The sequence below is a fragment of the Rattus norvegicus genome, chromosome 17 (genome assembly GCF_036323735.1).
Source record: "Rattus norvegicus strain BN/NHsdMcwi chromosome 17, GRCr8, whole genome shotgun sequence".
Lineage (NCBI taxonomy): Eukaryota > Metazoa > Chordata > Mammalia > Rodentia > Muridae > Rattus > Rattus norvegicus.
The window spans coordinates 1,546,718-1,690,206 of NC_086035.1; the positions used below are offsets into that span (position 1 = coordinate 1,546,718).

The following is a 143,489-nucleotide window of genomic DNA, read 5'->3' on the forward strand; positions in this document are numbered from 1 at the left end:
TGTTTCTTCCCTCTCCCATCTTTCCTTCTTCTTTTCCCTCTAATTTGTTTTCAGTTTCTCTCCCCTTCTTTTCCTTTTTTCCTTCCTTCTTCCCTCTCCTCTTCCCTCCCTCCCCTTCTTCTCTGTCTTATCTCTCTGCCTCCCTATCTGCTTTTCTCCCTTCCTCTTTCTTTCTTTCTCGTTCTCTCTCTTTCTTTCTTTCTTTCTTTCTTCCTTCCTTTCTTTCTTTCTTTCTTCTTTTTCTTCAGCTATGACTCAGAGTCCAGTGTTTAGTTAACACTCATTTTTAGTTCATTTTGACTAAAGCTGGTTGGCAGGAAACCTATTCCTACACCAGCCTTATTCACAGGTTTGTCCAGCATTCCGAACCTTAATTAAAGCTCTTCAAGTGCAAACATTCTGGGAACTCAAATGACCCTATTAAAAATATCTCGTGGGGAGGGATAAATGGTAACTCCCGGGATTATTATTATTATTTAATAATTTGTGGGCTTAGGCATGTCCCCACACACACCTAATCACAGTCAGCTTGAAGTAAGAGCCCACAGGCTGGTTTTGGGAGCCAGGGTGTGGCTCAATGGTGGGGGTTTGCCTACCTACCTAACATACAAAGGTTGGTCAGGTAGCTCTGCTGGAAGACCATCTAGTGAATTGTTAAGTTGTCACCTTGACCCCTTGCCTTCCCTTGACCCCTTTCCTTCCCTTGACCCCCTTCCTTCCCTTGACCCCCTTGCCTTCCCATCTATAATTCGTCTTTATAAACGCCATCCCCCAGCTCTATGTGAAACACAGTGTATCCAGGAGTTTAACAGACACATGCTGCTCTAATCTGAATCGGCCCTTGTAATTCAAGGGGAGAGGCAGGACCCACCAGCACCTCCACCCCAAACCAATCACCGGAGATTGCCCGGTACAGGAAGGCAGCGTGGGTGGGATCATTTGGGTGGTATCCCCCAAAAACCACAGTAATTGGAGGGGAAAGGAAGCAAATATCAATTATGATCCCTCAGCCAGTTTCCCAGCTTAGATTCCAAGGAGCCCCACCTTGGTGTCTTCAGAAGTGGCTTCCCCAGACAGACAACAAAAAACAAAACAACAAAACAACACCCCCCCCCCACATCCCAGTACTCTGATAGGTCACTTTTCCTATAGAGATAATGATAAACCCACGACCCTACTGTGGGCCTGGAGATTATTAACTGGATCACTGACAGCCTCTCAGCGCGTCCTGGCTATGCCAGCAGGGAAGGGTAAGGTGCTGTCTTTTGGTAGCCCTGGGAGCGCCCCCACCCCCCTTTGAGGCTGCGGAAGATGCTAAAACGCACTTCCTCGCTCGCTCAGCACATCCTCCTCCCCAAACCAGGGTTCTGGAACCACTGCCAAAAGGAAGGCAGCCACTCTGAGAGGGGAGCGCCGGCTGGCGACCGAGAGGGCCCCGGGGACCCCCCGCACTGCAGCCGCGGGGGGCGCTCAGGGGGCGGCCAGAGCTCGCTAGGGCTCGCCAGGCCGGGCGCCTCCCAGGACGGCTGGGAGGGCAGCCTGTTTACCCAGGAGGGCTGCGCTGATAGCACGTTCCTCCAGTTTACTTTGCCTTCCTTGGGTTTATTGTAAAGGGGTAAAGTTTTCGGATCCGTCACGTGACCCTGACAGGTCCTGCCTATGGCGCGGCAGACCACCCACGCCGAGGGCCATGGACCTGCTTAATAGAAACAGGCTTGTAATTGTGAGTCCGCGCCGCACTCCGCCGAAAGCCTGCGGCGGCCCCGCGCGCCGGGGTTTTTACACTTTCCGTTCCTTTTGTAAAGACGGAGGAGGAGGAGAAGACGAAGACGAAGACGGGGGGGGGAAAGAGAAGGCGACAGGGCAGACAAAGAGACCCGCGGCGACAGGGCCTTGGGGAGAAGAAGAGAGACAGGGAGAAGAGAGAGCCACGCAGCACCAGCCAAGGGGGGCTCCGGGAAATTAATAAAAGGAATTGATGTGAACCTCACGGCCAGCATCCGCGCCATCCGCAGCTGCGCTCCGGCCAGGGGCTGAGGCCGGCTATGGTAAGTGTGCTGGGTCTCCGGGGATGCCCCTCTCCTAGCCAGGACCCTACACTCAAGCAGGCGAGGAGAGCAGGCGGCGGGATGGATGCGGCTCCGGGGTGCAGTATAGGGGACCATGTCCACACAGTCGCCTGCAGCTCGCACGCCGGAACCCCTACCCCCACGCCGACTCGGCAGGGAGAACGGGCTGCGGCACACTAGGAGAACGGCTCCGGGGGGATTTCCCACGGAGGGGGTCGCCTGGGATTCCATTTGCACGCTTGAAAGGGTCGCCACCCTGGCTTCCGCTCTTTGAGCCGGGTGGTGGCTACTGACTGGCCGGCACAGGCAGCGCGGCTATCGAAGGGCTAGTAGCGAGACTGACAGCGCCGGGGGGGGGGGGCGGCGGCAGGGGGCTGCTCAAGGGTGCGCGCGCGCCGCAGACCCTTTTCTGGGCACAGGGGACGCCAGCTGGAGGGGACCCACAGACCGACAGGTAGAGCGGGCGGTGGCATGCGCAGACACCTGGCTGAACGCAACACCTAGAGTGGAGAGATGCACCTTCTCAAAGGCGCGGACTCCTCCCTGCTGCGGTTGGTGGGGAGAAAAGAGGCCAAGGGCGCTTTGAGTTCACCGCCTGGCTTGGGTAGAGGAGAGGGGTGTGTGCTGACTCCTGCGCCTACGGAATCGGGCACTCTGGTGCCTGCCACCCATTAAAGAGGTGGGCGGGTGGCGCAATGCCCAGAGCGCTGTGTGCGGCCTCAGGGGAGCCTGGAAGTGGGTCTCACTTATCCAGACCCTCATGGAATGAGTTGGTCCCAACACAGGGACCCTCCTGTTCCCAAAGATTGCTTTGGGTAACACGTGGTATGTCTGTCTTCATGTATTGAAGTTCATGTTTAAAATGCCTAGTGTGTTTCTGATGTCAGTGTTTGTCGCATAAGAGTCTTGTCCAGGAATGACATCAGAGACCCATGTTGTCTTGCACCAGGGTGAGACGATTATCTTTCCTTTTTATCCTTCTTCCCTCCCTCAGCACTAGGCAGAAATAATGAAGACCCTTACTGGGTGCCTCTAAATAGTTAATAATTTGACTACTGAGGTCTTGTGGGTGCCTCTAAATAGTTAATAATTGGACCACTGAGGTCTTGTTCTACAATAGTCATTTTTCATCCTTCTGTGTGTGTTCGGATTTTTTTCTTCTTCTTGGCTCCAGTTCTTCAACATGCAATTAGTTGCCTCCACAAAGCAAGACAATGCTTTCTGGTGTCATCCTTTGTTACTGTAACTTATTATTTCTGGGTGGTTCTTCAGAATACATTGTTGCCTCAGGTGCATTGTGTCCCATGTTGTAAAACAAGGGCCTTTCAATGGCGAATGTGTGTGTTCCAGTTGTCACCCAGCGTCCTTCTACCAGGCAATAAAATGCCTTTGAATCCATGATCTTTTAAAATTAAAATGTTGAACTAAGGTGACACCAATAGACCCTACCATCTTAATATAGCAATTCTCAATTTTGAGTATTAGCTTTACTTTTAAACTCATTGCGAAAAGTGTGTCTAATTTCTGGTTATAGATTTCTGTCATAATCTGACAAGCTGTTTGAACAGGAGTTAGCACCATTTGGAACTGTTTTGTGAAGAGACTGTTTAACAGATTGCTTTCGATTGTCTACAGATAAGAAATTTGTAAGATAAATATGGATTAAAATGCCTACCTTCCCTGTCCCGCTCCCCCCCCATACACATACCTTTTATTTTCTACAGCCTCTGTCACAGTGTATAATGCCCCATTGAGACATGTAGGCGTGATGTGTAAACCGGATTAGGAGTATGAAAGAAAGACACACAATAAGCTGGAATTGTTTTACTTCCCTTTCATTTCTCATGCCTATATCTCTAATAAATTTGCTCCAGCAGTGGGTCAAAGGGATCATGTTGCTCAGCTTCTTTTTCACCCAGGATCCAAAGACAGGGAACATTGAAATGCACTGTGTGCTTTTTTTTTTTTTTTTTTTTTTTTTTTGCCAGAGTCAGCGCAGGGTGCAGATATATTAGATACAGACAGAGAGGTATGGAGGGGAGAGGAGAAATGCCTGGGATCTGAGTGTTTCAAGAACACATCTCTATCCACTAGAGTGGAACAATAGCAAAGGAGATATTTAGAGAGGAGGGGCGGGCACTCGGTATAGGGGTCCATACTGATCTTTTTGACAAGTTAGTTCATTGAAAGCTCTGCAGTTGATGACATGCTTAGCAAAAGAATATCAGTAGCTTTTTGGTACTGCATAAAGCTAATTCTTCAAGTATTTAAACATGCAGTGATTGACTGAGGCATTTCTGGGACCTTCTGCGGGCACCTCCTCTTGGCTACCCTCCCCATCCCCCAGCTCACTGTAGGCTCCTGGGTCTGTGCTGTGGACCTCTCTCATTTACTCCTTTGTGGAGTTGGGAGCAGCTTCCCATTAAAGGAGATCAGAGGTAATTAGCAGCATTATTTTGACAACTTGGCTAGGGCAGTTCCCCTTCCTTCAGCGGGGGGGGGGGGGGGGTTGGTTGGGGGGTTAGTAAGGACAGGAAACAGGAGGTGGAGAGATGTGAGGGGAGTCAAGCCCAATGGTTTTACACTCTTGTGTTTCTGGATCTTTCTTTACCTCCTCCCTGAAACCTTTTTTAGGCTCATTTTCTGCCATCTCCTTGCACAATATGTATAAATAGACAGGCTGCACAGGGCTGTATAAATACACAGACATTGGTTTCTACAAAGAAAATGGGGGTGAAATGGTGGCAGATTGGCTTAAGATTTAACTCTTATCTAAGCTGCCTTAGAACTGCCAAGGCCCTATCCCATCACTCACATCCTGTATCCTGGGCTACCAATCCATACATAGAACACTACCCCCTCCCCACTTTCTCCTACCGTTGTGACATCCATCCACCAATCACCACACCCACTTTCTCTCTGCACCCCAATCCTTGCAATAAGGATACCGTAGGATTTAGTATCATACTTGCAATTCTTTGAATTTCTGGAAGACTCTTGAACTTGATGGGGAAAATTATGACTAAGCCTAGGGTCAAACTGGAACATATTTACCGCTATGTTCGCTCATATGCTGCAGAAATGAGCTACATGATAGTGGGTCTCTTAAAGATTGTCAAAGTTCTGAGAAGCCAGTGAAAAGTTAAACCTCAATATGGCTGGCACTCAAAGTTTCAAACCACTGGAACATCCCAGCTCGAAAGACAGATGTTTTATCTCAAGTGTCGTCCTAGCACTTGGACAATCTGATGTCATTTTTGGGATGTGTGTGGTAGGGCTATGGATATCTGAAGCACTGAAACAGAGGGGAGGAGACAGAGAATCCAGAGCATTGAAGGAATCTGTCCTGGACCGTGATTGGAGGGGGTAAAAATGACAGTTTATGTTTTCAGTTGAACTTGAGTTGGAAGCGGGGATGGTCACTCAGCGCTGGCTTCACAGAGACTGGCAACCCCTGCTGGTCAAGGCCCTAAGCTCTCGGTTACTTGGGGAGCCACCAGGCAGAAAGACCCTTGAAGGGGACCGTACTGCCAGACACCTTAGCAGGCCCGATTCCTCCACTCTGCCTCTCAGGTCTGTGGAATCCTTGCAGTTAGCTGGAAGTTAACAAACCCGGTGTGGCTCAGCAGTCCCCTGCACAGGGCATGCATATTAAAGCCCACAAAGCTTACAAATGTAAATAAGGGTAGATTGATTAGGAACAACATTATCGCTGAGAATGTCACACTGACATGCATCAGCAATGAGGCAAATTGGGGGCAGCCTCAGCCCTGACCACCCAAGTCGAGCAGTCTTTTTAGACTGGCTCCTCTTCCCTTTCTTAAAACGTTACAGAAACAAGGCCAATTAGATCCCCAAAGTAATTCATCTCTATGAAGAAAGCAGACCACAGGGGAAGCGGCGGGTGGGGGCTGGGGAGATTAAGATAGCGCTTGTTAGAGAGAGCCTGGGGATTGCGTCCTGAAACCTACGGGTAGAGTTTACAGGTCAGGACCATTGTCTAGGATGCTGAAAAGTTAACCTATCAAACTGCGGGCGTGGGGTCGCAGAGCGCTGCAAACCTCGGGGTTCCATGTTCAAAACGTTTAAGAATTAAGTCAAACGGAGGGAAAAGCGCCCGAGTGGAAGAGGCTTTGCATAGCTAAGCTATAGTTTCATCCTAGAATCCAAACAGCTATACTGCAACCAAAGAAGTAAAAACCTGGAAGGGGGAACCAGTAAATGGTTAAGAGTAAAATACAGTAAGGAATTTGAAAAGACAACTTTTATACATCTAGGTGGTTACTTTGCCATACATTCAGCCAGCTTCAAATTAAAAAAAAAAAAAAGGCTGACCTTTGAACTCCAGGTCTCACCCTCAAGTTTCGAAAAAACAACCCAATTTCCAAGATCACGAAATGTGAAAGCTTAAATAGTAGTAGTCTGCCCCTTTCTGCTTTCTGCTGATAACCAAACTACTTGTCAGAGAGTCTTAACAGCTCAGCACTTTACTCGCTGTTAAGGTCTTTCCCCTCACCCCGCACGCCTTTGCAGAATTTCTCAGTTCTTCTGAAATTCAGTCATTGGAAAATCACGTGCTTCCAGGTGTTAGGACTTTTCTAATTTCCGTACTGGCCAGGCACCCAGGTCCTCTCCCTTATCCTGTGAGCATCCCCAAATGCATCTACTTGGTCTCTATTCCCTCAGATTCATCACCCCACCTCAGAAACCGAACGGATTCCGCAGGTTTGAGATTCAGGATGGCAAGGCGTCCTAGGGAAGCCCGGAAGGAGACAAGGCTAGAGGGGAGGCTGACTGGGCAGCGATGAAGGACTGCAACATGATGGGGGTGGGGGAGACCTCAACTCCCACCCCCACCCCCACCCCGGGCCCTAGGAGCCGGGTGCTCCGCTGGTGGCCGCGCGCCCCTGCGCGGCCCCTGTCTAACCGCAGTCGGCGCCGCTGAATGGAAGGGCCGGAACGCAGCCATTGGCCAGCAGCGGAGAAGCCGCGCGTTCATTGGGCAACGCGAGGGGGCCGGGCCGCCTTCAGGAATGTACTACGGCGTGCCCAGCACGTCTGTCCGCGGCGGTAGGGCGCGCACACAGCCCCGGGCCCGGGAAGGTTGTGCGTACTGTAATGAGGGCTGGAGCGTGCAGGTCAGCGCGCGGACCCTGTTACCTGTGCGCCCTCATCAAGAGCAGGCCGAAGACTGGAGCGCGCGGACGCACACTCACGCGGGTGCGCGGATGGGCCTCTTGCTCCGGGTCACGTGGTGGAGTAGGCTCCGCCTTCTCCCCGCTCCTCCCCCTTTCCCTCCATCTGGGTTCTTTCTTTCCTTTTCTTTCTTTTTTTTTTTTCAATGAACACACACCGTGTGCATCTTAAAGCCACACTGCCCCATTTCACGGGTTCATTTGGCTCCTCACTACTCCGGTTCCCTCTGCATTTCAAGTTGGAAAAAAAAATAGGACGTAACAGAATCTGGTGTTCCTGGGTCTGGTGTCTACTGCGGGAAGGAGGAACTTCAAACTTACAGGAGAATGGAATGTGCTTTCTTAAGAGTTGTTATTATTTTTCTTAAAGAGCGTAGTTGAGTAGACAATTTAAAGTGTTGCTGGCTCCAAGATTCACTCCCCTCCCCCACGTCGCATTTTTGTTGTTGTTTTGTTCAACAGTAAAGTGAATCCCCTGGATGTCTTGGTGACACTGGACGCAATATCAGGACAAATATTAGCGATCTATGAACAATATGTTTAAAATGAATTCCACATCAAAGCCTTTATTCTCTCCTACGTCACGCTATTAAATGTTACAGGATGCGTATCGAGCTTTATTTTTTAAAAAGCTTAAAACTTTCTTTTAAGAATGTGATTAATTAATGGGGGTCCAGATGAACCCTAAATAATCAAGAAATCTCTCATTTACATTTCTCTGGCCTGCTGAAAAGATTTGCTTCTTTTTATATGTTCAACATTCGAATAAAAAATCAGACTGTGTCTGGCTTCTCCTTATAGACGTGTTCAAATTGGACTGTGCTGTTGTGTATTTGGGGGGGGGTGCTAGGGGAGTGTGAGGGGTTTTAAAAAGGGGTGGCTTTTCCCAACATCTTTGCTCGCCTCTTTAACTTTCCATTTTGTTTATCTTAATACAAGGCGTTGTTCCCTGCAAGAGTCTAAGTCTTGCCTTTGGTTATAAAAGAAAAGAGGAGAAAAAAAAATTGGCACACATTGGCGCACTATCCACCACCCTGTCATTATTGGTGCAGGCCTGGGAATTCAAGCCGGACCTCCCAGTATTCGCTGCAGCTTGAGGCCAAAGTGCCTCTAAAAGGGTTTTCTTTGAGGAATCTCAGAAATTGTTTAAGCGCTTAAAAAAATATTACATATCCCCCCTGTCTATTACGAGGCAAATGCTCCTGTGTGAGCGTGTGCGTGTGTATGTGTGTGTGTGTGCGCGCGCTCGCTCGCAAAAAGCGTCTCAAAAAAAGAAGACACTGTTGAAAAGAAAAGAAATAAGAAAGAAAGGAGGGGGAAGCATTCCTTAATGGAAGTATTGCATGCGAGAAGGTTGGCGCTGGGCGAGCGCCCCCCCACCCCCAAGCCTGGGATGCACACACGGGGGTTGCCTACCTGGGTGGTCTCTCTACTTTGGTGAGCTGTTGCTAAGCAGCTAATAATAGTCATGTTTGCTGAGTAATTTCTGCCCTCCAAGAGCCAATCGCGTCGCAGAAACCCAAGCCATCTGACAGCCCCGGGGGCGGGAGTTCCAGCCTTTTTCTCTTTCGCTCGCTCTCTCCCCCTCCACCCCCTCCCCTCCTCCTCCTCTTTCTCCAAATGGAGAGAGTTCTTTTTTTTCTTCTTCCATCTCATCTATTGAGTCAAGGAGCTGCTGCGGCCGCTGCCCGCTGCACACACACAGAGCGGAGTCCTCAGGTCCCGGTAGCGAGAGAGGCGCGCGGCGCGGGGGCAGAATGGTCCAGCGGGTCGGTGAGGAGAACAAGAAAGCAGAGTCCGGGACCGAGCAGCCACCGCGAACCCAGCAGCCCGAGAGCGAGCAGCCGCTTCAGAAGCCGCCACCGCCAACTCCAGCCGCAGCCGCACCAGCAGCAGCAGCGGCGGCAGCCCCGGCCCGGCATCGCTGAGACCCGCCGGGCACCGTCGCGTCGCCCGCAGCGGGCGCCGAGGGAGCCGGCGCAAGCGGCGGGGGTCTGCGCGCGCCTTCTGCCGTGAAGGGGTCGCGGCGCGGGGCGGGGACGTCTGGGGGGGACTTGGGGACCGCGAGGCGCGCCCTGGAAGTGCCGGCTCTCGCCTTCCCGCGAGCTGGATGTGGGCAGCGGCGGCCGCAAAGACCTCGGGACTCACGCGCAATGTGGCAATGGAAGGCTCAGGGTCTGAGTCCCCGGCAGCGGCCACGGCCGCAGCACCCGCAGCGCCCGCCGTGTGAGCGGCAGCAGCGGGTCTGTCACCCGGAGCCGGAGTCCCCGGCCGCCAGCAGCGTCCTCGCGAGCCGAGCGCCCAGGCGCGCCCGGAGCCCGCGGCGGCGGCGGCAACATGGCCTCGGCTGGTAACGCCGCCGGGGCCCTGGGCAGGCAGGCCGGCGGCGGGAGGCGCAGACGGACCGGGGGACCGCACCGCGCCGCGCCGGACCGGGACTATCTGCACCGGCCCAGCTACTGCGACGCCGCCTTCGCTCTGGAGCAGATTTCCAAGGTGCACTTCTGTCCCCTCCTCCCTCTTCACTTTCCCCTCTTCTTCCTCCTTGGAATCCCTTCCACACAGACACACACACACTCTCCTGAGAAAGCAGCAAAGTGAAGGTTGAAAATTTCAAACTCTCCCTCCGGACTCCGGAGGAAAGGGCTGTCTGAGGTCCGCAGGGGGTGGAGGGGTGCGTGTGTGTGAGTGTGTATGTGTGTGTGGTGTGTGCGCGCGCACACGCCCTCCCTGGTGTGCCTTTTCCGGAGCTTTGGAAACCGTCCGGAGTGGACCACCTCCAGGGCGGCCGCAGTGCGGCACTGCCCCGGGCCCCAGCGCCCTTCTCCCGCGCCCCTGCCCACGGTTGCAACCTAAAGTTCGGCGTTGCCACATTTCTTAACCTCTTTGAGGGGGAGGCGGAGTGGAGAGAGGCGGAGAGAGACAGAGGGGAGGGAGCCAAAGTAAAGGTGGTTTCCTTTTTTGGCAGCCGGTTCTGCTTTCGTTGAGCTTGAAATCTTTGCTCCCTTAAAAATTATTCTCGGGAGAGGACGTCCCTTCTCTTCTAGGTCTTGGGCCGCCTCTTCTCCCAGCCTGCCGGGGAGAGGGGCAGTTGTAAACAAGTTGCCACCTTAAATCTTCGGTACGGGTGTGCTGAACCGCCGGGTTCATTGTGTTTACGAGGCTGGCTGAAATGTGTGGAATCCGGGGAAGGCAAGCACCTAGCCTGGGGCCCGCAGGGGCCCTGGCCAGCACCGGGGCTCCGCCGCCCCGAGAACAGCCTGCGCCCAGCCAGAACCCCGGTCGGCGCCGGCCTGGGCCTCTTCCCTGTGCACTCGGCATTTTTAAAGAGTTCACCAGGAGGGAGTGGGAGAGGAGGGAAAGATCCTTGTGGCCGCCCACTTCCGAGCACAAATAGTGTAAGTTGCAGATGGCTGCCGCACTTCCTAACTGAGCTCCCGCGGTGTCTCCCAAGGCTGTGGAAAAGTGTGTAGAGCGAGCTCTGGCTGCGGGGCTTACCACGTGGACCTCGCTTACAGCCACACCAGGCCGGGACCAGATGGGCCACGGTCGCTGTATATTGTCCCTAAGTGCGCTTGCGCCCTTTACCCGGCCTCCGGGGCACCGGAGGAAGCCACAGGCTGGAGCAGGGGAAGGGGGGACGTGTTCTGGGGGTTCTTTGGTGTTGGGCTTCTCCGCTAGGATCACTCAGGCCCTCCCTCTCCCAAGTCCCCGGTACTAAACCCTGGCTGCTGTTGACGGCTTCTCTGTTAGCCTTTCTCCCCAGCGTCCTAAGTCTCATTCAGGGTTAGTGCTCAGGCCATGCGTGGGGGCGCCCCCTGGTCCCTAGAGTGCAGTTCCCACGCTGCAGTCTCACAGATTTACAACCAAGGCCCCCACGCCTCCAGGGATCCCTCTGGACTGTCCTGGTTCCAGTCCCGTGGGCGAGTCACTGCACCACGGGCGCCCACGCCCCCCACTACTATCCAGAGGGGATCCCCTAGCGGGTGTGCGGAGACAGCGATTCCCCGGCGTTCACTCCTCCCTTCTGCTTCGTCCCCAGGGGAAGGCTACTGGCCGGAAAGCGCCGCTGTGGCTGAGAGCGAAGTTTCAAAGACTCTTATTTAAACTGGGTTGTTACATTCAAAAGAACTGCGGCAAGTTTTTGGTTGTGGGTCTCCTCATATTTGGGGCCTTCGCTGTGGGATTAAAGGCAGCTAATCTCGAGACCAACGTGGAGGAGCTGTGGGTGGAAGGTAAGCGACCCGGCGCCGCTAGTGCGTCCTTCGTCTTCCTTCCCTTTACTGCGTTTGATGAAGATATTTGCCAGCATCCACCTAGAGCCTCCCTGTAGCCAACGAAGTCCTTGCCCGCACCAGGGGCGACTGTTTATTGTTTGCATGGCTGGCCAGCAGCCAGGCCCGCCCGACAAAGGCCGCGCTGTAATCTACTCGGGGCGCTTTGCTTTGCTAGGTGTGGTGGGAGAGAGTGGCGGGGGCGCAGGGGCCCTGCGCGGGATGGACCACTCCGCAGGGCCGTGGGGGTGGTCCCCTAGACCCGCCACAGCCGCCTGCCTGGCTTTGGCCCGGGAGCCGCGGCCCGGGAAAGGCCTCTCTGATCCGGGCGCCTGGGCTCAGCTTCTTCCCCCCCACCCCCCACCCACCCACTGCGTCTGCGGAGAAAGGAGAGGGGGGTGGAGGGCAAGGCCACCCCTCTGGCTGCAGGGAGTGTGCGCGCCCCCGGGGCGCGCAGGGGGCGGGCGCCGCGCGGGCCTGCAGAGGCGGCCGCGTGTGTGGTCCTGTTTTTGGACCGCTTTCAACTCTGGGGGAAAAAAACATTTGTCTCAAGGTACAAAAGGCGGGGGGGGGGGTAGTTGAGAAAAATAGTAAAGCACAAACTGGAACGCATGTTTGCAAAGTAGATTAATGTTTTCTCGCGAGTGGGGGGCTTTTTAAATGGAATTATTCTTGGGGGAGGTTGCGTTTGTCAGGCTTGCAAGAAAGAGAGGTGTGTGTGTGTGTGTGTGTGTGTGTGTGTGTGTGTGTGTGTGTGTTTTAAAAGAGCGCAAGTTTGATGGGAGGGGCCATGGAAGCTTCCCTTGTGTGGGGTGTGTGTGTGTGTGTGTGTGTTTTATCCAAGTGTCTCGATTTGGGGGGAGGGGTTGGGGACCAGCTTTATAAAAGGACTTGTAAATTGAAAATAGGTTTTTCATCCCCCCCCCCCCCCACACACACACACACATCCACCACCATTGAAGCTTTTACTCTCTTTGTGATTTTAGGCTTTCCTTTTTCCTTGGTTCTTTGTTAGTTTCTCAGTTATCTCTTTGAAAAGTACCAGTCCCTTGTTTGAAAACATTGTAGCTTCTGGCAAACACTGTTTGGGCATCAGAGTAGTTGGGCAGATGTTTCAACCCCAGGTATCTGGTGCATGCCTACTACAAGCCACCCAGGACAGAATTTTGAAACCAGAGTTAATGAGTAATTCCTTAAGTGACCAGTTTCAGAATGTGCTTGGAAACTAACCTTCCAGAATATTCTGTTACCTTAACTTTCAGTGTTTTGCAAACTAGTGGTGGAGTATTTAGTTGGAAAGTGACAAAATAATAATGCTAATTGTTAAGACTAGAGCACATTCCTGCCTTAAGTAGTTTGGTTAATGAATACAAGTGCCTTTTGGATTGATTCCATTAGGTAATTTACCCTACTTTGCTTCCTTGTCATTGGTAGTTCAGAGAATAGTTTTATTGAGCACTCACTATGTCCCTAGCAACAAAATTTCTTAGTATCTATACTGTTTCTGAGCCTGTGCTAGGCACTGTGATGGAGACACTGCACAGTGCCCTTGTGCTTCAGACTACAGGAATTCAATGCATTCTCACTGAGTATAGGTTCACACTTGAACTGGTTCATGAAAGTTATATTAGGAGAAAAATGCCGTAGTAGAAGTCTTGAGGCAGGCCAGGGGTACTGGAGAGACAGGAAGCAGGAGAGGCTACCCCCTGCAAGGCCTCGGAAAGGGAGGTTAACCACCAGATCCTAAGGTCCTAGGCACAGAAACTGACCAGCAAGGCTGTAGAGTAGAAATTGAGCGAGTGGCTCCGTGGCTGGCGTTTTCCACAATGACCTTGTAACTGTTTGGTTTTCAGTAATTGGAAAAGCTGTTTCCAAAGATTTTAACAAGCTCACAGAGGTAGTAGAGTTTTCTTAACATTGTTTCAAGAATGACAATAGAGGAAGAGCAACTCCACCTGGCTAAGTGGAAGATGTTCAGTAAGGAGGACACACCTGAGGCATGCCCTGGCCTAGCTTTTGGCATCTTGATGATTTTTCTGTTTTTCTGCTAGTACAGCTATGGAACCTAGGGCACAATTATGCAAGGCAAATCCCCTTCCTCTGAGCCACATCCCAACTCTATCTAGGCTCAGGTTTTCTTTCTGCATTGCCATTTTAGTATGGCTCATTGGTTCTCAGGCCTGACAGTTTATATCTGTTTTTTGAGCCACCACCATATCCCATGTAGTATGTGTTTTCACCTTACAAGTCAATAAAATACCCATGAGTTTATTTTTCTTTCATATCATGGACACATACATACATATATATATGTATATATATATAATGTTTCACATAACAGTTGTCTCTTTCTTCAAAGAAGAATCAGATGATAACTAGGAGTATGGTCTGCAGGTCCCTTCATGTTCCTTTTGCTTTCCATATACTGCCTTGGCCTCATTCATTCATTCATTCTTGCCCTTGCAAGAAGCAAATATTACAAATGTAGGTAAACTTGACAAGGAGAGCATTTGATATGGTATATCAAATTTAGTGTTCATGTCAGCAGTCAGAACACTGTGATTCTTTGCTTTTAGCAATAAATGTCTGATGGTTGTGGTGGTCAGTGAATTAAAATGATCAGGAGGCCCAAGCTTAGGTTCCTGGTTCCTTTTTGCTTCAGTCTCAGATAAATTCTTTTATCACCGTCAGCGAAGTCATCTGCTACAGGGTGCTCTCTTCAGGTTCAGGGTGTGATTGCTGGAGCGGGGGGTGGGGTGGGGATGGGGGGCTGCTGTACACACAAACGAGGCAAGAAGAGTCTTACATGCCCCTAGTTAAGCAACAGAAGAGATGAGAGACTTAGGATTTAAGGGACAGGGGAAGCTGGGAAACTGAGGGACAGTTTGGAAAGTTTAGACCTGTGATGAGTTTCCTCTGTGCTTGTGTATATGTGTCTGCACACAAGCTTACTGGGTGTATTTATCTGCCAAAATGTTTTTAATATAGCCAGCAAATTAAGGAGCCTCGTTGACATTCATATCCTGGCCTCGCCTTTTCATAAGTTGACACCCTGAAGAAATGTAGCTTACGAATCTGTTCACCACAGGAAGAAGCCATTTTCCTTGTTCCCCTTGTCACAAATAACACCATCCATGCATGCATGGGTGATAGCTTTTTTTGTTCTGTTAAGATGTTGGTATAATGATTGCCTTCCAAGAAACTGACCGTTATATGTGAGGTACCACCCAGAGTTCTTAGGATGTCAATGGAAGCTTACTTGAGAAAGGACAGAAAAGGTTGGTAAAAGACCCCTGGTGTAGCTGGGCACCTAAAACACACACACACACACACACACACACACACACACACACACACACACAACCAAACACGGTGATTCAGAAACATAAACACATGAGTGGTTATTTTGAAGTAGAAGTGTTGGGTCAGTGTGGGTTCTCTGTGCCTACCCTGCACCAGGCACTGCCCAAAACTCCTGAGAAACATTGGTGGCAGTCTGTAGACCAATCAGTAAGTAAAATAGTTCATTGCCAGAATGTTGGTTAAATTGGGGCAGGCTTCCATGGTGGCCCCAGGCTTGGGAAGGTGGAGGTGAGGGACATTCTAGGCAGAAGGAAGAGAATGGGTGAAGGCTCAAAAAAAAAAATTATGGGTGGCCTTCCGTGTTCACCTTCCAGTGATAGGGTGAATGAAGTAAGGGGTGAGTGTCTGGTAACTTGGATGGGCTACAGGGGCGTGTGCCATGGACAGCGGCTGGGGCCTGCAGGCTCTTGGAAGATGCTGTCCTGGGTCTGTGGTTCTGGTACCCTTCCTGATACCAGAAGTACTTGCATTTGCTTCTCTGGGACCTTCCCCATTTGTCAGTGGCATTTCTTCCTTTTGGCAGACCTGTCCTACCCTCCTTAATAAATTTTTCATTGCTAATTCCCTTCCCCCAATCCCTCCAGGCTCTCTGTCACAAGTTTGTTGTCAAGGTACTCCTGTGACAGGATCTTCATTTATCTCCCCGAGATAAAAGCTTAGGCGGCCCCTGGCCTCCTTCTCTGAAAAGGGCAACAACCTTGAAATGACTCCATATTGCCTTAGTGTTTGGTTGTTAAAAGCTTTAAGGCAGTATTAGGGAGGAGGATGAGAGTTATTAAAGAGAAATGGAAGGATCTACTTTTTTAAAAAAAATACTCATTTGATGGGCAGTCACACGCTCAAGTCTGTACTGTGTGCTTTCTGTGTACTTGGCACAGTTAGAGCTGTCAACCTTCATTTGCTGAGCCATGGCACTCTTGCCATTTGGATCTGGATAATCCTCCACTGTCAGAGGCTATGCACCCTCTAGGGGTGCCCTGCAGAGCCCTTGGACTCTTCTCACAAGGTGCCAGCAGCAAGGATAACATCCCCATTCATTGCTAGATGCCCCAGTTGAGAACCACTGAGTTGAATGATGAATGATTGGGTAGAAGACCTGGGCTTTGCGGGTCTAATTGGGTCTTCAAAGGCACGGCTGTGTGTGCGTGTGTCTGCACAGTTTGATGAACAAGAGGTGGTCATTCCAAGAGCAAATGCACACACAGTCGAGGAGCAAGCAAGTTGTTGGTATTCCCTTTGTTCTTAGAGAAAAATAAATGACAAGTAAAAAGCATCAATTAAAAAAAAAAAAAGGGCAGGTGGCTCAAGTATCCCACACACAGGGCAGTTGGTGGGCTCTGAACCTATCCCTAGGCCGCCCACCATTCTTGACCTGTCACAAGCCAGTTTGGACCATGGACTGTTTCAGATGCATCCAGCGCTGCTTGGAGCTTCCAGGAGATGACAGCTTCCAGATGTATGAGCTGCCTGGTTCGTGTGTTTAGGTTATGCACCACAGCTGATGCTAAGATTAATGCTGGCTGGAGAGCTCGGGAGATTGGTCTGCTTTCCACGATACCATGTTTATATTTCATTTGGATTTCTCCTTCAATGCTGACCTGCCAATGACCCCCGGGTCCCCATGCTCTGGGGGTAAGGTACTCGCCCTTGCTTAACTTCTAGCTGGAGGGTAAAGAGAGGGGGTTCCAAGTTCTGTAGGGAGGCTAGGGCATGCGGAGAGGGGCTTCTTGTGGCTGCCTCCCACACAGTGAGTTCCCAAGAGTGAGCTCCTGAAGATTGTGCTGTGCTCAGGAGGTGATGCGCCAGGGTTTTTTAATACAGTAATATTTTACAGTTATTTTGAAGGAAACCAGATTTCATGGAAGCCATTTTGCATGAAAGTCTTTTACTTCTTAGCAACACTGTTTTGACAATGGGGAGAGGGGACGGGAAGTGAGGAGATTATCTGTAAAAATCACTATATCCCTAGTATTCTCATATTGAACTGTTATTTCCAGTGACTGCTACAGCCTCCTGACAGGTTGCTTTCTTTCCTCTTCCCTCTTATCTCTTGTCACCCACCCTCAGCCCCCTTGCTTCTACCCACTCACTCCTAAACTGCTCAAGTCCATTTCCTCCCAAGTGGATCAAATCTGAAAAGGTCTTCTGTTTGGTCAGTTAGGAAGGAATTAGTAGATGGGTTGTTTTGCACAGTGGGGTGGCGTTGGCCGCAAAGGCATCGTGTACTCTGGCTATGTTGGTCTCCATGGAGCATTTTGTTGGGTTCTGATCAGCAGAGAAGCATTGCTTTTCCTTTTGAGGATTCCTGACAGTTTTGCAGACTTCTAAGTAACCTTTTATAAGGTAACTTCAGGACCTATGAACATGTTCTTCCTGAGTGTATAAAATGGCCAGAGTATATGAGTGAATATATTAACCCTTGTCCTTCTTGTGGCATAGGATGTTAGGGAGAACTGGGACCTGTAGCATCTCTGAGCTGCTAAGTGAGACACACGGTGATATCTTACCCAGACGCCACACTTCAGCCTTTCCCTAAGTGGAACACCCACCAGAGCCAGTGGGAACAGGAGCTTGGATAGAGAGAGATAGAAGAGGACTGATTTTCTTATCCAAATTTTGGCTGACCCCGTAGCCTTACATGTTTCATCCTCATGAGGTCTCTGTTGACATCCCAGAGATCAAAGGTCCTTCTGGGGAAGGCAGTTCAGAATGGACAGAGGAGGAAACTCTTGGAATATTCTCAATGGGAACATTTTTTGAAGCACAGATAACAATTAGGATTGCCCTGGAAATAAATACAAACCCTTCTGTTGTTGTTGTTTCCTGCTAATCTCTGGATTTGGGCCCCTTAAAGGGTTTCTCTTTCAAATCAGATTGTATATCCTTTTATTTTAGACTGATATTCCCTTTGTGTTACATAGTATCAATTCTTTTCTGCATGTCAGCATCTAAGATGTAGCAGGAAAAAAATTAGCTTAAACAGTAAAATGTTGCTATTGAGAGACTGCCTGAATGTTGGCAGGTGTGCAGGAGCCTATTGTCCAGAAAGTTGCATACCATCCCTTTCCCCTGGGAGGGAAAGTGTTGGGATTTAATTGGAGTTTAGAGCATAGTTGGCAAAACAGTTGCCTTGTGTTAGGGAAACCATTTCTTGGTTGACAGTCAGGTACCTGCTAATGAAAGACTGACTTTGTTGGAGGGATTTAATGTGAGGAGGCAGGACCTTACTTGTAATCCTGAAGTCCAGGTGTGAATTGGCTTGAATAGTCCCCAGTGTGGAGGTGGGTCCCACATGGAGGACTCACATACCTGTGGGTCCCCATGTAGAAGTGAGGCTGGTGAAGAAGCAGGTCCCCATGCACATCACACTATATGCTTTATGGCCAACTTCGTGAAAAGCAGCAGCTGTGAATGTACTCCATTTAGCAGCTGAGATGGTTTCCAGCTCTTGACGAGACATGGACAGAAGAAAGCAAAAGAAACTGGAAATGGGCTTACAGTCAGTGTGCTTAAGGGCTTCTGGCTACTAGCTCAGGGATCCTGCCCAAAAAATGCCAGATGTATTACATAGTCAAGCATTGCAATGTAAACACTGCTCTGTGCCACGAGGCAGGGTGGTCCATCTCCTACTTAAGAAAAGCAGGAGACCCAGAGGAGCAGAGCAGGCCCTTGGCTCTCTGACCACCGAGCACAGTGATTCAGTTTGAGTTAGGGGCTGCACCATCAAGATTTTGAAGTCTAAAACCCAGATAAAGGAACACCTTGAAAGGCAACTGACAGCCACCTGTGTTCAGATGCCATAAAGAAGCAACTTGCCTCTTGCACAGGAGGTAGGAGATGTGGCTCAGTAGTATATAGCACTTGCTAGCATTCCCAAAGCTGTGAGTTCTAGTCCTGCCAGTGTTCTCCCCTGAAAAATAAAAGTTGAGTATGGGGGTTGGGAATGAGTAGGAAGAAAGCTGCATCCTCCAAGAAGTATCCTTAAGTTACTGTGGATATCATTCTACCCATCTGCTTAAATTGAAAGGTAAGGGGAAGCTAGGCCAAGAGAGGCCAGTTCTCTGGACCTCCTACAGTGTCAGAGAAAGCCTGCTGGGTTGGCTCATCTTGGTTTAAGCTCAAGATTTATCACAAGGCTGTTGTGATGTAGCAGTGGGAGGTGGCTCAAGATACCTTGTCAGATGCATGGCTTACCATTCTGCTGTGCTTTCTAGAGGGAAGTCAGGATACTGCAAAAGGCCAAGAGGGGGAGGTAACTGGGCACCTCCAGCTACTGTCCACTGAGGTGTGTTTTTACACTGCTGCAGACAGTTAAAGATTGGAAGGTCTAGAGAGACCACAGAATTTGTATTCAGCTGTCTTCTGAAGAACCAGACTCACAGTTAAGGGGGGGTTAAAAAAAAAAAAAAAAGAAACATGTTTTGTGAGTTAGGAGGAAATCGGATTTTGGCGATTGTTAAAATAACTGCTCTAATATTTTCCTGGTTTAGGAAATCCATCCGTAGCATGCTCGGAAGCGCCCCTTTAAGAAATGGTAATAGTAAAAACAGGAAATTTGAGATTACAGAAAATAGGGGCTTCTTGACTCCCTGCCTTTCCCTCCCCCACCACTCCCCCTACCCCCCAGTCTGCCAGTCTTCCCCACCCCCACCTCCCACACTCCTCAGTTTCTTTTCTCCTTTAGTGGGAAACAAGAAACCATCACAGGATAGAGTTAAACATCATGCTTGCCTCCATTTAAATATTCTAAGGAAGAAAATACCAAGATAATTTTTTCTTGTGCTGCCTACGAGATTATTTCTTCTAACCTGCTTCTCGGTGTGTTCTTGAAACAATATTAAGTTTAAAAGGTGTCAAATATGCTTCATCATTTTTAACCTATATATATATGTGGTCCAGGGAAAAGCATGTCTAATACCTTGGTCAATTGCAACCCACACTTGCAATTCGAGAGGCTCTGGATTAGGAGTAAATATCTGTTAGTTGCTCTTTCTAGAGATTTGGGGGATAGGATGACCCTTTTTTTTCCTTCTTTTTTCTTCTTCTTCTTTTTTTTTTTTTTTAAAATAGGCTACAGTTTCACATGGGCTCCCCAAAGAAACCTCTCTCCTTTTTTGTTCCCCATACCAATTGATTTATCATTTTGCTTGCAAGCAGATCCAGAATGTTAGGGCAAGAACACACTCACTTTTTTCTCGTAACTTTTTTGTTGCGGGCCGAAACCAGTTGACTTGAATAAATTTTTCTGAGGCCTGAATGTAGCCAGCAACGTGGAAAAATCTTGCCATTCAGGGCCGTCTGAATGTACATTTCAGCCACACAGTAAGCTGCATTGGTAGGCACTGGACTGCTAAATACAACCATTTTTCGCAGCAGCGAGTTAGACAGGTGATTAGCATAATTAGCACGGCGCAGCCATACATATGGTAATGTCGAGTGTGTAAGTGCCAGCTGCGGAGTAAAATTTATGTCAGGGGTCGGCAGGGCTGTGCGAAAGTATTGTGTCCCAGCTGCAGGTCAAGGCCGCCAAAGCTTACCTCCTTTTCTGTCCTTGGTGAATACGCCAAACAGAAGAGAAAGACAGAAATATAACAGATAGTGCTTTGATGGGACAGCTCAGTTCTGTGCAAGGGGGACTGTCCTGTAGCGTTGCACACGCACGCACATGCTTGCACACCCTAGCAGAAATCCCATTACTTTCCCTACCAGTGATATTTACCTCAAGCAGGTCTTCATGAGTGGGTATGACGGGTATAGGTGGGGAGAAAGCCCTGAGGGTTTCCTAGTGCTGAGCTCAGCTATAAAAGGAGTTGAAAGTTGTGGTTTTGTGGTTGTTTCCCTCAAGCCCTGCTCTGCCTTCTTACCCATCTTATTTTCCTTCATGTTAAATGTGGGGAGAATTCCCTGCTGGTTGGGGTACTGTTTTCATCTATAGGAAAAGGAGGATTGTCTTGGACTTTTGAGCTTTGACCAAAGGACAAGTTTTTATTGACGGGTCTCTGACAAAACTGTTTTGTCTGGTTAGAGAGAAAGGGGTGTGTGTGTGTGTGTGTGTGTGTGTGTGTGTGTGTGTGTGTGTGTGTATTTTTTACCCTTCTGTGGACAGTATAGCATTTCCTTTTCTATCTGTAATCACTGTCAGACCCACAAAAGTCTTCACAGATAAAGTAGAAAATAAGTAACTAAAGTCCTTGTTTGAAAGGACAGACTTGAGTGGCTCACATTTTGAAATTGGTTGGGGAATGCTGTGGGGTGTTTGTACATTCCCCACTCAAAGCATTTTTCCTCTGTTCTTCCCTCCCCCACTTTTTTGGTTGGTGGCTGAAAGCACTAGTAGTGTTGACAGAATATAGTTCACACACCACGCTGACCCGGTGATGAAACTTCCTCCTGGCACCAGGGGGTCCTTATGTACTGGCCCCTAATCCAGCTAATCCTGATGGCAACAAAATCATGAAAGTGGCCCCCAGTGCTGCATGTGTCCCTGCACGGATGCACAGGGATGCACAGCGAAGGCCAGTGTGGGGATTCCCAGAGGCCAGAGAGCCTGTCTGCAAAGGTGGGGACTGCACTCTCTCTCCTGCATGCCTGCCTGCTCAAGGAAAAGTGGCTAGATATGGGCTTTCAGAGAACTGGCTGACACACATGATGTCAGCATCACTAACAAGGGACTTGGGGTTGGTGTCATACCACAGCCATGGCCAGCCAGCAAATACTTGGGTTATGTTGCTTTCTGTTTGTATTTCATTGAGACAGAGTCTCATGCAGCTGAGGGCGTCTTTGAGCTTCCTACTCACAGGAGCCACCAGGCTCAGCTGTATGTGTGTTAGGTAGATACACTACAAACATTTCAGCCCCATTTTATTACTTAATTTTTTTTCATCGTCGTCGTCGTTGTTGTTGTTCTCTTTATTTTCTGAGGCAAGTGTCTTACTATGTTCCCTGACTGACCTGGAACTTGCTTTGTAGACCAGCCCAGCCTTATACTCACAGAGATTTGCCTGCCTCTGCCTTCCAAGTACCAGGGTTAAAGGCATGCACTACCCATGCCAGGCAACCCTTTTTATTTTTTCAAAATTAAGAACTCAGACCTTAATGTAATTACTTGTGTTGGTTTCTGGTTTGACTGCCTGGAGGAGTTGGACCTCCTTCCTTAGTGCTTGCTTTTCTACAGAATGATCGGACTTGATTTGTAGTGCGTTCAGGTGTTTGTCTAAGCTTGGGGGCTCTTCAGAGGCTGGCAAGCACACAGTGAGGAAAACAGGATGTATCTGGCCAGGCCCTTTAGGAAGTCAGGAAAACACTGTAGTTCGGTTTGGGTGAGAACGCATACACCCATGAAGAAGGGGGGCCACCAACAGACATAGGGTTGTCTTGGGAGCTGCTGCAGGCAGCCGGCCTGGTTGCAGAGTGCTGGGCTGACCTGATTGCATCCGACAGGGCGAGTGGGTTGGTCTCAGGGAGAGCCATTCAGAGGAAGCAGCCCTGGTGAGGCTGGTAACAGATGGCACTGCAAGCTGCTGGTCTGTGTCGTGGGGGTGGGGCAGGGCATGGATGCCTGCCCAGTGCTCTGGTGGGTGCCTGAACATTCACTACCTGCCTTCAGCTCTCCAAGCTGTGGGTGGGTGGGTGGGCGGGTGAGTGAGTGAGTGGATGCCTTTTGCTTTCAGTGTGGTTTTGTGAGGTTGTCCTTTCAGGAGGGACCAGTGTCTGATTCTAGCATTTTTTTCATATGCTCAAGATGAGAAGGAAATAAAAGGTCCCCAGCCTTTAAGCGGCACTGCCTCCCCCGTAAGAGAGGTAGATGGGGGAGAGTGACTAGACCTCACCCTGACTTTTCAGCCGGCTTACTACCAACATTACTACTGATTTTTTTTTTCCTTCTCCCAATTTAGACATGAACCAGTGCCAGTAGTTCTGCAGTTCTTCATTTTAGCAGTGTGCATCTTTTGGCCCTCTCGGTAACCAGTCACATCACTGAAAGAAGGACCTGAAGCAACCAGAGAAGGGAAAGAAAAATCTGTTTGAGACTGCTAGATAATTCACAGGATTAATCGAATGTGAATGTGCCCTCGTGTGCACAGACCTCCCCCCCTTTCCTAATTGGACTCTGAGTGGGTACTTTCAGGCTGAAAGGGTCATTTGTTTTGACTGACTGACTTTTTGGGGCTTTGTGGGGAATTAATATCTTGTACAGATGACTGCCTGTTCCCAGGGCTCTGTACTGAGGCCACTCATTCATTGATTTGTGCAACACACTGAGTGTGTGCCATGCTCCTGGTTTGCCCCTGTCATTCAGTCATGAAGATAAGTGGATAGGAGATGGGTCTCTCTTAAAGACGTGGAATTCTTGGAGGAAAACGCAGCACCTTGATTTGAACCTTCAGACCGTCTTTCTATAGCTCACAAGAAGTTCTCCCTGAAAGCTTTGACTGTGAATGCTCGGGGACAACTTCTATTTGGGCTGTTCAGCAGGGGACATCATGGGGAAGCATCTCACATCTACTGTAGACTGGAGGAGTGCCCATCCAGAGGGTGTGGCTTGATTGAATGCTCCACCATATGCTTCCCTTCGGAAAACCAAGCTGGGTGGTTTGGGGTGACAAGGATAGATGGAACCTGACTGAGAAATACTTTGCAGAGACAATGCTGGTGCCACCTCTTCAAAGTACTGGCATCAGCTTTAAATTTGCGGTGAACGAGATGTAGAATTTAAAAGAAAGAATGCTCAAGACCACCCAGGGGACTAGAAGGAAAGTGGAGCCATGGTCCATGGGGTCCCATAAAGAGTGCAGCCTCTCTACTGACAATAAAACATTGAATGTAACATTACTGCCTTTTAAGTGAGGTGGAACTTATTTATCTACATTCTCAAAGCTTAAACCATGAGTTTAGTATACTGTGGGGTATGGAATTCCTGCCACCTCTGAGGTACCCACACTCACTCTGTGTGAGAAGGCTGGCAGGGTAGGTGGATTCAATCAGTACTGCCTCTCATACCTTCTTTATGGCCTTCCCAAATCTCCCTCTTCCAAGGGCAGTGCTGGAAATAGGTTTACTGCTATGGTGCTCAGCACCTGTGTGATATACAACTGGCCCTGAGCTGGTGGAGGAACAGCCACAATCCTAGTCTCTAACCTAACAGTGATTTACATAGCTCTCTGCAAGTTACTGCCTCCTGCATCAGAGCCCCCAGCTCTACAGAGTCACTAAATACCGAATTTCTTTGCCCTTCACCACCTTCCCCTCACGACACTTGGTTTTCTTATCATTGCCTTTTCACGTCACTGGCCCTGCAGCCCTCTTAGAGCGGAACAATAGAGAGGAACGCCTGGTCCTGTCCACCAAGCAGTTCTACTTCATAACACTTATTACCACATGCCATACGCCATACGCCATACGCCATACGCACCCAGAGGTAGATGCTGCCTGGGTGAGTTAAGTCGTTTAAACAACTGTGGTTGTCGTGAAATGAGCACAAAGTGAAATGTTAGGACTAAAAAAAACATAGCCACCTTAGAGGGAGAGGCATCATCGGTGATCAGATAGAACATACGTTCTTGCAAGAGTTGTTCCACCTTATCACTAGTAGTTGTGGTCTCACAAGGCTGGTACTGATTGTCACATCGATAAGGTTCATTAACTGAGAGAGGGCCCATCAGTTAAGAGAACAGAGTGAACTCACATGCCCTGCACTAACATAGGGTGCAGAGGAGCTAAACTCAATACTCTGCTCCCACATAAGGTAGCTTACAACCACCTGTAACTCCAGCTCCAGGGCAGTCCCCTCTAGCCTCTGCCCGCCATCATGTGCATAGTACACAAGCACGCACACGCATGCACGCACGCACGCACGCACGATTAGGAATAATAAATCTTTAAAAGAAGACACTTGCAAATATTTGCCACTAGAGCCAAGAGAACAAAAACACGAACCCATAAAGAGAGCATGGATGTCGAGTTGCTTAAAATACACCGGTTTTAGCATACACCTTAGGCTGGTAATAGGACCCATGACTTACATGTTTCCTATTTTGAGACTATCCTTTCTGAAGCCCCCTGTGATGAGAATTCAGTTTGAAAGAGTACAGTGATGTCCTTAGTAGTGTGGTATGTGCCTTGCACTGTTTTTTTTTTTTTTTTTTTGTGAGCACTCATATTGGGTGCTATAAATAGTAATAAACTTCACTGCTACAGTCCCTGGGGTCAAGGGTAGAACTTGATCAAACTGCCTTGATTTGCGTGGATAGATCCTTGCTGTAAAAGCAGCTATGCATTGGGGAAGGACTGACTCCATTGCTTGAGTTTATTTTAAGTTATTCGTCGTTGTTGTTGTTATGGCACTTGGTTTGAAGTGTACACACACACACACACACACACACACACACACACTCACACCCCAGTTTTAATTTTAAAAGCAGCATAAAGCACTGTATGCTGAACAGGATCTGGTCACAAAAAAGTCAAAGGAGCCGGAGGGGAGTTCCAGGTTCGGGGCTTGAGGTGATGGAGAAATTAGAAAGAGTTGAGCAGATGTTGGGTTGCGGTCCCTCACGTATGGCACTGTAGTTCTTCAGAAGTGACCAGAACTAAACATTGACTATTTAGCTTCCGGCTGCTTCCACACCCGCAGAAGTCAAATTCAGCTGGCTAGTTGGCTGGAAGTCCATTCTGACTTTGGCCTCAGGAAACAAGAGGCTGTCTGGGTAGTTGAGGGGTGCATCCTCCGTTCCAGATTGTTTCCCAGAGTTTCCCTGGTGTTGAGGCTGGAACTTAGGACTTTGCCAGGCGAGTACTGAGCTGCACCCCCAGTCCTGCTTTTCCATAACTTGACATTGGTGAAGCCCTCACCCATTCTCTTTAGCATTCGTCAAGCTGCCTGCATGCACACTTGGAATACTTTTTATGAACCCTTTGCTGCCCACCTCCCACAGCCATACAATACTTTAGCCTCACCTCAGAGCTCCATGGTGGCCTTGGCGGCTCTGTGGGCCTACGCATAGGGTCCTGCCAGCTCGAGATTCTGCACTAGTTTTCCTAATGAGGGCATTGTTTGCTTTTTAGCCTGCCCCCTTGTTTATAAAATATGCCAAGAGAACCAAACACCCCTCTGTTCTCAGTACTTACTTACTTTCCCAAACCAAATGTTTATGTCCTTGAATACTAAACTTGAAGAAAAAGGATTCCTCCTCGTGGGAAAGTGACAATCACCGAGTTCTTTCCAAGTTGCAGCCTGAGGACTGCTTCTCAGAAACAGAGCTTATCAGTGACTTTGGGAACTATTCAGACAGTTTCCTGAGTCTTGGCGTGTGTGTGTGTGTGTGTATGCGTGTGTATGAGAGTGTATGTATGCGTGTGTATGAGTGTGTGTGTGTATGTATGTATGAGAGTGTGAGTATGAGAGTGTATGTGTGTGTATGCGTGTGTATGAGTGTGTGAATGAATGTATGTGTCTGTGAGTGTGTGTGTCTGTGGTGAGTGTGTGTGAGTGTGTGTATGTATGTGAGTGTGTGTATGTGTGTGTATGAGTGTGTGTGAATGTGTGAGTGTGTGAGTGTGTGTCTGTGGTGAGTGTGTGTATGGGTGTGTGTGAGTGTGTATGTGTGTGTATGTGTGTGAATGAGTGTGTATGAGTGTGTGTATGTGTGTGTATGAGTGTGTGTGAATGTGTGTATGAGTGTGTATGAGTGTGTGAATGTGTATGGGTGTGTGTGAGTGTCTGTGAATGTGTGTATGAGTGTGTGTGTGTATGTATGAGTGTGTGTGTATGTATGAGTGTGTGTGTGAGTGTATATGTGTGTATGTGTGTGTGTTCATGGAAGGCAGATCCTCTGTCAGCTGTCTTCCCAGGAAGCCTCCCAGTACAGGGGTGGCATTCTGAGTGTGGTTTGCTCCCAAAACTTAGTGTACATAAATACACAGAAAGGAGATCCAGAGTAAAAGTAGTTTTAAAACAGGGTCCACTGGAGCTGGTTACCAGCATGCCTAGCTTTTAGCCAACTTGTAGGAGATCCAGGCTGGTCTCCGTAGGTAGTGCACGCCTCCTTGGCCTCTGTAGTTGGTCCAACGTCACCTAAGAGCTTGCAGACACAGGTTGCATTCCAAGTGACTCAGAACCCGACACCTGTGTTTTCTGGATGCTACCCAGGTGATTCTGATGGAACCAGGTTCCAGGGGCCGAGTGAGAGAGCCATGGAGTTCCCCTGGCCCTTCTGACTCCAATCCCAGTCTTCATCTGCCCATGGGCTTTGTTCTGAACACAATGACCATCTTCCTGTGGCTTTTTACAAAGAGGAGTAACTTTTCCATGTTACCTTTGCTAGACTATTTCAGAGAAGAGCATAAATTGAAGCCATCATGAAAGGTGCTGCAGCCCACATTGTTTATGCAAGCAAAAGAGACTGACATGGTATTTCGGTCTAGTCTGCAGGGGAAAAGTGTTTTAACACTCCCTTCCCCCTTAGACCCATGGTGTCTGTCAGTCAGACTATCCAGTAGATCTGGGTGTGGCAAGCTAGACAGCTCCTGAGCTTACAAATTATCTTTACGCTTACCATTTGCAAAGCCAGCATTGCTGCCAACTCAGATTCCATTGCTGGTTTGTTTTAAGTGAAACAATGCAGATTTGAGGTGAGTTCTGTTCTGATCAGTACCTATCCGTGTTTGTCAGTTGGTGGACGAGTGAGTCGAGAATTAAATTATACCCGCCAGAAGATAGGAGAAGAGGCTATGTTTAATCCTCAACTCATGATTCAGACTCCAAAAGAAGAAGGCGCTAATGTCCTGACCACAGAGGCCCTACTACAACACCTGGACTCAGCACTCCAGGCCAGCCGTGTGCACGTCTACATGTATAACAGGTAAGGCCCCATGTCATCTACACAGGTATAGCAGGTAGGTCCCTTGTTTCCATAAATAATGTTAGTTTAGTTTAGTTAGTTAGTTAGCAAAGTTAGTTCCAGCAGTTTTCTGTTAAGCTTTGGAACCCAAGTTTTTATAGCTAATACACAGTGCTGCCACTGAACACTTCCCCATCTTAATTTGATTTTAGAGTTTAATTGCAAAGTACTGTACACTGAATGTTCGTTATCCAAGGTGCTTGGGACCCAGAAGTGTCTCAAACATTTAAAATTTTATTTTGGAGTATTTCCGTGTAGGTAATAATACACTGGTGGCGGGGGGAGATTCAAGACTGAAGACAGAATTGACTTATCTCTTAGTATGCCTTAATTAATATTTCAGTATTCAGTTTTTGTGCATAAAATGAAGTTTCATGGTATAGCGCGTCCTGTCTGTGGCACCCCGTTGGAGCTGGAGTTAGATGGTGAGATGCCATGTGGGTTGAGAACCGAAACCAGGTCACCTGCAAGAGTGACAAGAGTGACAAGTCCTCTTAACTGCTGAGCCTTCTCTCCAGCCCCTATAATGTATTTCAAATGAGTGTCTCAGTGTGGTCTACAAGTGAATATAATTCTCTTGGGGGCTTCTTTTTCCTAAATCAAATATGCTGCTAACTTGGCGAGTTACCTCTTATGTAGTCCTTTTTTTGGAGCAGTTACGTTTTGGATAGCCTCAGTCAACAATGTGTAGGGCAGAGAGGGCGATGAGAGGGATGATGAAGGGAAGAATTTGGTTCTCTGACAGGTCACAAAGCAAATGGAGGTGGGTGAGTGTTGAACCTCCCTGGGAATTAATTCTCTGGGATGTCTTGAGTGAGGTAGATTCATAAGAAAAGAGTTTTAAAACAAAATTAACATTTTTTTCTTAATACATCTATATTGTCTGTTACTTTAAAATAGGAGCCACTACATATGCCTGACCCCTGTTGAGCCAGGGACAAGGTCAATGTTTATAGAAAAAGGCTTTGGGAAAGATGGGACATATTCAGGAATTGGTCTCCTCCCATCTGTAGTATGCAGTGTAGAGTAACTGCCTGGTCTAGATGACAGAGTTTGAAGTCAGAGACGCTGTGAAGAACCTGGCTTGCCCAAGGTTATTCCACACACATATGCTAAGGCCCACTTATTTCTGAAGCACTTGTTACCCATATGCTTCAGGACAAGATTTAAGGTTCTGTAATGTGAAGTACACAGAGAGAAACCTTGTATAGTGAGCATTTGCATATTTTAGGTGAAAAAGAGTGAAAATGAGTACAGTTGGAGCTTTCGTTAAGGGTTAAAGATCAACTCAGGTTTCAAATGCCATTTTCTGGATGCCCGGTGAATGATCAGTGGTATCCATCTCAAACAAACTCGAGAATCAGATGATCAGATGGTGCTGAAAACCTTACTTATGTTGGGTCTACTCTGTCTGTGTGTGTGTGTGTGTGTGTGTGTGTGTGTGTGTGTGTGTGTGTGTGAGAGAGAGAGAGAGAGAGAGAGAGAGATTTTTATTTTCATTCCTTTGATTTCCCCATCTTTATTCTTTCCAAATATCCTTTTATTTTTGAGTAAAGCTTCTTTTCCTAAACATATTGAAAAAAGCCACGGGTTTACAGAACACCCTCTGAGAGATACTAAAACCAAACTAATTCACAGTCCATGTATTTAATATCATGTCTGCCAGACGGGGAATCTCCCCTACCTGGTAGAGCTTGCGTATAACATTAAGAGTAGGAAAGTTTGTTTCCAACGTGACCAAAAATAACATCTGCTAGTAAAAAAGAAAAAAGAAAAGCCGGCCCTACTCTCCCACCTGAGCGTATCCCAACACACGCCTGGCTAACTGGAGCTCCACTTATTCTGAATTTGTGATAATTCCACTGGGTTGCTGCAGGTTGTTTAATGTGTGTAGAAAAGCAGATTAATGGTGTAAACAAGATTATTGGTAGAACACTTAAGGAAACAAGACTTCAAGTACTTCGGTAGCATTCATTTACATAAACACCCCACACGTTAATTACGATCCAGTGTTATCTATTCATTAAAGCGGGCTTGCCGGGCTTTCTGCTTGGCAAAAGCTTTGCTGGTTTTGACAGATGCCTCAACGTGATCGAAATTACAGCCTTTTGATAAGTCCTGTTGTTCCTGTTTTAAGCTCATTTCATTGCAGTAAGAAGTGTTTTGTTTTACTTCTTTTTTTTTTCTCTCTCACTCTCTCTCTCTCCACTATCCATCCCAATAGGCAATGGAAGTTGGAACATTTATGCTACAAATCAGGGGAACTTATCACAGAGACAGGCTACATGGATCAGGTACGTTCTTATTTTGTTTGCAAAGAGGGGGAGACTTTCAAAATTTTTGGAAATCACCTGAGCCACGATTGTCAGCCTAAAGCACTCCTGTTGTTTTTTTTGTTTTGTTTTGTTTTGTTTTGTTTTGTTTTTGCTTCAACAGATAATAGAATACCTTTACCCTTGCTTAATCATTACACCTTTGGACTGCTTCTGGGAAGGGGCAAAGCTACAGTCCGGGACAGCGTACCTCCTGTAAGTGCACCCTCAGTGTCCGACTGCGGGGCTCCGTGACAGTTTCCGGTGTGGCTTATCCTTGTTTATTCTGTTTTGGTTTTGGACAAGAAATAAAAACATTGAAATTCCGTGTGCATTTTTTTTTTTTTTTGAGTGAATGGTGGGGGTGGGGAGAGGATTTCAGCAGAATGTTTTTCCCCCCTCTTTTCAGAAACAGTTCTGTAGGCATCATTAGATTTCATTCACTTTTACCAACCTATTTATATGCAAATAAAATGCAAATCATCGCACAGTCTGTACAACTTTTTAAAAAACTCTTTATAAAATGGTTGTAGTTATACAGACCAGCAACTCAGACATTTAAGAAGAGAATTTATTACTGGGTGCTTGTCACAGTGAAATATACTTCAGCTAAGGTTCAAGATCTTCCTGCAGAGAAAAATATTAACCCTGCTTTGGAACATGGTAATGATGATGGGGGGGGGGGGGTTGTGCTGTCTATAAAAGGATAAGGGAAGCTTGGTAGCTCAGCAGTTAGGAATTACATACACCACACCACTTAAAGAATGATGGTTACTCAGTGTAGACTTTCTTCAGCTAATTATGCAAGAGTTAGTGCTTGGGTTATTGTTTCCATCCTGGGCCGCACATATCTGCAAAAGCAATTTGCAGTGGCCATCCCCTGACCTTCAGTGTACAGTTTTAGATGGGAAATAAGGGGTTTTGTGTTTTCTGGTTGGGAGACTCTGAATAATGACTTCAGCCTGGTTAAGCAGCTACAGTACGGTTTGAACCACATAACAGGCAGCCAAAAGCCTTTCTGGTCTGTCAACAGCACAATTTCTAAAGTGAGGGAGTGGGGGGTGGGGTGGCTGTGATGGTGGTGATGGCAGAGTCCGTGGGGGGCTTACCCACCCCACTGCCAGCTTGTTAGAGGGGGCTGGTAAGAATGATTGTTAAAGGTAACAGATCAAATACTTGGATTGGTCACATTTAGAAAGCAGTTTTTAAGCTGGCAGGTGCTAATGTAATATTGTAATTCATTCTTTGGGTTTTTAGTTTTGGGTCTTGCTGTTCTGTTCAGAAGAACCCCCCTCCCTCCACTGGCTAATTTTTCAAAGATATTAAATACAATATTAGGGGATTAAGATTGTCTGGGTTTTTGGGTTTTTTTTTTTTTTCAACTTGTTAATTTGCAAGCTGTGCTTGCCATCTTCAGTCATGGATTCTTTTCCTGACTCAAGTTTGCTGATGGCTTGACTGGGAAAGAACTTTTACATTTTCTCCTTTATCCTCCAGTCCCAGAGTTTTGTGTTAATAGGCCTGTGTTGCACAAATGCAGCCATGCGCCCCCCTGCCTGTCTGAGCCACGTTTTTTCATAGCCTCACCTCTTAATTTCTTTCGCAGAGGTAAGCCTCCTTTACGGTGGACAAACTTTGACCCCTTGGAATTCCTAGAAGAGTTAAAGAAAATAAACTACCAAGTGGACAGTTGGGAGGAAATGCTGAATAAAGCCGAAGTTGGCCATGGGTACATGGACCGGCCTTGCCTCAATCCAGCCGACCCAGATTGCCCTGCCACAGCCCCCAACAAAAATTCAACCAAAGTGAGTTTCCAGAGGAGGGCTGGGGCGAGGGAGGGGGAGACTTTTCTGTTCTCACTTACAGTTCTCTCTCTGATTTTCATCTTGAAGATTTCATTTTCTGTGACTTTTTTCCTTTCTAATTTGGTGTATGGAACTCAGGTTGTTCACAGAGCTCAGTTTTGCTGTAAGATTTAGCATAACCCTCATTAGCCTTGTTATTAATGTTTTCTCTGAAACAAACAAGCCCTTAACGCACTGGATCTTAACGAGGCATGTGACCTGCCTACTAATTCCAGTAATTATGTGACTGTCTTTTCATTACAGCCTCTTGATGTGGCCCTTGTTTTGAACGGTGGATGTCAAGGTTTATCCAGGAAGTATATGCATTGGCAGGAGGAGTTGATTGTGGGTGGCACCGTCAAGAACGCCACTGGAAAGCTTGTCAGGTAATTCAGCACAGTACCCCCCACACTATCCTTGTGCCTCTTTTCTTCTTGTACACCGGCATTTGGACTTATGTAAATCTTAGCTGGCTGTCCAAGTTCATTGAGCCTTGGGGAACATTAGCACGCCAGACAAGCTTGCAGAGAGATCTCGTGTGCAAGTTTTTCTAGAATGTATTTGTAGTTTTCATGAGTTGTAGCTGTTGATTTCAAGGTTTTGGAAGGTCTGCCCTTACATAGACTAATGGGACAAGAAAATCCAGCATTAGTGTCTGAGTTGAGGGGTAGAAGCTGATCAGTGTCAGGCACTGTTAAGAGTCAAAGACCAGGAGCTGCAGGCAAGGCAAGAGTTAGCCTCTATGCAGCCAAGACTCCAGTCAGTCAAGTGTCAGGTGTTTCGTCTGAGGTTTCTCCCTTGGGACACTGTCTCTGGGATTTCTGCACAGAAAGAGTGTGTGGCTGAACCCAGTGTATCTGGTCAAGCTATCTACTCCCCTCTCCTTCCTGTTTCATGGAATAGGAACTGAGAAAGGAAATTGCTTATTAATTTAATTTTGGGGTCTATCTGTAAAAGGTTTGTAAGGTTACACCTTTAATATGGTACATCAATCTATTAAATACAATAACCATCCTGGTCTTGTTAGAATGGAAACATGTGTGCACAAAGGAGGGAAGAAATCTGAGGGAGACTTGGGGATATTTGCTTGGGACTTCACGTAGCACACACCGCTTGCAGTGCTAACCTGCCTTCTCTCCATTCACATTGACACAGCGCTCATGCCCTGCAAACCATGTTCCAGTTAATGACTCCCAAGCAAATGTATGAACACTTCAGGGGCTACGACTATGTCTCTCACATCAACTGGAATGAGGATAGGGCAGCCGCCATCCTGGAGGCATGGCAGAGGACTTACGTGGAGGTGAGCCCCTGCCTAGAAATCAGGACAACTTGTAACTTAGTCCAGTCTTCTTTTCCTGTTGAAACATTGTTTCCCTTTAGGTTTAGTGGGATTTTTGTTTGTTATTCAGTCTTACTTGTGCAGCCCAGGGTGCAGCCCAGGCAGTCTCAAAGCTGCTGTCCTCCTGCCTCAGCCTTCTGATTGCAGGGATTATACCACTGAACCAAGCCTCCATCAGGTTAATTTTCAATACAAATTTTAATTCTGAGCACTGCATGAGATACAAGCTTGATTTTTCTTTATATAGTCATTGAAAGTCTTGGGAGTAGTTACTGAAGAGACACTCATTCTTAGCTGGGGTTCCCTGAAACATGTCTAGTAACTATCGTGAACCTCAGAGCTCAGGCATAGCAGTGCAAGGGGGGTGGGGGGGTGGAGGACCCACACTGCGTGAACAAGAAAAGGTGTCTGGAAAACATTAGCAAAACAGAATCTATTCACAGCTGCAGGCCCCTTGGTCAGGTCATGTGACAGGAGGCTGGCCTTTGTTTCCCAAGCAGTGACCTCTATGGAGCTGCCTGTGACCTTTTGAAAGTGGCCAGCAAATGAAGTGGGGGGAGGTGAAGTTTATAAGAATGAGTTGTTTTGGATTAAAGGAACAATCTTCTGGCTGTGGGGTAGAGAGGGTACCTTAGAGTTACAAAGTAGAATACTGTGTTACATGGGATCCTGTGTTGATGTATCAGCAAGCTGTGTGAGGTACATGGTGGTGTTCCCCCAGTCTGTGCTCTTGATGCTTTGGTTCCTTCTGGGAATTTAGCTTTGTCTTGTGACCACAGGTGGTTCATCAAAGTGTTGCCCCAAACTCCACTCAAAAGGTGCTTTCCTTCACCACCACGACCCTGGACGACATCCTAAAATCCTTCTCTGATGTCAGTGTCATCCGAGTGGCCAGTGGCTACCTACTGATGGTAATTCTGGGCTCCCATGTTTGTAATTTTACTTTGACAGTACCTGGTTTTTAACTACCCCCAACATAAAAGTATGCCCAAGACAGAGACAGCTCAGCCTAGGAAGGATTTTAAAAGAGGTCCCCACCCTGTTGTGTGGTGTTCATAGTGTAAAGTTTTGTTGGGATTGATAGGTTGTTCTGCCTTTGGATATGGGGTGATGGGTGGGAGAAACGTTAGAATCATTACACACTCTGATGTTTGGCTCTTGTTTTATGTCCCTCCCCTTCCTTCTCTCTCTTATCCCCTTTGTCCCCCTCCCCCAATTGTTCTGCTTGCAGCTTGCCTATGCCTGTTTAACCATGCTGCGCTGGGACTGCTCCAAGTCCCAGGGTGCCGTGGGGTTGGCTGGTGTCCTGTTGGTTGCACTGTCAGTGGCTGCAGGATTGGGCCTCTGCTCCTTGATTGGCATTTCCTTTAATGCTGCAACAACTCAGGTACTTCAGGGGCCATTCATTGCTGCCCTCTGGCCAATACCTTTCCTGGCCTGCTGGCCCCTTTTTGTCTATCTTACCTAAAAAGTCTGTTAAAGCTTTTCTGTGAGGGAAAAGAGGGGGCAGTAGACCCATCTGGTCTATGGGCTAAAAGCCTGAAGGAGCTAGTGAAATGGGCCAGTGGGGTAAAGGCACTTGCCATGTAAACCTGGTATTTTGAGTTCAATCTTTTAGAGCCCACATAAAGGTAGAAAGAAAGGACTCTACCAAATTGACCTCTGACCTTTGTAGAGCCGTGTGGCAGCATATGCCCGCACACACATCTTGTACATATACACATACATTAATAATGCTCCTCCTCCCCCAAGGGTTGTTCTTGGTAGATAGAGACATTCGCTTAGAGTAGTTTATATCATTTACTCAAACCCTGACTCCCAAACTCTAATAGGTGTAAGTATCCTTGAAAACAAAGGTGACTAGGCCCAGTCTACAAGAAGGTACAATCTTAAATTTTCAGTGTTTCTCACTGATGCCGGTTCAGGGCTCGCCAGAAGCTAGAGCTTTAGGTATGAGTTAGCTAGCTTTTCACTTTTAATTCTAAAACAAGTTTTTGTACCTGGACCTCAGAAATAGGAGCTTATAAGAACATCTCTGAGTCATAACTGGAAGGTTTTTGTGGATAAAAGCCAACAGATAAGTAGCTTATCTACCAAATTGGCATAAGCTCCCCATTGGCACTTGCAGGGCACTGGCCTCAGTGTTTCCCTCTGTGATCTTATGGCTAACGCTGTCATTGCCTATGTTTCCATAGGTTTTGCCATTTCTTGCCCTTGGTGTTGGTGTGGACGACGTCTTTCTCCTGGCCCATGCATTCAGTGAAACGGGACAGAATAAGAGGATTCCATTTGAGGTAACAGCAGGGAAAAGCATGATATTTGGGAGATGTGATGAAAGCCCACTCGTTTCCTTAGTGTTTGTCCTGTAGTTTTTGCCACCGTCTGGTCGGTCCTAAGTCAAACGATGTGTTACTATGAGAGATATCGAGAGCCCCATTTAGGGTGCCTGTGGAAATATGGGTGCCTTGGCAGGTTATCTCATGCTCCTGTGCCACCTCTTCCCAAAACCCACATTTGCTTCCGTGGTTTTCTTTGGCTATGAATTTGCATTTAAATCATCATTATCTTGAGCTTTCTGCTTGGGGAGATGGTAACCATGAGGAGCAGGTGACCATGAGCGAGGAACCGACAAGGACCTGGTGTTGGGGTCAAGGTGGTTGGGACTTTCCCCTGTTCCTTAGACATGGTAAAGCCAAGTATTAGAAACCGCCACAGTGTGCTTTAAGGGGCAGCTGGTACACACTACAGCCCTCAGCACTGTGGTTTGTCATCCCCAGGACAGGACTGGGGAGTGCCTCAAGCGCACGGGAGCCAGCGTGGCCCTCACCTCCATCAGCAATGTCACTGCCTTCTTCATGGCTGCATTAATCCCTATTCCTGCACTGCGAGCGTTCTCCCTCCAGGTGAGTTTATGGTGGGCAGATCCCCGTGGCTTGGCTGTTTGGCATCTTTGCTCTGCTTTACTCGAGTTCAGCACTTAGGTTACAAATCAAGTGCATGGCAGCAGCGTTTGGGTCTCGGCGCTGCTACGCGGGTGCTTCAAGGCATGACCTTGGCACTCCTTCCAAAAACAGGTTCCAGGGTTCTTTGCCTTCTTAGACTTTATCCAAAAAGCTGTTAACTTGTGGAATTGCACTGTGCAGTTTAGGTCAGCCGGCCCAAGGATACTCCTTAAAGTCCTCTTTGGCTGGCCCCTACTTCTAGACTACTCCCCTTCCAGTCACCTCATATCTCCCTTCCCTAAACAGCTCCAACCCCATCTCAAGGCCTTAGAAGACCCCTACTGGTGTTGCTTGAACCCTGAGCCTGACAGTTACTGTCACTCACACTGTATGATGGTATGTCGGCCACTTGGCTATATCCTGCAGGAGCATCTCTCGGTGGTCCATGTCCGCCAATGCCTTTTCCTATGTTGGCCTTTGCATCATTCTCTCCTCTACCTTGGTTCCTTACTCATTACTTAGGATGTTTACGCAAGCTTAGAGTGTCTGCCCTTCACCATGTGCAAAGGCTGTGTTGCTGGCCTCACTGCTCTGCCTGATTCCTCCCAGCCAGGTCCTCTCACACCCAGGCACTCAGCCTGAAGAGTCTGTTCCTAGGTGTGAGAGGAGCAGGGCAGGCCATACCGGGTAGGTGTGGTAGTCCATAGCAAGCCAGAGTGGTCACTGTGGCAGAGGAAGCAGGCTCTCATGTAGTTGATGACACAGTGGAAGGTAATTGGAGATTAATATCAAGTTTTTAAAGCTACAGCCGAAGGGAGCATTTATCTCTTCCATTTTTCTAAGAGTAGGATCTACAATTCATGAGACAGCCAGCTGCTTGAAGAAATCGCTTTGATGTATTTGTACAAAACTGTTGTCAAGTTTGTACTCCTCTGTGCTGCCTGCTCAGGTGCTAAGAACTATGACCAGGAAGCAAAGGTGACAAGTGATGCCTTGTGTTCCTATTTATATATTTTTAAGATTTATTTATGTATTATGAGTATGCTGTAGCTGTTCAGACACACCAGAAGAGAGCATCAGATCTCTTACAGATGGTTGTGAGCCACCATGTGGTTACTGGGATTTGAACTTGGGACGTCTGGAAGAACAGTCAGTGCTCTTGACTGCTGAGCCACCTCTCCAGCCCCCTATTTATATTCTTAAGTAACATTTGATACTTATTTTTCTAAGTGTATATTCTAAGTAACATTTGTTACTTAGTAGAAACAAGCCCTCCTTAACATTTAGGGTAAGCTCTGAGACTATGAGAGGAGCACCAACTGCTGGGGAGGAAAGAAGTATCAGAAAGAAGCTTGAAAACAGAGATTGGAGTAGGTTAATGGATGAAGTCAAATCTGCTCCGGGACAGAGACCGGAGGAAATGAAAGTAGCCAATGAAAGTAGCCCTGTGTTTTGTAATAGCAAAAGTAAGGGAAAGATGTCCACTGTGGCGTTGGTGGTAGCACCGGTGTTTCGGGAGGCTGTTTTGCACAGGCATACATCTGCTGCATGTTCTTCCTGTGTCTGCTCTTGTTTGCGTGCAGCTGACTCCAGAATGGCGATGGTCCTGGAGTCTTTTAATAATTAGGACCCTCTCTGTTCATGCTGTCCTTTCCACTGCCTGTCCCCTTGCTGTGCGCTCCCTGCTCTGCTCTGTCAGCTCACACACACGTCTTCTTTCCCTCATTCTCTCTCTCCTCTCCACTCAGTACTGATGGTTCATCAAGGCAAACTCTCCTCCCTTATTGGTATGCCACCGTGTGGTCTCTGAAAGCTACGTTGAGTTTTCCCTGAGGATAGCCTTTTAGAAAATCCAGTACGCTAAGTTCTCCCAAGGTAAGCATCTTACAGAGACAAATGAGTTCTTTGTATTTTGGGGGTCTGTCAGAGCATCCAGAGAGATCCTGTGCTGTAATGAAACCTGTAACATTTATATTTTTCCTTGTGAAACTTTAGAGATTTTATTTTTACCCTGATTCAAATCATAGGGTTCCTGCTCTTAAATATCTTCAGTCTCCTGATCAGCCTTCACTGTGGTGTCAGTTCCTCAGTGAAAACCCCCAAACCAAGACCTTTACCCATTCTAATGATCAAGGGCTGCTTTTTAAATCAATCTCAATCTCTCTCTCTCTCTCTCTCTCTCTCTCTCTCTCTCTCTCTCTCTCTCTGTGTGTGTGTGTGTGTGTGTGTGTGTGTGTGTGTGTGTGTGTGTAGGGGGGGGAGGGGAGAGAGAGAGAGAGAGAGAGAGAGAGAGAGAGAGAGAGAATATGAATGTGTGAGCATATGCTTGTGTGCAGATGCCGGAGCAGGACATTAGGTCTGATCCTCCATTGCTTTCTGACTTGAGAAAGGGTCTTTCACTGAACCGGAAGCTTTTCAGCTACCTGGGCAGGCTGGCCAGTAAGCTCCTGGTAACTTCCTGTCTCCACCTCAGTGCTGGGATTATAAATATGAGAAGCAGAGAACCATTTAGCTTTGTGTGTGGATGCTGGGAATTGGTTGTATTCAAAACTTTTCCTGGGAAGATGCAGCACACACATCTACCCACAGCCCACAGGAAACCTATGACAGAACAAAGTATGGATACCACCAAAGCCCAACATGGTGAACCAGCGGTTTTTATTGGGTTTACTTATGGGAGTATGGGTGAGGGGCTATTTACAGGAGCAGCAATGACTCAAAGACAGCTGCATTGTCAAAGCCTACCCCAACATTCATGAGAGCTCACAAAAGTGGGAACCTAGAGGACACTGCATACATAGCCTGCAGGCAGCTCAACAAGTTGGAGTGTCTCTGCTGGCTTCTGCTTCTTCCAGGTAGCTGGTCTGATCTTAGACTTCTTTGCAGCTCAGCTTGTCTGAAAGTCTTCTTGGCAGCCTGGTTGTGCTGGTCAGTTTCAGGGACTTTCTGTTTAAAGAGCTTCCTGTAGGATACAATGTTGCAGTCTTGGAAGAAACTGTTACACAACAAAATTTGAACTCTCTTCCTCAGGTTTTCAAAGTGACTGCTCTTACCTACTGAGTCATCTCCCTATTCCCCCACCCCTTTCTGTTTGTGGCAGGGGCATTCAAACCCAGAACCCCACAAAAAGAGTATTCTACCACTAAACTACACCTTTACCCACCCAGTAAAAGGTTTTTTTAGGCTAGGATCCTGCTATAGCTGTCTCTGCTGGGCCACTGTGGATGATGAGGATGGCTCTTCTTACTCCTTTTTCTTTTTCTTTTTTCTTAAATTTTTATTTATTTAATGTATATGAGTACAGTGTAGCTAGCTGTCTTCAGACTCACTAGACCAGGGCATCAGATACCATTACAGATGGTTGTGAACCACCATGTTGTTGGGAGTTGCACTCAGGACCTCTGGAAGAGCAGCCAGTACTCTTAATTTCTCTCAGCCATCTCTCCAGCCTGGGGATGGCTTTTCTAAGCAGAGTAATTAGAACCAATCCATAGCCAAGGTCATTCCCCCCAGACTCTGACTTAACTGTTTTCCTTTGCAGAGACCATTCTGCCTTACTTGAGAAATCCTTGCTGGTTGCTTTTAAGGTTTTCACATCCATGGAGGATATCAACATTCATTTTCTTTGCACAAAATGGTTCCCCCTAAATATGTAACATATTGTCAGAATATAGGTTAGAGGGGACATTGATGGTGTCCCTCATCCCTCCACTGCTTCTGTCTATGAGCAAGAATAGCTGCCTGTCAGACTTTCTGAGGAGCCCCTGTAGAAAGCTTGTATTGCTGTGGCAGCTCGTGCTACTTACACGCTTTTGAAGCTTAGCAGCTTAGGAGTCACTGCCCTCCAGAGATACCTAGGGTTTAATCTCTGTATCCTGCACCTGAGCTTTAAACATCACTGGAAATAAAAAACTAATAGGATTCAGCCCCCAGTATGACTGTCTTCATGGAAAAATCTCCTGGACTCTTTTTTGTTTTGTTTTGTTTTTTGTCTTGTTTTTGGAGACAAGCTATTTTTTCTTTGTTGCCCTGGTTATCCTGGAACTCACTCTGTAGACCAGGCTGGCCTCAAACTCAGATCCACCTGCTTCTACCTCCAGGCATGCATCACCACCACCTGGCTTTTATTCTTATTCTTATTCCTCCCAGCATTCCCTACATCTAGTTGGTTGGCAGTTCATACCTAGTGTGAGTATACCATTTCTGGAAGTCACCAGCCCCCCCCTAAGAAGAGCTTCCAACCCAGTTAAGATGAAGACCTTGTATCAAGCCTCCATTTGAATCTAATTGACTGGGAAACCTCACAGTGCTGGTCTGTAAAGAGAAGGGAATGTGTGTCCTAAATAGTGTTCCAGTCTCAGTGCCGGCAGGAACTTCCCACACTTATGTGCTCCTTCATAAGGAAGCCTTCAGAGTCCTGCACATGCGTTCGAGCTGTAGTTAACCTGTTTGGTGAAAATTAATGAGGTCCTTTTACAATCACCTGAGGAAAGGAGTTGGGGTATGTAGAAGACTTGGCTATTTTATGGCTTTGTAGACCTAACAGGGGACTCTTTATTGAAGGGCATCTCTCCTGGCTTGCTGTTTCACCTGGAACATAAACCCACACTTCCTTCAAAACGCCCTTTGTGAAGTGTCTCTTCGTTTTTAACTTTTGGTACCAGTGATGGCTAGGCTCCCATTCCTTACCCCAATCCATCTTCCTATTTCGTGAAGTTCTCAGAGGCTGCCTTTCGGGAGCTTTACTAGGAGGCTTTACTTTTTAAATGAATTTCTGATTATCTTGGCTATTTAACATTCTCCTTCAATTTTTCTTCTCAGAACAGGACTGCCCTTGGATGTCCTGTCGGCTTTGCCTAATAACAGCCCAATTTTGCAATTTTTACTAGGTCAGCAGGAGATTTGCCCAAGTGCTGCAGAACCTAGCCCTGTGTTTATTCTAGGTTATGGAGCGGCTTTTGAATTCGTACTTATTTATTCTACAGGCTATAATCACACACTGGAATTTCTTTCTGCTTAACTCTCCTTGACCTTGGCCGTTACTCACTAACACACCCCACGAGCTGCTCCTGGGGCTATTTGGAATGTGCCTATTAAAAACCTCAGGGGGACACATGTGAAATTTTTATTTCATTTTTTTAAAGGTGACACTTTGATAGACCTGGTCTACTTTATACACAGATTATATTAGTCAGTATTGTGGGATCTCCTAGACACATTCTACAAGGAAAATGATTGTTTTCGTTTTTTTGAGTAAAACATTCCAAGTCCTTTCTGTGCCTGGCTTTGTAGAGAGGTAGCTTAGTCAGGTTAGTAAGTCTGTACTGGTTTTACTCCAACCTGTGTAGCTTCTAATGGTGGGAGAGTCTACTGTCTGCTGCCCACCCTCTACTGTCTGCCAGCTCGGAAGCAGTAGAGTGGTAAGAGAATACTGTTCAGAATACCTTTATATAGGGTGCTGGAGAGACGCCCCAGTGGTTAAGAGCATGGTCCTGCTCTTCCAGAGGACCCAGGTTCTGTTCACAGTACCACATGCCAGCTCATAACTGTTTACGATCCCAGGGATCTGACGCCCTCTTCTGGACCCATAGGGCACTGTTGTGTGCACGATGCACGTACTTTTCCCGCAAACCCTCGTACACATAAATAATTTTTTAAAAGCGATCTTTGCTTACAAAGCAACAAGCTGACTAGGAAGCATGTTGGTGACATCTATTGTTTTTCTGCTCCAGGCTGCTGTGGTGGTGGTATTCAATTTTGCCATGGTTCTACTCATTTTCCCTGCAATTCTCAGCATGGATTTATACAGACGTGAGGACAGAAGATTGGATATTTTCTGCTGTTTCACAAGGTACATTTTCAGGTGCCTGGGGCCTTTAGTCTTTGGGTTAGGGTTAGAAAGACTGTTTAGAGAAACTTTCCAAAGGGAATGTAGCTAATAATAGGGTTTGGGTTAGTGTGATGGGGTTAGGTAAAGGTATTAGACAGAGGGCTCTGGGACACACGTGAGCCCCCACACTTTCCCCGTGCCACACCTGATTTTGCCCAGAAACATCTCCTAGAGATTCTGCTGCATGCGGTCATTTTTCTCCATCATAAACCTGTGTCTGTTCGTCAGTGGACTGTTTGGTGGGTGTTGGGAGCAGAGCAATGCTGAAAACTACTTGTTTAGAACACATGCAGGGTGATGGATTTTTGTCTTTAGTTCTTTTTGTTCTTTGGCATTGTGCTTTGAAGGGGTTTATGGTCATTTCAGGATCAGCTACTCCTTGTCCTTGGTTTGGGCTTGATTGTGTCTCCGTACAGAGCAGTTAGGTGATGCCTGCAGAGCTAAGTCAGTGATGTCAATGGGTAGCATTAGTCTTCAGCAGAAATGCAAGCCCTCTCTCCTCCATCTATACCCCAGGTGATGTCTGTGCCACACACTACAGTGCATTCATCTTTTGTCTTTCAGCCCCTGTGTCAGCCGGGTGATTCAAGTTGAACCGCAGGCCTACACAGAGCCTCATAGTAACACCCGGTACAGCCCCCCACCCCCGTACAGCAGCCACAGCTTCGCCCATGAAACCCACATCACCATGCAGTCCACCGTTCAGCTCCGCACAGAATATGACCCTCACACACACGTCTACTACACCACCGCCGAGCCGCGCTCTGAGATCTCTGTACAGCCTGTCACCATCACCCAGGACACCCTCAGCTGTCAGAGCCCTGAGAGCACCAGTTCCACCCGGGACCTGCTTTCTCAATTCTCTGACTCCAGCCTCCACTGCCTTGAGCCCCCCTGCACCAAGTGGACACTTTCTTCGTTTGCAGAGAAGCACTACGCTCCTTTCCTCTTGAGACCCAAAGCCAAGGTAACCCTCTGCCATGTGTGGCTTCCTGCCCTATCACCACGTGCATGCATGTGTGCTATGGGACAGGTCCGCCAGAGTCGGACTGCAAAGCCCAGGTTCCACGTAGCGGATATTAATACAAATCTAAACAAGCTCCTCGCTTTGTAAACAAGTTTCTTCTTCTTCGTGAGATCACGTAAAAAGAAGATTTAGTGTGGCTTTATGGTTTTCCCTCTGGGAGACTGACTACTTAATCTGCCATGCTCAGCTTGGGCTGTTAATGTAAAAAGGAATAAAGAAGTCAGTTGGTACCACCCGTCTGGGGAATGTTCTTCTGGGTCTCACCCAGCGCTCCTTTGTCTGTTACAGGTTGTGGTAATCCTTCTTTTCCTGGGCTTGCTGGGCGTCAGCCTTTATGGGACCACCCGAGTGAGAGACGGGCTGGACCTCACGGACATTGTCCCCCGGGAAACCAGAGAATATGACTTCATAGCTGCCCAGTTCAAGTACTTCTCTTTCTACAACATGTATATAGTCACCCAGAAAGCAGACTACCCAAATATCCAACACCTGCTTTACGACCTTCATAAGAGTTTCAGCAGTGTGAAGTATGTCATGCTGGAGGAGAACAAGCAACTTCCCCAAATGTGGCTGCATTACTTTAGAGACTGGCTCCAAGGTAGGGCTGTGGCAGGCGGCCTTTGCTCTACACATTTCTGTCCTTCTTGGCTCTTACTTCTGGGATTCCCTTCTGGCCACCATATGAAGGTGTGGCCTTGTAACGGAGCAGCATGGGTTTCATGGTTTCCCTGTATAGCCCCGGTTGTCCTAGAACTTATTCTGTAGACCACTCTAGCCTCAAACTCTCAGAGATCCTCCTGCCTCTGCCTTGCCTCCTGAGTGCTGGGATTACAGGCCAGCGCCACTGCACCCAGCTAGTTTTTTAAGATATACTGTGTGTGTGTGTGTGTGTGTGTGTGTGTGTTTTGCCTGTGTATATGTATGTATGTATGTGCATCACTTAAGTGCCTGGTGCCTGAGTTCAGAAGAAGGCATTGGATTCCTTGGGACTGGAAGTTTTAAGTATGGATGGTTGTGAACCAAACCCAGGTCCTCTGCAAGTGCTCGTAAATGCTGAGTGCCTCTCCAGTCTTGTTTTATATGAAGCCCACTTCCCTGGCAACCTCCCAGCTCTGGCTTTTTGTAACTATTTGAGCAAGAGCCTGTTAACTCATTTATGAACACACAGTGGGGAAAGATACTTGGAAAGAGGGAACCTGGGTGCTTCTGTTGCTGTTTTCCTCTGAGTGGCAGCTGGTTTGGTGGCCAAGTGAAATTAGAGTATTTGGGATTTCTGAGCTGCCTGCTAAATTACAGCCTATTGTAGCAGCGGATTTTGGTTCAGCCGTTGTGTGTTTCGACCATCTTTTAAATTTTTCACTCATACACTTTGGTTTCATAGCAAATTTGAGTGGAAGGTATAGAGATGGCTTGCTCTCCCCAGGCCTCCGTGTGTCAGCGTCCAACACTAAAATGACCCTGGACACCATTGACTTCCAAAGAGCTTCATACGGGCCACCCTCCCATTTGGCGATGAACTTAAAAATGCTTAGCTACACATCCTGTCGTTTCACGAAGGGGCAAATCCACACACACACACACACACACACACACACACACACATACATTTGTGTGTGTGCGCCATAGTATGCATATTGAGACCCAAAGACAACTTTCTTCTTTCCACCGTGTGGGTCCTGGAGATCGAACTCATCCGGTTTGGTGACAAGCACCTTTTACCATCCTAGACACATCTCTAGGAAATGTTAGTCAGCTGGGGGCGTGGGGGGAGGGAAAATGGTCTGTAACCTGTAATTACAAACTGACTGAATATGAATGGCGTTCATTGGTTCCCAAAACATCTGTTCATGTTGACATCCACAAATCACAGTAGGACAATCAGGACCATTATCCACACCATTCAAGCAAAATTGCTTTTATTGGAGCACCCACATGATTCTGACTCCAGGATCCGTTGACTTACATTAATCCCAGTGGCTGTCTTAATTTCCCACCTAATTAGGCTTGTTTTAAACACATATTTAAGTCCCCTCTTTTTGCCTTAAGTCAGTAAGTACTCTGTATATAAAACCCAGACAGCCAGTTTCCCTTTGAGTTTGCATTAGGAGATAAACAACTTGATTTGACAGGAATTGGTGTTGAGCGGTGACTAAAACTTTGCTCTTATAGGTGTACCAGGTACAACTTTGGGGAATGGTGGAGAAAGCATGACTTTAAAATGTTGGAATTCACTCAACATTTTATTTTCTTACTCTTGGTCCTCAAGGCATTGTTTTTTAAGTAGTGAATTAACAAAGAGCCAAACAATTGAGGGAGTCTCTGCTTTTCGACACCCCCCCCACCCTCCAGCATTGACCAAAGACATGCAAATAACTTGCCACAAATGACAAAGAAGTCTGCTGTGCTGAGTAGAGGAGAGTGTGCTTTCCTGTGTCTTCCTTCCCTTTGGTGAGGTAGGCCAAAGTTGGAAAGGGTAAGCAGAGGCAGTTTGAGGGACACCCTTTTAAAGACAATATTAGTCTATAGTTTCACCTCTTGTAAGACCCAAAACATTCAGATGTGTAGGTATCTGTATATTTGAGCTGCATTTTGGTTGCTAAGCAAACAGCGCCTAGCCAGACTGCTGTGCCCATGCATGCTAAAATGGTAGACTCCCATGCAGTCGTGGAACTGTGATGCCTTCAGGGTCCTACAAAGCACTGGTCACAGACACCAGGGCTTTTACCCTGCAGAGACATTATTTAGGCCTAGTCAGTGGTTACTTGGGTCTTTGAACATTCCTTCCAAATACTTGTGTGTAGTTTTGAAATCCGTTACACTGTGCCCTGATCTTTGTCAACACTCCAATAGTTACTTTGTACTAAAAAATACTTAATGGCTAATCTAGGCCCTTTTGAAAGTCAGTCCTGGGTTAGAACCCAGGACAGCACTCTCTCCTTGAGAAATAATATCCCGCACTCTCACAGGACATCCATGCTTCATGTAGATGGGGGTGTTCATTTTTTATTCATACTGAATTACATGAACGAAATACATCATCGTTTCACTTCTAGGAGCTTATATATTTGGGTAATTTCCTTAGCCTAGACTGGAAATAATTTTCCATGTAAAGTGTTTTTAGTGAGAGAACTGCAGCTGAAATGAAGGTTTTGCTGTAAACTGTTGGAATGTAAATGTCATCCAAGGGGCAAGCGTTTGGTGTCCAGTCTGTGGAAGTTGAGGTTTTCAGTGGTCAGTCAGAAAATACTGAAGTGACTGTTTACTGTTTGTGACTGTAGCAGTCCGAGCACATTGGGCCAGCATTATTGAAAATGCTTTCTTAATTGGTGGCAGGGCACACATGCAGATCCCTAGGTATTACAGAAGTCTCTGAATATACCTTGCAAATGTACTCTCAGTTACCTACTTTGACACCAGATGCTGCTGGTACCTGGGCTGCTAAGCTTCTGGTATTTTCCATGTGTTTTGCAATTACTTCTAACAGCACACTGTACTCAGAGTGGGTTTTCACAATGAGTAATACATGTGGAGTCCCGCTAGCTTTAGGCTGCCTGGGCTCAGAGCTTAGCTCTGACTGTCACCAGGCTTAGTCCTCTCATCTGTAAAATGGGAATGATAATTGTTCTCTCGGGAGGTTAGCAGCTGAAGGTAGGTGGACTGCCTGGAGTAACACTGAGCCAAGAGGACCACAAAAGTCTGAAGTAATAAAAGCTCTCCGGTCTCCTGGCTTGGAAAACAGACCAGGACTCTTGTAGGGGGTTGGGGGAGAAGTTGTCCTTCTCTGTTTATTTATTTTTTTCATAGTGGGGGTGTGGAAGAGCTTTAGGTCATAAAACATCTGCTGGAGCTGCCTTTCTGTGTGGATCTTACTGTGAATAGCAGTCTGAGACTAGAGAGTGTCACCTCAGTGGTCCCTCTACCCAGGGCCCATGGGTGACCCAGCCTACTAACTAAAAACAATGCCCACAGCATAAACAATGCTAGAGGGAGGCTTTTGTTACTTGGGCTGCTCCACCTCTTCCCTCTCCCTATTCCCAAACACCTGGCTGGGCTAAGCATTCACGGACTGTGTATTTTGTTGTTTAGTTTTTTTTTTTTGTTTGTTTTTTTTTGTTTTTTTTTTTTAGTTTTTGTAGCGCCCAAAGCCTGTTCTGAGATGGAGTAAAATGTATCTTTCTGAGTAGATGTGTCTAAGGCAGTGCTCTCCTGAGGAACTGGGACTTGGGGGGTCTACTTGGGAGGTGACTGGTGAGCAGCAAGGCTGGTGGGGGTGTGGGGGAGCATACCCCCCAGGCAGTGCTCAGCTCCAAGTCTGGGTCACCAGGGCCCTGTCTTCTCTTCCAGCATGCTTACCTCTTTACAGCTGTAGCCAAACTGTCAGGTCCATAATGATGGTTTTGATTACAGCGGCCAAGCCCAGCTGTGTGTGGTGAGCTGGTGGGCTCGCCCATCCCCCAAGCCCAGAAGGCTCCCTCTTTCCCGCCCAGGGCTTGCGGTTTGTCATCTGTTCTCACAGAGCCCCACAGAGCCTCCCTGTGTCTGCCTGCGGCTTCCTGTTCTCAAACAGATCCAAATTTCCCCTGTGAGGTATTTCCTTGTGCTCCCTCTCCTCCACACACCCCTCCACTTAAAAGGAAGGGTGGCAGTGAGGAAGAGAGCAGGAGGAGAGCGAAGAGGTGCTGGCTGTGATCTTTACACAGCCTGGCAGCAGATCCCACAGCTTGTATTAGCTGCACAAGTCAAACAGATGGATCGGATTGACAGAGCTGTGTTCCCAGGGGCAGCCAAGTTGGGAGCTTGAATGTGATTTTACTGCTTTGGGTAGATTTTTCTCGTCTTGGTGAGGAACTCCTGACATAGCTCCCTGTGTGGCATGAAATGGTTAATGTATATGGTATGTGTCCTTTTCCTCTTGCTTTCTCTTTCTTTTGCTGGAGTAGACAGGAAGTAGAAAGAGAGAGAGATCTGAGCCAGCCTGGCACTCTGAGAGGCAGGTGGATTTCTGTTCTGAGGTAGCCTGATCTACATAGTGAAGTTGAGGTGTAGGCCAGGCAGACCCCCCTTTCTCTCTCTCTCTCTCTCTCTCTCTCTCTCTCTCTCTCTCTCTCTCTTCTCTCTCTCTCTTTCTTTCTTTCTTTCTTTCTTTCCTTCTTTTGGAGAAGACAGGGTTTCTCTATATAGCCCTGGTTGTCCTGGGACTCACAGGTTGGTCTTGAACTCGCAGATCTTCCTGCCTTTCTGCTTCCTGAGTGCTGCAATTAAAGGCATGAACAGCCGTGTCCTCCTCTCCCTCTTTTTGTGTGTTTTCTTTAAAAGATTTATTTTTATTCGTGTGTATTATGTGCCCATAGAGGCAGGAAGAGACAGTTAACCTCTGGAGTTTGAGTTACAGACAGTCGTGTGCCCTCCAGAGTGGGTCCTGGGGTCTGAACTTGGATCCTCTGGAAGAACAGCCAGCTCTAAGCTGTCTGTCTTGTTCTTGGACTTTCCTTCCTTAGTTTAAGTAAAGCGTGTGTGTTTTATTCTCCCCTCTGAGCATCGATTGGTTAGCACCACAGTTCATTCACTAGCAGATCAGGAGTCCTTCTTTTAGTGAGAGAAAACTGCAGACAAGTCCCCTGCCCTGCCTGCTGTCCTCAGCCTAATCCCTCCAGACCAAGGCTGTGTTTTAATGTGTTGCACATGTTTCTGTTTGTAGGACTTCAGGATGCATTTGACAGTGACTGGGAAACCGGGAGGATCATGCCAAACAATTATAAAAATGGATCTGATGATGGGGTCCTCGCTTACAAACTCCTGGTGCAGACTGGCAGCCGAGACAAGCCCATCGACATTAGTCAGGTATTCGTCAGGTATTTGCCGTGTTTCAGGACACTGAACAGTTACGGCTGGTCAGCTGGCCTGTGGACGTTGGGCTGGCAGTGTGTAATCCCACCTTGTGTTCCATGAGGACCTGAAGTGATAGGAGATGGTAGGAAGAAGCCCGGGCTGGCTGTGAGTCTTCTCATCCCAGCCATGTGACCTCAAGCTAGCCAGAAGGCTTCCCTTTCCCTGCCTGTCAAGTGAGGGGACAGGTGTTGCCCCTAACACAATTAGCAATGAGCAAAATACAGTGCTGACTTTCCCCAGTGATGGGAAGCGCAGACCCATACTGGACTAATACTGAAACGTGTATTATATGAAAATACATTAGTACAATGGTCTCAGTTATATTCAGAGATGGGACAGAGAATTTGCTGGGGAGTAATTATTTGAACAGAGGTGGGTGGTTTAAAAGATAAGAGAAGTCCCTAGAGTGGTTGAGGATGCATTTGTTATTTAGTGCTTTCTGAGGCCAACTTGGCCCCAACAGTAGATGCTAAATATAGACAGCTTGCTGCTCCTGAATATTAGCAAACGGGAGCACACATAGAAGCAAGCATCCTCCCCATGCTGCTCACCCCACAGTGTGATGGAAGCTGTCCTTTTTGATGGCATTCTGTATTTGAAGTACTCGGACTCTAGCGTATCCCTTTTGGTTTCCTCGGGCATGTTCAGGGGTGCTTTTGTGCCCCGGATTCGGGGGTGAGACCCAGGCCTCTTTGCCCTTGATAGTTTACTTTCTATACCTTTAGGCAGAAAACACCTCGTTAATGACCTTCTTGTCAGCTCTGCATATTATCCCCTCTCTTTTGCGGAGCACTAAAGGTGACAGATTTACAAAGTGCATTGTTCAGAGTCATTGTGGGGTGCGAAGTTTGGTGCATGCTTTATAGTGGCGTGCAATGAGCTGTTGGGCCTGACAAGGGCACTCTGCCTGCCTGAGAGGATAGCAGGGAAGGACTGAATTGGAGTTAGGGATCAGGAAGCCTATGGGACGCCTGCAGTGGGGGCCAGGCACTATCATTTCCTCTCTTGGGAGAAAGAAGAACACGCTGCATGCGTAGAGGCCAGGAGCTGTTCTATGTAATTCCAGAGACAGTCTGAGGACCTACAGTTGTTAGAGATCCCGTGGATTAATTGAATCCAGATCTCTGCCGTCTACTTTCTTCTCCCCCCCCACCCCCCCCAAGTCTCTTCCACACTCTGTTCCCCCACTCTTTTCTCTGTGAACTCCTGTCACTGGCATTCGTTAAGAAAGACCAAACGTTGGAAGGAGGCCTGGGTCTAAAGTAAACAGGAAATTTTTTTGATGTATCTACCATATATATAATCCACGCTGTGTCTCGCCGTGTCTTTGACCCAAGCAAAGCCCACAAGACCTACTGTAGAGGGAGCAGATGTGGCCACTGAATCTGACCAGGGTGCAGAAGTGATGTTCCTCAGAAGGACTCTGGCTTTGCGTCTTTGTCTTTCCCATTCTGGCAATGGGCTTTTTTTTTTTTTTTTTTTTTTTGAATGCACAGGTCATCAGAGGCTGTGTTAGCAAAATTTATACAGATGTTGTTTTATTTTATAGCTCCCTCCATTTACTGGGTGGTATTTCCTTCAGTGTTAACAACAGAGGTTAACTGCACACAGACGTGGATAGGGATGCTTGCCAGGTTTCCCCCCTGCCCCTCCTATAAATATGTTTTTCCAGATTGTTCATTCCCCGCCTTGGCTGCAGACAGTCTTTTTTAGCATTCAGATTTAATTGGTTCAGCCAATTCCTGGGCCATCTGCGGAACCGTGTGTTTGCTGTAAACACACTGGTGACTGCATCCCCCAATAAGTGTATTTTGAAAGACATCAAAGGTATTCTTGTGGGACTGGGGCACTGTGGAGGCATGGGTATTCTGTTTGTCGGGAATGTGGGTACAAAGCAGCGCTCTCCCGGCAGCAGTGTGTTTACCCCCACAGTCCGCTCTGAATGACCTCTGTTCTTCCCGTTTTTTTGTAGTTGACTAAACAGCGTCTGGTGGACGCAGATGGCATCATTAATCCGAGCGCTTTCTACATCTACCTGACCGCTTGGGTCAGCAATGACCCTGTAGCTTACGCTGCCTCCCAGGCCAACATCCGGCCTCACAGACCAGAGTGGGTGCACGACAAAGCTGACTACATGCCAGAGACCAGGCTGAGAAGTAAGTAGCGCTCCTGTTCGGAGAGACTGGGAGCTCTCAGGGGCTCCTTCAGTCACCGCCTGGAGCTCAGCAAAAGCCTCATCCGTTGACACTACCCAGGGTTCAAAAGTGTAAATAGAACAATATATTTCTCCTAGTTTAAGACTCTGGGAGACGGATGAGGATGTGTAATGGAATACAGCCCTGCACTCTCACATTGAGAAGCGAGCCTTTCCAACCTCCTTTTGTAGCTTTAACTCCAGGCATCTCTCCCGGTGCCAGCTGTTCTGTGTGAAAGCTGAGGACGCCTCCACGTTGAGTGTTATTTTACTATTGCCGAGTTTTATCGCTGGGGATTGCGTGTTTACCTTAACTCTGTCAACTGCGGTGTCAAAGGGATTTTTGGCACGTTGGGTCATTTCTATAAGCCACCAAGCACCTGCGCTCTCTCAGAGCTGTTTAAACCGGAGAGGAAAAGTCTGTATACATCAGTGCTCCCCTCTTCCCTCCACCTCTAAGCCTGGGGTTTGAAAGGTGGCTCTGTGTGGATTTAATTTGCATTTATGTTAGAGATGTTAGTAGCAGCATATGCCTTGGATATTGGGCCAAGAGAAGACATGAGAAAGAAGACGACGGGTCCTTTTTGCAAACAGGGCAGGCAGCAGTCTGAACTCCCCTGTACCTAAACCCCAGAGCCTGGTGGCAAGCAGCCAAGGCTTGTCTTAATGAAAATTTATAGTTGAGATTATAATAGGGCAAATCATGTTTAGCAAGTCAACTGAATGACCCCAAAGGGTGTGGAACACACAAGGGCAGTAACTAAACGCTTGTTGTGTGAGGATTTCTTCCCTTGTTGCTGAAGACTTAGCATTGCATTAGAGAAGTAGAGGTTTAAGTCGCTGGGTCACGAAAGGACAAGAAAGTGTAGTATTTTTTTTTTCCTGCAAGGCCTGACTCTGGAATTATTTGGGTCTTATAAATGGTCAAGAAGAGAGCAGATTGATGTAGGAACAAAAAAAGTATTTTCGACTTTTAAGTCTTAGAGCGTTTAGACCTCACAAATGGTGGTTGCTTCTGGGATAATAAAATCAAAGCCTTTTAAAAAAAAGAAAGAAAGAAAGAGCAGATCATAGAGGCCTTCCGCTGCCCACCCAACTCCTACCCCCCCCCCCCGCCACTACCAAATAAAAATCAAAGGGTTGATTATAGGCTGGAGAGATGGCTCAATGGGTAACGAGCTTGCCGCACAAGCATGAAGACTGGATTTGAATTTCCAGAACCCACATGAAGCTGGGTGTGGTAGCGTATTGGTAATCCTAGTGCCCGTGGCAAGAGGAGAAAGGGGAATGGGAAACGTTCCGGGGAATGCCAGAGCCAGCCAGCCCTGAATGTGCAGCAGCAAACAGCAAGAGACTTTTCCCAAGGAAGTTAGGGAAAGATCAGCATCTAAGATTAACTTCTGACCTCCGCTTGTGTGCCCATCCGTGCACACGCGCACACAAACAAATGTTGAGAGATTTTTTTTAAACCAACTGTGAATGTTGCAAAGGCCCAGAGTCTTTTATTGTTTGTTCTTTTCGTTGGTAGAAAGGTAATGGGTAGACCTTTGGGAAGTTCTCTTTACTTCATATCCAGTGTCTGTGGGGTTGGGATGAGGAGGATCTTCACCGAGGTCCCTCACTTACCTGACGTCTCCTCTCTCCAGTCCCAGCAGCAGAGCCCATAGAGTACGCTCAGTTCCCTTTCTACCTCAACGGCCTACGGGACACCTCAGACTTTGTGGAAGCCATAGAAAAAGTGAGAGTCATCTGTAACAACTACACGAGTCTGGGGCTGTCCAGCTACCCCAATGGCTACCCCTTCCTGTTCTGGGAGCAGTACATCAGCCTGCGTCACTGGCTGCTGCTAGCCATCAGCGTGGTGCTGGCCTGCACATTTCTAGTGTGCGCAGTCTTCCTCCTGAACCCCTGGACGGCCGGGATCATTGTGAGTTTATTACAAGGGTCTTTATGGAAGTCAGATTCCTTTCAGCACAGCTCTTGCTGCAGCCGGGAAGTTTTGTTTATGTCTGGGCTTTTGGGGGAGGAGGGTATGGATTGCATCATCCGTAAGACATTTATTCTACTTGAGGTGGTGAGGTTCACGGGGAAGGTAGATCCTCGAATGCCAGGATCTGTGTCCCTCTCACACTGCATTAAAAAAGTGCACGGTGTGTGTGTGTGTGTGTGTGTGTGTGTAAGCACACTACATGGGAGCACTAGAAATTTATTAAGTTAAAAATAACCAAAATATAAATAATTTTCTAATTCTAAAGTCCTCATCCCAGAAAGTTCTTATGTGTATAATGCAGAAGCATAGAGAAGTTTGTACAGAAGTTAGTACAGGACGCGGGAGGATGACATTTGGGCTTTCGTGTACTGGGTATACTGTATCTCCTAGGGGAAATAGTAAACTGCCACTCAAAGCCAGTTTGGGGCAACTTTTGTCCAAATCACCCTCAGATTTGAAGCAAATACGTGTAGAGTCTGAAATCCTGGCATTGCTTTTAAGCTCCACAAACTGTCTGTCGTATAGCCTTTAAAATGCCAGAATTATAAAAAACAGGTTTCATTTCTGTGCCAAGTCTGGGCAGCAGGTACATTAAAGGTAAATGTTTAGTCTGCAAACGTCTTTGCAGCACTTAAGCTGTGGATGGCGTCCATCTTTGCACCGTTTCTCCCGACCTCTGCCACCACCTGCCGTCCTATCCCCATGCAGGAAAGACCATTTTCTTTTATTTCGCCATGTGGTGAGAGTGAAGGAGATTCACCACCAAAGCCTTCTGGGCGATGGACCAGTTTTCTCCTTGGCACAAGAAACTCCAAAGTCTACCTTGTTGGTAGATTTCCTCACCATTCCCCCACACGTTTTTCTAAGACGAAAGGTTCCTCGAAGCCTTTGGTTAAACCTGAGGATCTGCTTCGTGGCTCCCCATCTCTCCAGAGCACAGAGGCCCTGTCACTTACACATGACCACCAGTGGCCTAGCCCACTCTCAAGTCTCCAATCAAAGCACAACGTCTTTACCTATAAAAACCTTTACTCAACCTACCCTATCAGCTTTCTTTAGGCTGCAACCTTTAACAATGAAAGTCACTGCAGTATGGAACCCAGGGAGTTAAAGGACTCTTTCTGATACTTAAAGTTCAAAAACTTTGTTATGAACCACGGCTGTCCTAGGTAGTAGCTCCAGGACTCAGGTGTACCAGAGTCGCCCTGAGGCCTGAGACAGGTATATTAAAGCACTATAGTATTTATATGTAACCTTGCACATCCTCCTGTACACTCTGGATTATCTCTAGTAAGGTATAATACTCACCACAGTGTAAATGCTCTGTGGCTGATGGAGTAATAACAGGGGGAAAGTTGTGCTCCGTGATAGAACAGTTCTCCATAGATGGCTCCAGTCCCTTTACTTTTCTTTTTCTAGGATAGGAATATTAGAAAACTAATTTGCAAAGATTACTTGCTAAAGTGGTAGATGGCTCGGCCATTAAAATGCTTGCTGCACAAAGCTGCATGAATGTGGCATTAGGTGTGGTGCAGTGAGACTTGGGAGTTAGAAACAGGAGGATACCTGGCCAGCCAGCCTAACCAGTGAGCTTCAGCCTCAGTGAGAACCTTCCTTAACAACAAGGAAGTGTCTGAAAACACCTAGGCTTAACTTCTAGTACGTGTGCATGCATGTAGGCACACATGCCCAGTACACACACACATCCATGCATACTCACAGGTGAATACATGCATGTGTGTGGCTGCATGCACCCATACACACTCATACACACCCATACACACACACCCATACATTTACGCTCACACACTCACACATGCATGCGCACAGACGTGCATCTGTGCACACAGGTGATCACATACAAATGCTAAACTTTGCCCTCAGAAACACCTTTTTTGGCCTTATTTAGCCTGACAGTAAGTTGTCCAAACATCTCTATTCACACAGAAAATTTAAGTGTAAGGCAAGTTGTCCAGGGGTAAAGGAAGTCAGTACTTTACATAGTATTTAGGTGACAGGTGTATTGTCGTCATCGTCCCCCCACATTGGGACTTTGGATTTATTTGTACTGTTTGTCACTCTAGCATGCCATGAGCTGACTTACTGTGTGCTCCCCCCTTCAAGGTCATGGTCCTGGCTTTGATGACCGTTGAGCTCTTCGGCATGATGGGCCTCATTGGGATCAAGCTGAGTGCTGTGCCGGTGGTCATCCTGATTGCGTCTGTTGGCATTGGAGTAGAATTCACCGTCCACGTGGCTTTGGTATAGGAGATCCTTCGGGGAAATTGGCTCAACACTGACAGGGCAGAGGAATCTGTGTCTCTCATTTTCCCAAGGAGGTCTAAAGTGTTTCTGATGAGAGGTTCGGGAATAAGAAAGACCTCATGCCGCACACTGTAGTGTGTCAGAGAAGCCTGCAAGGCCCTCTGCACAGTGGTGTTGGTTTGTGACTAGTAGCACTCAGTCCCTAACTTGTCACCATTGTCCAAGGACATTCTATGTGCTTAGACAAACATCCACACTGTTTTAAATACCGTCATAAAGGGAGGATAAAGCAAGACCTCCCTCAGAGGCTTGGTGGGGAGAGCATAATTGAGGGTGAGGTAGCTGGCAGACACAGAAATACCCTCAGGCTTGTGAATGAAAGCTCGGGTGCACAGCCCTGAAGAGCCTGCTCTTCCACCTCAGCCCACCCAGCTCTGTAGACCTCCCAGCTTCTGCGTGCATCCGTGGCAGCAGAAAACGAGAACCAGGGTTGGTTTCACCAGGACATTGAGCCCTCTCTCTTTACACACTGCCTTGTTGTTGGAAGAAATTAACCAGAAAGAGAGCCTAGAATCCAAAAGATGGGCTGGTTGTTGTACACAGTGATGGGAAAACTACTTAAAAGCCTTGTAGTCAATTTCTGCCTGCAGATGTCCTCACAGTGTTAACAGGCATCAGATAAATAGTATTGCCTGAATAAATAATAGTGTTTGGAGTACCCAAGTCGGGGAAACCCAGCTCTGGGCCTAAACTGAGGGTTCTATCATTGATTTTTCCAGCGTTGCGCTTTTTAAGTATGGTTTGTGCCTTCTGTAGCCTCTCAGAGCTGTCATCGCTCTCACAGGCTGTGGACATGGATGTGCAGAAGGAACATGTTTTGAAGTTATTAGTGTAAGGTGATGATTTAGGAACGGCATCTTGGAATGGCCCGTGTGTGTGTGTGTGAATTGCACACGTGTGTGTCTGCATAGGTTTTGGAGAAGAAGTTGGAGGCATCATCTTAGCATCTCTGCCCGAGCTGAGGCTAGAGTGTCAGCTCATTTGATAGAGGCTTAACTACCACAGGCTCACAACCACCTGCTACTCCAGCTCCAGTGGGTCTAAGGTCCTCTTATCTCCTCTGTGTGCCCCAGGCAGGCACGTGGTGAACAAACATATGTGAATACATACAGACACAACACCTACACACACTCTTTATTTTCAGAAGACCTGATGAGCAATGTTTTATCATGACATTAAAAAGTCACGTCATCCTTTTGACCATATTGTTACATTTTGGATTTTTTGTTTGTTTGTTTGTTTTCCCTTATCAATAGAGTAGTGTCTTTGAGATGACTCCGCCCACCTACAGAAATTTAAGAATTACTTAACTTGTAGTGTAGGGGGTATAGGTACGGTAGCAATGTGCTTTCCTAGCCTGCAGGATGCCCTGGGCTCTATCCTCAGAACCACATAAAACCAGGCATAGCAGTGCACACCTGCAAACCTCGGCCTTCCAGAAGTGGAACAAGGAGCTGCAGGCTCAAGTTCATTCTTGTGCAGTAGTCAGTTTGAGGACAGTCTGAGGTACATGAGAAAAATCAACAAAACCCAAGTACAGACACAGCTCAGCACTTTACTACGTCTAGAACGTGACCGTCTCGATTTTTCCTTTGCTCAGGCCTTTCTGACAGCCATTGGGGACAAGAACCACAGGGCTATGCTCGCCCTGGAGCACATGTTCGCTCCTGTTCTGGACGGTGCTGTGTCCACTCTGCTGGGTGTACTGATGCTTGCGGGATCCGAATTTGACTTCATTGTCAGGTAAGCAGAAATGGAAGAGGAGGCTTGATACAGAAAATTATTAATTGTCTTTGTGGCTTATTCCTTCCCTGTCTGGTAGGGGATGAATCTCAGCCTGTCTCTTACAGGCATCCTGGTCTAGCAGTATCTTGGGTTAGAGTAGGGACAATTCCACAACTTAAAAGAGCATGTGGTGGCCAGCCCACGTGTTGAAATCCCAGTTGCAAACATCTATCGAGGGATGACTGTGACTTCCAGTAATTAATAACGTTCAGCTTTGGCTCCCCTTCCTTCAGAACCGTGGAGGGGATGGGGATGTAAGCTCACTGGGGTGCTAGGAGTGCGTGAAGCCTTGGGTTCCATTTTCTAGATGTATAAAACAGGTGCAGGTGGCTCAGCTCCCTCCATAGTCCCAATCCTTGGCTAGAGTTTGAGGTTAGCCAGGAATACACAAGACTCCCGCCTTAAAGCAAAAGTAGAAAGAAAACCTAGTCTGCCTTTAACATGGTCACCTAGCTCTGCGTGCACGTGGGAAATGAGGACAGTGTGCCCAGATTTTGTGTTTAGGTCTCTTATGAGGTTTCGTAAGTGCCGAACACCTGACTGCAGGGTCAAACTTAGAGACTGTAAGCTTGGCCTGTGTACTCCTTCCTCTTTGCATCACAAGGCAGGATTTGGTCCCTTTGGGTAAGATGCTGACTTTGCAAAGTAAAGGACAATGGGTTTTCATTTTGGAAAGACTCTTAACTGCCCAAGAAAGAAATAACTTTAAAGCAATATTTTCTTCACTGGGTGGCTACTGGATTAAAACCATGATCCACCGGAGAGGGAAAACCAATGTCTAAAGATACCAGAATGTCTTTAGAGTAAGAGGCTGTGTAGAGTGCTCCAGGTCTGGAGAGATGACCTAATCCAGCTGTTCTTGGAAGCATTGTTTAGTTTTTCTTTTATCAGTACTCTTTGAAACAGGATTGGCTGTGTGCTTCCCTGGCTGGTCTACAACTCCTGTACCTTCTGTCTGCTCTTCAGACTACATTTTAGGAAAAACAGTAGCGTGTATTAAAAGCAGGAAAATGTGAGGAAGACAAGAAAATGCTTTTTAAGGGGTCGGGTGTTTTGGGTTTTGTTTGTTTGTTTATGAAACAGGTCCCATGTAGCCCAGGCTTGCCTCAAACTCCCGTAGCAGAGAATGGCTTTGAATTGCTGATTGGCCTGCCTCAGCCTCCGAAGTGCTAAAATTATAAGCATGTGCTGCCACATGGCTCTAATCGAGCTTTACCCGTGTATACACACAGGCTACCCAAGTAGGGGAAGTTCACAGTTTCAAATAAAAAAAAAGGGAGGGGGGTTTACCTGGAAGTGTTAGCTGAATGCATGGGACAAGAGAATTCAGTCCCCACTACCAGAGGAGGGAAAAGAAAGGGCCTGAGTTCATTGACCAGTCTTGAGGCATAGCCCCTTGGGCAGCCAAGCTTCTGGCAGGTCAGTCTTTCTGAATGAGGGTAGAGTAGGCAGAGATTGACTCTGTTTCAATGTAAACTACCACTCCTATATAGTATGCTCCCTCACCATCTGGAACTGTTAAAGTACAGATTGACAGAGGCCTTTGCAGACAGATGGCTCCCAGGTGAGCCCGAGCATGCTGGTATTCACACAGCCTATTGGTAATTTGGTGAACTGATGAGAAGTTTCTCATTTGCCAAATATCATTGCGATAGTTGCTCTAATCTAGGTCCTGGTTTGGGAGTGTTGACTTGGTGGTTGTTTCTGCTGCACACTCTTACACAGATACTAGCTTTGTCTTACCTGGTGTAAATGCCCAATGCCAAATGAGACTGATTCGGTATGGTCTCTTGGCTCTGCCAACACAAAGGCAATGCCGGCCTCACAAGTGCCGTTTTTGTGATTACTGGCGAGTAGCGTGGAACCCGTCTCTCCTATGTGTCTCATGGTCTGCAGGGATTGGGAGATACAAGTCTCCACGGGCAGTTCAAAGCCAAGAGAAAGTTGGGTGTTGCTGAGACCTTGCAGGTCAAGTCAGCTGAGATGATGGTGAGCTGCTTTACAAAGGATACTAAGGAGCACAGCCTTTCCCCTCCTCCTGTCCTAGCTGGGCCTGCTCGTTCCCTCCCTGGGATATCAGGGTTTCTGTTTCAAGCACTTAGAAGGGCTTCCCGTTTTCTAAAATAGGATGGATAAAGCCCTCACCAGAGTCAAATAAATGAGCAGACACTGTATACATGAAGCCGTCAGAAATCTAATTGGTCTGTTTATGTTGCAGCTAGATGGATAGGATGCAAATGTCTTAATGCCTGCTGCTGATAGATGCCTGCACCAAAAGTTCCACAGTTTACGTTAGAGCGAGACGTTGGCGGCTTGGGTTTTTAACTAATGCAACTCAGCAGGTTTTAGTGTTTACAATAGCTCTAAGGTATTTGTATTTTTATAGGGATCCTCTCTCCTTTCATCTGATGTCAAAACATACGTAGACATGGCGTTGCAGGGTAGCTGTTCAGTTTTATGATCCAGGGGACCATTAACAGATAGAAATCTAGCCTTCCCTCTTTCCTTTCCAGAACATCCTATACCCCAGCCCCCAGCCCCAACCTTTCCATCAAAGTCCTAGAAATCATTAGTTCCAGAAAAGCATCCTTGCGTGGAGTGCACACCCTCCAGCTGTGCAGAGTGCTGACCAGAGGCGGGCCCTGGCTGACAGGTTTACCTTGGTATTCTTGAAGGATCCCAGACCTTTTAGCCCTCAATGGTGGGAACGCAGAACTCGCCGTTCACTCTCCCTCTTCGACCGTGGTGCTTCAGCCTTTATGTTTGAATTGGCTGACGCAAAACAAGAGTATTCAAAGATGCTAAATTGTTCAACAAAAGATTGGCCCGCAGAGCAGCCCTGCCATTGTGGAGCGCCCTCGCCCTGTACAATGCCCTGGCTCTCACAGAATGGGCAGCGTTTTTCTTTGCAGAAAGCTGGTTCCTGTGTTCTAAAAAAAAAGGTTGCAATTGGAGCTATTTGGTAAAACTGGAACCCAGAGAAACTCTAGGCAGAACGTTGTGCTTAATGAAAGCCCAGGGAAAGCCTTACCTGATGCACTGGAGACCTAATTAGAGATTCTGCTGTAAGAGGCAGGGGTATTTCACAGTGGATTAACTGCCTGCAGAAGCAGGCTGCTTTTCCTCCTGGGCCAAATTGTTTAAATTCTACACCCTCCACTTCATTGGTTTGCTTCTGCCGGGGTTTCGAGAGGGGCCCCTCCCTCGGTATTGTGTCTGTGCTTTCAGATTGCCCAGCCGTTCAGCACGCATTCCATATTTCTGTGTTGGGTCTAACACGTTCGTGAATAACAACATCATGGGGAGGAGATTGCAGCAAATTAACAATTTTTTTTTCCCCCTCCACGAGCTAACACTGTAGGGTGTGGAATGTAGTCCTCAGAGTCGTAAGGATGAAAAGGAGCAAAATCCCAAACTAACCTTGTGCCGAGTTTGAACTGGGGTTTCCTAGCTGACTTCTCAGCGGAATGGGTTTGTTGAGCGAAGTGGTGCGAAGTAACCTTTGGGTGCCTAGGGGGTGGAGTGCTTTCCTTCCACACTGACAGGTCCCAAATCCCTTTTGTCTTCCAGATACTTCTTTGCCGTCCTGGCCATCCTCACCGTCTTGGGAGTTCTCAACGGACTGGTTCTGCTGCCTGTACTCTTATCCTTCTTCGGACCATGTCCTGAGGTCAGTGATTGCTCCCTGATTGCCAGCGCCACCCCTGATTTAGAGATTCAGGTGCTGGCCCTATTCACAGATGGTCTGGGCTTTTCAATAAACATCCATTAACAGCGACTGTTTTTGTTTCACACCAACCGATGGGTAGCTTCTATCTTGAGGATGTGTAAAAAGGAAGGTTTTCTACAACAGACAACTGTTAATAAGACAAGATAGATAAAAGATACTGTCCGCCTTTCTGGTGTTGAAAGTTGGAGGAATATTTTTGTGCCCGAATCTTGAGCGTCTTCCAGATAGCAGGGAAAAGGGAAGTAGATACAGTATAATGTGTGGGGTTCCCTTATGAGGTCACAGAGGCCGGCAAATAATCCTAGGCTTTGAACTTCAAAAGTGACCAGCGGGTAAACAAACGTAACACTTTTAATTGGAAACCTCCTTAAACAGGTGTCTCCAGCCAACGGCCTAAACCGGCTGCCCACTCCTTCGCCTGAGCCGCCCCCAAGCGTCGTCCGGTTTGCCGTGCCTCCTGGTCACACGAACAATGGGTCTGATTCCTCCGACTCCGAGTACAGCTCTCAGACCACGGTGTCTGGCATCAGTGAGGAGCTCAGGCACTATGAAGCACAGCAGGGCACCGGAGGTCCTGCCCACCAAGTGATTGTGGAAGCCACAGAAAACCCCGTCTTTGCCCGGTCCACTGTAAGTCACCTGGGGGACTGGGGAAGATTCATTTGTCCTGTGGCAGTGGGCCAGGAGATTCAGGGGAGGCCCTTGCCTGCTCTGAGCAGCAGCAGATCTTGTAGACAGATGGGGTGTAAGGAAAAAAGTACACACACCAGGTCAAATCACCAGAAACTGCCTGCGTGCCATTCTTGGTAAACTGTAACGTGCTTCCTTTTATTCTTGTGGACTGAAACAGGGCAGTTCCAGCATTGTTACAGGGAGGCATAGTTTAGTGCCGAAGTGCTTGCCTAGCATTCTGAAAGCCCTGGGGCTCATCCCCAGCCCTGCCCTTAAGCAGAGTGGACTCAGCTTTAGGACCTTTATCTCCTTCCTCCTTTCTTGTCCCTACACACTGTCTGTCATTTCGGAACAACCCATGAGGACGTGTAACAAACAGCGGTGTACCACCACAAGAAGCATTTATTATTTTTTTCCCTGCTCTTGTCTCTAGTGCCTTTAAATGGCCTTGCCACAAAGTTGTTTTAATTAGTATCTAAGGCTTTCCCGTAGCTTTGTGGCTTCAAGCTCTTTTTGTTGTAGATGGCTGGAGATCCATTGAAAGTACTCAGAGGCATCCTGAGTACTTAATTCCAGAAGGTAGTGAGGAATCTATCTGCAGGCTCTTCCTTACCCACACCAGCCCACCCCCCACCCCCGCTCACCCCCGCTCACCCCCATCTTGAAGAGTTAAGGAAGGCTCCAAGGCTCCTATTGCTTGCCTGAGGCCCCCCACCCACCATGTTTACAGGAAATGTGTATTCCAGTTCCAGGCTAGAGCAGCCTTCCATGAAGGAGAGAGGGGCTGGCCAGTGAATTGTGTCCCGGTCTTCTGTCTCCCCCCCCCCCCCAACACACACACACACACCCGTGACGATGCCCTGCTGAGCTGCAGTGTGAATCTGGTTCTGTTCAGCAGGAGCCTAAAAATAGGTACAAGCTCACCGACTTTGAAGTTGGTCACGGTCCTTTTGATTGATGTGGCCACTGTGTTGCTCCGAGCTTTGTACAGAGACCCAGAAACCAGATTCCTAATAGTCAGGCAGAGATGTACTGCCTAACAGAAGTATCCGTGTGGAAGTTTTGGCTCTGCTCTTACTACAGTACATTAGCTTCTGGCCATACCTGGCTTGGGGCCGGGAACAGGTGACACAAAGCTCATATGACCCCCAGAGACGGGAGCCATACACTTCTAAAAGCTACTGTGTATGGTTGCGTATTTCCAAGACACCCAGCCTCTTGGCCATCCAGGACTTGGTAGTTTAGAGGCGAAGAACCTAGGCTCTGCCTGGACTGAGCTGGATGAGGCTGTTGGTTGTGGGAATGCTCCTGTACCTGTCTATGGGAAACAGTTCCGTGCCTCCAGCCAGCTATGCTGGAGCAGGCAGGATTCACATCCTGGAGGTTCCTAAAGGAATAGGTGTTTTGTGGGCAGAAGGTCACCATCCTCCCTCCCTATGTTAACCTCTATCTCCTCTGTAGGTGGTGCATCCTGACTCCAGACATCAGCCTCCCTTGAACTCTCGGCAACAGCCCCACCTGGACTCTGGCTCCCTGTCCCCTGGACGGCAAGGCCAGCAGCCTCGAAGGGATCCCCCCAGAGAAGGCTTGCGGCCACCCCCCTACAGACCGCGCAGAGACGCTTTTGAAATTTCTACTGAAGGGCATTCTGGCCCTAGCAATAGGGACCGCTCGGGCCCCCATGGGGCCCGTTCTCACAACCCTCGGAACCCAACGTCCACTGCCATGGGCAGCTCTGTGCCCAGCTACTGCCAGCCTATCACCACTGTGACGGCTTCCGCTTCTGTAACTGTCGCTGTGCACCCCCCACCTGGACCTGGGCGCAACCCCCGAGGGGGACCCTGTCCAGGCTACGAGAGCTACCCCGAGACTGATCACGGGGTGTTCGAGGATCCCCATGTGCCTTTTCATGTCAGGTGTGAGAGGAGGGACTCGAAGGTGGAGGTTATAGAACTACAGGACGTGGAGTGTGAGGAGAGGCCGTGGGGGAGCAGCTCCAACTGAGGTGTGTACCACAGGTATCCGGTGGTGCTTCCCGGGGCCATCTGAGCAGTGTCCCAAACTGGAACTTGGGGGGTGGGGGTGGGGAGACCTTTTATTCCCAAGGCAAAGCTGGTGAGGCCAAACTCTCATCCTTAGAGTAGCAGTTCCGTTCCAAACTGGATTTCTTTTCTTTCACTATTACTCTCTCGAATGCGAGTTTAACGGCTTTACCTGGTTACAGCAGAGTTCTAACAAGTCTGCGGATGACTTTACGGGGTGAAAAATTGATGAAATGTGTTTCTAGCACCACAGTCGTCCCCATTGCAAGGTTTCAGGGCTCTCGGCTGCCCATCCGGAGTTAAGAGCTGTGCTGTGTGAGGCACACAGTTCAGTGTGGTCGTGACCATAACGTGACCTCCTTTTTTGTTCTCTTTTAAAGGGTAATTAAAATCTGAAGCAAAGAGGCCAAAGATTGGAAAGCCCCGCCCCCCCCACCTCTTTCCAGAACTGACTGCTTGAAGACAACTGCTTGGAATTATGGGAAAGCAGTTCATTGTTACTGTAACTGATTGTATTATTTTGTGAAATATTTCTATAAATATTTAAGAGGTGTACACATGTAATATACATGGAAATGTTGTACAGTCTATTGCCTGGGGCCTCTCCACTCCTGCCCCAGAGTGGGGAGACCACAGGGGTCCTCTCCCCTGTGTACATTGGTCTCTGTGCTGCAACCAAGCTTAACCTAGTTTTTAAAAAAGAAATCTCCCAGCATATGTCGCTGCTGCTTAAATATTGTATAATTTACTTGTATAATTCTATGCAAATATTGCTTATGTAATAGGATTGTTTGTAAAGGTTTCTGTTTAAAATATTTTAAATTTGCATATCACAACCCTGTGGTAGGATGAATTGTTACTGTTAACTTTCGAACACGCTATGCGTGGTTATTGTTTAACGAGCAGACATGAAGAGAACAGGTTAATCCCAGTGGCTTCTCTAGGGGTAGTTTGTATGCGGTTCGCATGGGTGGGTGGGTGTGTGCATGTGACTTTCCAATGTACTGTACTGTGATTTTGTTGTTGTAGTTGTTCTTCTTTGTGTTTTTCTTTGCTTTGTATGATCTTAGCTCTGGCCTAGGTGAGCTAAGACGGTCTGGGTCTTTTTCCTGTCTTGATGCTGGTAGAAGGGTAACCCCAATCATCCGTCTTATTCTCTGGGACTGTTCAGAGAAAGCCAGATTTGCTTCATGCCTATGGCTGCTTCTGAGGTCATGGGTAGCCCTCCAAGCACCTCTCCTTATGTTTCAAAGACAAGATGTTCTCACAGACATAGTGTTGCCTATTAAGGCCTCTATACTCAGCAATCATCCCTGGTGGTGAAAAATTGGACAACATTGCCTTGTGGTGAGTCTCAGCTGGGTCATGAGATTACCCTCTAGGAACATGTGGTTGTCCCTTTCTGATGATCACACATGCACATAGCCTCCCAGATGCAGACCAAAAAGCCCTATTTCATTGAAAGTCTATATTAAAGCCTTTACAAATAAGAGTCCCTCCTTGCTGTGACTGCCTGGCTGGGGCATGCTAGTAGTTGTACAGTCTGCCATGTGGGGTGAGTTTCTAAGGACGCTTTCCTACATGTCTTACCCTGTGCACACTTCCTTCTCCACTGTTAGCATCCATCCATGAAAGGGCAGGAAGATGCCCCCCTGTAACAGTATATAGAGGAAGGAAACTCGTGCCTGTGGAAGCTGTCGTGAGGAGTGTATTCTGTGTGCAGCTTCCCTGGATCCCTCCTATCCTTCATGGAAAAATTTAAGGTGATGAGTCTCTAGTAGTACCAGCAATCTAGTGCCCTCAGACTCTAAAGCGTATCCCCCATACTGTAAGGTTCTAATTGGAAGCCACCTGTGACTACCGTGTGTGTGTGTGTGTGTGTGTGTGTGTGTCTGTCTGTCTGTCTGTCTGTCTGTGTGTACACCAGAGGCCCTGGCCATTGACTGCTACTGTCTTAATGCCTGTCAAGCCACTGTCTGCCTACCGAACACCAGCTCTGCTCAGGTATCTTGCACCCTGAGTCGAGGAGGGAGACGTAATTTGCCGAAGCCGTTTTTGGCGGTAGTTCTTGGTTGTGTCCCTTACCCCCGAGCCTTGCGCATGTGACAGAAGGAATTCCGTACAGCCTCTTGGCTTCCGTGCATCATGAATCACATCAGCCAGGGCAGGAAGGACACGGAGCTGGCAGGAGACTAAAGTCAGAGTGTGTGTCTCTTGTCTGTCTCTCTCGTAGTTTTATTTTGTCTGTATTGTTTGTTCATTTGGATGTTTTAATTTTTAAAAGAAAAGATCTTTGCTGATATTTATAATTTTGTATCATAAGAATGTCCTCCAGAATTTGTCATGCCAGTTTATAACAGAAAAAAAAATTGCAGGGATTTTATTTCTATTGGAAACACTATTGCAGTTATGTTTTACTTTTGAACAGAAGTTTTATTTGTATAGAGTGCTTACTAATGTTAAATAGTTCAGAGTATATAACATTTATGTTAAGGACTCAATGGTAGGTTTTAGTGTAAGGAGTTTAAAGGAAATAAATATTCAAACTGGGTCTCGTCTGCCAATTTGGGTGGAAATGAGTTTGTGTCATTTCAATTACAAAGACGAAAGTATGCCATATAATTTATTTATATGAAAATTTATTTTTGTAGTGTACATAGTAGTCATCAAGTCTTTTGACAGAAGTATATTTTTAAAGAATTTATATGTGATGAAATCCGTAATGTCTGGGGCTTTGCTGAGACATGGGTGTGAGGACACATTTCATTGCAAACGACAGCAAGGGAGAGGGAGTTGTGTTTAACAGTGTTAAGAGAGTCCACGTGATTGGAAAGGGTTGGTGTGAGCGTGGTGACCTAGTGTGGTTCTCAGATGAAAATGTACAAAACTCTCTAAATATTAATGTTCAAACACTGATAGAAATTCTAACATGAATAAAGATAATATAACTTGTCGGTTTATGCGCTTGTTTCTAGAATGTTTCTTAAACTATATACACAGGAAGTTCCCGGTCGCCTTGTTCATTTCTTCTTTCTTCAACTTTCTCATGAGAGATGTTTTATGTTTCTATGGGCATTGAGGAAGTCCCTTAATGACTCTTCTGAGTGAGTGTTCCCTTTCTTTATCTTCCCATACAGTACAGGCACTGGGGGGAGTGGAGGGGATGGGTAAGGCCAAATTCAATGTAAATACAGAAATGACCTGGAAAGGTCCATCCGTGGTTAGGAATGACAACCATTCTTACAGAGGGCCGCTCAGAACTGTTAGCTCCAGGGGAATCTGATGCCCTCTTCTGGCCTCTACTGGCACCTGTACACACTTGCACGCCCTACACACAGACACGCAAAGAGACACTGGTTTAAAATTTAGAAGTATTTTAAATACAGGACAATAGTATCACCATAGCCGATGATGTAGCGCTAATTGGCGTGGGACAGCGGTGATTTTTTTTTAAGTGTCCAGTGATGTGATTTCATCATATGCTCATCATGCATGAGGGAAAACACGAGTAGAAATAACACCCCTGTTTCTGGTCACCTCTGTTTTTGTGAGTGTAAGGGCAAACCATTCTAAGCCCGTGGTGAACCCTAGAGGGGGGGATCGGCCAGCTGCAGCCAAGACTGCCTCCTGGTTTTGTATCGATTTGTCAGAAGACGGCCATATCTGTCTATACACACTGTTCATGGCTGTTTTCACTCTCTAATGGCAGAGTTGTGTGGTGTGCAATAGTGATCGACTGGCCTGCAGACCCTTGAAATATTTAATCTCTGGTCTTTAGGAAGAAGCCTGCCAGTTCCTCTTAAGACAAGGAAGTGTTTGGTCAAGTGTGGTCCTTGAGTCAGCATGCCTTGGAAGCATGCTAGAAAACCCAGAGTCCAGTGCTGCTGAAACTCACAAAGTCAGGGTTCTGTGGGAGGGAAACCCAGGAGTCTGGTCTAAGAGTAGGAACAGTTTCTAAATTCCTCCAGGCTAATGTGGCCTTGGCACTCTTGGTCTCAGGCTGAATGGCCAGATTCTGGAAACAACAGATCCGTCCTGACTCTACTGTGTGGTCTTTCCACAAAAACACATGTTCCTCTGTGGGAAAGAGTTGAGACCTGTGAACTTTGCATTTGTGTGAGGGAATCTGGGCACAGGAACTCCCTTCCCAGTGTTGGGACCCACACAGCTGTGAGCAGGACCTCAGCAGAGGCTATGTGCCCCCGATATAACAGGCAGCGGATGTGGGGTCCTCTGTCTTCCCTTCCTGCCTAGAGGCTTTCCCAGCATCCAGTTGGTCAACTGAGGGCATGTCCCTTGAAACCTTGGAAGCCTGTATCATCCATAAATGAAATAAGAACTCATGTTTTCTGAGGGTGGTGTCTGAAGGTTAGAATGGTGGAGTCCTAGGTGAGTGAGGATGTGTTTATTTTTTTTTTTTTTTTTTTTTGGTTCTTTTTTTCGGAGCTGGGGACCGAACCCAGGGCCTTGTGCTTCCTAGGCAAGCGTTCTACCACTGAGCTAAATCCCCAACCCCGAGGATGTGTTTAAAAAGCATCCCATCTGCTCTACAATGACTGCTACCCTGGACCTGAGTTTGCATCTCAGGAGCCTGGGGCCATTGTATAGAAACCCAAGAAGCATATTCAAGCCCTGCAGTGAGCTCCAGCTGGGCTAGAGGAATAGCTCATTCTAGAAAGGGCTTGCTGTGCAAATATGAGGACCTGAGTTCAATCTCCGGGATCCAGGTAAAGCCAGGTACTGGCTGTACTTGTAATCTCAGTGTTGAGGAAAGCAGCTAGTCTAGCCAATCACTGCCCCAGGCCACTGGTTAGAAGACAATGTGTTCCTGAGAAACAATCCTGGAGCTTTGCAGAAGTATATATTCATGCACAGACACACACACACACACACACACACACACACACAACCAAATGCTCAGTTAATAAAAGAAAACAGGGGTTATCTTTTCTTCAGGGGTTATCTTTTCTTTTTTGGATAGAACTAACGATCTGTTCTTAAGTCTTCCGTAGTGAATATCATAAACCATGATAACTTGGCCGGTTCTGAATTCAACTCAAGGAGAACATGGACTTTCTGAATCTGAGCATGGGAAATATTACTAGCATTAATTAGAACCCTAACTGCGAGAAGCGTTTGTTGAGACATGCTTTGTCCCACAGGATGGTGGTTGACTGCCATCCAGTTTTACAGTTTGTTTGTTTTTCCCTGTTTGGGTTTTTGGAGGCCAAGTTATTCTGTGTAGCCCTAGCTGTCCTGGAACTTAAATCTATAGACCAGGCTGGCCTCGAACTCAGTGATCAACTGCTAGCTTTATGTTTTTTATTTTTACATTTACTGGACGTGTGTAGGTCAGAGGACAACTCGTGGGAATCAGTTCTCTCCTTCCACCATGTGGACCCGAGGATAAAACTCAGGTTGTCAGGCTTGGCAGCAGGTACAATCCTGTCAGCCAGTTTATATGTGTTATAATTAGTGTATAGCTAATAAGTAACTTCATTTCTAATCACAGTCTGGGACAAGATTTTAATTAAACTGTGTATCAAGAACTGCCATCTTTATTCAGGACCTAGGAAAATATAACCCCTCACATTCTTTTTCCTCCTCCCCCTTCTTTCCTGTCTCTTCTCTCTCTGTGTCTCTGTCTCTTTCTCTGTCTCTGTCTCTGTCTCTCTATCTGTCTCTGTCTCTGTCTTTGTCTCTCTTTCTCTCTGTCTTGTTCTCTGTCTCTGTCTCTGTCTCTCTCTGACTGTCTCTCTGTGTCTCTGTCTGTCTCTGTCTCTGTTTCTGTCTCTCTCTCTCTCTCTCTCTCTCTCTCTCTCTCTCTCTCTCCTCTCCTCTCCACTCCTCTCCTGTCCCTCCCATTTTTTTTCCACATTAGTTTTAGTTTTACCACAGCTACTAGAAAGACCCGGGCCTCTGAACTCCGGGCAGCAACCATGCTGATACAAAGACAGTTGCTTTGTTTGGATAACTGACCTCCCAAAAGAAGAAATGGAGGTCTACTTGTCATCCAAGAAGACCTCTGCCCCAGGTTTTAATTGCTCTTAATGAAGGTTGTACATAATGAGAACATATACTGTATGCGTGTGTCTGTTTAATCATTCACATAGCTGTAATAGAGGATGTGTCGGTCACCATTCTCTGCATAGGTTTACTGCCAGGAAATTAGAACCGTTGTCATGAACCCCTTCAAGGCACACTCTGGCCTGCTCGGATCCTGGAACTCCAGCAAACAGAGGGCTTGAGGCTCTGTTACAAAAAGAAGTGTAGCCAATGTAAGTGACCCAGATGGCTAGCAACATGGCCCAGCTGGGATGTTCCCAGATGACATGACTTCTTCAACATGAAATCAAGGCTTTTCTGTAGGAATTCCCCCTTGAAGCAAAGGGAACAGAGCTTACTTACGTGCTGCAGATGTCTCTGCAGCCTGTGGATGCCGCCTTGTGTGGCCAAGAAAAGCCATTCCTAGGGTCCAGAAACAGAATCCATAAACTTAAAACATGAGAGCTTTTTTTTTCACGAGGTTTATTTGAGAGGGGAGTGAGCAACTCAAATGTGCAGTTCTCCAGCATGAATTCTACAGGCGACAACGTCACGTTGCAATGTCGAGAAAATTTGAACACGCCGCTAGAGAGAGAACCACCACGGCTGAGACATGGGGACAGTCCTTTCCGTAAGACAGAGACCTCAGCAAGAAGCAATGTCTGTTGGGAGAAGCCTAGGAGGCTCCACGACTCCGTTTTCCTGGAGAGTGTTATCTCAATTCATCTCAAGGTACCAGCACGTGACGTCAGAGTGCACAGCAAGGGCAACCAAGCCGGGCAGGTTGTTCCTGAGAGAGCTGCTGCAGGAAATGCCTCTTATCAATGACACCATCTTTACACGCAACGGACAACAGTTTGTGTTCTTTCGGGAAGCTGGGCGGGGTGGATAATAACCTGGTTTATTTGTATAAAGGAAGAAATTATGTCGATGGGGGAGTACTTGATGAACAAGTTCTGACTGGCAAGTTATTATATAATAACGAGGACAGTGGGAGTAAGCCCGAGTTGAGATGCCTCCCTTCGCAATTATGAATGTGAATTGATGGCAGGGGCAGGTGGACTGGTGTTGAAAGCTTCTGCAGCCGGAGGAAAAGCAAGATGAGGCAGGAATGGAAAGCAGCAGGAGGCCCTCTGCTGCAGACCAGGAGCAACTGTCAGAGGTCCAGATCAGATGACAGAAAGCAAGGCCAGCATCTCAAAAAGGAACAACGTACCCTTCAAAGGAGGCGATGCTGGCAAGGATTGGAAATCATGTCAAGAACTGGCCAATGGCCAGCCGGTGGTGGCACATACCTTTAATCCCAGTACTTGGGAAGAAGAGGCAGGTGGATCTCTGTGAGTTCGAGGCCAGCCTGGTCTATAAAGCAAATTCTAGGATAGCCAGGCCGGTTACAAAACAAAAGAAAACAAAAAATAAAAATAAAAGAACTGGCCAATGACCTCCTACAGGGAGGTCTACATGATGGGAGAAAGGGCAGCCCTTCATGCTTGAACTCTGAGGTAAGTTTGTCCATCTCATGATAGACACTTTTGTCCTTCTTCACAGTTCCCATGGAACCAAGGTGGGAACCAAGATGTCTGATTCACGGAAGGTTAAAGCTGCCAGGGACCCTTTACACCTTGTAACCTGGAGGGTCAATATGGGTTGCTAACTCCCACAGCAATCGAGGAGTTTGTTGCCTCGTTGTCTTCACCTCCAACATTTGTTCTATGTGTTAATTTCAAAGACATGGAGGACTCCCATCCACACTGATGTTGAAGTCTTGCACCTCCAGGAGCCTACGTGCCACCCTGCACACCCAGCAAATGTTTGTGCTAGAGCTAACAGCAGCACCGAGGGAAGCAATTAGCAAATCTCTGAATTCTCCTTCTGATTACACCTAAATTCCAAAAGCTAATTGGCCGAAATGTCCTTCCGTAATTAGAAGCAATTAATACATGAAACTAGGTTTGCATTTCATGATTGAAATCTTCAACTTCATTTACTAATGGCCTCTAATGGCCTGTAATCATAAGGTACACACAATTACAAGGGGATTTTCAAAGTGTTGGAATGGAAGACTGTCTGAATTTATGTACTAGGTCTTCCATTACTGACTACAGAGCCAAGGTCTACTGTAAAACGTGTCATGTGTGCACAAGCTCAAACACTCCCAAAGGAGTGCATTTGTGACATTTGGCCCCCTGTGGATTTCCCACTCTGCTGCCATCCCTTAGCTTCCAGGACCCCACAGACACCTACATCCTCAGGTGTTCAAGTTCCTTGTAACGCCCGTTGTGGCGTTAGCATACAGCCTGTACACATCCTACTGCAGACTTTAAATCACCTTTATATTACTTACTGCTTTAAATCATCTTTATATGACTTATAATACAATATAAATGCTGTGAAAATTGTTATTCTGTATCAACTAGGGTGTAACAGAAAGGTCAGAATGTTCCATATGCGTACAACTTTTTTCAAATACTTTAGACTCAAAGTTGACTCAAAATTAATTCAAAATGGAATTAACCCATGGATGTGAAACTCACAGCTAAACTGCTCTCTCGTCCCCTCTCCCTGAGAAGATTTCTCTCTGTTTTCCTCAGTTAAGCTAGATAACTCCCAGCACCAAAGCCTTCTGAAATCCATCTGTAAGACACAAGGCCAGCGGATAGCTCAGTTCTTAAAGTGCTTGCTATGCAAGCATAAGGACCTGCACTGGATTGCTAGACCCATGTAAAAATCTGGGTAGGGTGGCACATACTTACAATTCTAGCACTGGGGAGGAAGGAGCAGGAGGATGACTCTGGCTCCCTGGCCAGCCAGCTTAGCCTAACCGGCAAGCAATTGGTTTTGTCTCCAAGGTGAAGAATTCCTGAGAAATGACACACAAGATTGTCCTCTGGCCTCCGCATGCACATATGCACACACACACACATGCATGTGCACATAGATAAAAGGATGAAGATGGTTAAGCCTGTCCCTGTGTAGCAGTGAAAGGAAAACTGTTTCTTGTTTGACAGACGCCCCAGGGTTCATCTGCAGAGACCATGAACCAGCAGCAGAGGTCTCTGTGGGAGGAAACAGCAAAGATGAGTGACAGGTGGATGATAGGGTTAGAAAAGGGCATCTGAGACCCAAGCATAGAGGTAAAGCAGGCCTAGAGAGGCGGCATCTGCAGGTGTGAGGCCTTGCAGAAATTCCCCACCTCGCAGCCAAGACTTCTCGTGAGACGGCATTCTAAGACAAAAGCAAAAAGACAGGTGAGTGAAAAGCAGAGCTCTCCTTCACGTTTCAAGGTTTGCCTTTATCTTTATTCACGTGTATGTGACTGTGTCGATGTGAGTATATGCTCTGTGTGTGGTGCCCTCGGAGACCAGAGGGGATGACAAATCGAGGGGCACCGTGCTCTTATCTGCCCCTTAAGATTTCTATTGAACAAGCTGGCTGTGGTGGTTCACAGCTTCAATCCCAGCACTTGGGAGGCAGAGGCAGGTAGATCTTTATGAGTTTGAGGCCAAACTGGTCTACATAGTCCCAGGACTGCCAGGGTCATGGAGAGAGACTCTGTCTCCGAAACAACAAAAATGATTTCAATTTAATGGATGTGCCGTATGCACTTGGTTCCGTCCGCCTGGTTCATGTCTCCACCCTTCCTATCGCTACCTGTTCTTGGAGGACAGGTGTTTTGGTTAGTTTTATTGTCAACTCGACAAACCTGGAAAGAGGAATTACTTTCACCACGTGGGCTTGTTGGATATGTCTATTCAGGAATTTTCTTGGCTGCTAATTGGTGTAGGGTTCAGCCCACTGTGGGAGGTGCCACCTCTGAGTAGGTGGGCTTGGGCTGTGAAAAAGCAGGTTGGGTAAGGCATGAGGAACACATCAGTAAGCAGTGTTGCTCCATGGCCTCTGCTTCAGTTCCTACCCCTGGGCTCCTGCCCTGACTTCCTCAGTGATGGAAGTAACCTGTAGACTGTTTCCTTTCTAGATGCTTCTAGTCATGTGTTTGCCATAGCAACAGAAAACCAACTGCAATAACAGGTAAGAAAAGAGGGTGTGGAGTTGGGTCCTTGGATAGTAATAAACACACACTTTGCTTGCAAGTTTACTTCACGGCTTCTGATAAACTGGGAGTTAGATTATGTTAACCAGCAAACAGCAGCATCACCTGAATGGAATCCGGGAGGGGAAAGTGGTGCATAAGACAGACAGATGTTGACTCAATAATCCTGGGAGGCCCGTGAAGGTTCATTCAACTTCAGGAGGGTTTCCAGAGTCAAGGTTGTGACAGGGCTCACTGCAGGGATAGGGTAACACCTGAGATCATTCCCTAGTAGGGTGGTCATCACCCCTAAGTAAACTCCCAAGTGAGAGGGTCTGAAGAGACAGCTCAGCAATTAAAAGCTCTGGTAGCTCTTACCGAGGACTCAGCACCAAATTCCAGCACCTATACGGCAATTCTTAGCACACACATGATGGCTCCTTACAGTCTATAATTCCAGTCCCAGAAAGTCTGATGCCCTCTTCTGACTTCCATGAGTACTAGGCATGCACATGGTGCACATGCATATGCACAGGCAACACACACACACACACACACACACACACACACACACACGAAATAAATGAACTCATTGAGCTGGAGAGGTGGCTCAGCGGTTAAGAGCACTGACTTCTCTCCCAGAGATCCTGAGTTCAAATCCCAGCAACCACATGGTGCCTCACAACTATCTGTAATGGAGTCTGATGCCCCCTTCTGGTGTGTCTGAGGACAGCGACAATATACATAAAATAAATAATTCTTTAAAAAATAAAATAAAAAATAAACTTAGAGGGTATTGGTGAGGAGTTTTAGTCACATTTGCAGAGTTCCTTTACAATAACAGCTGCGTCTGTATTCTGCTGATTGTCTGGAAGAAAGTACATGCATGCTGCAAAAACGGCCACTGCTTCCTTTTTCCTTCAATTATCATTTATTAAAGATTAATTTTTCTTTTGTGTGTGTGAGTTCTTTACCTGCAGTGTATGCACCAGAAGAGGGCATCAGGATTCTCTGGAACTAGTATTTTTTTGTTTCAGTTTGGCCTTGAACTCAGAAATCTACCCCTGTCTACCTTTATATATTGGAATTAATGGTATGCACCACCACATCCAGCTTCATTATCTCTCAAGGTCTCACCAAGCAAGTATATAAAACCCTTCCAGAAGGCCCCACAGGTCTCACCCCTTTGACATTCTATTATTTTCTAACAGCACCAAGCTTTTGGTACCCGCTGGCTAGCTTTTTAAATTAGTCACCTCGGAATAGGGATTCTCCATTGAGAAAAAAAACATCTTCATAACATTGCCCTGTGGGTGCTGAGCAGTGGTGCTGCACCCCTTTAATCTCAGAACTCTGAAGGCAGAGGCATGCGGATCTGTGTGAGTTTGAGGCCAGCCTGGTCTACGGAGCAAGTTCGAGAACAACCAAAGTTACACAGAGAAACCCTGTTTCAAGAAAAACATTGGCCTATGTGTAAGTCTGTGACATATGAACCATCGCTCCCCCAGGGAGCCACTCAGATTTCTAGCAAATGTCTTCAATATCAAAGTTCCAAATACAGGACATACAGCCCCAAATTTATAATACAGACATACTGCCCAGATCATTCTAGGATCAAATGACCAGAAAACATGACATACAACTCCAAATTTATAAGACACACTGCCTAGCTTCACTCTAGGGCAAATCACCACACCAAACCCTTGTTCAAGAGAAACGAGAGCCAAGGCCATAGCTGAGGAGGGACAAGGCCAGGATCTCATCCCTTGAACTACAAAAGAAAGGTAGTCTTGCTTTGTGTGTTGGCTAAATTAGTATGCATACATTAGACACAGCATACATCTAAGAGAGGCATGGGAATGCCACGTATATGATTTGTGGCAGTTTGATCACTGGGAAGATTAGGAGTTTGTCTATCTTCAGGGACTGTGTAAGATTTACTGACATCAAGAAGACCTTGTATGCTTCAATCAAAATGCAGATCATCTGTCTGGCAAGATAGTTCAATGGGTAAGGTAGAAAAAGAGGGGGCTTTATCCTATTTAATGGACACCTCAAAATTTCTAACATGCTCATAAGAAACAGAAAGCACCAGGTAGGAGAGAAGAAGAAAATGTCAAAAAAAAAATGGGGTCAATGTTTTTTAAGTAGGTAGAGGATTAGAGTATGATAGTCCAGTGTCTGAGGTGGGGAATGATCAGGAACAGAGCCCAAGGTCAGAGAGGGTATGAGGATTTTTGAATATAATCACATCATTCATTCAAAGAGAACTATTCTATGCTGCTGTTTATTAAACTGTCTTACAAGCAGTCTGTCCTGCGTACTTCATTTGGCATGTTATTCAGTGGTGTGTGTTTTGCATGTATGTGGTATTTTAAATTATTCCACTGCAAACAGTCTGTTTTCACGGGCAGCAGATTTCTGAGAGATTTGATGACTTCCTTCCTCTTCTTGCTTCCCTGCTCCCTGCCCCCTCCTTTCTTCTTCCTTCTCCAGCTGGCATGTCTAAGCAGCTTTTCTCCCTCAGTTTCTATCAGTTAGCAGAGTGTTGCCCTGTGGACAACTCTGTGGAAGATTCCTGCGTACTGCGTGGGAGATGGAGGCCTCAGAGCCCCAGATGCTGCACGAGGTCGGACTGGGCTCGCGCCTGTCGCTACAAAGGGACCGCTGCACATGGCAGGCCAGCAGATGCCAACAGACAGCTTTTGTGAGTCCTTCATGTTAATTAACTTTTGTGAGAACCTTCATGTTAATTAACTTTGCTTGGGCTTTCCCTCGACTTGAAAGCTTTGGAGTGGTTTGTTTTGTAAAATGCTTTGACTCTGAGGAGAGCTGCTTCAAGTGGGGGGGAAAGTGAGAAACAAAGAAAGGGAAAATTTTTTTAAGTGGGCTCTGCTTACCAGGAAATTTCTTCCCTTGTCTACGTCTGTCCCCTCCCCCACCAGAGCTGACTCCACCGTCAGAGAGAATTTTAATGGCCCTTTTCTTACTCTAAAACGCTAAACCAGAAGCAGACCTCCACGGCAGTGGGAGCCAGCTTTGACTCTTCTGGGCAACACAGGTGCAAGCGTGTGTGCGCGTCTGCGCATGCGCATGAGAACACACTTCAATACGAAGTATGAACAGCTTCGGGATAACTTAACAGAACTCAGAGGAAAAGGGAAACGGAGCTAGAATTTCGGGGCTAGTTCCATTACTTCTAAAATGTGCCTCTTAGAAACTAGGGTGAGGTATAGGTCAGCGCTCCTGGGAACTCTTTAATGGTGTTTGGACTGGTTGTTCAGACTCAGAATTAAAAGAAGAAAAGAAAGAAAAAAGAAAGGACAAAGAAAATACAGAAAAGTGGACGATCAATTCTTCTGCTCTCAGACCAGAGATTGGATATTTTGGCCTCTAATATTTTACTAAGAATTTTTAATATGTTTGTTAATTGAGACATGATATCTCTATGAATCTGTGGGTGACCTGGAACTCTCTATAGACCAGGCTGGCCTTGAACTCAGAGATTCACTGCCTCTGCATTCCCAAGCCTAGCAATAATGCTTATTTTTAAGATTTTTTATTTTTTTAAAGATTTATTTATTTTATTTATATGGGTACACTGTCACTGTCTTCAGACACACCAGAAGATGGCATCAGATCCCATTACAGATGGTTGTGAGCCACCACGTGGTTGCTGGGATTTGAACTCAGGACCTCTGGAAGAGCAGTCAGTGCTCTTAACCACTGAGCCATCTCTCCAGCCCCAAGATTTGTCATTTTTATATGCATGGTTGTTTTGCTTGTCTGTATGTGTGTGCAACGCGTGTATACCTTGTGCTGGAGAAGGCCAGAAGATGGTGAGAGACTAGAAATTAGGCAAACTGCCTGGTAGGCATATGGGGAGAGGGGCTGAGGCTAGCTAATAAAGGCAAATTTCCAAGATGACCAGCTTCTTCCTGGACCTCCTGACTTGAGACAAAAGCCTGGGAACTTTTGTCCCCAACCAGGAGGCTCCTGCTGATGGACTGGCTCACTAAGTTCAAGGCTAGATCAGGACATGTCACATAGTAGGTATGGATCAAACAACCATCCTATATGTCTTCAAATAAACCAACTCACCTATAAGGGGAAGAAAACTTGTCCTGAGGTTTACAGCCCCCAGCCCTTCTGCTTGGCAGAGGTGTCTTTTCCTCTGTGTCTGTTGCACCAGTGTTCCTCAACCCCAATAAACGCCTTTTTTTGACTGCCGATTCTTTGGGTGGTGCGACCCTGTTGTGCTTCAGATTTTTCCTGCCTTTCAATTCTTTAGCTGGCAGAGAAAATGAACCTGATCAAGACCCCTAGACTGTGTCAAGGTTGTGGATCCCTTGGAACAGGCGTTATAGTTGTGAGCTGCCTTATAGGTGTTGGGAAACTAAACCCAGGTCTTCTGGAAGAGCAGCCAGTGTTCTTAACCTAGTGAGCCATCTCTCCAGCCTTAAATCTCATCTTCATTTTTACTTTTGCATCCTACAGTTTTCTAACTCCTTTTCCATTTTCCCTTAACCCTTTGCTGTCTAACCATCCAGAGCATCTTCTAATAGCAGCATCCTGGGTCTCCTTTTTCCCCTCCTCCCTGTCTCCTCTCATCTCCAGTTTTGTTCTTTCTCTTCTATTGGAAAGTGCCTGTACATCCACGACTCATGCTCATCCTCTGGGCTTCCTGCCACCCAACAATCACTGTGGTTATTTTGCTGAAGCTTCCCTGATATCCCTTCACTGGGTGCGGTTCATTCTGTGCTGCATCCTGCAGGTCATTAGTATTTCAAAGTCTGGCTGGCTAGGTGGATATGCAGTACGCTTGTCTTTGAGTTTCGTGTGTGTGTGTGTGTGTGTGTGTGTGTGTGTGTGTGTGTGTGTGTGGTGTGTAGTACACTCTTGCTGTCTTCAGACACACCAGAAGAGGGCATTGCATTCCATTACAGATGGTTGTGAGCCACCATGTGGTTGCTGGGAATTGAACTCAGGACCTCTGGAAGAGCAGACAGTGACTCTTAACCGCTGAGCCATCTCTCCAACCCCCCACCCTTTTTTTTTTTTTTAAAGATCCTCAATTCTTTTCTTGGAAGCCTGATATTACACTTGACTTTCCCCCCAGCCCCTATGGGTTGAACCTGGGGTCTCATGCGCACTGGTCAACTGCTCTCCCACTGAACTTCATCCCTCAGCATCATGTCTGACTTTCTTGCAGGTAAGTAGCTGGATCTTTTTGCCTGGGGGTTCTGAGGGTTTCTTTCCTTTGCCTTTAAAGTCTAGAAGGTTTCACTAGGAGGAACTCTTGGAGAGCATCGTCTGCTCTCTTTCCCAGTTGTGTCATACTCCCTCTGTATAAAGATTGACATTTTCCTTGATTTGCAGAAAGTCATTAGGTTATAAAATGGAATATTAACTCCATCTCCATGTCCTGTTTGCTGCTTTATATGATGGTATTATCCTAATGTAGGACCTTCTCTGTGTGGCTTCTTTTCTAGGCCCTTTAAGACTGCCCATTTGATTTCATTATCTCACTTGAATTTCCTTTTTTATTGAGGAATAATGATTGTATATCTTTATGGGGTACAGAGTGATACTATGTACACTTACAGATAGTGCATTGATAATTTACTCTATTGGTGGCCTATCACCTCAAACATGTGATATGAACATTCTCTTTGTGATACAAACATTCAAAATCACTTTGTGGTGTTTTAAATAAGGATGGCCCCCTTACACTCATATATGTAAATGTTTAATCACCAGGGAGTGGTACTGTTTGGGAAGGATTAGGAGGTGTGGCCTTGTTAGAGCAGGTGTGGCCTTGTTAGAAGTGTGCCCCTTAGGATGGGCTTTGAGGTTTCAAAAGCCCATGATAGGCATCCAGAACAAGATAGCAATACCAGGAATGAGGAAGTGGTCTTAGGGACAAACCAGACCATATTGTTCTTTGGGCTTCTGAACTGGTTGTGGGAAGATGTTGAAATGTTTAGACTTGAGGGCTAGAAAAGACCTCATATACTTTAAGTACTGTGTGGTGGGAGTGCTAAACGTTAGGACAGCAACAGAAATGCAGTGTTAGTAAAATTTCCTAACATTATTTTCCTCAGCAACTGCATGTTTTCCCCCTCTCTTTCTGTTTCTCTGTGACTCTGTTTAAGAACAGTAAGTAGTGGCTCACTGAGTTCTGTCCTGTCTTGAAATTTCCTCCAGCAACAAAAAAGTGAATCTATTGCTCCTGTGATCAGCCTTACTCAGGTTCTTGGGACAGGAGCAGAATGCAGCCAGATTTCTTGTCAGGGTGGCCAAGTCACAGAACTGGAGAGTCCTTGTCCTCCCTAGAGTCATATTGTTAAGACTCTGTTGTCTATGTATTTTCTCAGTTTTCTTGTCTTCTAAACCCCAACAAGAGTGTTCCATAATGTTCTGCTTCTAGCATTCTAAGACTCAATAAAGACAAAAATCCCAAGCTCTTTAACAAACCCCCTCAAACAGTTTTTTTTTCTTCTTCTTTTTTTTTTTTTTCCGGAGCTGGGAACCGAACCCAGGGCCTTGTGCTTGCTAGGCAAGCGCTCTACCACTGAGCTAAATCCCCAACCCCCTCAAACAGTTTTGAATGCTTGAAAATCACATGGTTAGATTATCACAGCACAGCACGATAACAATTTATTTTATCAATTATGTTTCTTGTTGCTGTAACAATTTACCCAAGAAGAAGCAACTTAAGGAACAAAGGGCTTCTTTTAGTTCACAGTTTTTAAGGTACAGGGCATCATGGTGAACAGCTGGTTACATTGTACCCCCAGTCCGGAAGCAGAGAACATGCCTAACTCACTTTCTCTATCTGTCTCTCTGTCTCTCTGTCTGTCTCTTTCTCTTTCTCTCTCTCTCTCTCTCTCTCTCTCTCTCTCTCTCTCTCTCTCTCTCTCAACTCAGTTCAGGATTGCAGCCTACATCTTTGTTTTAGTGATTACTTATCATACAGTTTCCCATTCATTCACATCTAGCAAGAGTGAATAAAAAAAAACAAAACAAACAGAAAATCCCTCACAGACATGCTAATAAGTTTGTTTCCATTGTGACTCTAAGTTTCATCAAATTGTCAATCAAGATTAACCATTGTGAGACAACCTTTTGTTAACTCAAACACAACACGTTTATACCATCACCTTCCACCATGGTGACCCATGAACTCAAGTTAGTTTCTCAGACACAGTAAGTCTGTGCTCGTAGGGTTTCATAACGATTAAGGGTCCAGGGTGTGCCTGTTAGTTTTATGTGAGCTTGATAGAGAGGAGGGAGCTGAATCTGAGAAAGATGTCTCCATAAGATAGGGTTGCAGCACCAGGCCTGGTGGCATATACCTTTAATCCCAAAGCTCGGGGGGGGGGGGGCAAAAGTAGGTAGATCTCTGTGAGTTTGAGCCTGTCTCAAAAAACAAATAAATCAAATCAAATCAAAACAAAAACCCCTGAACAAAAATCAAACGAACAAAAAAAAAGAGGTTGCAGGTAACTCTGTAAGGCATTTTCTTAATTAGTGACTATTAGGGGAAGAACCCGTGTAGGTCTCAGGGATGGACTCAGTCAGCCTTGGTGGCAAGTGCATTTACCCAACTGGGCCACCGTGTTAGCTTTCGCTATTGGGAATTGGGGAAAGGGGCCATTCTCCCTACATTCTGGCAGAATTCTACCCATGTGCTGAGAATTTGAGTGAGGCAGAATTCAAATTTAACAGACTAAATTTTGGCAGAAGAAATATAACATAGTGTAAAATTCAAACTATGGCATGGTTGTTCCTTACTCAATGCATTGAGGTTTGTAATGAGAACTCAATGTTGAAAGATATGAAAAGTATATGTAATTTGTGTAAGAAAGAAAAAAAAAGAAGCATCAGAAGACAAGGTGGAGAGAGTGAATTTCACTGGGCACCTGCAACTTTTGAAGATTGGCAGCTTTAAGAAACAAACCTTTGTTTTAAATCAGAAAAAAATACAAAAGTTCTACTGAGGGCAAGCCCACCCATCACAGCCGCCATCTTGTAAAAAACATAAATTTGACTGCAAGGAAAGAGACTGAACTCATTAAAACTGCCACCAGGGAGAACATTTTCCCAGGTTCAGCACCAAAGGCACCAAGGGGCCATTGCAAGTGTGATCCAAAGCATCCAGGTGCATCTTGAGTCAGAAACAGAACTTGGGATCGTCTGCCTACTTCTGGGTTTGCAGACACTCGAAGTAAGAACATGGCAGCATGAAGGTTTGCCCTGAGGCCAGCCAGTATTCCACAGGGTTTGAGTCCTAGCAAGAAAGCTTTCAGAGATGATTGTGTGAAGGGGAAAACTAAATCAGAGTGGTCACTTCAAGGTATTGGGGATGCCAGTGTCGTGGGTCGTCCACTGTGAAGAATTGCAAGCATCGAGTAGAACCAGCCTCTTTCAAAGGCTGCATGTGTTGCAGACGGCAGAAGGAGGGGTGGAGCTCTTCAAGGCCACTGAAGCCCAAATGGTGCCACCTGCATGCCAGACAGGGAGCCGAGGGGGTCAGCGTTTACCCTGCTGTTACTATCCCTTTCCAAACAGGGGTTGTATACTGGACGTGCATACAACTTGATCTGAAAAACAGAGCAGAACAGAAGCTCCCAGCAAGGAGATTGCTTTGAGTCTCAGAATAGGTTTTATATTTTTGGACATGATTAGACTGGTAAAGTCTGTGGAGACTGTATTTTACCATTATGAGTTAAATATATATCTTTGGAGCTAAGCATGGCATGTTATGGATTCAAGTTATGTGTCTGAGTTTCAGGTTGTCAAAGGGTGAACTTATAATGGTTAATTCCAATAGAAACTCCCAGGACATTGATGAGGAATACCTTTGATTATGTTTGTGAGGACTTTCCGATAGAGGGTTAACTAAGCCAACAAGACCTGTTCTGAATGTGCGTGGCATCACTACTGGGCAGAGTCCTAAAATGAATAGAGAGAGAGAGGAGAAAGCCACCTGAGTGCCAGCATGCTGCCACTTCTGCTTCTGAATGACCCACAGAGATGTGAGTAGCAGCCTTCTGATACCCGGTGCAGAGCCTGGTCCAATTCCATCCCTGCGTGCCACGGTGGACTATAGTCATAGAACTTGAGACATGATAAACCTTCCCCACCCAAAAAAAACAGGTATGCAATGTTCCTTTCATGCAGTATTTGCACCTGCATCTAATGTTCAAAAACTAATGAATTTCACCCCAGTGTAAGGATTTGTGCCCACGTTTGTGTTTATCTCGATGTCTAGCACAGATTTATGAAGGAATTCATTAAGCTACTGTGGCTCATACCTCTATCTTTTGTATCTTTAGATGTTTCCCTCGGATGCCAAGCCATCGACTATTTTATGTATCAATGCTATTCTGATAGGCAATTTATTTTATACTGCGAAGCCTTTTGAAGTAGCAACAGGCATAAAACCACTAATCCCAGCAAAGCACATGCAATCTACAATGTGCAACCTGGCATAGCCTGTACTCTGTGGGTTCACCTATTCATCCAGCCACTCCGCTCAGTCTATAAGCAAACATTTTGAGTGCAAACTTTGGGAAGTCTTCTAAGGATTATTGATTTGGGGTCTAGTTCAGTGGTTGAATGCTTGCCTGATGTATAGAAAGCCCCCGGGGAATGACAAGGAAGGAAGGAGAGGGAGGGGAAGGGAGCAGAGGAAGAGGGGAGGAGAAATCTGACATGGACCCTGCCGTGAGGTACATGGACCCCCAGCTCCTTGCTGCGATTCTGCCTTCAGTGTTGATTTCAGCCTGGATCCTCATTATGTCTGTACTGAGCCAAAGCAAGTGTAGGGCAAGCTGCAAATCCAATTTGTGGTTTATACCTCTATCTTTTGTATCTTTAGATGTTTCCCTCGGACACCAAGCCATCAACCGTTTTAGGTACTGCAGCCATTCTGATAGCCAATCGAGGGTGTTTAGCTTTTCAGTTACCTGTTTTGATCCGTCTCAAATAACAACCATTGCCTCACAGACCTGGGAAACAATGTTCATTTTTTTCAGCTAACCTACCAGGGATTGTTTTCAGTAGGGTACATAGAAGAAGGCAGAACTTTGAATTTGATCTTCTTAAAGGGTTTGTTTGCAGAAAGGCTGTGATATCATACATAGATTTTTGTCCACAGTTACCTTCTGGTAATGGGAAAAATTAGTCCTTAAGGTAATTTGGCTTAAGGTAGTTTTTTTGGCATGGCGACATTCCATACATAGGAATTCTGAAACTGAAGGGGGTGATATAAATCTATGCACAGATGCAAACGCATCTTGGGCTTGTTAACAATGTGATTTTCTTGCATAGATTTTTTTTCTACAATACGATACAGGATCCATTCAGTGAACAGCCTGCTTTGAATTAATACACGATATTTGGCTCATCCTGTAGGTTTTTTTTATCTGCTTATGATACGTTGGCCAACATACCCTATAATTACAAATGCCAGTATTCTCAGTTTCCTTAGGTTCCCGGGTGAAGGTGAGCCAGTTCTAGTTCCTAACTGTATTGTCATTGAGAGGCTCTTTTCCACTCCTCAACTGAAACATCTAACTGTAAACTGTCTAGCTTGGGTTTTGGGGAATACACAGAGGAGCAGAACAACCAAAGCCCAGCTATTAAGGCTAAGGACAAGCTTCAAAGGTGCATGTTTCTTGATGTTTTTAATTTTTCTTAGTTCCTGTATGTTACTTTTTCCAACCACGGTTTTTGTTTTATTTTTTGGGTTTTTTTTTTTTTTGTATTTTAATAATACATAGATATATGTGCACAAAAAAGAAAATATAACAGCTAGGAGAATTGAAGAGATTTTTATATATTCTTTGTGTTTTTATAAATTTCTCCAAACTATTTCTTTCTTTTATTTATTTATTTTTGGGTGCCAGTGCTTGCCTGAATGTATGTCTGTGTGTGTGTGTGTGTGTGTGTGTGTGTGTGTGTGTGTGTGTGTGTATGTGGTACCTGCAGGGGCCAGAAGAGGGCATTGGATTCCTTGAGACTGGAGCTACAGACAGTTGTTAGCTGCCATGTAGGTGTTGGGAATTGAACTGGGTCCCCTGGAGAATAATCAGTCCTTAACCACTGAGTCATCTCTCCAGCCTCAGCCAAATAGTATCTTTCTAATGAGTAAAAATTGACGGGTTGGGGGTTTAGCTCAGTGGTAGAGCGCTTGCCTAGCAAACTCAAGGCCCTGGGTTCGGTCCCCAGCTCCGAAAAAAAGAGGAAATAATTGATAAAAAAAAAAAAACTACAAAAAAGTATTTCTATTATGGACTTTTGTAAGTAAGTATTACAGAACAATCTTAAAACTTTTGACCTTTCAGCTTCTAGAGTATTGTTTTTTCTTTTCATTTCTCTTTTCTTTCCTTTCTTTCTTTCTTTTTTCTTTCTTTGTCTTCTTCCTTTTTTGACTCTCCTAAATTGTTTATTGGATATGAATTTTACAGATATTACATGTGTTATCGGTAATGGTGGAGGTAGAGAGCATTGTACCTTCTCTAGGCTGCACGGCAAGGCTACAGCTCTTGCAGCCAGCAGATGTCAGCCCACACATCTCTCAGTGCTTGTGGACTGGTTTGGTGATCCACTGGGTGTCAGGATTTCTTCTGATGGCTTTATAGAATGGATCAATGAAGATAACCTCAAACATTTCTATGTGGAATCTTCACCAACAAAGTAGGAACTTAGGTCTCAAAGCTCCACAATGATGACCAGCTCTCTCCTCAGCCACAGACTCAGGCAAAGTTCAGCTAGTTAACACCATGGTAGACAGGTTTGCCATAAGGTGCACCCTTTGGAACTGGGCATACCACCACACAGGGCCAACACGAATCCTGTAAATGACATAACTTTGCTTAACCTTTTATACCAGCCTTTATCAGGCTGTGTAGGGGGTGGAGCCAGCCGTGGATCTCAGAAGAAAGCACATCAGGTGGGACGGCTTCTTCCTCTATAATTCCTGGATGTATTTGTATGCACCCTTCTTGGCTCACCTGATGGCTGCTGCCAGAGGAAAGGGAATCTTGTTATTTTCATACCTTAAATAATATTTCTTGGGAAGTGTGAAGATTAACTTAATACCTTTTAGTCGTTTTAAAGTTGAAAATAAATTCTTTTTTTTTTATACAATACATTCTGATCATGATTTTAGCTTTTCAACTCCACATAGGTCTTCCTCTCCCACTGCCCCCCCCCAAACAGACAAATAAAAAAACCAAACAAGCTAGAATAATAAACAAAGAAAAAAGCACAAGGAACCTATACACAAAGGGAGACCACACATTAAAAACAAAAGCCATAAAACCACAGTGAGGAACCATAAAATACAAGCAAAGTACCAGTAAGCCAAAAACCAAACCAACCAACCAACCAACCAACCAACCAACCAACCAAAACAAAACAAAACAAAAAACCCCCCAAAACAAATAAAACAGTGAGACTTTACCACATAATGTGCACTGCCAACAAACACCAGAAGATGGCGGTGATCCCATGGAACTGGAGTAACAGATGGTTGTGAGCCACCATGTGGGTGCTATGAATTGAATCCTGGTCCTCTGTAAGAGCAGTCAGTTCTCTCTCTCTCTCTCTCTCTCTCTCTCTCTCTCTCTCTCTCTCTCTCATAATTTTTATTTATTTATTTATTTTTCATTAGATATATTTCTTTACTTACATTTCAAATGTTATTCCCTTTCCCGGTTTCCTGTCTGTAAACCTCTATCTCCTCCCCCTCCCCTATATGGGTATTTCCCCCATCCATCCCTTTACCACTCCCCCACATTCCCCTGCACTGAGGGTCCACCTTGGTAGGACCAAGGGCTTCCCCTTCCCCTGGTGCCCCAACAAGACTATTGTCTGCTACATATGCAGTGGGAGCCCTGGGTCAGTCCAAGTATAGTCTCTAGGTAGTGGTTTAGTCCCTGGAAGCTCTGGTTGGTTGGCGTTGTTGTTCTTACGGGGTTGCAAGCTCCTTCAGCTCTTTCAATCCATCCTCCAATTCCCCTAAAGGGGGTCCTGTTCTCAGTACAGTGATTTGCTGCTAGTATTGACCTCTGTTTTGGACATGCTCTGGATGTGTCTCTCAGGAGAGATCTATATCCGGTCCCTTTCAGCATGCACTTTTTAGCTTCATCCATCTTATCTAGTTTTGGTGGCCATACATATATATGAGCCACATAGGTCACATGTGGGGCAGATTCTGAATCAGCCAGTTCTCTTATCTACTGAACCATCTCTCAAGCTCCTTTTCAGTCTTAATTGTCTTAATATTTTCCCCCATTCTTTTCTATTTGCTTTGCATTGCCTCTAAAGGGCAGGCTTATCTTCTACACACGCGCGCACGCATGCACACACACATGCATGCATACACGATATCCGGGTAGCAGAAATATGCCCTCCACCCCGGTGCTGGAGCTTGAACATAAGTTATCAAGCATGCTAAGCATGTGGTCTTCCCCTGAGCTAGGCACTCAGCCCCTTGTTTAGCTTCTTCCCTTTCCCGACCCAGCGTTTGTAACTTCCTCCAGTATACTAGTGCTGCTTCTGCAATGATGAATAGTTTGCTTGCTTAAACAGTAAACCGAACATCTAACTCCCTCCCAGGCAAATATAGCATGGTTCCATTTTTCTGCCGTACTTGGTGCTGTGTGAAGTCTCTTGTGTTGTAGGATGTGATGAGTTCGCATGCACTGGTAGCTAAAGAGACGGCAGGTCCACCCAAACCCACCCTGTCTTAATTGCCGCAGCTTAAAAACAAACTCTTCAGACGTATTTTGCTTACATTGATTTTATCTCCACGTACTGCTCACTGGCTCAAGACTCCCAGTTCTCATCTGTCAGATGGGTCGGTTTGAAGCAGAAAATCATTACAAAACATTTTAGAGCAGGCCTGGCCCGTGCTTGGTAGGGGGGCTCTTTCCTTCTTAAGTCTTGCTCCTGCACCCCACTCTAGGACCCGTACCCACCAAGGCTCCCAGGAGCCAAGGGTCCAAAGACTGCTCTGAGGAAAGGAGAGGATCAGGCCCCATAGCTTTCTTTCTAAGATGCAGGGTGCAGCAGGCCCCCTGTGGAGAGAGGGCCTAGGGTCTCACCAGCCTCAGGGAAGCAATGAATTCAGTCCCTGAAACGAATCAGGAGCCAATCGGGAGAGGGCTGGGGCTGCCTCTGGTTCCCTTGGGAACTTGAGGGGGTTTGGGGATGTGTTCCTTCTGCTCTCAGCTGGGAAGAAGCCGGTGGAGAATTCACCCCTCTGCACAGACAGCATTCCCTCCCCTCCCCTCCCCCACCCCACCCCCCTTCACTCTCACAGCCCACCAGTTCTGGGGCAGCCCTGGGTAGCAGTTTGGGCCTTTCTTTCCGCACACAATTGACTGGAGGGCCCAAGTCTGGGCCATTCAGACACCACATGGAAGGCTGTTTTTGTCAGTGCTCTCATGGCTTCTAGATGCATCTTTTCCAGCAGAGGCAAAATCAACTGGCCTGCTGTCTTCCCAGGACAGCTGCAAGGCTTCTTTCTGGGGCTGGTGTGTTCCAAAACTTTAAGGTTTTAACATTTCGAGTGATTTTTTCCCCCGCTGTGGGTTCCTATGGACATTGAGTTCCCGCTACCTTTTTTTTTTTCCCTTCCCCAACCCCCTAAGCTGAAAGGTTCGATTCTTCCATCTATCCATCAACAAATCGTATTGAATGACGGTGCTCAGTGACCCAGGATGCCACCGGAGACAAAACACACCGTACATATTTTCTGGTCTCCCTGGAAAATTAGTGCGAACACTTTCATCAGAGCAGTGGAGGGAAATAAGCACAGAGCAGAGAAGACCGGCTTTGTTTTTGTTTTGTTTCCCTCAGAGGAGGTTTTGCCTCCCTCGAACAATGACGTTTATATTATTCTTTGCCTGCAAATTAAGCAGATGAGTAGAATTCCTGTGAGCGTTGGACTGGTGTTCTGCACACATCTCCTGGCCACATCTCCTCCTGGCCACCTCTCCTCCTGGGCTGTGGCAAATCTGGTCCATTTTTGCCCTGACTTGTTAAAAGTGACACTTAAAATATTTTAATTCCAATTCATGTCCCATCTGCCCCCCTCCTCAACTCCTACCCCCAGCTCCATTCTGACGTCACTTCTGTGTCCGATTCTGGGAGAAAATGGTTAGGTTGCTCTACATTTTCTCCTGTTAAATTTTCTCTTTTACAAGGAGATAGGACCTTGCCTTCTGGAAAGGAAGGCAGAGAAGAAGTGGGCACTGGAGTTTTCCCTGCCACCCCTCAGTAGAACACCCCATCTTCATCCCTGGCTTTAGGCTGAGGAAAACTAATCCCCAGCTCCACAGAGTGCAGAGTTTTAGATGAAAACGTTTGTGCAGTGGGTGGTCTATGCAAAAGCAGCTTCCATATGAGGCAAGGCAGTCCTAAGAGCAGCCGCTCATATGAGTCAGCAGGTAACAGGAGTAATTAATGCCGGGGATTCTCCTGAGAACAGCTGGTAGAGGTGTATCTTGCCAACGCCTTAAGAGTGTCCACACGTGAGGAGGTGACCTCAATCAGGACAACACACTGAAGACAGGCATAGACTTTTTTTTTTTTTGTATGAGTTAGGGGGTAGGAAGGTTCACAACATGGAAACCTGTTGTGAACCCGGCTTCTGGACTCTAGAGGACTTTGACTTCAGATGGTCCGCTGGTGAGACAGGAAAAGCATTTCCAGCAAAGGAGGCACCACTTCCTCCGTTCTATCATGCAGCCCATTTAGGACTTTTTTTGTTGTTGTTCTTGTTGTTGGTTGGGTTTTTTGTTTGTTTTTTTTTTTTTGTTTTTTTTTTGTGTTTTTTTTTTTTGTTGTTGTTGTTTTGTTTTGTTACAGGAAACAAAGTTTTAAAAATCGGGGACAAGGGACAACAAAGGTCTGGAAGTCATGCAAAATGCTCATCAGTAGAGTCCACAGCATGGGATCTGCGCCACTGTGGCGGTACAGCTATAATCCGGGAAGATGGGGCAGGAGGTGCTCCAGCATCTGACCGAGGCAGAACTGGGTCACAGTTCTTAGCTCCAGTGCCTTAGCTGATCATGAGCTGTGGCCTTGGGCAAGATGGGGATAGGGATAAATACTGATATAATTCATCTGCTTTGACAAGTGAGCAGTTCACACGTACCTCACACACAAGGCCCCGCCAGTTAAATACTCACGCTGTTGACAGGCGTAGTCAAAATGTGGCAGTCCCTGGAAGCACATAGGGTTTGTATGAAACTCGAGCAAGTTCCATGCTTAGACATATGTGTCTAAACATGTCCCCGAGGTACTTGGTGACGGTGTCTGTGAATATTCTAGAATCTGAATCTCGGGTCTCAAAAAATTTAGATAAGCCTAATCAACCAAGTTCCCATTTTCTTTCCTTTTACTTAAAATTTATTTTACATATGTGAGTACACTGTCGCTGCCTTTAGACACACCAGAAGAGGGCATCAGATCCCATTACAGATGGTTGTGAGCCACCATGTAGTTGCTGGGAATTGAACTCAGGACCTCTGGAAGAGCAGTCAGTGCTCTTAACCACTGAGCCATCTCTCCAGCCCTCCTGTTTTCATAAGAAGATAGCTTCTGGGGGCTGGGGATTTAGCTCAGTGGTAGGGCGCTTACCTAGGAAGCACAAGGCCCTGGGTTCGGTCCCCAGCTCCGAAAAAAAGAACCAAAAAAAAAAAAAAAAAAGAAGATAGCTTCTGTTTGTCTGCCCCAAGGCTTTTCTTTAAGTCCACTTGGCTGATACCCAACCTCCTAACCAGTACTGTTTGACCTCATAGTCCAAAGGGGCATCTCGTTACCTAGCAGATGATTTGGGGTAGCTTAGGAGTGAAAATCCTTGATAACAGGTTTGGCCAATCACAAGCCTAGAATCAACCTGGTGATAAGATCATTGCATTATCCCTGTGCCAATTGCCTGGGGCATGGAGTAGGTGAACTAGTTAATCCCAGCCCATCAGTTTCCTCTTCAGAAAAATGGCACCTTTCCTCCATCAGGCAGTTCAGAAAAGAAATGAAAGCGTCCTTTGATAAAGAACAAGACAGTGCTCACAACAATGCAGAATTTCAAAGCAGAGGTTAAGACTTTTGAACATCAAAATGTTCGTAGTCAAGGCTGTATTAAACGTGGCCTGCATGCTAGACCCATTGAGAAGACGTGTACAAGAAGACACAGACCAGTGTGATCATCATTTGGATCAAGGATCTTTCTTACCCATTTCCAGCCTAGAGCCTAGACCCTTTCAGGAAACCTGGAGTAACTTGATCAGCTCTCTAAGCACCCCCACTGCAAAACGTTCACCGGGAGCAAGGGCAGGCTCCTTACAATCCATCTAGACCAAGCAGTACTCGCAGAGCAAGGGAAGAAGGTGGTTGATATGTGGGTCTTCTTATCCTTGGAGACCTCGCTGGCCTTCTCTGCTCCAAGGCCTTTTGTTCTCTCTTAGTTCTTTCCTGAATCAGTTTTAGGTACCTTGTAACTTCTGCTTACCCTTCTGGCTAAGCCCCAGGTTTAGAACTCCAGTCAGCTTCCAGCATCTCATGTAGAGAGCAAATCCCATATGGAGGCTTCGTTTCTCCTGGAGATGCTCTCGGTGCTTGAAGAGTGCAGTTGAGATCTGAACTTTGAAGTGAGGTCTAGCTATGGAGGAGAGAACAGCTGTTCATTCAAGTGGGGTTTGTGTTTGAGGGGAGTTGGGTACTTGTGCAGGAGAGATGGTTCTGTGAATCAGTTCAAGTATACATGCCATTTCTCAGGCTGGGGGTATTACAGCAGCTGTCTGCTATAGATCCAAGCATACAGGACAGGGCCGGTACCAGGAGCAAAACTGAAACATCCAGAGTGCATTACGCACTGCAAGCAAAAACACAAAACAGCACCGTGGGCAGGTACGTTCAGACACAGAGGCATCCATGACCTCACTGTATACTCAGACCTGAAAATGATCACCTTGGCCACCGGCAAAATGGCATAACCGGTAAAGGTTGCATGTTACCCTGCTGGATGACCCGAATTCTATCTGGAACTCACATGGTGGAAGGAGAGAAATGACCGCCGAAAATTGTCCTCTGATCGTCACATGTTTCCTGTAGCATGTGAATGCACGTGTGCATATACATATGTGTTCCCACACGTTTCATACATGTAGCACCTTTCATACCTGAGGAACTCGAATGCTGGACTGAAGATGATGAGAGCCAGGTGGATGAACATCTGGACATCTGAGCAGGGTCCTCAATAAGGCACGGGGTGCCTTTTCCCTGAGTCACAAAATTCTAGGACCGAGGTTAGGCTCCACGTTTGGAGGGCTCCTTAGAATACATCTAGTCAGGGCAAGGGAAGAAGGTGGCTGATATGTGGGTCTTTCCTCTCCTTATGTTAATTCTCAATGCCATAAATGCTCTCTTGTTTAAGAGGACTGTGTGTTCCGGGCAATTCCTGGGCTGTTCTCAATGTTTCCATTTCCCTGAAAAAGTTTGAGGATTTACTCTGTGCTGCCTCAGTAGCCTCTACTGGGGCCACTTATGCTTTGGTTTATTGGTTCAGCTCTAGCCACTCCTGTCTGTAGAGGATTCCTTCTCTCCTGCCGCTGTCTTTCCTAGTCACCTAGCTCATCTACAGAAAGGCAGAATTCTCCATTCCTCTCTGGATATTCACTCATGGGTGGAGGTGAAAACACTGAAGGTGTTTATCTTTAAAGGCCCGCAGTAAACAGGAACAGGTGAAATACTACAAAATCAAACATTCCAGAGACATTGGCCCAAGCATCAACATTTCTAGATGGTCAGGATGTTTCACACGTACTTTCTGCTTCTGAAGGTTTAGGACTCCTACAGGATTTATTCTCACTTAACCAAGAAACATCCCATTTAAAGAGAATGGGAGGGGGAAAACACTTCTAAAAATTGCCTAAGTCAAGTATAGTGTAGTGTACAACTATAAGACCAGCACTTTGGAGTTTGAGGCAGAAGAACTGTTCAAGTTTGAGGTCAGGTTGGGGCTACATGATGAGATACTAAGAAACAATATTTCATCTTCTAATGCTTAAGGGAGAGCCTCTCCCATCACAGGCTAGCACACTGCATACTGTCCCATTGTGATTCAGACTGACCAACGTTGCACTTTTTTTTTCTCTTAGCTTAAGGAAAGCAATTCGATGAAAGTGAATGGCCCTAAGAATTAAGCAGGAAATGCAGAAGCCATTAATAACAGCAAACCTATTGACAACAAAGTGTCTATACATTGCTTTGCTGACACTAGCTGAGAGAATCAGATGTAGTCGTCAAGGGATGTTCACCTCATAAATTGCAAGTAAAGCATATACTACCAGGCTGTGATGCGTTCTATTTCTTCATTAAAATGTGCTGTTGAGGGCTGGAGAGATGGCTCAGACGTTAAGAGCACCAACTGCTCTTCCAGAGGTCCTGAGTTCAATTCCCAGCAACCACATGGTGGCTCACAACCATTTGTAATAGGATCCAATGCCTTCTTCTGGTGTGCCTGAAGACAGCTACGGTATACTCATATACATAAAATAAATAAATAATTCTTTTAAAAAATGTGCTGCCAATCAGATTGGAAATAAATGTCTAATTAACACTGTAGGGCGCCAAAAAATGTAACCGTCACCTCTCTAAGCAACTCCATCCCTCTTTCTCCACCCCTCCCCCATGCCACCACCCCTCCCCCACATTGGTCTTCATGATCAAAAGAATTCTAGAAATTGTAAAACTCACCACACTATACAGCTTCCTCTTTATAGCTTCAAACCAACTGGAACTAATGTTTCAAGCCACTTCCCACCCTTTCATGCCCTCAATCCATGGGAGGATCCCAATACAATGCAATGGAATAGAAACCACGAGGTTGTATCTTTGAGATCTGCCTCTGCAAGGCCTTAGAGGAATCTGGAAGAGCTTAGCTCCATAGGAGCATAGGAGAGATGGAGAAGAAAGCCTTATCTGCCTACTTCAGGAACAAATGGCAGATTGACACATGCAAGGTGTTTAATATTCTACTACTGTTACCCAAGTCTCAGCGGAGCAGGGAATAGTCCATAATTTTGTGGTCAATAGGGACCTGTGTGTTCTGATGTCTCTTGAAGAGTCATGGTCCCTCAGCAGTCCCAGGCAAATTCACAGGCTTCACATGGGATTAATTAGTGGTAATTGAGAAGGAATCGAGGGTTGGAGGAGGAACACATACAAAATATTAGATGTAGACTCAAGACTCTGAGAACTGTCTCCGCCCCCTGACATCCAGGCACCAAAACTTGTCTTTCTCTTCATCATGGTGCCTGCTGTCCCCTGTTCTCACGAATGTTTTCCGCTCTCTTCAATCAGGATTCCACACTGCCAGTTTTGCTGTGGAATTTCCATTGATCTTTATGCCACTCTCTTTTTTCTAGCCCCTCTACATGTGGCTACCAGATTAGTCCTCTTAAACTTCACTTAACACATGTCTCCCTGAAGGTCCAATGGTTCCATCATTACGTTGGTCATTAAGACCCCATGATAATGCCACTGCCTGCTATGCAAGCTCATCTTCCTTGACTTCCTCTTTGAGTCAGTTTGGTCATTTGAGTCTTTTGTTTCTTAAGGATATGTTTGTAACCTTTTATTTCTTCAAATATACTGTATTTTCAGTGTGTGATCTTTCTTCAGTGATCTCTTTGTGGGTGTTTTGCTGACTTGCTCATAGTGCCTTGTTTACTCCTGTGTTCTTTGGTGTTTATTATTATTATTATTATTATTATTATTATTATTATTATTTCACATTCTCTTTGATATTATCTAAGAAAATTCTTCAAAGCTTAAATTTAAGGTAAGAAAGAATTTTAGCTTGTATATACTAGTTATTTCAAATGTTTCAACTCTTTTTCAGTTGCAACTAAGTTCCTGGCTGAATATTAAACAAACTACACAGGTGGTATGAATTTGGACCATGCTCCTTCATACATGGCTACCCTATGGTTATGAATTCTCACAGACTAGATCACCTCATAGTTGAGGCAAAAAAAAGGTATTTGAGTTACTTTTTTATTGCTGTGAAAAGGCCCTAAGACCAAGGCAACTCATAAAAGAAAGCACTGAATTGGAGACTTGCTTATAGTTTTAGGGAGTGAGTCCATTCCTATCATGGCAGAAAGCATAGCAACAGACAGAAGGGCCTGGTGCTGGAGGAATAGCTGAGTGCTCACATCTGATGCACAAGCATGAGACTTTCTTCTAATGCCTGCTTGAAGTGGCAAGTTTTTGTGTAGGTCACTCATCGAAGGTTTATACAAGTCTTCCAATTTGATACCTCATGTTCTTTGTCACATATGTGCAGCTCTTTCTGACTGATGTTCTAGGCAAAGATTGATTAAAAACCCACAGAACAATAAGCTAGACCATGTAGTTCTTAGGCCTTTGTATTTGTGTGAGTGCGTGTGTGTGTGTGTGTGTGTGTGTGTGTTTGGGGGTATGGAAGATTTGGAATCGGAGGCTTGAAAAGTTTTTGAATACTGAGTAGAACTTGCTTGATGGGCCATTCAAGTGAAAGCCTGGAAGACAGGGATGCTGAAAGAAATGCAGACAGTAGTCTCTCAGAGGTTCCAGAAGGGAACAAGGACTCTATCAGAAACTGGGTTAGAGACCACTTGTGCAATGCTCTGGTCAAAAAATTCAGACTGCATTCTGTCTACATCCCAAGAACTTGAGTAAAATTTTAAAGAAAAACCTCACTTCAAAGAAAAACAAAGGGCCAATGGTTTTGTCTGATATTTTGAGGCAGGGTAGCCTCCAGACTGTGTCATGGTTACTGTTTGCTGCTCTCCTCTAGGTCTACAATGAGGAAGAGTAAAATGGAAAGCAGAAGATGAGAAAGTTTGAGGCAGAAAGGTATATGAGTGTAGTGGTTTGAATATGCTTGGCTCAGGGAGTGACCCTATTCAGAGGTGTGGCCTTGTTGGAGTAGGTGTGGCCTTGTTGGAGGAAGTGCATCACTGAGGTCATGGGCTTTAAGACCTTTGTTCTAGCTGCCTGGAAGCCAGTATTCTCATAGTGGCCTTCAGATGAAGATGTAGAACTCTCAGCTCCTCCTACACCATGACTGCCTGCTACCATGTTCCTGTCTTGATGATCATGGACTGAACCTCTGAACCTGTAAGCCAGCCCCAATTAAATGTTGTCCTTATAAGAGTTGTCTTCGGGGTTGGGGATTTAGCTCAGTGGTAGAGCGCTTACCTAGGAAGCGCAAGGCCCTGGGTTCGGTCCCTAGCTCCAAAAAAAAGAACCAAAAAAAAAAAAAAAAAAAAAAAAAAAGAGTTGTCTTTGTCATGGTGTCTCTTCACAACAGTAAAACCCTAACCAAAACAGCGAGCAAATTTAAAGTTTCAGACAATCACATTTCAGATTACAAAGCATCTGCTATTTTTTAAAGGAATCAGAACCACAGAAGAGAAACTGAACTCTATTCTTGGGCAATAAAAAAAAAAAAAAGACAAAAAAAAAAAAAAGACATTCTGAAGACTCAATCCATCATAAATTTCAATTTCTAAAAATGCAAATTCATCTGAGAAAGCCTGAACTCAGATAGCTATAGATGTGGTTCTCTATAGATGTGGTTCTCTGCTCATCAACAACTACCCAGAAAAGTATTTCTTCAGGGTAAGCTTACAAGGGCCAAGCACCCGCCCGTGGGTCAAACAGACTAGATTCCACTCATCCAGAGCTAATGGCAGAACTAGGCAGTACTGTCCACATGGTATTTGTCTTACAGGCATGAAATACACAAGACTGAGGGTCCCATGGATTCTTGAAACTCAGTTCCTGAGACTTCCTGCGACCAGATAGTATATGGCAGGACTTGATTTCCTGCAAGAAGTTCTGAGATCCCATTGTGTGAATCCATGAAAGAAAAGCCTAAGTAGAATTGGAGACTACAGGATGTTGGAGAGTCCAGGAACATGGAACTTCTGTAGAAGAAACAGACAGGCCAGAGCTGGGTAAGAGAGAGGCTGTGTGTGCTCCAAAGAGCAGAGCTAAAGGAGCAGAGCCCCTTTGGAACCCAGATGATTGTATCACTAGCCCCAGATGCCAGACATAGAGCTGCAGGCATTTAGTGTTTCCCAGGCTAGATTTTGGCTTGCATACATCTGTTCTTCCTTGCTGATGTTTGCTATGTGTTATTGTATGGTGGAGGTATGGATGTTGGTTTATGATGATATTTGTACACCATTAAGAGATTGCCTTGAGTCTCAGGGTAGAGTTTGTTGTTCTGTTCAGCAATGGGAAATGTTAAAGACTGAAAAGTTTGTAAGATGCAATAAATGTATTTTGCGTGATAAAATGAAAGGGAAACTTTAGGGATCAGGGGAAGAAGGTTATGGTTTAAAATGATGCATTTGGGGTGTCAAGGTGACAAGGGGTAGGGTTCTGATGGTTAATCTATATCGTCAACTTGATAAGATTTAGATTTCTCATGGAAACAAATCTCTACCCATCATCTATATGATTAAGTCGAATGATGACCCACCTTACATGTGGGTAGAGTCATTGTGTGGGCTGGAGTCCTTAACTGAATAAGGAAAGGACAAACCTAGAGCAGCAGTCCTTTGTTGTGGATGCCACATGACCAGTGTCTCAGGCTCCTGTCATGACTTCCCTGTTATGGTGGGCTGTAGCCTGGAACTGTAAGCCAGAAAGAACCTTTCCTTAAATTGTTTTTTGTATTTTGTCTTATCAACAACACAAGTAACTGATACAATAAGGTCATGAAGAGGAATGGATGAAACCAAGAACACAAAATAACTAGTATTTTTATGATCAGCAACTGAACTCTGTTACTTTAAGTGAGGAGCGAAATTACTGAAGAAGACAGTGGTTGGCTTATGGAGGGAATCAAGATGCTTAGAGAGCCCTGCCAGGTATCTGTGTGGGAATGCCACAGCCATAATCTCCCCATGAAGCTGATTCAGGAGTCTGCTGATACCGGTGCTAAGGACAGGTGTAGTGGGTTTGGCCTAATGCTGCTAATATTCTTTTGTTAATTTGGGTACCCAAAATTGTTTGCATGAGAATCTGAATGACTGCATGTAAGACACTGAGGGACCTTGCCCCTAGTTGGTTGCTATTGGTAAAGTTGCTGGCAGCCAATGGCTGGGCAGGGCAGACAGGTGGGACTTTTAGGCTTTCTCGACACAGGACAGAGGGAGAATGGGAGATCTGCCATGCTGAGAGAAGGAGGAGGAAGAGGAAAAGGAGAAGGAGGAGGAGGAGAAGGAGAAGGAGAAGGAGAAGGAGAAGGAGAAGGAGGGATGCCACTCCTGAGAAGGTGTGGGACAGAGAACATAGCTGCCATGTAGGAGCCAGGGGAGAGTGGCCCAAGAGAGCTACACATCTGGATCCAGGGCAACCAAGATATGGACTATAGGATTTAGTAAGTAATAACTTGGGAATATCAGAGGGAGGTGGATTAACCACGTGGAGGTTAGGAAGTGGCCTGGCCATTGAGCTGATTAATGCATATCAAGATATAAAGGCTGCGTGTGTCTTTCATTTGGGAGCCCAGAACAAGGAATGTGCTGCCTCTGGGATCAATTTAAGGTTTTTTTTTTTTTTTGTTCTTTTTTTCGGAGCTGGGGACCGAACCCAGGGCCTTGCGCTTCCTAGGTAAGCGCTCTACCACTGAGCTAAATCCCCAGCCCCTTAAGTTTTTAATGGGGTACTATTACAGGCAGGCTGTCTCCCTTATTTGCCTCTACCTCCCCTATTGAGCATTAGTCTAATGTTTAATTAGTCCTGAAATGCACCATGGCCTGTTGAAGATTCTCCTCAGAAGTGGCTCCTGATAAGTCAAACCTTTGCCATGTGTGCAAGGAGGCAGAAATAATATAGAGCCAGGAGCTTCAGTAGCAGGCTCAGACAAAGCATCCTACACTGAAGAAGGGGGGTTGCATTCGTTACCTTTGGACCTCTGGATCCAAAAGAACCCTGGATCAACTTAGAGCAGAGATTTATTTTGGATAATGGTCTCTTCTGGTATTGTTCATCATGGTGGGGAAGGAATGGTCAAGCAGCTCATTCATGATGGTGGGAGCATGTAGGTGAGGTTATACCCTTCAGGAAGCAGAGGGCATGCCAGGAACCAAGGCTATTCTAACCTTCATAGACATGCCTCTAGTGTAGTACTTCCCGTGGCTAGGACCCACTTCCTAAAAGCAGCACAGCCTCCCACAATAGCACCATGTGGTGGGGAACAGAGATAGAGTGTGACCTGTGGGACCTTTTGGACTCGATGAGGGGTCAAGTGGCAAAGACATTAGGCTTTTCGGACAGGTTAAAGGGGCTCAGTACAGAAATTAAAAAAAAAAAAAAATCCAGTGGCAAGAGTGAGGAAGTTCAGAATATTCAACTTTTTAACTGGTCTTTTTTAAAGCGAATGTCAGCTCCCAGAATAATTGTCCAGAATTGAATCCATCAATTTTGTTTAAATGAAATGATGGCAAACTATTTTAGTAAAATAAAAATGCCAGTCAAGGATTCAGAGACTTGGGAGGAGCTTCTGAATATCAGCATGATTACTTCGCTGGTCAAATAACTTTTCCTTATACAAGTGGGGAAGCATAATGGGTGAGACTTGCAGTGGGGCTCAGTGAATTAGAGATACCTACGACGGTGTGTTTACTGTAACAGGGTTTTGTTTGTTCTTGGCAGAGGGCAGCAATCTTAACAGAATCCTGTCCGTCTGCCTTGTCTGAACTCTTCCAAGGGGAGGTCTGAGATTCCAAAGCACACTCATCATTTTGAAATACAGGTCAGCCCAAAGATGGGATTAAGATAAGTAAATGAGTGCACTATCCACACTGGAATGCAAGTCTCTCATTGAAACAGTCCGGGGTTGGCTGTTATCTTATCATCTCGTTTTCCAGAATGAATTAAGCTGCCTGCAAAAGAGCCTGACTGACCACCGGGGTCATGGAAGATGGGCTTTAAGCCACAAAAACGTAATGATCCCTAAAACCAACTCTCAAGATTCCTTTTGGCTCTTTAGGCATAAAATCTGCAGATCTTTCCCATCAGCCTCAGCTACCTCTATCAACAACAAATGTCTGACGCTGGTAGGGCCAGCAGACAGGGGCAGGACTGTGGTGCACAGCTTTTGACAATGCTAGGGTTAAACCTTCCAATGTTGTCAGATATACCTAATTTTTTTTTTTTTTTTTACTTAGTTCCTCTGCAATCTTTTCATTTGTGTGTGTGGTCCTCAGATGAAAGCTAATCCTCTGAGCTTCTAGCAGAGTTGGATGGCCCTAGGAATATTATGAAGGAGACCTTCCCCTGTACTCAGATGCTGTCATGTCTTCTAGCTTTATTTTCCTTCCCACCTATCTTGGAGCACCCTGTACCCCTGAACCACCCTTTACCACCTTCTAAGCACTCCTGGAAATCTGAGCTTGGTTTTGGCACATTGCCACCCCAACCAAGCTACTGAGATTCAAATGTAATAGAGTTATAGATGAGCTTTTGTTCTAAATCAACTTGAAAAAAAAGCCAAAATAAAAAATATAAGAATCCGGGCTGGAGAGATGGCTCAGTGGTTAAGAGCACTGACTGCTCTTCCAGAGGTCCTGAGTTCAAATCCCAGCAACCACATGGTGGCTCACAACCATCTGTAATGGGGTCTGATGCCCTCTTCTGGTGTGTCTGAAGACAGCGATAGTGTATCTGAAGACAGCTATAGTGTATATAATAAATAAATCTTTAAAAAATATATATAAGAATCCAGAAAGATGCCTCCTCTCCTGGATGTTTGATGTAGGTTAGTTGCAAACTTGTCGTATGGTTCATGGTGAATTTCAAACATACAAAACTGTTTGGTTATGCACCTTCAGTGGACCAGTGGCTCTGCTGGCTACTGGGGCTAACAATAGAGATGATCTGTGCCTCTGGGCAGCTCACAGCTTATGCAGAACATGGGGAACCAAAGTAAATGTTACCACACTTAACTTGTTTCAAAGAAACTAAAACTCTCACTACAGACAGGTATCAAATACACCATGGAAAGATAATTAGTATCATTAGTTATCAGGATAATTTAAAGCAAACCAGCTAGATACTGTACCTTCCAACTAGAATGACTAAAATTGGAAAGAATGGCTTTTGGATTTGAACCTGGAGCATCCCTGAAGGCTCATTTGTAAAAGGCTAGGTTGCCAGTCCACCAGACTGTTGTTGGTAAATGATTATATCACGAGGGCTCTGAATTTATCAATGGAGTGATCCCTTGATGGGTCCATAATCTAATGACATTAAGAAGAGCTGTTGAAAACCAGGAGGGAACTCGGAAGGATGGTAGGAAGTAGATCACCAGGTTCTTGCTTTTAAAGGATACATTTTATCTTTGACTCTTTTTACTTTCTCAGTTTTCCTGGCTACTATGAGGCAAGCAGCTTGTTTAAGGTCATAAGACATCTCTTCTCCTTTAACTTTTACTTTTTCAGGTGTTTTCTCAAAGAAAAGTATCAAGTGGAATTAAAGGATCTGGAACAACTTAAACTCTGATGGAATGTAAAACCATACAGTTTTCCTGGGAAACAGTTTGCAAGTGTCTTATTGGATTCAGCATATACCTAAGGCCCAGCTGAAGCTTCTAGAAATCATTCACCTAAATAAAAGAAAATGTTTCTATAGGAAATGAGTCATAAACAAATGCTTGAACTTAGCAAAACCTGACTCGGACCTGGTTCTCCAGGGAAACAGAAGCAAATATACTTTTGTAGATAAATAGGTAGGGATTTGTTTTTCTTCTCTGGAGAATCTGACTATTAATTACATATATAATTGACTATTTAATAGCTCATGCTTGCGGATGGCCTAGAAGTCTCATAGAGGCAGAGGTTTGTGGGGTGAGAGATGGAAAACAGAGGGGAAGATCCAGGTATCACTGTCCAAGGGATAAGATGGACGTTCCCAGCTAAAGGGACAGTTTTACCCATATTCTACTTTCTGCCTGTATTAGTTTCTTTTCTGTTACTGAGATAAAACATTACGCATAAGGCAACTTATAGAAGAGTTTATTTAGGCTTATAATCTAAACAGCTGTTCCCAACCTGTAGGTTGATCCCTTTGGGGGTGGAATGATCCTTTCACACAGGTTGCCTAAGACCATCAGAAAACACAGATACTACATTACTATCCATAACCATAGCAAAATTATACTTATGAAATAGCAATGAAAATAATTTCATGGTTTGGGTTACCACAACACGAGGAACTGTGTTAAAGGATTGCAACATTAAAAAGTTTGAGAACCACTAGCCTTGTGGTATAAGTAAGAATCCATCAAGGTAGGGACACATGGCAGTGTGGGAACCAGGATCCAGGACGGGGTGAGGGAGGAGGAGTTAAGAACTCAGGAAACAGACTTCGGAGACCAGAATGGAGTACAGATCTACTGTATTGAGAAGCACCAAGTGTTTTTTTTTTTTAAACAATTCTTTGGTACATATGTAATTTATTTATTTTTTTAAGATTTATTTATTTATTATGTGTAAGTATACAAGTGTTTTTTATATAGCCTTTGGACCAATGAGGAATTGACACGAGCTCTGGAGTAGCCAATCATCCTTCTGGTACTATGGCAAGGTGCCAAGCTGCCAGCATCTGAGGGGACTTCTTTAAAAACAGGGGAAGCGGCCACCAGCCTGTTCCCGGCCCATTCTGAGGTTCCACTCATTTGCTAGGATCCTCCATTTTGTGTCACATGGTATAGGTAGACAAGGGACATAGACTAAACTCTCATAGTTTAACTGTGGAAGCCTCCATCATTACCCACTGAGCCCCACCCAGGGGCCACATCACCCACATGGCAAAAAACACAGGTATGGTGGCAGGAGCTGGAAGCTGAGGGCTCACATCTCGAACCACAAGTATAAAGCAGAAATAACTGGAAAAACAGCACCAGTCGTCTCTTAAACTTAAAGCCCTCTGCAGTGACACACCTCCTCCAGCAAGTTAGTGCCACCTGAACACCCTCAAATGCTGTTATCAACTGGAGGCTAAGTGTTCAACCATCTGAGTATATGAAGGTCATTTTCATTCAAACCACCACACTGTCATTTGTGGCTCATATCAGTAAAAGCAACTTCCTATACTATGTCTTTTGATTCAAATGCTAATATCTTCTGGACTTAGCCTACAAACACACCAGAAATACTATTTTATCAGCTAAGTGGTTGCACACTAACTCAGTCAAGTTGACACATAAATTAACCACCACCGCACAACTGCCAACCAATAAGTAAATAAGAAATGGTGGTATATGAAGGGCTGTGGTGACACACACCTTTAATCCCAGAACTTGGGAGGGAGGAGACAGGGCGATCTCTGTGAGTTTAAGGCCAGCTTGGTCTATAGAGCTAGTTCCAGGACAGCCAGGGCTATTTACACAAAGAAACCCTGTCTGAAAAGACACCTCGGCATGAGCGCACATGCGTGCTTGTGCACACAGGCATGCACACACACACATACATACACACACACACACACACAAAGGGAAAGGGGAAGGGAAGAGAGAGAGAGAGAGAGAGAGAGAGAGAGAGAGAGAGAGAGAGAGAGACATACCATAGAATTCCACTGAGCATAATAAGGGTATGAATCATTAGTAATCATAAACTAAATGAAGACCAAGTAGTTATAAGTACAGCTGAGTGTGCACGAAGCTGTAGGAAATCCAAGCTCATCTGTGGTGTTAGGAAGGTAACAGTGATAACTTGGTAGTCAGAAAGGAGCACAGGGCGGGATGAGGGAGGGATTGACAAGAGGCAGAAGGACTATTTTTCTCTGAGATAGAAGCCAGCCTGGTCTAGTGAGCTCCAGGACAGCCAGTGCTACACACACACACACACACACACACACACACACACACACACACACACTTCCTCAAACTACAGAGTAAACAAAATGGACTCCAGGAAAGACAAAATGGATTCCAGCACAAATAAAATATAGACTCCTGGAAAAACGAAATAGTAAACAAGAAAAGAAACATACTGTCTCCTACATGTCTGTTCTAAGCTGTGCATGAAAATGTTTCAAAGCACATTGATCTAACTAAAGTTACTATTCAACCAAAAAATAATGACAAATACCAGATGGGGCCTGAGATAGGAGAGAAAGGAGGGTTTTGGAAGGAAATATTATTTAGGACTGAGCTACCCTAAGGACCTAAGAACAAGGAACAGCCATAAGGCAAAGAGCCTAAATTCAACGAGCCATAGTCCCATGGTGAGAGTTAGCCCTGAGAGCAATTGCAGAGAGTGGGAAGGCTGGATACTGACAAGCCAGAAAGGACAGGCAGTAGGAGGTTTGCTTTAGGCAGTGAAGAGAATAGGGTAAGTTAGCCCCATGGTCAGTGCCTAGGAGCAGAGTTCATCAACAGAAGAACTCTGGTTTCACAGCTTTGAGCCTGAGGTCAGTGGGTAGACTCACCAACCTCTGGAGGCTTCTATCTGCTTTAAGGTTCACCACTGGATAGTAATAGCCACATCCTTCCAGCAGGGTGGCTGATGCTTTGTGGCTTTTGAAAGTATGAAGACAGAGACACCTATTCAGACTTCATTCAGGCTTGTGGTTGATTCTTCTAGTCCCAGTGCACTTAAGGGACACCTCTCAGGGCCCTCCAAAGCACACTGAGGAAGCTGAGGAGGGTAGGGAAACTCACACAGTCTCCAGACCACAAAGCCGAGGGTGCCAAGCAGAGGACCCCTGCTAAGCAAAGGTGAGAAGCTACTAACAGCACAGGTCCTGGAATCTCTCTCCAGTATTAGCCCAGCACCAGTGTGAACTACAGGAAAGACGAAAACCCAAGAGCTGGACAGTATTCGGCCACTACATATACCAGACAAGTTCCAGGCTCTAGTGGGACTAAAAGCAGTTGCCCCACCAACACCTTGTCTTCCTTTTACATTTGCCCCTCGTGATTCCTGTTTTTCTTTTTACTCTACTTTTAGTACATATATATGTGTATATTTATATATTACATATAAATATATAGTACATGTACTAAAATATGTATACATGTACCCACATATATGTGTATATATTATATATTTCATACTAATATATAAAAATATACATTTGTTATTTTGTTTTGTTTCTAGAGTCAGGGTGTCTCTGTGTAGCCCTGGCTGTCCTGCAGCTCACTATGGTAGACCAGGCTGACCTTGACCCAGAGACTCACCTCCTCTGCCTCCAGGGTGCTGGGATTAAAGGTGTGCACCACCACACCAGGCCTTCAGCCCACTATATTTTTTAAAAGCTTTCATGCTGTGACCTTTTCATTCATTGTTTGTCTAATTATGACCTTTTCATCACTGAGCAATATTTTCTCTGCTTTAACCTCTTTTAGTCCGTTTTGGTTTCTTGTGTTTATCTTTATTATTTTTTTTTTTACTATACTTTCAGTAATATTTTGATTCACCTTGCTGATTATTTTAAAATACAGCCTATGGATCGTTATATCTTGATTCGTTCTCTTTTGGACATTTATGTGATACCGGTCACAATTTTCTCACTATTGGGGAAACTTTCTTTTTGATGTCTTTGCTCCAATTGTTTGCTCTTTTCCTGTTTATAGGATTCTCCTCCACTCCCCTCACCCCCCTTTATTCAGTCTCATTATCCTTTATTTCCTGCTTTCATTGCCTCTCCTTTTATTTCATTCACTTATTATTTCCATGTTTACCCTAAATGTTTTAACTTAAGAGCATATTCTGATTACTGTTGTCATTTTCTGTTTTAGGTTACTGGTAATGTATTAGTAGAATTTAATGATGTAAGTGTATCTTTGCTGATACAAGGTGTTGGCGTCCCACAATCCCTTTCAGAGACATACCTCAGTGACCTAAAGACCTCTTAAAGATTCCACTGCCACCTCCCAATAGCACTACTCTGGGGACTAAGCCTCAGTCCTTTGTCAAGATTCAAGACCCCAGAGTATAGCAGTACCACTGAATACAGACAGCAGCTTGTACTTTTCAGAAGAATATTCCATTTGCACAGAGCAGTTCCCACAGAGGCATTAAATTGGATCAACTTGTGATCTGTGACTCAGTCTACCACGCTTGGAAGACAAGATCTCTGTGTTGTTGGAAGAAAAATGGGAACGTCTTAGGCAATATGGAGATTCACCGTAGCCCCTCTGCTACGTGAATGCTTGAATTTTGTTTCTTTAAACATTTTCAGTTGGGAAACAGGAAAACTTTATTAAACTTTGGATATAGTCATATGCTACAGAGATGTGAACTATTTCAGATTCACCTTTCAAAATTAAACTCTACAATGACCCTGTGGAGCAGGTCGTTACTCTTTAAGAATAACTTGCTGGGGTTGGGGATTTAGCTCAGTGGTAGAGCGCTTGCCTAGCAAGCACAAGGCCCTGGGTTCGGTCCCCAGCTCCGAAAAAAAAAGAAAAAAGAAAAAAAAAAAAAAGAAAAAGAATAACTTGCTGTGTCTCTCTGCTGTAGCCCCTTACCTCGGCTTCAACCCGGAACAGTACCACTTGAGGATTAAATGTTGGTGAGAACATCGGGTATCAACTTAAGAAAAAAAAAAAAAGAACAAGCTTGTTAACAGATCTGTAAGACACAAGTCATAAACCCCACTTCTTCGTGTGGGTGTCTGCTTTAACCTGTGGGTGTTTCATGAATCGAGGGGGAGAAAAATAAACAGAGGCTGTGGGTGTTTCATGTTTAAATGGTAACATTGTATCTCTAAGCTACCTCAGGTGGCCGGTAGGAAAGAGGTCAACGGACCAGATGTAAAGTCTAGGTTGACGCTAACTCCCTCACTCCATTTTTAACACGGAGTAGTGGCAACTCACACATAAATTATGAGCTACATTCGTTCCATATGAAGTAGGTCCAGGGAAGTACACAGCAGTTCCCATCTGAAATACACGTCGTATTTATATGGCGTGGCCTACTGAAATATTACTCGGTATTTTTTTAAGGATCAATAGCAATTTTTTATTTGTTTTTAAGAGACTTTTATTTCGTTTATACGTTAAAATATTTAAAATTCATGCATGCATATAATGTGCTTAGATCAAATCTTCCCCCCAATTCCCTCACCTCTGATTCTTCCCCTATCCCCAACTAAGCTTTGCTTTTCTTTCCCCAAATTCACCCTGTTTTTGTTTGGTTGTTGTTGGTTTTGTTTCGTCTTGTTTTTTATACCCACTGAGTTCATTTAGTGGTGCCTCTGCACACGTTTGGGTAGCTTCTCTAGGACCACATTCCTGGAGAAAACTGACCCCTTATTCTTTCTCAGATGCTACCAACTGTCAATAGCTGTTTAGATTAGGGTAGCACTACATGAGCCCCTCCTCCATCCATGGTGGTGCTTTGACTGGCTGTGTAGGTAGGTTTTATGCAGATCTTGCAACAAGTTCACATGTGCAACAGTGCTGTCACGTCTGGCAAATAAACATTGTTTGGATGCAAATGTCTACTACTACTGCTTTTAGGACCTTTCCACTCCCCTCTTTTCTAATGACCTCTGAGCCTTTTGGAAAGAAGGGTTACATGAATGTCCTGCATGGAGCTAAGTACTACACAGTCCCTTACTCTCTGCATGTTGACCCATTGTGGGTTCTTGTATTAGTCTCCACCTACTGCAAAAAGAAGCTTCTCTGATGAAGGTTTCAGGGTACCCCTAAACTATGGGTATAAGGATAACAACTTATGGGACAATTTATTGCTCTGTCTGCATAGCAGAATGATGGTGTTAGGTTCTCCCCTATGGTTTAAGCAGCTATAGATTTTTGGCCCAGTTCATAGTATCACACACAAGCTCCCTTTTGTGTAGCCTTAAAATTCAATCAGAAAGTGGTTGACCACTCCCATAATACTTGCATCACTCTCACACCACTGGGCACATCTCACCAGGACAGTTATTGTATCTTACAGGGTTACACAAAAACCTTTTGTTCCCTGGTAGAGAGCATAGCTCATTCATCACTATGAAAGCTAGACAACAGGGATGAAACTTCCAGATTGGTACCAGCTCAACATCTACAAGTTCTATCACTCATGTATGTGGTGTCTTCAAGCAGTAAGGTCTTAGTATCAAGTTCTGGAGAGAAACCAAGAGCAGTGTAGATAGCCTGCCGTGTTTAGGGAGATCTGTGGGACTCTACTAGACAACAACTTAAAGAAACAGAACCCATTCTTGGCACTGGACTTTTTATTCACAAATCTATGGTATCTGGGGAAAGCATTGTCTACCCATTTAGGTTGACTCGATTTAAGCCGTGTGTGTGTGTGTGTGTGTGTGTGTGTGTGTGTGTGTGTGTGTGTGTATGTGTGTGAGTGTGGAGTGTGTGTGTGTGTGTGTGTGTGTGTGTGTGTAACTTCAGCAATGGTAGGTTTCCGTATGGCACACTCATAGCTCTTCAATGCTAATTATCCCTTCCCAAATTCCCTTCCAACCCCATAATCTCCTTATTCCATTATTCCTCTTTCCCCCTTCATACCATCTCTCCCCCATTCTTCACTGCCTCCCATGGTGCCTTACTGGTTTCCTGATTTCTATCAGTACTCCAGTGTAAACACACGTAGCTAATGACTCAACGATAACATCCACATATGAGAAGGAACAGGTGGTCTTTGCCTTTCCCGATCTGTGACCTCACTCAGAGTTGACTGTTTCCAACTCCATCTATTTACCTACAAGTTTCATAATTTCATTTCCTTTTCATAGCTGGATAATATTCCATTGTGCATACGAACCATGTTTCCATTGGGTACTCATCCATTGATGGACTTCTATGCTATTCCCATTACAGAGCAGAAATAGACATGGGTGAGCAAGAATCTCGGTAGTGAAAGATCCACAGGAGTAGTCAATACTGACTTTATCTAGGACTTAAAGTAGACAGATCTCTTGCTTTGGTTCTTCGGAATTACCTAATTCCATTGCAAACTATCGAACTCTTTATCTACTCCAGTCAGTTTGAAAACAGTTCTGGCTTCTTCCAGGGTGTGCGACTGTGCTAAACACAAATTTATTCCCTGGGCTTGTTCTTCCCACAGAAGTTTTGAGTTCCCACTGTGCAAGAAATGAAGAAGCACAGTAAAGAACCTGGCCTGCCTATGCCCAAGAGTTGTTCAAACAGGATGGGTGCACTTGACAGGTTGCAGAGGCTGTAGATGCCAGTCGAGAGGGTACAGAGACCATACACGTTCATCGGAAGGATGGTTTTTTTGTTTTTTGTTTTTTTTTCTTTTCTTTTTTTTTGGAGCTGGGGACTGAACCCAGGGCCTTGTGCTTGCTAGCAAGCGCTCTACCACTGAGCTAAATCCCCAACCCCTGGAAGGACGGTTTTAAAGCGCTCCTCTGCCCCTATGCCTAGTTATTTGGAGGAGATGAAGTCACAGGTCCTTGGATCTACCAGAAAAACCACTTTCCTATCTGTCAGACTGGGCTTTAAAATGAGGCTGCCAGAGGATGAGGCCCATCAATTTCTAAGTTTAATTCTGGGCTTCCACAGCAGTTTTGAATTCTAAGGTTGCAATTATGTGCATCTTGTTCACGTGAGCGTTCTTATGTAACATTCTGTCAAACCCAGCTTGCCAGCCTGGCTAACCTGCCAGGCCTATTTCCAGAGAAAGGAGGCAGGGGCTGAGGTCGGGAGGGTTGGGATATTAACAGATTCGTATGACTCCAAGTAAAAAGAGAGGGGAGCCAGGAAAGGTAACCAAGCCTTGATATTTTAGTGGTACAAGGCTCTGCAGAAGGTAGGAAAGTAGTCTTGACTTCATTACTTAAAAAAACTTTTCATGTTTTCTTTTAAATAACTCAGGCAACAGTTATTCTGATTGAGTCTTGACAAAGCCAGAAACTGATCAAGGTAGCAGAGAAGCAAAGATAATTTCTCTTTGACCAAACAATACAAAGACTCAGAACTTCCCAGGAAACATTAGTAGGGGTTAAATGATATACAGGAAGATGAAGAACCACCCAGGAGACACTGCTGGGGGTTGAATGAGTAACACAGGCACGTGGATCTTCAAGGAAGCTCTGGTGAGAGTAACCAAGAGCCTGATACAAACAGATTAATCAGTCCAAGAGTTCATGTGGTTCCCAGAACTGAAAGGTTCAGAAGCAAGGTTATCTCAAGAGTGGGTCTGCAACCGAACCCTGTGTCTGGTGCTTTCTCTCCAGTTCGTAGAGCCGCTTCCACAGTCTTGACTTCATCCCAAGGCTAGCTCCACTGATCCTCTGAAGATGGTGCCTCTAGAATTCAGGCTTTTGTCCTCATATAGTAGATTTAAGAGATGGAGTAGGCAACATGGCATGGAGGGTAAAGGCACTCAATGATCAAGTCTGATGACCTGAGTTTGATCCCAAGGGACCCTAAGTTTTTGTCTTACCTTCATACATGTATATGAGCCTGTACTCACACACATACATACATAAGAAGGGGAAGGAAAGGAGGAGGAAGAGGGGAGGTAAAAGCAGAGAAGGAGGTGCCTCTCAGAACAACTCCCCTCAACATCAACCAATTACTGTGGCGTGGCAGTGGCATGTTATGTAAACTAATCTCCAGGTCATTTTCCACCAGATGGGTAGGAAAACACTTCAATTTACCAACAAACACAAGCTGTGAGGCTGAATACAAAAGCCCAGGGCTCTCTGTCTCAAGGGCAGAGTTGGGTAGAGTAAGAAAGAGAGGCCAGGGAAGACGGTATGGAAGAGAATAATGGAGGGCAACCAGGATGTGAACCAGCCCTTAATGTATTTGAACATTTACAGTCTCAGGAGAGGAAAGATCTGTGAAGAATCTCATCCGTAGAATAATTCATACAGGCTGACTTGGGAGACTTGGGTGTGTTATCTTGGGTGTTGTAAAACATCAAGAGACTCTTTGTGGACTCTCCCAAACACTGGGCTGTATAAATCTCTTTCTTTAGAAAATATCGAACTTCATGTCTTTTGTAACAGTAATAGAAAGTGAACAGAAACTTCCTATTCCCACAGGATAAATGGCCTTTAGAAGGCCTTCATAAACAAAGCTTCATTGTGATATTCAAAAGGCAGCCATCCTGTCGGCTTTGTGACTGTTTTCAGTAATTTTTTTTAAATACCAGAGCAATCTATTTAAAGCTTCTTTTTCTTTTTTAAAACAAAAATTGGAAGGAAACAATAATTATACCACTTACAGGATTGAGGATTGATAGGTAAAGATCTGGGTTTGATCCATGTACAATACAAACCAGGTTGGTAGTAAAAGCCTGTAATTTTAGCACTCAGGAGACTGAGGCAAAAGGATTTTGAGTTTGAGGCAAGCATGAGCTATTTTTTATAAGTTCAAGGTCAGTTTGGGATACATGAGACTTTGTCTCAAAATACAAAAACTTTCAAAAAAGAGGCAGGTAGATCTCTGTGAATTCAATGACAGTTTGGTAGTACTGAACTCTAGTCCAGCTACAAACAAACAAACAAACGAACACCTTCAAACAAACTTTAAATCCCCAAATGAACAACTTCCCCTATCCTGAATTATATCACTTACATAGTGGTAAAAAAATTTCCTTGGAGGATGGGTCTTATGTATCCCAGACTGACCTGTTAACTCACTATATAGCTAGGAATGACCTTGATCTTGGAAAGTGCTGGGATTAAAGGCATGCACTTCTTTGATAGGCTTGTCCTTTGATGGTAATAGAAGAGATACTTACTTGCCTCCAGACAAGAGAAGAGTCAAGCAAAACAAGACATGACCCTGAAGCAATGGCTTTTCCAGGAAAGCCTTCAGAAGCAAACCTAGGTGGAAGCCAGGGCCTAGTAGGCTCCACCAGGCAAGGGGACATCAATTTTGAACCCCTTCTGGCTCATAGCCCCACACCCCTAACTGTCCCTGTTTTCAGGAGTGTTTGGTAAAAAAGTAAAACATTCTACACACCCAATAACCAAGAACAGGAAATCTAAGCCCTGTTTAGATCCACACTTTTGAAGAAAGGTTTATTAATGGGCTGGTGGAGAGATGGAGCCTCTTGGCATTTGGGGAAGTTGGAAATGTTTGAAGATCCAGCATTGTGGTTTTCTTTTTTTTTTTTCTCTTACTGCTGTTCAGCCATTCTTAGAGTTCACATTGACAACTAATTGTATAGAAATTTTTAATAGCCTTTCACTGAAAGAAAATTAGGCTTATTGTCTGGGGGATGATGAAGGGCCCAGCAGGAAGAGGTGGTTATTGCAAGACAGATCACTTGATTTGAATCCCTGAGATCTGCATGGTGGAAGGAGAGAGAAAATTGACACCTTCAAGCTGTCCTCTGACCTTGACTTGCACAATGTCACACACACTCATACACAGACACACACACATACACAGACTAACACACATATGTACACACACCACAGACACACACACACATATACAGACACACACATAGATAAACTAACAGACATACTCACACACAGAAACACACATACACAGAGGCAGACACACATACACAGGCTAACACATATATGTACTGACACCCACGGACACACACACACACATAGATACACTAACAGACATACACAGACATACACACAGAAACACAGAAATACAAACATATACACACAGAGACATACTCACATACAGACATGTGTACATACCACATACACATGCACACAAGTAAAGATGCAATTAATTCTTTTCCTAGAAACTAATGTCCATTTCTACCAAAGCAACATAATTTATTTGAACACATCCTCACTTTTTATTGTTAAATATTATATGCAAAAGTTATGTCAGAAGAAAATATCCCTATCCACAAATCCTAAAATGAGACTTGTTAAATTCTAGTATGTCCAGTTAAATTTGAGTGTTAGAAGAGCAATGACCCCTCCCCCTTTTCTGTATCAGTATATTACACTTGACATTTGTGACACGCTGTGATAGGCAGGAAAGTGCTCAAAGAAGTCCATGTTGTAAAGTTGGGAACAGAGCACAGTGGTTAAGTGTTACCCCAGCAATAGCTCAGTGGTTAAGGGTTAGCCCAGCATGCAGATGGCCCCTGAGTTTGATTCCAGGCATAACAAATAATAAACGTGTAAACCCATCCGATGCCTGAGCAGACAGAGAACATGATTCCCCAAACGACAAACGGAATTTTGCATACGCCACTGTTACGGTCCTTCTTGGGTTGGCCCTGTGTATTCACATTGTCAGAGTTAAAGATAAGGCCCTCCCCAGGAAAGGAATGCTGGGATGCGAAAGGAAACACAGTTTCCTTTAGGCTCCTCTGAAGGAACATATTCCTGCCAGATATTTTCATTAGAGAGAGCTCCGGTGGGACGTCTGACAAACAGTGCTGCCAGCCACATTTGGATGGCTTTAAGCCACTGGAATTTGCTACTAGGACAGTCATAAAAGACGTTGAACATCATTTGCTGTTTATCTCAAGTAGTAATTTAGCTGAGGTCACCCTATGTAGACGCTGAACAGAGATCAGTGGGCTATGCCACAAAGGGACCAAACTCCTGTACATTAGTTTTGGGAAAAACAATGACCTCAGGCCTCAAATGCTCAAGTGCCTGAACAAGGGGCTAGGGTTGAATGTTCACTGTGTTTCCCGACAAGCTTTTGCTGATACGAGATAAAACAACCAACCCATGAGAAGCTGCTCGGTTGTTATCCTTGGAGAACCCTCCTGAGGATTTTTAGCGGGTGACTAAAGTTGTGGGCAGTACCACACTCTATCCTATGTTTTCCCATTTGTACAAACCTCTGATGAAGTTTAATGTATAAGTCGGGCAGTTAGAGAACGGCAACAGGAGCCAACAATACAATCAGCTGATTACAATGATGTCCTGGGATGACAGGGCCGCGGCTGAGACGCTTGCGCTCTTCGGCTGCTACCGAGAGGCTGCTAAAGAGCGGATACTTGGAAATGAGCAATGTGACATGGAGACGGTCAGTCCAACATCTGGCACAGCTGCTGAGAGACTCAAGGGCTGGCAACACATGCAGTGTGAATACACTGGACCGGGGAATGATTCATGTTCTAGGCAGGATGGAGCAGAATGTTGGGACACTCTGTCATGCTACTGTGCGTGGGGACAACCCCTGGAAAGAGGGCACAGAGACCGGTTGGCTGGTTAGGGCTTCAGTACTGTGAAGAGATGGAAGGTTGCCTGTCCAGAGGCTAATTACTCACCTCGGGCTAAGTTCTGACCCTCCACAACAGCCACTCCTCACCCACCTCCCATCAGAGTTAATATCTTGTGACAATAGACAAAAGCCTTTAGACTCTATTGACTTAGTGGACAACTAACTTTTACCTCCAAAATCTGAGAATGCCATCAGGTAACACCTTGAGCCTGTAGGAAGCTTTCTCCACCTCCATGTACCTGCCCCTTGCTGTGATGTACCCACCAATATATTTTTAACTTGACTTGTTCTGGAAAACTCTAAAAACTTCCTGAAGCCACTTCTCCTTTGGGACATGGAACTTCAAGTAGCCTAAATTTGTGTTTCCAGGCCATGGTCATGTGAAAATGACTCCAGAATAAACTATCTCTTATCCCCTTTAAGATGAAAAGGTGCGGTTTTTGCATCAATACTACAGAAGAATGTGCACTTTAAAACTGAGAGCACATTCACTCGCACAATTTCCTGCTTAATTTGTTCAGACCCCATTTGGCCAGAGGTAACTGAAATCACACAGTATAATTAGTCAGGGCTCTAAAGGAGCGGGCTGACTCTGTGTGTGTGTGTGTGTGTGTGTGTGTGTGTGTGTGTGTGTGTGTGTGTGTGTGCATGTGTGAGCTGAGAAGGAGATTTATTAGATTTGCTTACAGGATGTGGTCCATGTAGTCCAACAATGGCTGTCTCACATCTGAGGGACCGAGAATCAATAATTGTTTAGTCCTCGAGGCTGGATGTCTCAGAAGTCCAAATATGGCTTTGAAGATCTGGAAGATTCCAGGAGAGCTGCTGGTCTTCAGTCTGTATTGGAATACTGAAGATGTTGGATTTAACGCTGGCAGCAGTAACAGGATACATGAACTTTCCAGTAAGAGTGGTGGCAAACAGGCAAAGAGCAAAGATTCTTCCGTGTCTTTATGGGCTGCCACCAGAAGTAAGACCCAAATTTAAGGTGGGCCTTCCTGCTTCAAATAATCAGATTGAGAAAAGTCCTCATAGGAGTACTTGGTTTGTAGTTGATTCCAGATGTAGCCAGGTGACACCCAAGATTTGTCACCACTCAGAAAATGTGAAATTGGGGGCCCGCAAGATGACTCCACATGTCAAGGCACCCACTGCTGAGCTGGACAACCATAGTGTGGTCTCTGGAAACCCACATGTCACAAAGAAGTTTTTCTCTGACTTCCACACTGTAGCAGGAATGTACCCTCATCCCCAGATAAATAAGTGTAATTTTTAAGAAGTGAGATTACAGACTTTGGGGGGAGGCACTGCTTCCTTCTGGCTTCCTTCTCTTATTGCTGAAGTCCTCAGCAAGTCTCCTGTGAGGATGCCAGTTTCTATTATCAGTGGCGTATTGCTGCTGGAATTAATTTATGGAGATGGTAGGTTAAAATGATACAAACTTTCCTGCAATCCTGAAGGTCAGAAATCCAAGATAGGTTTCACTGGGCTAAAGTCAAGATGGTTGACAGAACTGTGATCCTTCTAGAAGGGAGTCTGAGCATTTGCCTTTCCAGACATCTGTTCTCCTTGGCTCATGGACCTGTGTTTCTTTGACTTCTCCCAACATCACATATCCTTAGTCTCCTCCTTCCCCACCTCACGAGGACCTCTGTGGTTACATTAGGGTCAGCCAGACAATCCAGGATAATCCTCCCCATCTTCAAACCTTTGATTTACCAGATCAGCAAAGTAGTTTTTCCATGGAAGGTAACTGTGTTTTAGGGTTTCTATTTCTTTGATGAAACACCATGACCAAAAAGCAAGTTGGAAAGGAAAGGTTTTTATTGGCCTTACACTTCCATATCACTCACTGTTCATCGTCCAAGGAACTAAAACAGGGCAGGAACCTGGAGCAGGAGCTGATGCAGAGGCCATGGAGGGGTGCTGCTTACTGATTCCTCCCCATGGCTTGCTCAGCCTGCTTTCTCATAGAAACCTGGACCACCAGCCCAGGGAAAGCACAACCCGAAATGAGCTGGGCCCTCCCCTGTCAATCGCTAATTAAGAAAATGACTTACAAGAGGTGTTTAGCTTGTGTCAAGTTGACATAAAACTAGCCAGTGCAGTTTAAAAAAAAAAATCACAGGACCCAGAGATTACAGTATGTATGTCTTCAAGGAGGGGTATTATTTTGCTTAAAACATCTACATTCCTGTAGCCTTCTGTTCTTCCAAACAGAACCATTATTTTTGTGCAACGAGACAGTAAAGCTACCCCTTAACCTATTATGCAATTACAGCACAACAAGCCTACACAAAAGGAAGACATCATTAAAATAAGAAATACCTTTGAGCCACCTCACCTGCCCAACACTGTGACTTGGCCTAGTTGGCAACAGTTGGGCAACACCACACGACACAAAGTTTATTTATAGCAGTGATGACCATGTCTGGTGCACACATGCAGTACACACTGGATGTGGCATCACGTTTCTACACAGCATGCAACACCAAGCTCCACAGAGCTGGCTACAGGGCAGCAGAGCAGTGCTGGGAACTGACCCTTGTGATTGCACGGCTGACGGGAGGTGAGGTGAGGCTTTTACCCAGCTTTGCAAGATGGTGTAGAGCTTATGATGCTAGTCTGGGAAAAGCCAATATTCAAATTCTACAATTAGTTGGGTCTTACTGCACGTTTCTTCTTTCCCTCATGGAAAAGTTGAAAAACAGTGGAGCCATCCCACTTCGGAGACCTGTGTGCTTGGCTAAACAGTTTTTACTCACAGCTCCCTTGAAGCTGCACAAGGCCATGGTGTCTTCACTTGGGCCCAGTGGCCAAGAAGAAGCTGAAGCCCAGCTTATGACATGGCTGCTTTTTTTTCCTACTTGGAGGAAGCATGCGATTGTCAGAGACCCCCTTACCTTCTCGGTTGTCTATTCATTCAGGAAAGCAACATGCTGCCCAGAAGGCAGCACTACCTCACCAACCTAAGAGAAAGGCCATAAGGTGAGATGACAGACACGATATGGCCGAAGGGTATTAATACCTTTTTTCCTCTCTGTATTTATTTTCTTGTGTTATTTTATGTGTGTGGGTACTGGCCTGAATGGGTGTCTGTACATGACAGGTCTGCCTGGGGTCCACTAAGGCCAGAAGAGGGCACCAGACCCCTAAACTGGAGTTAACAGATGACTGTGAGTCACTATGTGGGTGTTGGGAACTGAACTTGGGTCATCTAGAAGAGCAAATAGTGCTCTTAACCACCGAGCTATCTCTCCAGATGTAGAGTCTGAGATTCTTTTTTTCTTTTTAAAGATCTATTAATTATATATAAGTACACTGTAGCTGTTCTCAGACACACCAGAAGAGGGCATCAGATCTCATTATGGACGGTTGTGAGCCACCATGTGGTTGCTGTGATTTGAATTCAGGACCTCTGGAAGAACAGTCAGCACTCTTAACCGCTGGGCATCTCTCCAGCCCTGAGTCTGGGATTTTTAAGGGTGCAATGGACGTGGCCTCACCTGCCACCTGCCAACCCGGTGTTGTGGGGGTGGGGATGGGAATGGGGAAGGAACCTTTTTAAAAGACAAGAAAAAAGGAGGCTATGTTGGAAGGAGATGTCAGAGGGAGCAGGAGGGAAAGAGAGAGGAGACGGATGTGCTAAAAATACATTATATATAAATTTGTCAAATGATTAATAAACATGAGGTAACATGGAAGTTACTCTATAAACTGATTCACTCGTCCCCTTCCAAAATTTCTTTTAAGACTTTTTTAAAAAAAAGATTATTTTTTGTTAATTTATTTTAAAACCTTTTAAAAAATGTTATTTGATGTTATGTGCATGAGTGTCCTGCCTATATGTATGTCTGTACACCCTGTGGGTGCCTGGTACCTGCAAAGGTCAAAAGATTCCAGCCCCCTCCCCCTTAGCCACTCTTACCTTTTCCAGTTTCCTTTTTCAAGTTGCATTTCATGATGAATTGAAGACTCCCACAGTTTCGAATCTCCCCCAACAGAACACACCCAGCCACCATGGTTCCACGTGGAGAGGTTTAATGAGAGAAGAGTAGAAGAGTGGAAAGGCGGTCGGCCATGGGCACGTGGGGGCATGAGAAGGGGGCAAGAGCAGCAAAGAACAAAGAGTAAGAGAGAAGTAAGAGAGGGTAGGAGAGAGCAAGCAGCCCCTTTTATAATGTCAGGCACAGCTGGCTGTTGCCAGGCAACTGTGCGGCGGAGCATACTGGCTATTCCCAGGTAGCTGTGGGGGTGGGGCTTAGACAGAATACCAACAATATGTATTTAATCAGAACTAAAAAATGTAAAGACATTAAGGCTGGGAGAACCAGAGACAGGAGGAGCATGTCCCACCACCACCTTGAAAACCTTTAATAACTCTTCATAGTCTAGAAATATACCTGAAATCTGATGTGATTGATCACCCAGATACAGGAAGGACTGTGATTGTGAACCAGACACTGTTCCCCCCACCCTGATGATTTATAGCTGAACGTGGCAAAGAAACATAGGGTGGGGGTGGGGTAAAGCCAGAGTAAACGCCTCCTGAAGAGTACTGGGACATAGAGTGAAGACATCTTGTCCCTTTCACATCTCTTTTAAAAAGTTTTAGTCTATGTCTATATCTATATTTCTTCAAAGACATCATATGTGAGGTTTTAAATTTAGTTTAAATGTGTGTGTGTGTGTGTGTGTGTGTGTGTGTGTGTGTGTGTGTGAATCCATGGGACTCATCCGCAGATCTAGACTGATGACTCAGCTCTTCCAGAGGACCAGGATTCAATTTCTAGCACCCGCACAACCAATGAACAACCAATGAACAACCGTCTATAACTCTGGTTCCAAGTCTCTGTAGGCACCCAGGCGTGCACGTGGCACATAGACATACATACAGGCAAAGTAGTTATACACATAAAATAAATCTAAAAGAGGGGGGAGGGAAGGGGATAAAAACACGCAGAGTGTAGAGTGTCCCCAGGCGAGGGTAGGCAGAGTTTCTTTAGGACACCATCATGTGGGAGCTCAGAGCTCTGGGGAAACATGCAGCAGTGTACAAAGCACTCTTAACTGTTTGTTGAGGGCGTGGGTCCAAACTAATCCTTCTCCTCACTGAACCGCTTTCTAGAGGTCTTTTGCTGGCCTTTAGTTTCTTCGTATCACAGAGAGAATATGAGTCATATGAACATCGAGAGCCCTGCTTGCCGCCCATTCACCCCGGAGGACGAAGGTAGTTGTTACAGGCTAGCCCTTGGCTCTGTAGTTTTCACTTCAGAGCTCCGCCCTCTCCTGTCACACACTTCTGTCTTACTCCCTGCCGTAATCCAAGGGTGGGCATGCTCATAAGAGACAGCAACTGGTGAGTGGAACAGAGTGCTTTGAGCTTCAGATTGTGCTTGCCTAAAGCTCCCCAATTCCTGAGCTCTGTAGAGAACATGAAGATTTTCCCAGAGCAAAACAAAATGGCCTAACAAACAAACAACAATAACAAATGGATCCAGAAATATTTGATTGCATCACTTCATAGTGACTTTAATAAATCAAATTAATTTGAACTTGTTCTTTCATTTAAAAACATAGTCGTATTTTATTTATTTGATTAATTTATTTGAGATGGTGTCTTATGTAACCCTGGCTGACCTGGAACTCTAGGAAATCCACCTGCCTTTTCCTCTTAAATTCTGGTATTAAAAGTGTGGCCTGAGCTGCTATAACAATTTTTAGTGTGGGCACTGGTGCAATAATAAAGAAATAATATTTATTTATAATAATATTATAATATGTAAATCAATATATTGTTATATATTTAATAATATAATATATAATAATATAAACAATATTTATTATTTGGAAGTAAATGCTGCTGTCCTTACAGAGGTTCACATGGGGGCTTTATTCTCAGCCACACAGTAAAGCAACATATGCCTTTAACATATGTTCCTACCCTTTGCTCTAGGAACAAATGGACTACCTCAGAAACCCTAAGATGCTGCCCCATGTTGAAATTGGAGGAGAGAGATTGAGATTAGACCTAAAATATGAACTTGATTACTTGAAGGGCAGCAGTCTGACATTTCTTGTGTTTTGTACCAGGCCTTAAATTGGTAGACCTCTTTAAGAAATAAAAGGTCTGACAAAAGGGACTGTGGGAGAAAGGCTTCTGCCTTTCCTCTGGCAGCAGTCATCAGGTGAGCCAAGATGAGTGCATACAAATACATCCAAGAGTTATGGAGGAAGAAGCAGTCCAACGTGATGTGCTTTCTTCTGAGGTCCACTGCTGGCAATACCGCCAGCTCTCTGTGCTGCTCAGGGTGCCATCCTCCGTCCCCTCCCCGCCCCCACCTGGCCTGATAAAGCGCAAAGACTGGGATACAAGGTCAAGCAAGGTTATACAATTTACAGGATCCGTGTCGGCCATGGTGGTTGCAAAACGTTCCTAAGGGTACAACTTATGGCAAGCCTGTCCATCATGGTGTTAAACAGCTGAAATTTGCCTGAAGCCTTCAGTCTGTGGCTGAGGAGAGAGCTGGGTGTCATTGTGGGGCTTTTGAGAGACCTGAATCCCTACTGGGTTGGTGAAGAGTACACATAAGAATGTTTTGAGGTTATCTTCATTGGTCTATTCCACAGAGCTATCAGAAGAAATCCTGATACCCAGTGGATCACCAAACCAATCCACAAGCACTGAGAGATACATGGGCTGACATCTGCTGCTGCAAGAGCTGTGGCCTTGGACCTTTCCCACACTATTGGTGGATCTTGCCATGCAGCCTAGAGAAGGCACAATACTCTTCAGTTCCACCATTACCGCTAATACATGTAATATCTGTAAAATTCATATCCAATAAACAATTTAGGAGAGTCAGAAAAAAAAGAAAAAGTCCTAGGCAAAATTGTAGGGAAAAAGTAGACCTCCTCAGGCACCAGGTACACACATGGTATACAGACACACACGCAGCAGAACACTCACGCATATTAAAGGAAATAAGCAACACAATTAAAGAGAAAACATAAACCTTTTATTTGGTGGGATGCTAGCTAATGGTTGAAACTGGTTGGCCAATCTTCAGAACGATAATCAACACGTTCCTTTCCAATACAAGAGTGCTGCCTGTCAGTAGTGCTCAGAGTTTGTGCTCTGTTCTACACAGTCCTGTACAAACACTAACCTCCCGGGTTCAAGACATTTCTAGCAGTTAATGATTGGTTGAGATTGACAGTGCTGAAAAAAACCTTGGCGGCAGCTGTTCTTCCCACCTGACCATGGATTCTAGAGTGTGGCCTTTAATTTAACCTCTAGCTGGAGGGCAAGAAAGCACTTTTTTCTTTTTTAACCCAGAGTTACTAAAAACAGTGGTATCTCTGGGAGGATGAGGCAGGAGGTTGGCCATGAGTCCAAGGCCAGCCTGAGCTATGTAGAAAGACTTGTCTAAAAAAGTTTATGCCATTGTTTTGTACATTGATATATGTATATGTATGGATTTATATAGATGGTATTCACATTTATATCTCAATAGATGTATTTTTAAACTTATGTATGAAACAGTAAAAATAATGTTTCACTTAAAATGTACATATACATGCTAGTCGTATAAAATTTTCTTAAGTTTTCCTGTCCAGGATATTCTTCCAATGCAAAAAGAATAGTTTGATATAAATTTGATATGCATTTATTAAGTGCTGTTATTAAAAACAACCCTTTTAAGCCCTTCTCTTGAGAGCAGAGGCAGTAATATCAGTTGGTCCTTCTTAGCTCTGGAGTGAGTCTGACCAATCTAGGTTACATGTACCTGGATCTAAAAAAAAAAAAAAAAAAAGAAAGAAAGAAAGAAAAAGAAAAGAAAGGAAAAAGAGAAAACAATCTATTGCCAAACTCTGGCTTGCTAAAATGTTTTTATTGGCCCAAAGAAGGGGGGGGTATAAATTCACTTCAAAAGTGTGTCTTTGTTTTTGCTCATTGTTTATTTAAAAGAACAAGAATGAAAAACTGGACAGTAGGACTGCCCGCAAAAGCAGGCTGAGAGTTTCTTTCGCTCTTACCAGGGCTGACCGTGAAGACTAGCTGAAATACTGCAGGCTGGTTTATTAGTCTACTGCAGATCATATTTTCAAAGCAATGTCTTCCGATTCAGGGATTTTCAGAAGGGATGCTGGGATGACTCTGTAGATTGCTGGCTTTACTCCTGAGTCTACAAAACTTAACTCACCAGCACTTCAGAATCCTGGTAGATGGGAAGGCTTTGGCTATGTGGAAAAGCCTGCTGTCTGATGTTTCCTAATTAGGGCTTCCTTATTGCATCATACACATTAATCATGCCGTTATCCAGCAGCAGATCATGTACCTAACTTTCATGGGGAAGCTCTGAGCACTATTAGCATGGCTTCACTAGAACGGCCTCCTGAAGCAAGGTGTGTTCATTATCAGGCCAAGTAACCCCTGAGCCAGGTGTCTCCTTTAGACCAAGGACATTTCTGAAATGTCATCTTTGGCAGAGACACTTATACTCTGCCACCTGAACTTCACATTAGCAGAAGAAAATGTTACTGAGCCGGATCAAGTTTGCATCTTGCAGCGATGGAGCCATCTGCCCTTGTTCAGACTGGGCCAGCCTCCCTTTGTCATGTAGGCCAGCTTTGGCTGAAGAAATATGTCAGCATTTCCCAGAGTGTGGTTGCCCGGTGTAGCGGGAGAGCTGGAAGTTCCTTCCAGTCCACAACCAGCTATTACTTCCTAAACACCTGTCCCGAACACAGACACTCTTTGCGTGAGTGGTGGCAAGGACAGAAACGAGTTAAATCCCTGGCCGTAGCCCTGCCCCTGAATCTAGCCCATTCCCACAGGGATCTCAGTGTGATTCTGTAGGACACGTGCCATATAAACGCTGTTTCACATGTGATCGAAGTCCCTGAGGCTCTCATGTAGGTCTACTGCATCGTGGATTTCTTTTGGGGTATTATAAAGAGAGGCTTTGAGTATCTCAGTGAACCATGGAGATGAATTTCCTACATTTGTGGCTGTGGTTGGCGACTGCTTTTCTCATTCTGTCCTTCGCGGCTGATATGTAGATCGAAGCAAGCAGTTTCTTACTAGAATACGTAAGATGAACAAAACTTTTTTTTTTAATTTTAATTTTAATTTTTAGCCTGTAGCTAACGGTTAAAAAGGCCGCCCTCGATAGGCAGGCGGTCCCAGCAAAGTGCTATAGCGTCACAGCTTAACCCACGACACCACGAGAAGGTGCACCGGGGGCTCAAAGGCAGCACGTAAGATGAACAAAACTTAGGGTACAGTTTTATCATAAGACTCACATAAGAGAGTCCAAATAAACATACTCATATGAGAGTTTGTTTTTTTTTTTTTTTCATATGAGAGTTTGTTAGATGGCTCAGCAAAGAGAGACACTCCCCAGTGCCAAGCCTGGTGACCTTAGTTTGACCCCTGGGACTCACATTGTGGAAGGAGAGACCTACTCCTGCAAGTTGTCCTTGGACTGCCACATGTGCCCCACCCAATAAAATGTGATAGAAATGAAGATGCCGATAAAGAATTTTTACAACAAAATGTTTCCTAGAGAGAAATAGAAATCATTAGATATTTGCCCAAAGTATCACACAGATAAGACAGAATCCAAAGATGAACCAAGTCTAGCACTGCGGCCTGAGATTGTAGTCCCAGTTATTCAGGAGCCTGAGGGAGGACTGATTAAATCTAAGAATTTGAGATCAGTCGGGGCAGCACAGCAAAAACCCTATCTTAAAAGAAAAAAAGAAAAAAAAGGGCTGGAGAGATGGCTCAGTGGTTAGAGCACTGACTGCTCTTCCAGGGGTCCTGAGTTCAAATCCCAGCAGCCACATGGTGGCTCACAACCATCTGTAATGAGATCTGATGCCTTCTTCTGGTGTGTCTGAAGACAGCTACAGTGTACTCACATACATTAAATAAACAAATTTAAAAAGAAAAAGAAAAAAAAAGCAGTGTAAATCTACTTATGGGAAATTTTCTTAAAAGACTAAAGATTGAAATTATTGGTTTGTTAGAGAAGGCGTGCAGAGCCATCTCATCGGGGAGTTTTGGGGCTGCAATTCATGCTTGAATATATCACGTTTAGGAAACCATGATGACACAGATCTGGAGGCGAAGGGAAGTCTCTGTTTTAGATGGCCAGTTCCTGAAAGCCTTCCCTAGTGCTCTCAGGGACCACATGGAGACTCACGGCCTGGCCAGCGCTCTGTGGATTTATAGTTGGTTCAACCAAAGGGGTCACAAAGGTTATGTGTCAACACTCCATGAGAAGGCAGGCCTTTGCTGAGTGCTCTGGCATGCCGTATCTACCTTGGTAGCACAGAGATGCGCTTCGATTTGTAAGGTGTGCAAAGCTTAGAATCGAAGTATCCTGCAAAGAGTATACGGATGACCAGAAACCAGCGCACTGAAATCTAGTGCAGAAAAATAAGAATAAATAAATAAAAGCAGAAACGGATGGCGAAGTTAAGACGTCACATTGAAAAGCACGCAGCCTGGATTGCTTTATGGTGGCAAACACACACAGACACAGGCGACACAGAAACACACCAGTAGTAGGTGTTGCAATTGATTTCCAGTGGAGGAACGAGGCAAGTGTAAGCTGGAGAAGGAGCGAGCTAATGAGATCTGCGTTTATATGGTGTCCAGATCAAGGGGAATTATCTTCTAGTAGGTGCTTGCCAGTCAGTCCACATCTGGAGTTTCGATCTTGCACGCCACCCCGGGGGAGGCCCGGCTGGCTGAGGGTAATGGAGAACAGGCAGAGGTCAGCAATGCGGGAGGTCGAGGGGGATGACTGGAGGGGATGCAGAGGAAAGCAGCTAATGAGAATCTAAGTCTTTGAAAGCTGGGAGCGCCCCCGCGCCCCCTCAACAGCAGCTCAGGCTTACGTCCTTCCAGGCAGAGGGCAGACTACAACAAGAAGCTGAGAGAAGATTTGAAATGAAAGAAACCCACTGCCCGGTCCTAGTCTGACTCCAAAAGACATAACAGACCTGCTGTAGTAACAAAGAGAAGTGAGTCGTGCAGCCCGGGCAGAAGCTGGGATGGATTTCCAATATGCTCGCCGAGAGCTACCAACCGAATGTGTTTTGTGACATGTTAGCCCCTGGTTCCAACTGCCTGCTTAAACAATCACGGTTTTCCGAATTGGAGAAGGCTGTAAAGGCTTTATTAAGGCAGGTATTCACTTACTGTGAACCCGCTTCACTCTTCGGGAGTGTTGGATGCAGCAGGTTTTCCTGTATCCACGACGTGCATCATCGATTCCGCTAACTCTTTACCAACCCTAAAGGACACCCAGTATCTACGGTCTCATCTGCTCGGCCTTACTTCAGCCCCCATTGGTATTAATTGGTTTTCTATCAGTGGATTTACCTTTTCAGCGACACAGCGTGTGGCCTTTTAAAAACGCATTCTTTCATTCAGTGTGATATTTCGAGGTTAATCCACGCGTAGAGCATGCTATCAGTATTACTTTTTATAAAACAGTAACATTCCACTGTATAGACATTCTCTGTGGATGTTTGAGTTGTTCACATATTTTTACTATTTTAAATAATGCTGCTATGGAAATTCAAATGTAAAGTTGTGTTGGACATGTGGCTTTCATTTTCCTCCTTTCCCTTCCTTTTCCCCCTTCCCCTTCTTCTTCACCTTCTTCTTCCCTCCCCCTCTGCCTCACCCTTCTCCTTCCTCCTCCTCCTCTTTTTCTTCTTCTTTGTCAGAAGCTCTGGTTGTGTAGTTCATTTCTTCTGCCTCAACACCCTGAATTGTTGGGGTTGTGGCTCTAGACCTAATTAGACATAGATTTTCTTTTTCTTTTTTTAAAGAAGTTTTTATTTTTAATTACAGGTAGATAGGTGGATAAGTTTATGCCAGTGCAGGTATCTGCCAAGACCAGAAGTTTTTTTGTGCTCTGCCTGATGTGGGTATTGGGAGTCGAACCCTGGTCCTCAGGAAGAGCAGCCAGTGGTCTTAACCACCAGAGTCATGTCTCCAGCTCCAAAGGTTTCTTGTATTTCCTTTTTCTCTTAAAACTTTGTTTTGAGAGGGGTTTCTCTGTGTGTCCTGGGACCTGCTCTGTAGACCAGGCTGGCCTTAATCTCAGAGATCTGCCTGTCTCTGTCTCCCAAGTGCTGGGATTAAAGGCATGCGATGCTACCACAGGTTTGGACACAGGCTGTCAGTGCTCTCTTGCACGTGCATAGGATGGAGTTGCTAGGTGTAACCCTGTGCTTAGTGTGCTAAGGGGCTACCAATGACTTCTCTCGAAGGTTCTTAACATCTGCCAGTATTTGATATTATGTCTTTTTAAAAAAGATTTTACTTTATTTTTAACCACATGGATATGTGTGTGTCAGTCTGTGGGTATGTGCGTGCATATACTGGAGCCCTCAGAGGCTGGAAGAGGGTGCTGGCACCCCAGGAGATGGAGTTACACGTGGGTATGAGTTATTTGATGCGAATTGAACTTGGTCCTCTGCAAGAGTGAGTCAGTTCTCCAGGCTTTTAAAAACTGAGAACATAAAAAAAAAAAAAAAACCTGAAAAAAAAAAAAAAAACCGAAGAGGTATCACACTGGAGTTCTTATGTGTACTAATGGCGAGGATCTTTGCGTGTGCTTATTGGCTATGCATGTATCATCGACAAAGAAAAATTTATTCAAATAATTGCTGATTTTTACATTGGTTCTTTGCCTCTTTAATATTGAGTTGTGAGAGTTCTTTAAATATTTTGGACACAACTTTCTCATCAGTTACGTGTGCTGCAAGTATTCTCTCCCCGGCTGTGGGTTGTTCTTTCGCTATCTTGACGATAGGGTTCAGCAGGAATTTTAAACCTCTTTGAAGTCTAATGTATCTGCTTTTTCTTCATTTGTGCTTTTGTTTAAGTGTCTGTGGGTTTTTAAACGTTTCACTACTGATTTAAGGTGAGTAAATGGAGTTTGTAAAAAGCTGTGACCTAAGTGCTAAGCTGTGGCCATAGAGACACTGACAGGCGGCCGAGCGGAAGATGTGCTGCTACAAACTGGCTTCAGCTTATGCATCGGTCCAAACACCACAGTTGAGTCAAGGTTGGGAGGAAATGGATCCTCTGGAAATTCCCACTGTAAACAGTCAAACACTTCCTTGAGAATTATTCCTTCCCTAAAAATGTTACAGAATACAGTTATGCTCATGAACGAGCAGTCAGTGGGGAGCTAGTATTGCAATGTAAAACTGTCCTCGTCCTCCGCGTGGTGTTAGCGACTGAATCACGTGCTCTTCCTTCAGCCCCTAGGAGGGCTGGTTAGAATTTTAAGTGAGAAAAATGTGACTTCCAAAAAAAAAGTAATAATCTATGTTTGAAAACAGAAAACAAATCCTGCCCACCCCCCCCCCCAAATCTCCCAATCAGATGGTTCTTTTGTGCTCCTGGGATTAATTGTGGGCCCTATGCATGCTAGGCAAGTTCTTTACCACCGAGCTGCAGCTATAACCACAAAGCACTTTTGTGACTCCAGATATAGGATTTGAAGCTTGACGAACATTTTCTAGGTCTTAACAAAAACTTTTCAGCCACGGTAAAATCTGGGGTAAATGGTGATCATTCAGTTTGCTCAAACATGAGTTTAAAAATATAGAGAAGCAGCTTCCCGTGCAATGGACGTTAGTAGGACACATCTTTGCTTTTTACCCACTATCTCAAAGTATTTAAGAGTCTTTAAAGACAGGCTTAGACCAAATTTCACAGGTAAGTGTGCATGATCAGAACTTGGTTTCATTTGATAGCTAGTGCTCTTAATTCCATAATCCCTGGGGCGTTGTGTGAAAACATGTGTTAATATTGCACAATGATTTAGACACATCTACAGATGTTAAAGGAGTGACTCACTTTCACTGCACAAGTAGCTTCCATCGTTACTGTACCTGCTTGCACCCCACCCTGACTTTTCCTTTGACCAATGGAAATTCACCGTGACCAACACTTCAGGATGTGTAGGATGTTCAGGCCCAGGTTCTCCTGCTCATAATCCCAGCACCAAGAAGCTGGGTGTCAGAGCCCAGCCTGGGCTACAAAGTGAGTTTCAAGATAGCCTCTGGTCTGGAATGAGATCCTGCCTCAAACCAAACCAAACTCCTCAAGATTATTTATAATCTATGATATCCAAGACTGTACCTATCTTTCTAGAAGTAATCTCTAAAGAGTATGAAATGAAATGACCCTCAAAAGAATACGGAATTAAAGCAAAGCAAAACAAACAAAAAAACCTAACACACTTTTGTTTTTATACAGACATTGTGTTAGACAGAACACCATTTTCTGGTTACAAACGGCCATCGGTACATTACTTCCCCCCTTGGAACCTCATGAATGCAGTGAAATTAACCAAACATGAGAAGGAAGAGGTGACTGGAGAGAGAGCAAGAACGACAGAGAACCGACTTTCCAAACTAGATACTCAGCCAGCGGGGATTGGCTTTGCCTTAGCCAATCAGAGAGGCAAAGATCAGGAAGACCCAGATGCACACCAGAAAAGCCTGCATTGGCTCAGAAATTCAAAAGATCGGCTGCAGAGTCACTGGGGAAGAGCGGATGCTGCAAAAAGGACGCCCCACCCCCACCCCACCCCACCCCACTGTATTTCTCCACTTGTCTCCGATCAGAGAAACAAATCCACGCCTCTCCAAGCAGAAAGGGTGAACCATATAGACCCTGATTGGGGGAATACGTGTTCCCTTTCAGTAAGATCTGAACTGGAAACTTAAATGAAAAGTTGACACGGTGGCTCTTTCCGCCATCTTGGCGCCTGTGGAGGCCTGCTGGGAACAGGACTAATTGAACAAAAGCAGGTATGGAAGGCTGTGGTGCAAGGCCATTTTTGCTGGCTAGAAGCGAAGTCTCCGGAACCAAAGAGAGCACACGGCTCTTAAAACTGAAGGCGTCTATGCCCGAAATGAAACTGAGTTCAACTTAGGCAAGTGCTTCTGTACATGCAGCAAAACAAACAAACAAAACAAAAAACCCAGAAAAACAAACAACAACAACAACAACAACAACAACAACAAGAACAAGAACAACAACAACAACACAGTGACTCCTGGAGGCAAATCAAATGAAACCAGAGTGATCTGGGGGAAAGTAACTCGGGCCCACGGAAACAGTGGCATGGTTCGTGCTAAATTCTGAAGCAACCTTCCTGTAAAGGCATTTGGACACAGACAGAATCTGTGTGATGCTGTTCCCATCCCCGATTCAAACTAATGGAGAGTAAATAAATAAAAGTCGACTTGTACTCTTGTTTAAAAAAAGAAAAGGAAGAAAGGAAGGGAGGGAGGGAGGAAGAAAGAAAGACAGACAGACAGACAGACAGACAGACAGACATTGACACAGTGAAGTAGACCTCAGCAGCAGCTGCCCAGTGAACCCACTCCAAGCTTCCATCAGTCTTCTCAGGTCCATCCCATCCCAACACCACCCTATTCCACCACCACCCCAGCTTTTATGTTCCTCGTGGCTGCAGAAGGTCCATTCACATTTCCCTGGTTCTAAAACTATCATTCCTGAGAGTCACTGCTAAAATGTCATGGGCACAGGGAGGCCCACTCACTGACAGATTCACTCAGGCATACAGAATGTCCAAGGAGCCTCTTGCACCACCGTCTTACCTATGAAAAGACAGGGCCATCAGTAATTGGAAGCAGATTTTTATTATGAAGAACAAAATTGAAAACCGCAAAAGGAAGTCGGGGAAGACGGGGGCAACTCAAGGAAGAGGAAAACTGTAAAAACAAGAGAAGACAGCATACTCACAATAAATAAAAAGCATGGACAGCAATGAAAAGGAGCTTGAGGGCCTATAGTGTGAGAGCAGAACAGAGGGCTTAGAAAAACAGCTGAAGAGATTTTGAAATAATGGTAAGGATAAAGTCAACGAGACAGAAAGTCAAGAGAAAAATAGTTTTGTTCATCTGTTCGCTCATTTGGTGCCTACACTACCACGGGTATTTAGGGGGCATTGGTAAGCCAGCCAAAGATGTAAGGAATGGAGGCGAATCAATGCTTTGTTCAGAAGAAATAGATGCAGAGCAGAGGAGAGGCACTCGGAGTGAGGATAGGGAGGGCTTAGGGATCCTTCCCACCCCCATTTTCAATAGTGATCAAGTGTACTCTGTTTAACACCACTTAAGTAAAAAGTAAAAAAAAAAAAAAGAAGAAAAAGAATATTAAGTACTGATGTGTTTATAAAAAGATAAAGAGAGGATATGTCCTGGGTTTCGATACTAAGGTTGTGTTTATGAAAGGATAAAGAGGAGATGTGTTCTATGGAGGTCTGAGGAAAAGGGGTGCCACACTGAGACATCCCTTCCCCTTGAGGGACCATCGAGGGGAATTGAGAGGGTAGAAGGGGGGAGAGAGAGGGAGAGAGAAAGGGAGAGAGAGAGAGAAAGAGAGAGAGAGAGAAGATAGATGCTGGCCATGAGCTCACAGAGAGAAGGGGAGAGAAGAATGGGACAAAGGGAAGAGTAAGAGAGAGCAAGAGGGATCAAGAGAGTGAGGAGGGGGGCAAGCAGCCCCTTTTATAGTGAGTCAGGCATACCTGGCTGTTGCCAGGTAACTGTGGGAGTGGAGCTTAGAATGCTAACAAGTACCCCAGAGTTTATACACTAAAACTCTCATCCTCTAGAAGGTAGAGGCTCCTGGTATTAATCAGATCGTAGGAGCAGAGGCCTGTTGGACAGCGTCGGTGCCCTGATGGAAGAAGCCTGGAGGCCACAACGATGTATACAGCTGTCTGTTAAAAAAGCAGATAGGACTTCCTGACCCACAGACTATGACAAATACATTTCTGTTGTTTGCAAGTGAACAAAAAAGGTAAATTCAACAAGGTGGGTGCTCCTGTCCTGAACCTAGAGCAGCACTTCAGTTTTGCTTTGGGGTGATTGTGTTTTTAATTTCTTCTCTCTCATTGTCTGCAGGTTTGGAAAGCCACAAGAGACAGGCATGTTACTAATTTCCATGGCGCTAAACGAGCAACGTCAGACTGGTCTGAGGTGTGTGGGGCAAGATCAGCTGTTCTTCATCCTGGGCTATCATTGTCAGATTTTAATGTATGCACGAACCACTTGGGCGTTGTTAAGAGGAAAATCCTGGCTAAGCACACACTGTTAATTACCTCAGTTGACACGATGCTGCCGGTCCATGGGTTAGGCTTTGGTTACCAAGGTTTCTAGAGAATGACAGCATATCAGAAACCTTGTGTGAAGATGCCCTCTAACAGTTTCTGGGCCAGATTTAGGCTTAGCAAGCAATTTCCACACATGGAAACAAAAATGGGTAATGTTGCAACAGCGCTGAGGGTTTTACATTTTATTTTAATGTGTGGTGTCTGTGCTCATGAGTTCGAGGGTGTGTGCACATGAAAACCTGAGATCCTTATCAGGTTTCTTCCTCAGTCGATCTCTGCTCTCTCTCCCTGACCCCCCACCTCCACCTCCCATTTGAGTCAGGGTCTGTCATTGAACCTGGAGGTCAGTGAGTTCAGTTAGATTGGCCGGCCACCAAGCCTGTAGGATCTCCCTGTCTTCACCTCCCTAGTGCCTGGCTTTTTATGTGTTTGCTCGGATGTGGACTTGGTCTTCAGGTTTGCACAGCAAGCCCTTTACCTACTGAGTCATTTTCCTAGCCCCAGTCCTAAAGGTTTAGCACAGGAACCTGACCGTCTCTTAGAGGCCAGTATGAGCTGACTAGAGACCACCAAGTTAGAGACCCTGTCTGCCTGAGACAGGCACTTGTACTCACCTCTGGTTTATGTTAGGCAGAAATGGTGGCACTGGGTTGCCAAACTGTCCAATTTATGAGGCAATGCAAAATTAGGGTTCTATGTGAAATTCTCTGATTTCTTTGTTTTCAATTAAAATTTTTCCTCAAGTGGTTTTCAAGCTAAACAAAACAAACCTGCAGGCCAGATGTAAACTTTGGGGGTATTTTTTCTCTTTCCCTGGTCCAATATTGTGCCAGAGCCTGAGAGAAACTAAGACCTAAGTCTTGCTGTTAGGATGGGTTGGTTGGCTGGGTGTGGTGGAGCACACCCTTTGTCCTAGCTCTTGGGAGGCAGAGGCAGAAAGGTCTCTGTGAATTCAAGGCCATTCTACTGTACATAGTAATCTCCAGGAAGACCAGAACTCTATTGTGAGACCCTATCTCCACAGGGAGAGGAAAAAAAGAGAGAACCAGGTGGCTTTGCTGAGAACAGAAGATATTTGCACATGTTTTTGTGTGAGATTACAAGTAGAAATGCAAACCCAATGAGGAAAAAAGAAATGAAAGCCATTTATGGGGGCTGTGAAATCAAACCCCAATACGACTTCTGATATTAGCTGTCTCAGTTAGGGTTTTACTGCTATGAACAGACACCACGACCAATGCAAGTCTTATAAAGGACAATGTTTAATTCAGACTGGCCTACAGGTTCAGAGGCTCAGTCCATTAGCATCAAGGTGAGAGCATGGCAACGCCCAGGCAGGCATGGTGCAGGAGGAGCTGAGAATTCTATATCTTCATCCGAAGGCTACTAGCTGAATACTGGCTTCCAGGAAGCTAGGATGAGGGTCTTAAAGCCCACACCCACAGTGACACACCTACTCCAACAAGGCCACACCACCCAATGGTGCCACTCCCAGGGCCAAGCATATACAAACCATCAATGGAATGGCCCACAATGGAATTTTCTGATTTGTTGAAATTGAGCCTACTTATTTTGTCTTCTTGGGATGGCAAGCACCAGGCACAAACAGTACTATCATTCGTGTGAAGTACTAACTTTGATATTGAAGCCAGTGGGAGTGGCCAGAAGTAAATCAATGATTAAAATACTAATGGCATCTGTCATTATACACTACAGGAAACATAGCTGTTGCACAAAGAAAAAGATTTTCTGAGGGTTTCACAAGTTGAAATCGTTTCAGCACTTTGGAGATGGAGTTGTGGAAGTGCATCTGGTTAGTGAGTGGGATGAGGTCTACTGAACAATAGTGCTCTGTCACTTGTGAATATATTGCCTTCTGAGCAAGCTCTCTGGTCACCCTGAATAAGCCAGTCATTTTCAGATGGGGAGGTTGTCCTGGATTACTGCAGTGGGCAGAAGCAATCACAAGGGACCTCAGAAGTGAGAAGTAAGGTCAGAATCCAAGGAAAGCATGCAGCCTTCAGAAGCAAGGAAACAGTCTGAGTTTTGACTCTCCAAAGGAGAAAAGCCCACTGACATCTAATTTTAGATCGCTGGGTTTGACATGGACTCCCTGGTTTACAGAAAAATAGAACAATACATTTGTTTTCAATCATTCAGTGTGGTCATTTGTTACAGCAGCAATAGGAAAGTGGTACAGTAGGTAGAGCTCATGAAAAAGCCTGAAGGCAGGCAGCATCAAAACATGGTGTCTTCAGAATCCCAAACCATCCAGAGAAACGATTTTCTATGGACAACACCACGCCACTTTCTGTTGTTTTTTCACATCTAAAATTAATTGTTTTGGAGCTGGGGGTGTAGTTTAGTGGTATGACACTTGTCTAGTATGAGTGAAGGCTTGGATTAATCACCAGCACCATGGAAGATTTATTCTGATGCATTCTTTATTGCCTAGTGTACAAACTGGGAGTGAACTTTACTTACATGTACTGGAATTATGGATCAAGTGAGAATAGTGAACACAGACTGCCTGGGAAAGGTCCCCAGAGATGCTCACTAAGTGGTGCAAAACAGAGATGCTCACTAAATGCTGATGTTTTGAGATGGGGCCTTAGTATATCGCAGGCAACCTTTATGCTTCAGTAGCGGGATCGTAGCCACCATGACGGATTTACATGTTGGTTTCTCATGCTTGTGTGTTATGGCTTGACTGTGAAATATCTCTCACAGAGGCTTAAGTGCTGAATGTTTGGTTCACAGCTGGCAGATCTACTTTGAAAGGTAGTAAAAACTTTGAGGGAGGTGAGGCCTTGCTGGAAGCAGGTGTGTAGGAGGTGTTTTTGACAGTTGTGCCTGGTCAGGGTCCCCTTTTCCCTCTCTGCTTCCTGTGTTCCATGGGTGAGCAGCCAAGGAGTCTGTGGGTGGTGACACACCTTCCATTCCCTTAAGCAGTCAAGTTGGGCATTTTATCACTGAGTCTCAAAATGTACAAACATGTTTTGTTCCTATGGATCTTAAAGTACTGTTTAACACACACACACACACACACACACACTCACACACAAATTGAAAAGACTAGAACCTTCATTTAACATAGAAATAGACAAGGTGCAGTTAATTTCATTATTGGAAAACATTCAGCGATTTAAGGGTCAATCTAAGACTGACACAGGAATAGGATGGAATTCACTTTTTTTTTTTTTCTGACTTAATGGTTGCCAGGATTAATCAAGTCACAAATGTGAATAATTTCTTCCTTTTTTCAACTGGAATTTTTAAGTGCTTATTCTTAGAAATTCTTTAATATTAATTTCATGCTAAGTGAATCATTATTAAATACTTATGAGGAGAACTATTTTTAAGCCATGTGCTCATTTGAAACTGTAACGTATTACTTTCTGCAGGCAATAAAAAACGTGCTAAATTAGTTACAACACCCCAGGAATGGGATGTGTGCTCTAAATAAGAATGCATGCGTTTACTGACCTAAATAAAACGGGGCTAAAATTGGTTGCACGTTCTCCTAAAAGAGTATACATGTCATTCATTGCTCAATGGGGAAAAACACAGATTTTTGTTCCGGAATCGTGGTAGAAATTCCACAAGGCTAGGGTTGTTCCTCTGATCTTCAGCCTTCACATGTTTTTAGTAAGTAGACAGGTTACCTGTCTTTGCAGTTCAGGCCCCAATATCCCCACCAATTTTAAAATGCCGTTTGCTACTCTTGGCTGTTCTTGTGTAACAACCATGTACCCACTGACGGGCTCTGCAGGGAAAGCAGCTATTCATTGGCATGAGGAGGCTTTCTTTCTCTAGACCAAGCTTAAGGCAGAGGACAAGACTTTTCTTTAACCACAGAAATCTGACTTTATTATAGTGCTTCATCTTAGTCCTGTGGCAGGCCGCAGGGACTCAAAATAACGTTCATTTTGACAAAACAGAAACGCATTTTTCTTTATTGTTTAGCCAAAGCAGGTAGCTTCTGTGATGACTGGCATCTAGGTAGCGAAGAAAGCTAGAAGGTTGAGCTTTCCTTCCTACAACGTAGGAAGGGTTTTCTAAACTTCTCCTGAAACAGGTTCAGTGACCCTCTTGTGAGAAGAGGCTGACCATGACAGGGACAAAAGAGCACCATTCTCTCTGAAGACTCGGAGAGAAGGCACTGAACAAACAGGCCTTGTTAATGCCCCCACATTCATAACTGGAAGATTATATTCTCTGTCCAATTCTCTCTCCCCATGTCTGCCCACTTTTCATCAAAATGAACTTAAGGATTTCCAGGCTTCATTGCTTCCTTGGGTCCCAGTGTCCGTGAAACATAAAATTTGAATGTTGTCCCCTTGTTGCTGTCTGTTTGTTATAGAAGCCTTAACTGCGAACTGAGCATGGGAAAGGGAAAGTCATGTTGCTTCCCCTATAGTTGGCCTTCATCGAGCAGCCATTGGCTAGCTTACAAAGTAGGACTGGTCAGACTTCAACACTCAGAGACACACTAAAGAGTTGTCTGGCTCCAGGTAGCTTGTCACTGAAATCAGCTGGGGAAAGGCATGATGGCTACAAGCATATGGGAAATCATGTGGACAACTAAGAACAGAAAGCAATAGTAGAGTTAGCTTGGCCTAAAACTGCACTTAAAAGGCTGGAAAGGGGGTTGGGGATTTAGCTCAGTGGTAGAGCGCTTGCCTAGGAAGCGCAAGGCCCTGGGTTCGGTCCCCAGCTCCGAAAAAAAGAACCAAAAAAAAAAAAAAAAAAAGGCTGGAAAGATGGCTCAGTGGTTAAGAGTACTGGCTATTCTTCCAGAGGACCGGGGTTCAGCACCTACCTGAGAACTCACAACCGTCTGTGACTCCAGTTTCAAGAGATCCAATACCTTCATATAGATATACATGCAGACAAAAACACCAATGTACATTTTTTTTTTAAAAAGCCAGGAGTGGTGGTACACAACTTTAATCCCTTCACTGGGGAGGCAGAGGTAGGAAGATGTCTATGAGTTCAAAGCCAGCTTGGTCTATGTAGTGAGTACCAGGATAGTCAGATCTTTCTACATAGTGAGACCCTGTTTCAAGAAAAAAAATTGGACTTAAAGTTAGAAAGTTGGGAATGTAAACCACTCTGTCTCTCATTCATCAACACTCCCTGTCATGTTAGTCAACTTTCTTTGCTACTTACATTTTTTACCAGCATTCCTTTTTTTTTTTTTTTTTTTTCTCGGAGCTGGGGACCGAACCCAGGGCCTTGCGCTTCCTAGGCAAGCGCTCTACCACTGAGCTAAATCCCCAACCCCGCTACTTACATTTTTTTACCCTGTTGTATAACCTGGGCATGTACAAGGACTTAAGGATTCCAGATTCTGTAGGAGTCGCTCCGTTGGGCAAGCTATGGTCAGCTATGGTCATTTAATTAGCTACGGCAAATGTGTGTGTAGTAAGACTCTCCCCCACTTGGGATTTCATTCCTCTAGTAGCCCAGACTCTTCTGTAATCATATTACTTTTCTGATAAAATCAGCTGTAAACAGAGAAGGATCACATATCAAGTGTATGTAACATACCTGACCTACTCGACACTACGGCTCAGAAACACGGCATGTGGCATAACCTCGGTTGTTTTCCCTTTGTGACTCTGTGGTTCCTAGTAACTGTGGCAAGTTTCCAGCATCACCAGGAGAGAAGACTGCAGAGTGTCGCTAGCCTGGAAGAGATCACACTTCAAAGTGGGTCCCACTCTCAAATTGCAGTGTCCGCTGATCATGTCTCTGTACCATCACAAAGTTGGGACTCTGAGACCACAGCAGACAGAAGACTGTGTGTGTCTACATCCTCCTAAGTGTATTCCTGCAACAGAGGCCAGGGAGTAGCGTGTGGGTGTATATGCAGGGAAAGGGCTTCCTTTTTCCATAAACTTTTGCTCCTGTAACCCTCACTTCCTTAATATCAGGGGTCTCTTCCTCTCTGGACATTGATCTAACCTTCACTACTTGCTGTACCCATCCCCATCTCTTGAAGCCTTTTTTTTTTTTTGACATAAACTACTCATAAAGTTTTCTTGTCTAATTCAGTATACATTTCCTCAGTCAAAATGTTTCAGTGGGAATAATATGGTTAGGACTGTACATAAACCTCTTAGACCGTAAGGCCCAGTTCCCATTGTATTCTCTGCTAGCCTAGGAGCGAGCAGGCACAAAACAAGTAGCAAAAGGACAACTGAAGCTTGGTTCTGACACCTGCTAGAAAACAGCTCTGTGCGTCTGCTTCTCTATCCGTGAAGCGGAAGTAGCACCTTCCACCTATGGTCAACGTGAGGCTTAAAGGAATGCATACCAGGTAAGTGAATCGACCCAGCATCAGGACTTAAGCAAACAAGATACATCTGAGGTACCAAAGGCAAAACTATTAAATACACAAGATACACTTGACACACCAGGCCATCAGTAAGGCAGCATGCAAGTGTCCAATCTCACGTGGGAGGTATTGTAACTCACTACCATTTTGTTCACAGTATGGAATCCAAGACTGGTGTTTCTTATGCATTTGTTAAATCTGAAGGAAGGTTTGACCAAGGCAGCAATTTTGCAGTCTTTCAGCTGCTGGTTTTTCATTTTCTCTCTTGAATGTAATAATGTAGAAGCTTCTAACACACTTCGTCAAGTTTGTAATTTTCATTTTTGCCACAGTATCTGTGCTCACTTACACCATAGCCAAAACTATTTTTAGAGGGACTCAGACTCAGTTTTTGCTACGATTCAAAATAACATTTGTACCGAATCATTTGTTTCTCTGAAAACTCATTGGACATATCGCAATGTGGCCATCTCATTCCTGTCAAAAATTAGTGAAGGCAGCTCTATACATACGGATGCTGCATAGAGGGTCCACCTATGAAACCCCATGAATTTAAATGTGCACCTTTATGCTGTATATGCTTCCCATTTAGTTTAAGTTAGGCCTAAACATAGTGTCATTTTATATGCTGAAGTTAAATAGCCCCGTAATTATTATTTTTTTTTTCGGAGCTGGGGACCGAACCCAGGGCCTTGCGCTTGCTAGGCAAGCGCTCTACCACTGAGCTAAATCCCCCCCCCCCAGTAATTCTTTATTAACCATTAACCTGACATAAAAATACTGCCATTTTTTCAAATATATAAAAAAATCTGAGTACCAAAATAGTGACTTTTGCTCTAAAAAACAAGAAACGAACATGGTTTCACATTGTTTTTGCTGGTAAATACTGACTAACAAAAAAAACCTTAAAACTTGTCACTGTATGGCTTTTTTTAGGGCTAAAGTGTCATTTACACTTGTCTCTCACCACACATGCTGTTCTTTTCTTTTTTCTTTTTCTTAAAGATTTATTTATTTATTACATGTAAGTACACTGTAACTGTCCTCAGTCACACCAGGAGAGGACATCTGATCCCAAAACAGATGGTTGTGAGCCACCAAGTGGTTGCCGGAATTTGAACTCAGGACCTCTGGAAGAGCAGTCAGTGTTCCAAACTGCTGAGCCATCTCTCCAGCCCACAGGTGCTATTCTTGATTAGACTAAAATGACTCATTAAAAAGGCACAAGCCTCAACTACAAAAAAAAAAAAAAAAAGCTATTCTGTAAAGCAGAGTGTGTTAGTTTTGGATCAGGTTCCCCTGGTGTCTCTCTTTAAATTTTTGTTATTTTATATGTATTTATTCATGTTTGTGCAGTGTGGTACCCAGTGAGACCAGAAGAGGGCATCAATCCCTTGGACAGGGGTTACCAATAGTTGTGAGCTGCCATGTGGATGCTGTGACTCCAAATCAAGTTCTCTGGAAGAACAGTCAGTGCTCTTAATGGCTGACCCATCTCTTATACCTCTCCCTTAATTAAAAACAACAACAAACCTTGTTATAAATCAATATACTCATTTCAGATTTTGTGAGCTTCATAACCTTGGTAGCACTTGCTTTATGAACTGGATTTGTTCAATGGTAAGATGGCTATGCCTTTAGAATACTGACGTTAACAGTAACCCAGGCAGGGGATCAGCTTCCTGCTGCTTTTCCTTCCTTGAGTCATGCCCTTCTTGTGGAAGATTCTCTTACTCGGATTGGATTTTGATAGACCCACACAGTCTTTCCTCTTCCCCAACTTAACCCATTCCCCGAGTTTTATTCTGATGTTTAAACATCTTTAAAGTATACAGGTGATCTAATTCAGCAGGTTTTTTTTTTTTTCTACCATGCACTGTCTTTCAGCTAATCTTATTCCCGTTTAAAATAAACAGAAAGATGTCGATTAAAGGTGTGTGCTAGGGTAAAACCATACCACATCTAGAAACAGGTTTTTCCAGCTTACAACCTCCGGATTCAGTGTGACCAAATATCCTGCAACAGAGTATTTAAATATAAGAGCTATTTATTACATGCACATATTACTTATGTGTTATTAAGGCACACTTGAAGTTGTGGCCTTATGATTGTAATGGATGGTTCTTGGGTACTAATTAAAAGATTCTAAAATTTTAAGGTTATTTTGACTCCTCCCTAAACTCAAACATCTGTAATTTATGCAGCTCCAAATTAGAAAACAATTTTTTAAAAAGGGTTGGCAAGATGGCTCAACAGGTAAAAAGCACCTGCCACCAAAGACTGGGTATCTCCATTAGTGAAAGAACTGATTCCCACAAAATTGTCCTCTATGCTCACTTGACATGCACACAAGTGTAATGTTAAAAATTCAAGAATAAAAGATAAGCCAAGTCTCATTTGACAAGAATGGAAGTTTCTTCTTATGTGGCTTAAATGCAACTCTGAACCGGTTTGAACTTGAACTAAGCAGTGAATGGGCTTGACTAGGGATTGGAGCGATCACTAGCCAAAGACAAAACTCCTGTTTGTGGAGTTTGACCCATATGGCAACTCCCTTCTCTTATGAACCACATTCCAGAGTTCTCTCTTTTACGAAGCCCTAGCCCGGTGCGGCGCAGTAGCCACGACCCGCGGTCGCCCACTTCCTCCAGGAGACTCAAAGGACCTTCCCATCATGCCGCGGGAGCGCGCTCGCCCCCAGAGTGCATTGCGCGTGCGTGCGTGCGCGCGCGCAGCCCCACTCCCTTGCGACCGCGGGAAAATTCCAAACTCGTCAAAGCATAACAAGTTCCGTGAGGTCGTGCCAAGTTTTCAAGCCGCAGAAGCCGGGAGGTGGCTTCTTTTCCGCCGCGGCCCAGTCTGCTGAGGGAGCTCTGGGTGAGGACCACCCGGGAAGGCTGCCGCTTTCCGCCAGGGCAGGGAAGACTCGCGAGAACGTGCGCCGAGTCTCAACGTGGGCAAGCAGCGCTCCCTCGGCGCTCTGTCTGAAGCTGGAAGGTGAGAAGCCACGGTAGGCGGGTGCGAGCCGCGGGAGGGCGGGGCAGGAGATGGCGCTAAGCCCGGCAGGAGGCGGGGCCTGGCGAGAGGCGTGGCTACAGCCAGGTGGGAGGTGAGGCCGACAGTGGGGGCGTGGTTAATCCGGAATTGAACCGAGCTCGGCAGAGGCCGACCGACCCGGTGGAAACTGATCTCCGCGAGAGCGGGGTCGACCTGGAGGGCCGCTCCACCAGAGTGAGGAGCCGAGAGGGGCGAGCCGGACGGGGCTGACAATGAGGGACAGGGTCTAAGGCCCAAGGTGAATCCTAGTGGGCATGGCTGGGGTGATGGTACAGTTACCCTTCGTCCCCATTTATTTTTATTTTTATTGTTTTAAGCAAATCCTCTCCCTCTGGGTTCAGAGCAGCTGCAGGTACTTTTGAAAGGACTGGAGCAAAGGTAAAGTTTATTGCTCCGCATCCATTAAGAACAGCTGGCCCAGGGTTCCAAGAATGCCCTCCCACACCTGCTTGAGGGACAGGCCCAGAGGGTTTAAAGGTACAATGTGCTTTCTGTAACAATTTTTAGGTGCTTGGTCTTGGAGAGGGTGCTGGACGAAAATCTTGGGCCAGGCCGAGGATGTTCAAGACCTCTGTGTGCCTAGAATTTTCCCCTAGTCTGAGATGATTTAAAAAATCCAATGCCCCAATTAATTTAAGCGGGTGTGATTGACATAGGGTGTGATTGACATGAGATACCTGTTTGTGGATGACCCTCACTCACCTTTAGGGTGGTTCCAAATGGCAGATTTAGTGCTCACAAATGTGTACGTAGAAGCTAGAGGTGTTGTCAGGAGTGACTCTCTTTCCCTCCTCACCCCTTTCCTGCCTCTCCTCACACCCATCACATTTGGCCTGGAGTTCACCTGACTTTGCAAGCCCTAGGGTTATGCCTTTCTCTGCCTCCCCATTGCTGAGATCACAAGTTTGGGCCACACATTTAAAACCTTAAACACACACACACACACACACAGCGACAAACACTATTACTATTGTGGGGGTAGAACTCATGATTTCAGGCTTGTGTGGTAAGCATCTTATCAACTGAGCTAGCTGTTGAATGCTACTTTGTCTGGGTGGTCATGGCTGGTATGTTGTTGCCCATGTGAAGCTGTATGCACATTTTAAATGATGGGGTTCTTAACTGCTTCCATATTTTGGCAAATAGTTCCAGCAGTGATTACACAAATCTTGTATTTATAAAATCAACCTCAAGGAGGCCAGCCTGGCCAGTAGGAAGTTGGTTGGATTTTCTATACCACAGAGAGGCCCCAAGGAATCTCAAACTGTTAAAACCGTAATAGGAGTGGTACAGCCTCGGATCATTGAGAATTCATCCTCAAATGCTCCTTAAAAAAAAAAACAAACCTTAGTTTATGTTACACATATTCTCTGGTGTTGTTTATGGTGTTATGGTTATTAGCTAACTTTTTAATATGGAAACTTCTCTTAGAAGACATAAATGAATTAATTTCCAGTGATTTACTAAAAATCTAATATCATTGGAAAAGAGAATACAAAGATTCACAGATTCAGGTAACGATGCAGTGCTTGAATGCCATGCTGCCCCATCTCTTCCAAGGTTTCATTATGTCTGTCCTGGAACTCACTAGGTAGACCAGGCTAGTCTTGAACTCACAGAGATCCACCTGCCTGTGCCGCCCAAGTGCCGGAATTAAAGGCATGGTGCCACTACGCCTGGTTTGAGTGTTTTATTTTCGGCTAAATATCAAGCAGCATTTGTATTGTTGTTGTTTGGACTTAGTTTGAAAAAGACTTTGCAAAATTATCTGGGCATCTCTGTTAGGCTTTTCTTGTCTCTGTTGCTTGTCCTGAAATAATTTCAGGAGTGTATTAGATTTCTGTTGCTATAACAAAATGCCTGAGGTGGGATACTTTAAAGAATAGTTTATTTAGTTCATAATTCTAGAGAGTCAAGAATGCAAAGCATTTGTGTGGCTCTGGTCAGGGTCTCCAGTTACACATATCACACCGTGGTGGATGATACATTGTCAGAAGCATGTGCAAGAAGAAAGGGAACACTGAGAGACAGTGGACAAGGTAGACTTAGGTGCTACGGTCTCATGATCCTATAGCAACTGAATATGTAAATTCCTCTTATTAGGCCCAACTCTTAAATCATTCTCTCCTTTTGGGAGGCAAGTTCTTCTTGTGCCTTAGCTTGAGGAGTCTCTAATAGGCCTTGACCATGCCTTTTTGAGCCCTATCTGTTGTTATAAGAAAGACTTATTGTACAAATCACTCTTCTCTTGGGACAAGTCTTCTTATATATGTCAGGCTGGCTTTCAATTCAGTGGTCAGGCCTGTGTCTTGGGAGAGCTAAGACTTCTGGCATGTAGCACCACACTTAGCTTTTAGAAATTGTCATTGAAGAGCCATATACATCATTTATTAGCTGTGAAATGAATTTGGAACTGTTCAGTGATGACCACAACTCAGATTCAGAATTCTTTGCATTACTTTAATGGTTTTAGACTCACAAATCTGTGGCCAATTTTGGCTCCACTCAGTCTCAGACGACATTGGTTTGTTTTCTTACTGTATAGATTAACCTTTTCTAGACATTTCACATTCATATCATGTGAATTAAGTACTATGTCTGGCTTCTTTCTCCTAACATAATGGTTTTGAAATTCACCCATGTAGTAGCATTTATCAGTAGCACCATGTTTGTATTTCCAGATGATGGACATTTAGCTTGAGTTTATTTTAGTTGTTAAGAATAGTAGCTTGTGATTTTTTTTTAAAACAGGGCTACATAGTAAATGTAATCACATGGCCATGACATTCCCAGCAGCAGTGTGTGAGGGTCTTGATTCATCCTCATCCACACTAGTTTGAGGC

At 45.3% G+C, this 143,489-nt stretch overlaps 2 protein-coding genes, 1 long non-coding RNA gene and 1 other non-coding gene across 15 annotated transcripts in view; 3 read left to right on the forward strand and 1 right to left on the reverse strand.

Annotated features, from left to right (window-relative positions):
• Nucleotides 1–1,731: 1,731 nt before the first annotated feature.
• Nucleotides 1,732–66,744, forward strand: Ptch1 (patched 1). Of its 8 annotated transcripts, none has more exons than NM_001389256.1 (24): nucleotides 1,732–2,048; nucleotides 11,307–11,499; nucleotides 27,572–27,761; nucleotides 30,025–30,094; nucleotides 30,237–30,328; nucleotides 31,719–31,917; nucleotides 32,221–32,342; nucleotides 33,112–33,259; nucleotides 34,078–34,209; nucleotides 34,530–34,685; nucleotides 35,494–35,592; nucleotides 36,076–36,201; nucleotides 41,973–42,091; nucleotides 42,695–43,097; nucleotides 43,446–43,755; nucleotides 48,856–48,998; nucleotides 51,019–51,202; nucleotides 52,887–53,167; nucleotides 55,355–55,492; nucleotides 57,156–57,298; nucleotides 60,911–61,010; nucleotides 61,446–61,700; nucleotides 63,204–63,747; nucleotides 64,165–66,744. In NM_001389256.1, the coding sequence occupies exons 1-23, from the start codon at nucleotides 2,046–2,048 to the stop codon at nucleotides 63,744–63,746; spliced, it is 4,149 nt and encodes a 1,382-aa protein (NP_001376185.1). In that variant the 5' UTR covers nucleotides 1,732–2,045; the 3' UTR covers nucleotide 63,747; nucleotides 64,165–66,744. The 8 variants fall into 8 exon arrangements, with proteins under 8 accessions (NP_001376185.1, XP_063132858.1, NP_446018.1 ...); NM_053566.3 differs by lacking the exon at nucleotides 1,732–2,048 and adding an exon at nucleotides 8,854–9,760; XM_039096137.2 differs by lacking the exon at nucleotides 1,732–2,048 and adding an exon at nucleotides 9,830–10,662.
• Nucleotides 66,745–76,348: 9,604 nt separating this feature from the next.
• LOC134482656 (uncharacterized) lies at nucleotides 76,349–138,230 on the forward strand. The gene is made up of 3 exons (XR_010059023.1): nucleotides 76,349–76,566; nucleotides 128,354–130,933; nucleotides 131,038–138,230. It is a non-coding gene; the product is annotated as an uncharacterized LOC134482656 (long non-coding RNA).
• LOC120098008 (small nucleolar RNA SNORA76) lies at nucleotides 123,194–123,315 on the reverse strand. Its single transcript, XR_005495952.1, has one exon. It is a non-coding gene; the product is annotated as a small nucleolar RNA SNORA76 (small nucleolar RNA).
• A 1,426-nt stretch (nucleotides 138,231–139,656) lies between the features above and the next one.
• Nucleotides 139,657–143,489, forward strand: part of Fancc (FA complementation group C) — a 132,299-nt gene continuing 128,466 nt past the window's right edge. The window contains exon 1 of one of the 5 annotated variants that reach the window (XM_063276053.1): nucleotides 139,657–140,586. The gene's annotated coding sequence lies outside the window, so the exon portion shown is untranslated. Of the gene's footprint in view, nucleotides 140,587–140,648; nucleotides 140,885–143,489 lie in introns of those variants that run through there. The other 4 variants (XM_006253489.5, NM_012557.2, XM_063276051.1 and 1 more) reach the window with 4 other exon arrangements.

What these genes read in the sequence shown, in the direction of transcription:
- Ptch1 (XM_063276787.1), top strand. Translation starts at nt 11,557, where the DNA reads ATGAAGATATTTGCCAGCATCCACCTAGAGCCTCCCTGTAGCCAACGA. An exon ending in CCAGTGGCTACCTACTGATG is followed by an intron (nt 34,210 to 34,529) that starts GTAATTCTGGGC and finishes TTCTGCTTGCAG; the next exon opens with CTTGCCTATGCCTGTTTAAC. An exon ending in CCTGGACGGCCGGGATCATT is followed by an intron (nt 53,168 to 55,354) that starts GTGAGTTTATTA and finishes CCCCCCTTCAAG; the next exon opens with GTCATGGTCCTGGCTTTGAT.